The sequence below is a fragment of the Capra hircus genome, chromosome 23, assembly GCF_001704415.2.
Source record: "Capra hircus breed San Clemente chromosome 23, ASM170441v1, whole genome shotgun sequence".
Taxonomy (NCBI): Eukaryota; Metazoa; Chordata; class Mammalia; order Artiodactyla; family Bovidae; genus Capra; species Capra hircus.
Genome location: NC_030830.1, coordinates 37,541,593 through 37,685,771, shown reverse-complemented (window position 1 = coordinate 37,685,771; position 144,179 = coordinate 37,541,593). Strand labels below are relative to the sequence as shown.

The following is a 144,179-nucleotide window of genomic DNA, read 5'->3' as shown; positions in this document are numbered from 1 at the left end:
CGGAGTGGGTAGCCATTCCCTTCTCCGGGGGATCTTCCCGACCCAGGGATCAAACCTGGGTCTCCCGCATTGCAGGCAGATTCTTTACTGTTTGAGCCATCAGGGAAGCCCACTAAGAAGTACATGGTAATAAATTCCCAGTCGGGATGGTGGTTCTTTTCTCTGGGGTAGAGATAGGGTGATTGTAACTTGGGGAGGGGGTCTTCAACTGTTCGGGCAGTGCTTTATTTCATAAACCAGATGGTGAAGAAGTATTTGCATTCTTCAGGGCTCGCAGGCTCTTAGTTCCCTGACCAGGAATCTAATCTGTGCCCCCTGAAGGAGTCTTGGGGTCTTGACCACTGGGCAACCAGAGAAGTCCCAGCATTATGTTTAAAAATTTTTGGTTTGCCTTAAATATTTCATGAGAAAATTTTAAAAGTAATGAAATGTGTGATTATCACGAAGGTGGCAGCAGATGGAGTTATTACTGCCCTTGGCTGGACTTTGAAGAATGAGCCTCAGTTTGTTCACTTGTTAAGCGAGTCACAGAACATACAGGTAAAACAAAAAAAATCCAGAGGGGTTAATGTTTTTTCCCCATTAGACCAGGGACGGTGAACCGCAGTTTGCAAGTCTGCCACACTACCTGGTTTCATATGGCCTGTAAGCTAAGACTGGGTTTTACATTTCTAAAGCACTAAAAAAAAAAAAAAACTGAATGAGGAATAATATTTCATAACAGGTAAAGATTATGTGAAATTCAGTTGTCAGCATTAATGAATAAAGCTCATCCATTTACGAACTGTCTATGACTCCGTTCATGGCAAAGTTGAGTCGTTGTGACAAAGACCTTATGGCCTGCAAAGCCAAAAATAATTACTATCTGGCCCTTTACAGAAGAAAGTTTGCAAACTCCTGCCCTAGACAATGGTCTCATTGATTCATCTGCATCCTTCATAACACTTAGCGACAATAGCGGACACTCACTCAGTACTTACTAAGTGCCCAGCACTGTCTTGCGTGTTTTGTACGTCTTAGTCTTACAACAACTTTCCATGAGTGAGATGTTATTATTCATCCCCATTTTGCAGATAGGGAAAACTGAGGTGCAGGCTTCTAAGTATAGTATCAAAAGTCGCATACCTAAGAAGTGGTCACGTTAGAATTTGGACCCAGGTGGTTGATGTTCACTATCACTCTGCTGCTACTTAATAAGTGTTTGTGTGGATTAATCCTCTCGTTTCCTTCACGGCCCAGAATCTGAATGGAGGTCAGGGCAGTTCTTCCCCAGACTCCAGAAAGTTCTGGTTCTATGGAAATATTCGTTATTGGCTCTTGTGAGTTACCCTTCACTTTGGGCCTGAGTGGGGAGGAAGAGTTGGAGGCGGTAAAGGGAAGAGAGAGGGGATGGGGCGGGGTGGTGAGGGGGTGGGGCAGGGGAACATTTCTTGTAAATGTTACTCAGCTCCCTCAACTGCTCTGCTGGTTCTTGGAAACCCTTACCACAAAGGACCCATCGAGAACAGTGTTAAAGCAGATATGGCCTCATCCCCCAGTTCACTTCCTGCCCAGCCTTGCACTAGTAACCCCGATTGCCAAGAACAAGGTTGCAGTGACCCCTCAGCATTGCTGTGGGAGGAAGTACAAAAATAAGCAGAACTAGGGTCAAGCTGAGAGGACAGTCTTTATTTTTATTTACTGTAACAGGACATCCGATGTGCAGAATTAGATTAATCTTAATCCTTGGTTCATGATACATTCTCATCATTGGCCCAAGCATGACCTGTTATTAATATTATATTGGGTGCCGCAGTCCATGGGGTCGCAAAGAGTCGGACACGACTGAGCGACTGATCTGAACTGATATTGGGCGGCGAATCCAGCTTGCAGTTCAAGAAGCAGACATTCACAGTGACGCTCATCTATCAACACGATCCTTTTAGTCCCATCCTTTCTTCTGCCACATGTAACATGCTGTCCTGAATTTTGTTTACCATTCTTTTACATTTCTTAAATTTTTTTTTTTTAAAAGAACAGGCAGTTTATTTATCTGTTTTATTTTTGGCTCCGCTGGGTCTGCATTGCAGGGCGTGGGCTTTCTCCAGTTTCTGTGAGCGGGGGGCTACTCTCTAGCTGCTGTGTGTGTGGGCCTCGGTGGTGGCTTCTCTTGTTGCAAAGCACAGGTTCTAGAGCGCATGGGCTTAGTTTCCCCATGGAATGTGGAATGCTCCTGGACCAGGGAAATGACCTCATGTCCCCTGCATCTGTAGGCGGATTCTTAACCACTGAGCCACCAGGGAAGTCTTTAAAAAAAGGTTTTATTTTATAGGCATGTGCTCCTAAATTATGTAGTGTTTCATTTCTGTTGTTCTTGAATGTTGACTATCAGGCATGTATGTAGTGATCTGCCACTTCCTCTTTTTACTCAATATTGTGTTATAAAGATTCATGGATATTGTAGTGCGTGGTTCATTTTCACTCTGGAATATTCCATCGGATGGACAGGCATTTGGGTTGTGGTCATTGGAGGCCAGTCTTTAGGGCCTCCCTGGGTTAAATCATTTAGGAGCTCAGAACAGACAGCCAAGTGTAGCCTTTGCCCAGTTCTCCCACAAGGGAGAGCCAGGGACCATGGGGCCATTCCAGGTTTATCCACAGAGCACCTACTGTCCCCCAGGTACCATGCTGTAAACACTGAGAACTCCTCGTTTTTTATGCGTGGGTGGACCGAAGCAGGTTTTTCTCAGGGTATAATGTGAACGCCAGCTAATAGGCAAGTGTCGCAGCAAAGCAAAGACCTGATGTTGCGTGCGTGCCAGAGATCTATGGATCTGGCAGCTGCTGTTGTAGCTGTTGTGTTCATGGAGTGGTGTGGTGGGGGGATAATGAGGTGGTGAGGTGTGTGTGTGTGTGCTAGTGTGTGTGTCTTCGGTGCATGTGGTGAAGCATGGTGGTGTAGATATGTTCAAGTGTTGGTGTGAGTGTACAGTATAGTGTGTGCAGGTGTGGGCACTGGGTATTCGTAGGTGTGTGTTGTACCTCGGTACATACACACTCATTCTTGGAGTTATTACCTGCTTCCTCATCTGGACTAAAGAGTCAGATTTCCTCACCCCGTGGCCAGGCTGACTCCTCCTCCTCCTCCCTTTGCCCTGGTTCTCTCTCCTCTGCTCCCACTGCCTTCTCTCACCTCTCTTTATCTCTTATCTTCTGCTCCATCTCCAACTCAGATCCCTCCTCCCAGAACCACCCACCCAATTCTCTTCCCAGCTCCTCCTCCAGATGGCCAATCCCAATATACCTTTGAGATCTCATCCTTATTTAACCTCCTTGCAATCTTCATAAAACTGTTGGCCGCTCCCCTGATTTCATAACCCCTGGTTTGCCTTGAACTCCTCTGTCGATTAGGGTCCTGTGTCCTCTCCCTCTCCTTGCCCTTTAAACTTGGGTGTTCTTTCCTGTCCTCACCCTGGAGCCCTCTCTGTGTTGGCCAGGATCCTGGCAGGAAACAGATGGCACACTCAGATTGGGTAATGCAGGGCAAGTGTGAAAAAAGAGCTATTTACAAAGGTGTGGGGCAGGTCCTGGGAAACCACACGGGGCAGTCCTGTGCCCTGGGGCTGGCAGCAGTGGGCACACTTCCTCACTCGGGCCTGAGGGCTGGAGGAGACGCCAGCCTGATAAGAGCTGAACCTCCATTTGGGAGAAACAGTCAGCCTGTGTTAGCCCTGCATGGAGGGAGCCAGGGGAAGAAACACCCCTGCTTCTCTCTTCCCATCCTCTGATCTCCTACCAGGGCCTCCCCTGGACTGAACCCAGTTGAAAGCCAGAAGGCAGGGAGTCTGATGTGATACAGTTCAATAGGTCAAATTTCCAGGCAGGGAACAAACTTGAAAAGGGCAGGGAGTGGCTCTGGAGGCCAAGGGAAGACGCCCAGGGTGGTTTCTGCTCTATTGTACCTCCTTGCCCAGCTTTATACACCATCTTCTCCATGGTGATTCCCACCATTTCAGCATAGACCTTTTTCCTGAGTTTAGGCATTGGGATCAATAGCCGCCTGGACACCACTGTCCAGGAGCTCCCAGGAAACCAGCAATGGAATATCACTTGCGTGGAAAATGATGGAGAGCTTCCCCAGCCCTTAATCCCACCCTGCCACTGTTCACTTCTCATCTCCGCTCATGAAGCTCCCAAGAGACACAGATGCCCACGTATTTTCGAAGTGAAAAGATGTTTTTTTGCTTATAAAAATGATGCATTCTTTTTAGTCAAAGTAATGGTATAAAATGAATTAAAGTGTTATGATGTAATTCTACCACCCAGAGAAATATTTTTAGTGCATCCATATTTATATATATACACATGTGATCTATATATAATTTTATAGAACAGAGCTCATATTTTTGGTAACTTGTTTTTCCCCCACTTAACAATTACTACTGAAATGCTTCCATTTCAAGAACTGGGCAAACATACTCATTTTGATATGGCCATAGTATGGATGTGCTTCATTAATTTTGGTAATTTCTAATTTTCCACCATTATATGAAATATTCTGTTACTAGATATGGCTTTGGGCAGAGATGAATTGTTGCCTATGTCAACATCTACTTTTTTCTTCCTTAGTAATAGGACCTCTGATTTTTAGCTAGTCATTTGGCCTTCTTTTGGGGCTTCCCTTGTGACTCAGTAGTAAAGAACCCATCTGCCAATGCGGGAGGTGTGAGTTTGATCCCAGGGTCGGGAAGATCCCCTGGAGAAGGAAATGGCAACCCACTCTACTATCCTTGCCTGGGAAATCCGATGGACAGAGGAGCCTGGCGGGCTACAGTCCGTGGAATCACAAAAGAGTCAGACACCCCTTAACTGACTAAATAGCAATGACAACATGGCCTGCTTTAAGAATAAGGACTAAATCTCTCAGGCTCTCTTGCAGCTAGCTGTGGACACATGACAAAGTTATGCCCAGTGAAAAGGAAGTTTAAGTGTCTGGGAGCAGATTCCAAGGAAATTCCTTGAAAGGTATCTGGTATGCACCCTCTCCCTTTGGAAGGAAGGAGGTACCCTTATGAGAAGAGGTGGTAGTGGTGGGGTGGGGTCATGCTGAGTAAGTAAAAGTGAAAAGCTCCTCCAGGTCACTCCGTTCATCCAAGCTCTCTCATTGTCATTTATTTTATGGCAAGCGTATACTATTTCACCAGAAAAAATCTATTTTCCTTAAGATAGTGATTTTTAAAAAAGTGTTTATCTGTTCATTTTTGGCCACACTGGGTCTTCATTGCTGTGCACAGGCTTTCCCTAGTTGCGGTGAGCAGGGACCAGTCTCTAGCTGTGGTGTGTGGGTTTCTCACTGCGGTGGATTCTCTTGTTGTAGAGCACAGACTCAGTAGTTGTGGCACGCAGGCTTAGTCGCCTTGTGGCATCTCAAACCTTCCTGGACCAGGGATTGAGCAGATGTCTCCTGCATTGATAGGCAGGTTCTTAGCTGCTCAACCACAAGGCAAGTCAAAGGCAGTGATTTGTTTAAAAACTGTATGGTCTTTAAGTATACTTTCTTTTATTTGTTTAGTTTTGTTATTGTTTGTTTGTTTGTTTGTATTTTGGCCACACCATGCGGCGTGTGGAATCTTAGTTCCCCCACCTCGGCCCCCTGCATTGGAAGAGCAGAGTCTTAATCGCTGGACCACCGGGGAAGTTCTAAATGTACTTTCACGATGAGAGTCTGCCCTCTCACGCTCCTTATGACACATCTCTCCACTTTCATAAGTCAGTTGAAAAGCGAAATTTGATATCAAGCCAAGTCACATTTAGTCACATTTATTTACATGAATCCATGGGGGAAATTATGCGGTAATATGAATAATCTAAAATTTAAAATGAAGTGCGTATTTGGCTCTGAAATGTGTGTCTTAATCTAACACATTTTCATTGATGGAGAGAGGAAGGGAATGAATGTTATTTTTAAAACCAACTGTATCGAGGGATCATTTACATACACTAACTAGCACCTATTTTAAGTGCATGGTTTGATGTGTTTCAACAAATGTGCACGCCGTGTAACCACTACCACAATCAAGATAGAATATTTCCACCCCCCCAAAACTTTCCTCGGCCTTTTGCAGTTGATCACCCATCCCACCCTCATCGGCCCCAGGCAACCACGATCTAATTTCTGTCACTCTAGATTAGTTTTGCCTGTTCTAGAATGTCATTTCAGTGGTGTCATACAGATATCATTTGTGACAATGACCGTTTATTGGATGCCTAGCATGTGACAGACATTTTATTAGTATATAATCATTTCCCTTTCAGAGTTAAGAAAATCAAACCTTAGAAGTTAAATAATTTAACAAGGTCCCTCTCATGGCTAGTATAGTTAGCCCTTGGAATGGGGGCAGGGGGATTAGTTCCAGGACACCCCTCAGATACCAAAATTCACAGATGTTCAAGTCCCTTAGATAAAACAGCATAGTATTTGCACTTAACTTACTCACATTTTCCCATATACTTTTGATCATCTCTAGATTACTTATAATACTTCAGTCAGTTGGTTTAGTCAATCAGTCCTGTCCAACTCTTTGCAACCCCATGAACTGCAGCACGCTAGGCTTCCCTGTCCGTCACCAGCTCCCGGAGCTTGCTCAAACTCATGTCCATTGAGTCGGTGATGCCATCCAGCTATCTCATCCTCTGTTGTCCCCTTCTCCTCCTGCCTTCAATCTTTCCCAGCATCAGGGTCTCTTCCAAGGAGTCAGCTCCTCGCATCATGTGGCCAAAGTATTGGAGTTTCAGCTTCAGCATCAGTCCTTCCAAAGAATATTCAGGACTGATTTCTTTTAGGACGGACTGGTTTGATCTCCTTGCAGTCCAAGGGACTCTCAAGAGTCTTCTCCAACACCACAGTTCAAAAGCATCCATTCTTTGGCACTCAGCTTTACAGTCCAACTCTCACATCCATACATGACCACTGGAAAAACCATAGCTTTGACTCCACAGACCTTTGTCAGCAAAGTAATGTCTCTGCTTTTCAATATGCTGTCTAGGTTGGTCATAACTTTTCTTCCAAGGAGCAAGCGTCTTTTAATTTCACGGCTGCAGTCACCATCTGCAGTGATCCTGGAGCCCAAGGAAATAATGTCTGTCACTGTTCCATTGTTTTCCCATCTATTTGCCATGAGGTGACAGGACCGGATGCCATGATCTTTGTTTTTTGAATGTTGAGTTTTAGCCAGTTTTTTCATTCTCCTCTTTCACTTTCATCAAATGGCTCTTTAGTTCCTCTTCACTTTCTTCCATCTGTGGTGGTCATCTGTGTATCTGAGGTTATTGATATTTCTCCCGGCAATCTTGATTCCAGCTTGTCCTTCATCCAGCCTGGCATTTTGCATGATGTACTCTGCATATAAGTTAAATAAGCAGGGTGACAATATACAGGCCTGACATACTCCTTTCCCAATTTGGAACTAGTCTGTTGTACTTATAATATTTAATATGATGCAAATGCTGTGTAAATAGTTGTAAATACAGTGGGTGTGTGTGTTAGTCGCTCAGTTGTGTCCGACTCTTTGCAACCCCATGGATTGTAGCCCACCAGGCTTCTCTGTCCATGAAATTCTCCAGGCAAGAACGCTGGAATGGGTTGCCATTCCCTTCTCTAGGGAATCTTCCTGACCCTGCAGGGATTGAACTTGCATCTCATTATGTCTCCTGCATTGGCAGGCAGGTTTTTTTTTACCACTAATGGTACCTGGGAAGCCCAAATACAGTGTGAATGCTATATGAATAGTTGCCAGTGTGGAAATTCAAGATTTGCTTTTTGGAAATCTATGTAATTTCTTTTTTCTTCTTTTTTAAAAAAATTTTATTTATTTGGCTGTGCCAGGTTTTAGTTGTGGCATGTGGGATCTTAGTTCCCTGACCAGGGATCAAACCTGGGCCCCCCGCTTTGAAAGCATGGAATCTTAGCCACTGGACCACCAGGGAAGTCCCTTCTGACTATTTTCAATCTGCAGTTTGTTGGTTTCAATCTGCAGGTGTGGATTCGGAGGGTCAATTGTAAATGAGTAGAACCCTAAGTTTATCTGTCTCCAAGTTTATGGTCCTTCTTACACACCACACCGCCGCTGCCCTTGGCTTTACAGAGGCCCTAAATGATGAATATATTAGGGGCAGATGTAAGGTTGAGGTTTACAATCTTATGAAAAGGTGAGAGTCACATGGAACAGCTGGAGAACTGACAAGAAAATACATAATAAACTGTTAAAATATATCGTAACCAAGCACCAAAAATATGTTGTGTACTTGTTGTTGTTCAGTCGCTCAGTCATGTCCAACTCTTTGTGACCCTATGGAATACAGCATGCCAGGCCTCCCTGTCCCTCACCATCTCCCAGATATTACCCAAATTCGTGTTAATTCCATCGGTGATGCCATCCAGCCATCTCATCCTCTGACACCCTCTTCTCCTTCTGCCCTCAGTCTTTCCCAGCATCTGGCATTTTTCCAATGAGTCGTCTGTTCTCGTCAGATGACCAAAACACTGGAGCTTCAGCTTCAGCATCAGTTCCTCCAGTGAATATACAGCGTTGATCGCCCTTGAAACTGACTGTTTTGATCTCCTTGCTGTCCAAGGGACTTTCAGGAGTCTTCTTATGCAGATACAAATAGCCACTGGAGGCCTAAGAAGAGAATGTTGGCTGAAGACATCACTGGCAGGTTCCTAGTAGAGCAGAATTATCTGCCACCCTAGGCATTTACTTCAGACAAAATCATGGAACCGAGCTGGGAGAATATAACTCAGAGGGGCCAGATCTCAGGTCCTCTTTGTTCCTGTCTGGTTAAATCCCTGTTGGAATCTGAAGTTTAGAAAACCATCATAAGGCAAACACAGAGTCCCGCAATCCCAGAAGCGTAGCACCAGGAGGGCAGGTGGGATGCTTCAAAGAGTTCAAGGACAAGTCAGAAGAACAGACAGTTCTCCAGCTTCTCTATAGGGTCATGATTCAAAGGCTTGTTTGTGTATCACTTGTTTGAAATTCGACACACCTTTCCTGAGAAGCCGCATTACAAATGGAGGTAGGGCTCTCAGGTGTGCCCTCAAATGCTGAGTTAACACATGAAGTGGCTGAAACAATATACAACTGCTATGAAAACCATTCTGTGGCTGTTCTACAGCTCAGACAAAACAGTGGATTGTGGACTCGTGGACAACTTGACCTGTTGTCTAGACCGCCTTCCTACCCAGAGCAGGGATCAGCTCCCCCACATCCCTGTCTGTAGGCATTCTGCCTTAGCTGAGTCCATCCTCTCTCCAAGAAAAAAGATTCTTCCTTGTTTCAAGCTTTTAAGTTTGTCTTCTGCTACCCTTTCTTCCTTACTCCAAGCTCCACTCTAACTCAATAGGAAACTGATCACCCTCCCATGGGACAAGTCTTCAAAGGGTTTATGGATGCGCATTTTACTATGTTTTCCACTTCTGAAGTTTATTTCGATAAGAAGTCACAGGAAATTTTTGAGAAAAAGGCTCCTGTATCTCACCTCAGTAAATATTTTCTCTCTGAAATTGGTAAGAACTGAATATAGTAATCAAGAAAAATTATTGGGGGATTTCTCTGGTGGTCCAGTGGCTAAGATTCCGTGTTCCCAATGCAGGGCGCCTGGGTTTGATCCCTGGTCAGGGAACTAGATCCCGCATGCTACAGCTAAGACCTGGTACAGCCAAATTAATAAATAAATATTTAAAAAATAAATTTAAAAAGATATATTATTGATCTACTCAGGAAAAAAAAATGTGACTACAAAGTACTCAGTTAATCAGACATCTGTCAGGGGTTAGGAAATGATAGAGGGGCCAGCCAACTTCAGCATTTAGATGACTGATAGAAGCCTAAGACAAAAACTTTTTTCTAGATGTTGTCAGGAATATTTGAGATTATGTCAAAGAAAGTATAGGGTGGGCCAGGTACATAGAAGGTGCTACTGAATGCTGTCAGATGTCATTCACAATTGCTGTGTTCTGTTAAGTTGCTGCAAACATTGAATTAGTGAATAGTGAACAACTGCTTTGAGGGGAAATACAAGGTTAGGTTCCTATGAGCCTCTGGGCACAAACATTTCATGTGCGCTTCATCTTATTTAATATATATTATTGACTCATTCACATTAAACTCATGACCAACATTCCTATAACTCGTGCTTGGGAGAAGCTTATCTAACACACGGTGGGGGCAGTGTGCAGTTTTAGAAAGCAAAGTCACCAACAATAAGCACAAAAATGCAAAAAGCATGGCACTAAATTTACCACGGAAGGACACTTGTTTACAGTATGACTGCTGAAACAAGAAGGCAGTGTCACCTTGCCCCACCTCAGCTGGCAATGTCAGGCAAATCATGCAAGATGGGTGACACCTTCGTTTGGTTTTGCTTTAATGAGTTAGTTTTTGCTGTGCTGGGTCTCCATCGCTGCTCAAGGGCTTTCTCTAGTTGCGGTGGGTGGGGGCTACTCTCCAGTCGCGGCGCACGGCTTCTCATTTTGCGGACCACAGGCTCTCCGGCATGTGGGTGCAGTAGTTATGGCTCCAGGGCTTAACTGCCCCGTGGCATGTGGAAGCTTCCCGGACCAGGGATCAAACCCGTGTCCCCTGCACTGACAGGTGGATTCTCAACCGCTAGACCAAGAGGGACGCCCCTCCCATCCTTCTCTGAGCACTTCTTTACTTCCTGTCACTGCAGGATGCTGCAGGCTCATGTTGTATTTTGCCTCCCCCGCCTGGAATCAACCGCTTCTGTAAGGAACCCTAAGAATTATACTTAAAAACCAAATCTGGGTTCTAGATGTACACAATTGCTCCTCGGGTGTTACTGCTTCTCACCCTCTCTAAGGTCAGAGTATGTTTGTATAGATAGCCATCCATGCCTAAATACAGATCTATTTATGTATCTCTTTATGATACCAGTTAAGAAACTTAAATAAAAAGTTAATTAATTTTAAATTTTTATTTATTTTGGCTGCACTGGGCGTCTGTTGTGGCACCTGGGCTTCTCTTGTTGCAACACACACGCTCTAGAGCATGTGGGCTAAGGAATTTTTTTTTAATTTAAATTTTTAAAATTTATTTTTTAATTGGAGGACAATTGCTTTACAATATTGTGTTGGTTTCTGCCATACATCAACACGAATCAGCCTTCCTCTTGATCCTCTTTCCCAGAATTTTCTGTGAAGCTCTTTCCTGTGTCTTTACAACTTAGTGTGTGGTAGGTTTACTTACAATCGAGGTTTGCTGAATTGAATCGAATTAATTAGAAAATTAGGGGAACAATGTGATGCAGAAGAACACTGGAAGGTTAGAAGAGGAGAGCAACATAAACAAATCTTTGTCAACTGGTGACGTGGCAGAGGCCCAGTCTATATCAGAGGTCAAGGGTCAAGGACCAGCTCTTGCTACTTAGGACTTTGAATCAGTTACCTAACCTCTCTGGACCTCAGTTTCCCTTCTATAAGAAAGACTGAATGGTCTTAGTGACATAAGATTCCTTTCAGCTTGGGAACACAAATCTGACCACCTTGCTCACTTACTCACTTACTCAAAGCACACTTGAAGGGCAGGCAGTTTCTCTATGTTGTTTATTTACTGGCTTTCTCTAGTTGCAGTGAGGGGGAGCTACTGTCTGGTTGCTGTGCGCAGGCTCCTCGCCGAGGTGGCTTCTCTTGTTGCAGAGCACGGCTTCCAGGGCCTGTGGGCTTTGGCAGTTGCGGCACTTGGTTGGTGGGCTTAGTTGCTCAGTGGCGTGCGGTACCCTCTGTGGCATGTGGGATCAAACCCATGTCCCCTGCGCTGGCAGGTAGATTCTTAATCCCTGGACCATCAGGGAAGTCCCCAGTTTCTCTATTTATTTTATTTTATTTTTTAATATAAATTTATTTATTTTAATTGGAGGTTAATTACTTTACAATATTGTATTGGTTTTGCCATATATCAACATGAATCTGCCACAGGTATACACGTGTTCCCCACCCTGAACCCCCCTCCGTTCTCTATTTTTTTTAAAATCACAATCCTTAAATAATTTATATGTGGCCTGAGGGGTGTGTATGTGTAAACACATGTTTATATATGAGCACACACATATGTACATATTGATACATACATATACACATGCCTGTATATTAGGGATTGGTTTGAGATAATGTAACAGAAATGTGAGTATGCCTTAACTAAGAAATCAATCTTTTGCATAACGTGACTTCTCTTTTTATAGTCTGGGGGTATGCTTCTCAAGGCTTTAACGCTCGAACCACAGCTTCAAACTCTGGGCCCAAGGTGACTGTTGTAGTTCCTACCCTCAAGTCTGTATCCCAGCCGGTGGGAAAAGACACAAAAGAGTGTATACCATTTCTTCAGGAGCAGGACCCAGAAGTGGCACATCCCCACTGCTCACACTGAATTGGCCAGAACTTAGGCACATGGCCACGCCTGTCTGCAAAAGAGGCTGGAAAAAGGAGTGTTCTGCTGGTGGCCACATGCCAACACTTGGGGGTCTGAATATTTACATGAAAAAGAGGAGAATGGATTGATAGAAAATTTGTTGTATCTGCCACAACATACAAAACTCGAGCAACATTTTCACAAAGTGAAACGTTATTTCACTTATTACAAAAAGGATTATGTTTTATTCTAGTCTATTCCATTTTATTTCTTTTTTTATTTTTAAAAACACTGGTCTTGACCTACTAAATTGACTTCCATTGACACCATACTTAAATGAGTTATAACTCTCAGTTTGAAAAACATATCCCCAGGGGACTTCCCTGGTGGTCCAGGGGCTAAAACTCCTTGCTCCCAATGCAGGGGGCCCGGGTTCAATCCCTGGTCGGGGGACTAGATTTCACAAGCTGAAACTCGAGGTTCACGTGCCACAGCTAAGACCCAGTGCAGCCAAATAAAATAAAAATAAATTATTTCGAAAAACACATCCACAGATGTGCAAACTCCTTGCCACAGTGTGGTGGCCTCTTTAAGACATGGTGGCCGCTCACTCTGCAGCCTCCCTTCTGGCGGGTGCCCACCTGTGCCGTGACAACACAACTGAGTTCCCACCTTCTCAGACGCGCCACTGTGTGTGTCCCCCACCTCCTTGTCTTTGCACTTGCTGGTCCCTCTTTCTGGGATGCCTTCTGCCCTTCTTCCATCCTCACCTTCCACAATCCCCCAAACTATCGGCTCAGCAAACTATCTTCATTGTTCAAAGCCTAACTTATGAGTCCCTTCCCCTAGGGAGTCTTTTCTTTCTTTCTCTTTTTTTTGACTACACCACAAGGCGTGCAGGATCTTAATTCCCTGACCAGGGATTGAACCCCTGCTCCTTGCAGAGGAAGTGTGGAGCCTTAACCACTGGACCACTAGGGAACCCTGAAGAAGTGTTTTCTTATCCATGAGTTACCTGCAGAGCTGATCGCCACCTTGGTACTATCTCTGAATTCCTTATTATCCCGTATTGTAATTAATGGTTTTCGGGGGAGAGGGGAGGGAGGATTTTTATTATGATATTAGGTAAATTGCACTTTTAAAAGATATTCACTTCTAAGAATTTAATTGTGAGCTTTTAGTTTTCTCACCCTGCCCACGGAAAGTCCTGAGCATGGACTTCAGGTATGCTAATAGACAGCTGCACTGACCTCTTACTTAGCTGCACTGGGACTGGTAAGAGGGGGCAGGAGTAACTAGCTCTAATAGCTTTCTTTCTTTTTTTTTAAGTTGAAATAGAGTTGAGGTACAATATTATGATGGCTTCAGGTGTACTACCTGATTTGACAATAGCATACTTTGTGAAATGATCACCACAATTAGTCTATTTACCATCTGTCTCCATACAAAGTTATTGCAATATTATTGATCACATATCTTATGTGGTCTATTATACCTCTGTGACTTATTTATTATGCAATGGGAGATTTATTTATTTATTCATTTTTTCCACATGACTGCAGATTTTAGTTCCCTGACCAGGGATCAAAACTTACAGTGGAAGCAAGGAGTCTTAGCCACTGGAATACCAGGGAACTCCCCTGGCGATTTATACCTCTTAATCTCCTTCTCCTGTTTCACTCACACCCCTGCTCCCCTCCTTTCTGGCAGCCACCTCTTTGTTCCCTGTATCTATGAATTTGTTTTTCATTTATTTAAAACATTTGTTTGGCTGTGCTGGGTCTTAGTTGTGGCACATGGGATCTTCATTGTGACATGCGAACTCCTTTAGTTACGGCATGCAGGATCTATTTCGCTGACCAGGGATTGATCCTGGGCTCCCTGCATTGGGAGCATGGAGTCTTAGGCACTGGACGGCCAGGGTAGTCCCTGTTTTGTTTTTTAGATTTCACATATAAGCGAGATTAAGTAGTATTTGTTTTACTCTGATTTATGTAACTTAGCAGGGCTTCCAGGTGGCTCAAGTGGTAAAGAATCTACCTGCCGATGCAGGAGATACAGGCAGGAGAAGCAGGTTCGATCCCTAGGTCAGGATGATCCCCTGGAGAAAGTGAAAGTGAAAAGTGAAATCGCTCAGTCGTGTCCGACTCTTCGAGACCCCATGGACTGTAGCCTACCAGGCTCCTCTGTCCATGGGATTTTCCAGGCAAGAGTACTGGAGTGGATTGCCATTTCCTTCTCCAAGGGATCTTCCCAACCCAGGGATTGAACCCAGGTCCCCCGCATTTTAGACAGACGCTTTACCATCTGAGCCACCAAGGAAATGGCAACTCACTCCAGTATTCTTGGCTGGGAAATTCCATGGATAGAGGAGCCTGGTGGGCTACAGTCCATGGGGCTGCTAAGAGTCAGACCTGACTTAGCAACTGAGCGCGCGTGCGCACACACACACACACACACACACACACACACACACACACATTTCACTTAGTATAATACCCTATAGATCCATTTATGGTGTTGCAAATGATAATACTTCTTTATATGGCTAAATAATATTCCATTATATATATACTACACCCTACTCATATGACTGACCTTCCTACATACTTGCTCCTGCCCCAGCTAGTGGTAGTTCTGACCTTTAAATCAGAATATCTCCACCATGATAGCCTGTCAAAGGGGCAGCGAGGAACATACTCCTCTGTTAGTTTCCCTGGTAACTGATGAGCCAACCTGACATCAATTTCTCCTACACCCAGGAACCCCTCCCTCCCTATCCTGGGAGCAAAGACGGCCGCCCTGCCCTGGCTGCCTGCCATCTGCTGCACGTGGTGGGGAGTTGCTCCAGGACCTCGCTTTGGACGTATAAGCCCCTCTCATCCATTAAACCATTGATGGCTCTGTCGCTGACTCTAGGCTGTTTCTTTGGTCTTGAATCTGGGCAAGCATAGGCTTTGCAGGCCTGTGGGGTGCAGCCCAACAATTGCCCAAGTAGCCAAGAGACCAAGGAAACGCCTGTGAGCCCAAGACGTTAGGAAATAAAGACAGGGAATGGAAAGTTCTGGAGACCATCCAGTAGTGTGTGGAACCCCAAAGTTACAGGTGGAATCCCGGGGTGGCTGTGCACTAGTATGTGGGGCCCTGTGGTGTTGCCCTTGATGAATGAGGGCTGCCAAGAGAGTACAGAGAACTCGGACACCCCTAAGGCTGTTGCAGAGATACTGACCTCCATTTAAGTGGGAAAAAAGAAGTGAAACAATTAGCCAGTGGCCACAGCTGTGGGCTGGCTGTTGCTTTTTATGTTAAGAAAGGTGCAGGTGCTGAGCTAACAAGTGAGGTAAAGGCTGACTACAGTGTTGATTCTTGTTCCTCTGAAAATGAGGCTTGTGAAATGTCATCAAATGATAATATATATTATTGTCTATTACTGTCATTTGTTTAAACTGAATTGGCTATTTAGAAACTGAAAAAAAAAATCTCTGAAAATAGCCGAAATGAGAATCTTTTGCTGTTCTAAAACTAGTTTTTGAATATGCCATTAGAGAAAGTTAGTTTTCTAGAAGGAATTGGCATTTCTCTTTCTGTGCCTTTGAGATGTGAACTGTGCTCTCAGAAACTTTAATCATATTCACTCTCTAACAGTGAAGGGGGAAAAAAAAAAGGCTTTTTTACACTCTAGCAGGAAAACTGAGATGCCTGGGTCATTTCAGATAGGAAATGGAACATTTGATAATGGAACATTAATTGCTGGTTTGGTCTTTGCCTTTTTACAGGAGGAAAACAAAAGCATAACTTTTCCAATAAGGAAATGCTAGTATGACAGAGTTCACAAAAACGTGTTTGTTGGTTTTTGCGAGATTAAGGTTTTTAAGAGTTCAGATTATTATCAGCCATTATTCTAGTTACTATAACCAAGTTCTTCATTGATTACACTGTAAACAGGTGTTTGTGCCTTTTTAAGCCTTTTGTCATTTATAGACATTTACGGTACTCTGATGATGTTGCAAAGTGCTTAACCTTCTTTACAATTTAATTATTATTGAAGTATACTTGATTTACAACGTTATGTCAATTTCTGCTGTGCCGCAGTGATTCAGTTATACACACATATACACGCATTCTTTTCTAAATATTCTTTTCCATTATGGTTTATCATAGGATATTGAATATGGTTCTCTGTGCTATACAGTAGGATTTTGTTGTTTATCCACTCCATATATAATAGCTTACATCGGCTAACCCCAACTTTTCACTCCATCCCTCCCCCAACCCTTTCCTCCTTGGCCACCACAAGTCTGCTCCCTATGTCTGTGAGTCTGCTCCCTATGTCTGTGAGTCTGTGTCTGCTTTGTAGTTAGGGTCGTTTGTGTCATATTTTAGATTCTACATATAAGTGGTATCATATGGGATTTGTCTTTCTCTTTCTGACTTACTTTACTTAGTATGATCATCTCTAGCTGCGTTCCTGTCACTATATATTATTATTTCAATCTTTTTTTTATGGCTGAGTAGTATTCCATTGTGCCTGGAGAATCCCAGGGATGAGGGAGCCGGGTGGGCTGCCATCTATGGGGTCGCACAGAGTCAGATTCAGACACGACTAACATGACTTAGCAGCAGCAGTATTTCATTGTGTATATGTACCACAATCTGTGAATGGACATTTAGGTTTTTTTCCGAGTCTTGGCTATTGCTAATAGCACTGCTATAAACATAGGAATGTATGTATCTTTTCAAAGTATGATCTTCTCTGGATATATGCCCAGGAGTGGGACTGCTGGGTCATATGGTAATTTTGTTTTCAATTCTCTGAGGAACTTCTGCACTGTTTCCCACAGTGGCTGTATCAACTTACATTCCCACCAACAGTGTAGGAGGGTTCCCTTTCCTTCACATCCTCTCCAAGATTTGTTATTTGTAGAGTTTCTAATGTGCTTCCCTGATGGTTCAGATGGTAAAGAATCTGCCTGCCGTGCCAGAGACCAAGGTTCAGTCCCTAGGTCAGGAAGATCCCCTGGAGAAGGGGATGGAGAGTTTTTAATGATGGCCATTCTGACCAGTGTGAGTTGGTACCTCATTCTAGTTTTTGATTTGAAAAGTGCTTCACCTTTAAGAGGATTTATAGGAAAGACCTTTTTACAAGTACAGGTCTCAGATAAATTCCAGATCATTCTGCTAAACTGGGTAAGAAGTGAAAGAATCCTGATGGAAGAGCTGAATGCTTCATAAAAAATTACCAAAAAGATTGGTCAGTGAGTGAACTGGTGGATATGGTTATAATTTTTATGGGTTTTATCTGGAATGTTATTGGCTTTTGTTTTGGGGGTTTTATTTTTTGGCTGTGCCAGATCTTAGTTGTTGCATCTGGGATCTTATTTATTTATTTACTTTTCTTTTAAATTATTTTTCTTGGGTTTTTTTTTTTTTTAAGTTGTGGCATGTGGGATCTATTTCCCTGACTAGATATTGCATCTGTCATTGTTCAGTCGCTCAGTCATGTCCGACCCTTTGTGACCCCGGGGACTGCAGCACGCCAGGCTTCCCTGTCCTTCACCGTCTCCTGGAGCTTGCTCAAACTCATGTCCATTGAGTTGGTGATGCCATCCAATCATCTCATCCTCTGTCGTCCCCCTTCTCCTCCTGCCCTCAATCTTTCCCAGCATCAGGGTCTTTTCCAGTGAGTAGGCTCTTTGCATCAGGTGGGCCAAAGTATTGGAGCTTCAGCTTCAGCATCAGTCCTTTCAATGAGTATTTGGGGTTGATTTCCTTTAGGATGGACTGGTTGGATCTCCTTGATTGAACCTGGGCCCCCTGCATTGGGATCTCAGAGTCTTAGCCACTGGACCACCAGGGAAGTCTCATGGAATCTCACTGGTTTTGATCTATGTTTCCCAGATATAGGGAAGACCTTTCCCTCAAGTTAGTTATGACTTAACAGCAATTTTGTAAACTATACCGTTGGGTAAAATTGAAACATTTTTATCTTCTCTCTGCCTGGTCCCCCCAGAAGTTGGAGACTCTTGGATTCCGAGCAGCCTTGTCAAGTAACTGGAAAAGACTCTTCAGGCAGGTGCAGGAATCTTGATATTTCGAAGACCTCTAGAAGATAGAAATATACCCCAGCAGTGCCTTACGGCAGGTTTCTGGCCTGATGTGATCATTATTATTAATATTTCTTTTCTTTTACTAACTTCGCGTGTTATTTGCTCTTCTTTTTCTAGTTCCTTTAAGTGTGAGATTAGATTGTGTTTGGTTTTTTGTTTTGGGTGTGCTTTTTTTTTCTTGAGGTTTATCTTGTTTCCTGAGGTGGACTTGTATTACTATAAACTTCCTTCTTAGAACGGGTTTTGCTGCATCTCATAGGCTTTGGATCATTGTGATTCCATTTTCACTTATCTCTAGGTACTTTTATGATGTCCTTTGATTTCTTCAGTCACCCATTGGTTGTTTAGTAGCATACTGTTAGCCTCCACGTTTGTGTTTTTCAATTTTTTTCTTGTAGTTGATTTCTAGTCTCACATCATTGTGATGGGGAAAGATGCTTGATACGATTGAAATCTTTTTACATTTATTGTGACTTGTTTTGCGGCCCACTGTGTATTGATGTTAAGTGGGGTGCTAAAGTCCCCTACAATTACCGTACTGTCAAGTACTGTGTAACTGTCAACTTCTCCTTTCATTTATTAATATTTGCTTTACATATTTAGGTATTCCTATGTTTGGTTCATGTATATTTATAATTGTTGCATCTTTTTCTTGGATTGGTCTCTGTCATTATGTAATGTCTTTCTCTGTCTCTTGCTACCGTCTTTTTTTTTTAAGTCAACTTTTTCTGATATAAGTATTGCTACCCCAGCTTTCTCTTCATTTCCTTTTGAAAGAAATACCTTTTTCCATACTCTCACTTTTTTGTTTGCTTGTTTATAATTTATTTGTTTTGTTTTTGTTTGTGCTGGCTCTTCATGCAGCAGAAAGCTGCACGTGGGCTTTCTCTAGTCGCAGCGAGCAGGACCTGCTCTTCATCGCAGAGCGTGGGCTTCTGCACATTGTGGTGGCTTCTCATTTGTTGCAGGGCACAGACTCCAGGCACACAGGCTTCAGAGTTGCGGCACGTAAGCCCTAGAGCTTGGGCTCAACAGTTGTGGACCACGGGCTTAGTTGTTCCTCGACATGAGGAGTCCTCCCGGACCAAGGATCAAAACGTGTCCCCTGCCTTGGCAGGCAGGTTCTTATCCACTGTACCACCAGGGAGGGCCCATCCTCTCACTTTTAGCCGGTGTGTCATTAGATCTGGAGTGAGTCTCTTGTAGGCAGCACATGGATGGGTCTTTTTCTCTTAATCCGTTCAGCCACTCTGTGTCTTCTGATTGGCGCATTTAGTTGATTTATATTTAAAGTGATTGTTGGTATGGATGTGCTTACTGCCGTTTTGTGTTTTCTGGTTGTTTTTGTAACTCTTTTTGGTTCCTTTCTGCTTGTTTTGTTCTCTTCCCTTGTGATTTGATGACTATCTTTAGTGCTATGTTTGGTTCCCTTTCTCTTTTTCTATGTGTGTATCTGTTCTGGTTTGCGGTTACCATAAGGTTTGTATACAACAACATATATATATATATATATATATATACATATGATTATTTAAAGTTTTTGATCTCATAAGTTCAAATGCATTCTAACAATGCTGTATTTTTACCCCTCCTCACTCACTTGTAAATTTTTTGACCTCCTATTTCACATCATTTTGTTTCATGTGTTCCTTAACTGCTTATTGTGGATAAAGATAATTTTACTGCTTTTGTCGCTGAGCCTTTCTAGTGCCTTCCTAAGTGGTTGATCGACTGCCTTTACTGTATGTTTGCCTTTACCAATAAAACTTTTCCTGCTGTAATTTTCATATTTCTGGTTGTGGTCTTTTCTGCTTAGAGAAGTCCTTTTAACATTTTTTATAAAGTTGGTTTAGTGGTGCTGAACTCTTTTAGCTTTAGTTTTCTCTAAAACACTTTCTCTTTCAAATCCAAATGACAGCCTTGCTGGGTAGAGTATTCTTGGTGGGAGATTTTTTTTTCCTCTCATTACTCTGAATATATTGTGCCACTTCTTTCTGGCCTGCAAAGTTTCTGCTGAAAACTTAGCTGATAGTTTTATGAGAGTTCCATTGTATGTAGCTAATTGTTTTTTCCTTGCTGCTGTTAAGGTTCTCTCTTTAACTTTAATTTTTGCCATTTTATTTTATTTTGCCATTTTAATTACAGTGTGTCTTGGCACGCACGTCCTTGGGCTCATCTTGTTTAGGACTCTATTTGCCGGAATAGGATGCCTGTTTCCTTCCCCAGGTTAGGACCGTTTTAGCTATTATCTCTTCAGATTTCTCAGTCCCTCGAATTGAGAGAGCAGCATGGAAACATACACATGACCATATGTAAAATAGGTAGCCAGTGGGGATTTGCTGTGTGATACAGGGAGCTCAAACCCGCGCTCTGTGATAACCTAGAGGGGTGGGATGGAGTGGGAGGTGGGAGGGAGTTTCAAGAGGGAGGGGACATATGTGTACTTATGGCTGATTCATGTTGATATATGGCAGAAACCAACACAATATTGTAAAGCAATTATCCTCCAATCAAAAATAAGTAATTAAAAAAAAAAGTTCTCAGTCCCTTTCTCGCTCTCTTTTTCCTCCTGGGATCCCTGTAATTTGAATTTTAGTATGCTTGCTGTTGTCTCAGAAGTCTCTTAAGCAATCTTTGCTCTTTAATTTTTTTTTTTTTTTCAATTCAGTTTGGGTGATTTCTACTTTGCTGTCTCCCACTTTGCTGATCTATTTCTCTGTATCATCTATTGTTGATTCCTCCCTGTGTTTTTTTAATTTCAGTTACTGTATTCTTCAGCTCTCTTTGGTTCTTCTTTGTATTTCTAACTCTTTGTTAAAATCCTCACTGTGCTTACCCATTCTTCTCCTAAGTTCATTGTGCACCTTTATGGTCATTACTTTGAACTCTGGATCAGGTAGATTGCTTATCTCCACTTTTTTCAGTTCTTTTTTTTTCTGAGATTTTTGTCTTGTTTGAGACATATTTCCTCTGTCTCCTCATTTTGCCTGATTCTCTGTGCCTAGTTTCTGTGTGTTGAGGCTGTTAACATTTCCTGATCTTGGAGAAGTGGCCTTACGCAGGAGATGTCCTGTGGGTCCCAGCTGTACACTCCCCTCTGGTCATCAAGTCTATATGCTCTGGGGGTGCCACTTATGTGGGCGGCACGTGTCTCTCTGCTGTGGTGGGGCTGCGCATTGCTGGCGTGCTGGTTGTTGGGGCAGGCTTCTGGCCTGGTTGGCTGCCAAGCCCTGGCTCATGCAGTGGCTGCTGGGCTGCTGGTTGTGGGGGAGGGGGTTGGATCCCAGGGCAGCTGAGTGCATGGCTTGGAGGGTCTCAGAGCTGGTGCTGCCCACCCCCCACCCCACCCCCTGGGGCTAGTAGACCAGAGAGAGGGCAAGATGGTGTTTGCCAAGCACCAGCGTGCTTGTGGTAGAACAGTCTCCCCAGAATGACTTCCACCAGGGTCTGTATACCCAGGGGGAGTCCCAGTTGCCTCCCGCCTCTCTCGGGGTCTCTCAGGTCAGCAGGTGGGTCTGAGCCAGGCTCCTTTCATATTACTGCCTGTGCCCTGGAATGCACAGTGAGATGTCACACACGACCTGTAAGAGCAAGGGCTCTGCTTCCTACATCCCTCCGGCTCTCCCGAAAGTCAGCCTGGCTATCCTTTAAAGTCACATGTTCTGAAAACAAAAATAAATAGATAAAAAGTCAGACATTCTGGTGGCTCCTCTTCCCAGTGCAGGAACCCTGGAGTGGGCACCTCATATGAGGCTTGGGCCCTCATCTCCTGGGAAGAACTGCTGCTGTGGTGATTGTCCTCCTGTCTGGGGCTTGCCCACCCAGGGGTGCAGGTCCTAACCACGCAGCGTCTCTGCCTCTTCCACCCATCTCGCGGTGTTTACTACTCTATGTCTTTATTTGTGAACGATCTTTTCTGTTAGTCTTCAGGTTGTTCTCACACTCTACAGATAATTGCTCTGTAAATAGTTGTGATTTTGCTGTGTGTGTGGGAGGAGGTAAGCTCAGGGTCTTCCTACTCTGTCATCGTGGCCAGCTCTCTCACAATGAATGTTCTTAGCTGTTGGCTTCTCCTGCCTTGCGAGCGCTCAAGGGTAGGAAAGCAGGTCTCCTTCATCTTTATATCACCAGTACCTTTCTCAAGACCCAGCACAAAGTCTAGATCCAATGCATGTTTGCTGAACTTGACCATAAATGGGAGATTTCTTTCGGGGGGTGGTGAGACCTGCCTGGGTTCCCTTAGACTGAATTATTTCAAACTCTGCTTTCCTTCTCTCCCCTAATGCTTTCCCTGAGCTTCACACAGTAGTTGGAATTAACTGCGGATGTCTGGAGGCAGGTTAAACTCCCAGCAGTGCCACTTTGCGTGTGATTCTAGGAGAGCGACATAACCTTCCTGGGCTTCAGTTTCCTCATCTGTAAAATGGGGAAAACAGTACGCTTAGCCCACGGCATTGTTGTAAGAATTAAACCAGCATGAGCTGTTATGGTCTATCTATTTCTCTCTGCTAGACTGTCAGCACCTGAAGGGAAGCTCTTTTTCTAAATGTTTATGTCATTTATTTATTTTATTTTTTGGTTGTGTTGGGTCTTTGCTGCTACGCGTGGGCTTTCTCTACTTGCGGTGAGTGGGGGGTGCTCTGTGTCGAGGTGCCTGGGCTTCTCATTGCAGTGGCTTCGCTTGTTGTGGAGCACACACTCTAGGCTCAGGCTTCAGCAGCTGTGGCCTGCTGGGTTCAGTAGTTGCGGCTCAACGGCTCTAGAGCGCAGGGCTCAGTAGTTGGGGCACATGGGCTTAGCTGCTTTGTGGCATGTGGAAGCTTCCCAGATCAGGAATCGAACGCATATAGGCAGATGCATTGGCAGGTGAATTCTTAACCCCTGGTCCACCAGGGAAGTCCTAAAAGGGAAGCTTCACATTTCCCCCAGCGCTTTTTGTATAAAACTTGCTTAAAGTAGCGCTCCGTAAATGGTGGCTTGAATTGGCAAGTCACCTGGAAATCCATACCAGTGTCATTTCCATATCTGGCTAACCCATGGGAATTGTAATAAAGGGCAGGTCAGTGAACACCTAGTCAAGTGCAACCTATTCAGGGAGACAGAGCCAAAGGGAACCAACCCTGCCATGTGTGTTTAAATTCTCTGAGCAATTCATCAAGCACGGCAGACAAAGGGAAACTGGTGGAGTTGTTTATTAAGACTGCCAACAATTGTTGGACCAAGTTTAAACTACCCTGAGGTAGTGAGGAAAAATATTTTGTTATGAATATGAAGTTGAATCTGCCCTGGGAAACAGAAAGTAGAGTTCGGTGGGTACTTCTCTGTTTAAATGTGGGGTGAGACTTGCAAAGAGTCGGACACGACTGAGTGACTGGACTGAACTGAACTGATCCCAAAGTGGGCTTCCCTGGTGGCTCAGATGGTAAAGAATCTGCCTGCAATGTGAGAGAACTGGGTTTGCTCCCTGGGCGAGAAGATCCCGTGGAGAACCCCCTCCAGTATTCTTGCCTGGGGAATTCCATGGATAGAGGAGCCTGGAGGGCTACGGTACACGGGGTCACGAAGAGTTGGACAGGACCAGGTAACTAACATACACACACATCCCAAAGCAGAGAGCTGGTTCCCCAAACCTCCGTGTATCTCAGGACCCAAATGCAGGAAAGCAGATACCTTTCCAGGTATTTGAGGCAAAAGGGGATTGAATAAGGAACGGGTTTCTTCTAAATCTTTGGAAGAGAACAAGAGGCTCTGTGCTAGGTCTCTGGGATGACCTCTGGAATAGCATTGCTGAACCTGCCTGCCAGGAGAGCTGCTTCACCACCCTGCTCTGGAAGGCGGCAATCAGGAGGCCACTGTTGGAACTACTGATTTCCAAAAAACTCCACCACAATAGAAATCCAGGGATCTGGAGGTTACAGCTGCCCACAAGCTAGTGACAGATTACTGGAACGTGGCTGCAGAGAAACAGAGTGACTCACAATCTTGATTGTCAGATGCGGTCAAAGGTGGCAAGAAGATGGCCTCTACCTCACTTCTGCCTGCCCAAGTTCACGATCCACATCCAGCCTTCAGGACCACAGCCACAAGGGAGGCACTTGATTATGCCTTTCCCCTCTGATACTCAGGGAGGCACAATGGAGGGCTTGAGAGGGAAGCTGGGCCAGTTGATCCATACATCCCCATCCCCTCACTCACTGAGCTCCGTTTAACTGGCTTTCTGGCTGTTCCTAAAACATGCTAAGCAGCCATGAAATTGAAAGATGCTTGCTCCTTGGAAGAGAAGCTATGATGAACCTAGACAGCATATTCAAAAGCAAAGACATCACTTTGCCAACAAAGGTCTGTATAGTCAAAGCTATGGTTTTTCCGGTAGTCATGTACCCATGTGAGAGCTGGGCTGTAAAGAAGGTAGAAAGGGGAAGAATTGATGCTTTTGAACTGTGGTGTTGGAGAAGACTGAGAGTCCCTTGGACAGCAAGGAGGTCCAACCAGTCCATCCTAAAGGAGATCAGCCCTGACTATTCACTGAAAGGACTGACGCTGAAGCTGAAGCTCCAATACTTTGGCCACCTGATGCGAAGAGCCGACTCTTCATTGGAAAAGACCCTGATGCTGGGAAAGATTGAACGCAGGAGGAGAAGGGGGAGGCAGAGGATGAGACGGTTAGATGGCATCACCGACTCAGTGGACATGAGTTTGACAACAACTCTTGTTCCCTGTGCTTGGATCTTTGCATTCGCTGTTCTCTCTGCTTGGAAAGCCCTTCTCACAGATCTTCCCCGTCCTGTAAAGCACCACCTCCCTAGAGAGACATTCGTCATTCAAAGAACTCCTAGATGCCCCTCCCTACTGGGTCTTGGGCCTGTTTCTAAAACAGTCAATCCAAGAGGACAGAATTACTAAGAATGGCTGAATCTCACTATCTGGGATAAAACTCTATTATATCACCTTGCTTAGTTTTATTCCTAGTACCTATTACTAGCTGACATTATTATTTATATATATATTTTTGGCCAGGCCACATATAACGTGGGATCCTGGTTCCCCAACCAGGGGTCAAATATGTAGCCTCCACATTGGAAACTTGGAGTCTTAACCATTAGGCCACCAGGGAAGTCCCATGAATTTATTATATATGCACTTACCTGTTCACCAGCTTATCACTTGTCTTCCCTCCTCAGAATGCAAGTTTCATGAGAGTAGGAACTTCGTCTTCTTCATTCCTGTACCAACATCTAACATACCTGTGCTAATAAACATTTGTTGAACGAACCACTGAGGAATAGAGAGAACATAACACTTTGGACTTACCTCTGTTACCTGATTTATCATATAATATTGTAATTACTCCCTCATGGGCACCCTTCTTGGTTCAGAGCCAAGACTGTATCTTGTTTTTTATTTTTGTTTCACTTCTTAGCACAAAGCCCAGCACATAGTTGACAAGCCCTGCATTTTGATGAATGGATAAATGAGAAGGAAGGCGTGAATGCACATGTTTAGGAAGCAAAAGTATGTTCCAAGCTGTCAGAATGTGGAGAAGGAGGGTGGCTATTGCACAAAAGGGATCCAATGCTAAATAAAATCTTCTCAATCAGGCCAGAAAATGCAAGTGATTGTTGGATCCGAGTGAGGGGCAGGTGGGGTCAGGTTGAGTCAAGGTAGCCAGTAGGAGGCTCAGCCTGGGTAGAGGAAAATGCCAGAAGCTGGGAATCCTTGAAAAGAAGCTGCTGAGTGTCTACTAGTGGACTCCATAGGACCTCTAGTTGCTTGGACACTTTTTACAGCTGCTTTCTCCCGATTCTTTTGAATGGGATCCTTTTGTTCCCAATTGTTTGAGAAGCAAGACAGTTGGAAGTTCCATTCTCCAAATCATTCATAAAATACACGAGTGTCATGCTGTTGGGGTAAGAGGAAAAACAAACATCCCCTTTCATATATTTTATTTATTTTCATTTTTTAATTTTGGTTTTGCCACACAGCATGTCGGATCTTAGTTCCCCAACCAGGGATCAAACCCATGCCCTCCGCATTCAAAGCAGGAGTCTTAACCACTGAACCACCGGGGAAGTCCCCCTTTTACTTTTTATTTGGCCACACTGCACAACTTGTGGGATCTTAGTTCCCCAACTAGGGACGAAACCCAGGCCATGGCAGTGAAAGCTTGGAGTCTTAACCACTGGGCCTTCAGGGAAGTCCCCAAACGTCCCCTTTTAAATAAGATGCATCCAGTGTTTCCCCTTGGAGGATGTATTTCCGAAGGGAAAGGAAGCATTGGTAGGAGGCAGAAGATTTTAGAAAACTATAAAGCCTTAATGATTTTTAAAATCTTTTTGTATCTTGAATATGTAAGTTATTTCTGACAATCACCAAATAATTGTTTACCTCAGCCTTTTTGTTTAGTCTCTCGGCCGTGTTCGACTCTTTGCCACCCCATGGACTGTAGCCTGCCAGGCTCTTCTGTCCATGGGATTTCCCACGCAAGAATACTCGCCAGTCCAGGTTCAATGCAGGATACAGGATGCTTGGGGCTGGTGCACTGGGATGACCCAGAAGGATGATACGGGGAGGGAGGTGGGAGGGGGGGTTCAGGATGGGGAACACGTGTATACCTGTGACGGATTCATGTTGATGTATGGCAAAACCAATACAATATTGTAAAGTAATTAGCCTCCAATTAAATAAATTTAAATTAAAAAAAAAAGGAATACTGGAGTGGGTTGCCATTTCCTTCTCCATACATAATTAGGCAAACACACAACATACACAAACACTCTCACAAACACAGATACACAGACACAATCATATGCACAAAGAGGCACACCTAAAGCAAAGCCCTTGTTTATGAAACAAAATACAGTCAGCAGCTATTTGTAAAACCTGTTTGCCAGGGAAGAAAATCCTAATTTATTTATTTTTAATTTAAACACTTCAATGGTTAAAAAAAAAAAGCCTGTTTTACTAACAAGTGGTGAGGGGCAGAGAGAAGAGGAAGGAAGCTGAGGAGCGTTTCACGGGGCAGCTCGCTCAGTGAAAGGCTGTCCCAAGGGTCGGGGGCTCAGCCTTCGTCACCAGGGCAGGCTCACCTGGTGGCTGGCTCTTGGGGGCCCTCGTTAACCGCTTGCTGGGGGGCAGGGTAATTGGAACAAGGAAAGTATAGCATCAGCCTGTGCGTCAAGACCTGTGATAGCCAGGAGAGGCTGAAGAAAGGGAAAGACGAGGGCTTCAAAGGCCAAGAGCAGCAATGCTCAAGTGGGGGCTTCTGGGGTGAAAGAAAGCAGGGGAAATGGAGACCCAGGGCTGGGAGGAAAAAAGAAGTAAGACTATGGAAACATTTACACATCTTGAAACCGGCGGGGGAAAGTCAACACAGAATGAAGTCTGTCCTCCGTTGGACGTTGGACTTACAGGTGACAGCGGTGAGGTGGGAAAGATGCTCAGAAATATTCCGTGGTTGTTATGCTCAAGAGCAGGCGCCCCTGGGAGCGGCCAGCAGGGGCCGTGGGAAAAGGGGAGACCCTCTTTTCTCTGGGGAAGTTCCGACCTCTTGCTTCCTCTTGACACCATTGTTCCCCTGTGCAAAGCCTTCACCCTGATGTGGAAACCGCGTAAGAGAGCACAGCTCTACTGTCCCAGGGGGATTTGCACCTTCTCAGGCTCCCACCTTTCCATTTCCTCCCCTCCTTTCTCAGGGCTAAATCAGACTTCTCCCAGGACCCAGCTTAAATGTCTCCTCCTGCAGGAAGACTTCCCTGACTCTCCAACCTCTAAGAGTCTGGACTCCTCCTGCGGCCCCCAGTGCTCCCCCCTCAGTACCGATCATACTGGGGGTCCAAATGGCCCCTCAAGGACCCCCACCGCTCAGTGGGTTGGGAGTCCTTTGGAATGTGTCCACAGTCCTTTGGGCTGTGACTTACTTTTCAGGGCACCCCCTGTTCCTAGTTCAGGGCCTTCTATGCAGTAGATACTCAGCGAACGTGGTGAAGAAAGCAAAGATGGAAAGTCAGAGGTTGTCACTGGGGTGAGGGGCAGAGCTCAGGGCACCGCCCTTCCCAGGGCCTCCTGAGTTGTTCGAAAGGCTGGGAGATGAGGCGGTATTTCTCGTGTCAGCAGCTGGTAGAGGCAGAGGATTAGGGGAGGAAGAAAAGGACCAGGAAGCTGACCTTCTTATATCCTTTGTGGGTATTTCCCCACCTGTAACTCTGTGACTGTCCACAGTCTTCGCCACGGTCTCCAGATGTGAGTGAGAAGAGAGAAAAAGGAGTAGGAAGAGGTCAAGGGAGCGACCATGCCCTGTCCCTCACCAGCCCAGCTACCATAAGCATCATTTGACAATCAAGTAACACCCTCTTCTGCTGAGGGGGTGGGTCCATTGACCCCACAAATATTTACCAAGCACCTGCTGTGTGCTGGGCGTTGTTCTAGGTGCTGGGAAAATAGCAATGAAGAAAATATGGCACTTACATTTTGGGGGGAACATAACTATTGGCCTGGTCAAAAAGTTCATTTGGGTTTTTCTGTTACATCATATGGAAAAACCCGAAAGAACCTTTTGACCAAACCCAATATATATAGTAAGGCAGGTGATAGTCTGTGTTAGGAAAAAGTAAAGCAGGGTAGGGAACTCCCTGGTGGTCCAATGATTACAACTCTGCGCTTTCACTGCGGAGTGCGAGGGTTCAATCCCTGGTCGGGGAACGAAGATCCACAAGTCATGAGGCAAACAAACAAAAACAATAAAGCAATCTTTTTTTTTTTTTTTTTTTTAAAGTAAAGCAGGGTAAGTGGGTTGGAGGGGGTGGGGGAAGGGCCGCTTCACATGGGTTGGTAGGGAAGGCATTTGTGATGGCTTTTGAGCAGACTCCCGACAGAAACAAGAAAGCAAGCCAGTGGACACCTGGAGTAAGGAGGAGACAGGTGCAAAGGCCCTGGGGCTGGAATGTGCTGGGTGTGTAAGGGGGACTGCAAGGCAGCCAGGGCAGCTGGAGCAGAGGGAGGGAGAGAAAGGTGGTGAGGAAGGAGGTTGGACAGATGACAGGGAAATGGATCACTCAGCTCTCAACACTCTATGACGACGGCTTAGGAGTTTTCCTCGAGTGTGGCGGGGGCCCTGGTGGGATATGAATAGCAGAGTAGGGGAGGAACGTGATCTGCCTTGGGTTTCAACAGGATCCCTCTGCCTGCTGAGTGGACAGCTGACTGCAGAGGGAGCAAGAGCGGCGTCAGGGAGGCAGTTAGGATGCTGCTCCTGCAATAACCTGGGCAAAAGATGGTGCCAGCCTGGGCCGGACGGTGCCAGCGGAGGTAGGGAGCAGCGGTGGGATCTGAGTGCACACTGAAGGTGGGGCTGGGAGGGTTTGCTGAGGGGTTGGATAAAGGCTGAGAGAGAAAGAGAACCCAAGGATGATTCCTGGGTCCTTGACCTGAGCAACTAGAAGGGTGGAGGTGACAAAGACTGGGAGTTAAGGCAGCTTTGGGAGGGAAAACCACAGTCTGGATTGTGACTCCTCTTTATTTATTTTTGGTTATGCTGGGTCTTCATTGCGGCTGGGCTTTTCTCTAGTTGTGGTGAGTGGGGGCTACTCCCTCGGTGCAGTGTGTGGGTTTCTTGTTGAGTTCACTTCTCTTCTTGCAGAGCATGGACTCTAGGGTGTGAAGGCTTCATAGTTGCAGCCCATGGGCTCAGAGGTTGCAGCTCCCAGGCTCTAGACACAGGCTCGATGGTTAGCTGCTCTGAGGCATGTAGGATCTCCCCAGATCAGTGATGGAACCCATGTCTTCTGCGCTGGCAGGCAGATTCTTTGTCGCTGAGATACCAGGGAAGCCCCTCAGCACGTTTTGAGATATGTGTGCCTGTGTGCTAAGTCAGTCACTGCAGTCTTGTCCAACTCTGTGACCCTATGGACTGTAGCCCACCAGGCTCCTCTGTCTTTGGGATTCTCCAAGCAAGAATACTGGAGTGGGTCACCATGCCCTCCTCCAGGAAATCTTCCTGACCCAGAGATCGAACCCAAGTCTCTAACGTCCCCTGCATTTGCAGCAGGTTCTTTACCACTAGCGCCACCTGGGTGCATGTATTAGTAATCAATTGCTTGGTAACAAATTACCCCCAAATGTAGCAGCTTAAGAGAACACACATTTATGTTACAGTTTCTATGGATCAGAAACCCAGGGGCAGCTGGCACAGGTCTTCTGACTCCGGGGCTCTCACCTGCAGTGGAGGCGTCTGGCCAGGGCTATGGCCCCCTCAAGACTCAGCTAAGGGAGGGTCTGCTGCCAAGCTCACTTAGGAGGTTGTTGCTAGGATTCAGGTCCCTGGGGGCTGTTGGTTAGCGATGTCCTTCCTGACCATGCTGGCCTCTCCAGATGCTCCCAGTGCGGCAGCTGGCTTCCCTCGGAGAGAGTGAACAACCCTGAGGTCATCGCGGTTTTGTAACCGAATCTTAGAGATGACACCCTATCACTTCTGCTGTGTTTGATTGGTTAGAAGAGGGTTGCTAGTCTAGCTCGCACTCAAGGGGAGGTGATGGGTGTGAATATCAATTGGCAGGGATCTTTGGGAACCACGTAGAGGCACCTGCCCACAGCACAGAGGCAGCAGGACCGACGAGTACAAGTTTCAGGGACACGTCAGACCAGAGATGTCTGTATGGAGGCTACTTACGAGGGGCCTGGACAAGGAGAGCCGGGAATGACTGAGATGGGGGAGAGAAAGGGACAAAGGGCTGAGCCCAGGAGCTTGCCAATACTTGCAGGTCGGGGAGGTTCAGAGGAGCCAGCAAAGGAGACGGAGAAGAAGGGCCAGTGACGTGGGTGGTGAACAGAGAGGGGTGACCCTGGTGTCTCACAGGGCAAGAGAGGGACCTGTTTGCAGGTCAGAGAGGGATCAGCTGGTCAAAAGCCATGGAGAGGTCTGGCAAGAGAAGGCTAAGCTCAGGACTGGGTAATGTGGAGGTCACCTTCACAGGAGTGGTCTCGGGACTTCCCTGGCAATCCACTAGCTGCGAATCCCTGCAAGGGGCCTGGTCAGGGAACTAGACCCACACGCCTCAACTGAGATCTCGCTTGCCACGTTGAAGACTGAAGATCCACGTGCTGCAACTAAGACCCGGCTCGGCCAAATCAACAGATAAAGATTGAAAAACAAGAGCAAGAGTGGTTACGGTGGAGTGGAAGGGATTCCAGAGAGAACGGGAGGCTGGGAAGTGGAGGTGGACACACCACTTTCCAAGGACCCTTGGTGTCAAGCGGGAGCACAGCCTTGTAGCTGAGGCAGCAGGTGACTCTTAGTTGAGCTGATTCTGAGAACTCTGCTTCTTGCTCCACCACTTACACACACACACACACACACACACACACACACACACCCCTGTAGACTAGAGCGTAGACACACACTATGAATCCTCAGTCATCAGCTTGAGGTTCCCTAAGTCCCAGATCAGCCACCCCTAGAGGATCTGGTATAGAAGGCAAACAGCACTAAGCAAAAGCTTGTTGCTGACTGCCATCTGGTGGTCATTTTGGGACCTGCATGCTAAGTCCCTTCAGTTCAGTTCGGTCGCTCAGTCGTCTCCGACTCTTTGCGACCCCATGAATCGCAGCACGCCAGGCCTCCCTGTCCATCACCAACTCCTGGAGTTCACTCAGACTCATATCCATCGAGTCGGTGATGCCATCCAGCATCTCATCCTCTATCGTCCCCTTTTCCTCCTGCCCCCAATCCCTCCCAGATCAGAGTCTTTTCCAATGAGTCAACTCTTAGCAATGAGGTGGCCAAAGTACTAGAGTTTCAGCTTTAGCATCATTCCTTCCAAAGAAATCCCAGGGCTGATCTCCTTCAGAATGGACTGGTTGGATCTCCTTGCAGCCCAAGGGACTCTCAAGAGTCTTCTCCAACACCACAGTTCAAAAGCATCAATTCTTCAGCACTCAGCCTTCTTCACAGTCCAACTCTCACATCCATGCATGACCACTGGAAAAAGCATAGCCTTGACTAGACGGACGTTTGTTGGCAAAGTAATGTCTCTGCTTTTCAATATGCTATCTAGGTTGGTCATAACTTTCCCTCCAAGGAGGAAACATCGTTTAATTTTATGGCTGCAGTCACCATCTGCAGTGACTTTGGAGCCCAGAAAAATAAAGTCACTTCAGTCGTGTCCTATTTTTTGTGACCCCATGGGACTGTAGCCCGCCAAGCTTCTCTGTCCATGGGATTCTCCAGGCTAGAATACTAGAGTGGGCTGCTGTGCCCTCCTCCAGGGGATCTTCCCAACCCAGGAGTTGAACCCACATCTCTTGCATCTCCCACATTGGCAGGTGAGTTCTTTACCATTAGTGCCACCTGGGAAACCCTTCTGGGGCCTGGCCTGGATCTAAATCTGCGCACAGGGTGGTGAGAAGAGCTGAGCAAATTGTTCGAATACTACCAGGCACAAATTGTGTTCAGTAAAAGTAGGCTGCCGTCAGTTTGGAGGAGTGTGGTCAAAAGTGTCCTCAACTTCACTTCCACCATTTTTGGAAGGAAAGGAATTATTCTAAAAGGAGGGCCCCTTCTTAGCTTGGTAAGAAAGAAGAAACAGTTAGAACTGGACATGGAACAACAGACTGGTTCCAAACAGCGAAAGGAGTACGTCAAGGCTGTATATTGTCACCCTGCTTATTTAACTTATACTCAGAGTACATCATGAGAAACTCCAGGCTGGATGAAGCACAGGCTGGAATCAAGATTGCCGGGAGAAATATCAATAGCCTCAGATATGCAGATGACACCACCCTTATGGCAGAAAGTGAAGAGGAACTAAAAAGCCTCTTGATGAAAGCGAAAGAGGAGAGTGAAAAAGCTGGCTTAAAACTCAACATTCAGAAAACTAAGATCATGGCATCTGGTCCCATCACTTCATGGCAAATAGATGGGGAAACAGTGACAGACTTTATTTTTATGGGCTCCAAAATCACTGCAGATGGTGACTTCAGCCATGAAATTAAAAGACACTTGCTCCTTGGAAGAAAAGTTATCACCAACCTAGATAGCATATTCAAAAGCAGAGACATTACTTTGCCGACAAAGGTCCATCTAGTCAAAGCTATGGTTTTTCCAGTAGTCATGTATGGATGTGAGAATTGGACTATAAAGAAAGCCGAGTGCCGAAGAATCGATGTTTTTGAACTGTGGTGTTGGAGAAGACTCTTGAGAGTCCCTTGGACTGCAAGGAGATCCAACCAGTCCATCCTAAAGGAAATCAGTCCTGAATATTCATTGAAAGGACTGATGCTGAAGCTGAAACTCCAATACTTCAGCCACCTGATGTGAAGAACTGACTCATTTGAAAAGACCCTGATGCTGGGAAAGATTGAAGGCAGGAAGAGAAGGGGATGATAGAGAATGAGATGGTTGAATGGCATCACCAACTGAATGGACATGAGTTTGAGTAAACTCCAGGAGTTGGTGACGGACAGGGAGGCCTGGCGTGCTGCAGTCCATGGGGTCGCAGAGAGTCGGACACGACTGAGCGACTGAACTGAAACTGAAACTGAAGAGTACTTCAGGGAACCAAGTAGGACATTCACGAAAGAAGTTACAAGATCTAGATTTTCGTTGCCTGGAAAATCCCATGGATGGAGAAGCCTGGGGGGCTGCAGTCCTTGGGGTTGCGGAGAGTCAGACACGACTGAGCAACTTCCCTTTCACTTTTTACTTTCATGCATTGGAGAAGGCAATGGCACCCCACTCCAGTACTCTTGCCTGGAGAATCCCATGGACAGACGAGCCTGGGGGGCCGCAGTCCATGGGGTCGTGGAGAGTCGAACACGACTGATCGACTTCACTTTCACTTTTCACTTTCATGCATTGGAGAAGGAAATGGCAACCCACTCCAGTGTTCTTGCCTGGAGAATCCCAGGGATGGGGGAGCCTGGTGGGCTGCCGTCTATGGGGTTGCACAGAGTCGGAAACAACTGAAGCGACTTAGCAGCAGCAGCAGCATGATCTTGATCGTATCAGTTAAGTGCTGAGTCTCAAATCTCATCAAGTCATAAAATGGGAACATTAGGGTTAAAATTATACACGGTGGTGAACGTAAAGAGCTCTCAGTAAAAGATGCTCTCCATTAGGGTAGTGGCATAAGCTCTCAGGGGGCTTGGGGTACATTTCTTGAAAACAGTTGTTGTCAACTGGGGGCAGTTTTGCCCCCCACCAGAGAATGCTTGGGATTGCCTGGTGATATTTCTGTTTGTCGCAAGGCCGGGGGATGCTTCTGGCATCTAGTGGATGGAGGCTAGGGAGGCTGCTAGACATCCTACGGTGCACAGGACAGCCCTCTATGAGACAGGATTATCCAGTCCAAGATGTCAATAGTGCTTAAGTTGAGAAATCATGGAACTTTCTTAAATGGGGATTCTTCTTGCCATGTTATGAACCAACATGAGGAACTGCTTTTTGAACATCAGGAAGAAAGCAGAGTGATGCATGAAGCTGGAAAGGGGGTCTACAGTTATACTCAGGAGTAAAATAAGGTTGGAGATTACTGCAAATCTCTGATATGATGGCCACAAGCCAGACATGTATGGCTCTTGCAATGGAAACTAACTGAAGTGGAATAAAATTTTAAATTTGATTCCTGGATCTTAATAGCCACATCCCAAGTGCTCAATAGGCACACATGACCAGTGGACAGCACTGATATCCAACAGTCCCATCAGCACAGATTTTTCTATCGAGCACCACTGCTCATAAAGGACTCAGCAGAACTGGGCATCGGTGGGGCAATCCATAAGAGAAAAGTTAGAAACTAAGGATATGCAGAGAGCAGGGTACCAAGAGAGACCACAGCATACACCAAAGAGACGATCAAACAAGCACAAAGGTGGTCTTTAGTTAAAGGATAAAACAAGTCACAAACACACACATGTACGGTCATTGATCCACACAATCCTCCCTCCCCCTACCCCCACCCCCAAGAGCCATTCTTAAGCACTTAAAACTCAAGAACCCTGAAAAGGCAAGCAGAATCAACCCCAGGCAAGCAGGGAAGTGGGGGCCATCGCTAGGGAGTGCTCTTGCCCTCGCTTCCTTCTTCCTGGCACGGTTCAGTTCAGCTTGTAGTACAAGCTTCCCATCCCGACGGGTGGCCACGACTCGACTGTACTGATGCTAGAGCGTCTGCGTTGGCCAGTCTTGCTTACAGCCCTGGGGTCCCTGAAGATGGAGTATCCGTACTTGGTGACGAAGGGCAGGCAGAACAAGTGCAGGAGCATCCGGGAGATCTGGAAGATCAAGTGCAGGTACCCCAGCTCCTTGAACTGCTCTTTGATGGCCGTGTTGGTGAGCAGGATGACGGAGAGGCTGAGCAGCTCATAGAGGATAATCCACACGCCGTAGCAGAGCACGCCCACGCAGTTGCTGGTGTGGATACAATAGAGGAGCAGCGAGCAGACCAGAAGGGTGGCGGTGGACAGGCTGATGCTGATGTTCTTCTTGTAGGTCACGACCCAAGAGACCAGCTCGGACCTGGTGTTCTGGTAGACACTGAACCTCTCTTCATAGCCAAAGAAGGCAAACTCATTCACATCAAAGATGAGGAACTGGACAGTGTTGAGGAAACAGAAGGTGCCTATCACAATGGAGTACTTCCTGTCATTCATTTTATACTTGTTTTACCAGAGACATTGGCTGCAGGGGAAAACAAAATGTGGAGATACCCGATGAGATGGCAGAGCTGGCCTGGGGCAAATCCTCAAGCCACTGGATGTAAATGGAAGAGCTAACAGTAATAGCGATGGAGGATCAAGCAACAGGCTGGAAGTCGAGGCACGTGGGCTCTGGCCTCATTAGCTAAAAGGGAGCACATCCTTGGGAAATGGGGGCGTCATTGACCTGGGATACTTCTCAGGTAGCTCTGCTGTTCCAGCGGCAGCTGTGCTTTAAGGTGGCACAAAGGGTACTCTTTTCGGTGTCAGGCTTGTGGGAATTAGGAAGCTCCTCTGTAGCTCAGATCATGAACTCCTTATGGCCAAATCCAGACTTAAATTGAAGGAAGTAGGGAAAACCACTAGACCATTCAGGTATGACCTAAATCAAATCCCTTCTGATTATACAGTGGAGGTGAGAAATAGATTCAAGGGATTAGATCTGATAGAGTGCCTGAAGAACAATGGATGGAGGTTCATGACATTATACAGGAGGCAATAATCAAGACCATCCCCAAGAAAAAGAAATGTAAAGAGGCAAAATGGTTATCGGTGGAGGCCTTACAAATAGCTATGAAAAGAAGAGAAGCGAAAGCCAAAGGAGAAAAAGAAAGATATACCCATTTGAATCCAGAGTTCCAAAGAATAGCAAGGAGAGATAAGAAAGACTTCCTCAGTGATTAATGCAAAGAAATAGAGGAAAACAACAGAATGGGATGGACTAGAGATCTCATCAAGATAATTAGAGATACCAAGGAAACTTTTCATTCAAAAATGGGCACAATAAAGGACAGAAATGGTATGGACCTAATGAAGCAGAAGACATTAAGAAGAGGTGGCAAGAATACACAGAACTATACAAAAAAGATCTTCATGACCCAGATTATCATGATGGTGTGATCACTCACCTAGAGCCAGACATCCTGGAATGCGAAGTTAAGTGGGCCTTAGGAAGCATCACTATGAACAAAGCTAGTGGAGGTGATGGAATTCCAGTTGAGCTATTTCACATCCTGAAAGATAATACTGTGAAAGTACTGCACTCAATATGCCAGCAAATTTGGAAAACTCAGTAGTGGCCACAGGACAGGAAAAGGTCAGCTTTCATTCCAATCCCAAAGAAAGGCAATGCCAAAGGATGCTCAAACTACCGCACAATTGCAGTCATCTCACACGCTAGCAAAGTAATGCTCAAAATTCTCCAAGCCAGCCTTCAACAGGATGTGAACCATGAACTTCCAGATGTTCAAGCTGGACTTAGAAAAGGCAGAGGAACCAGAGATCATATTACCAACATCCGCTGGATCATCAAAAAAGCAAGCAAGTTCCAGAAAAACATCGACTCTGCTTTATTGACTATGCCAAAGCCTTTGACTATGTGGATCACAACTTTGACTGTGGAAAATTCTGAAAAAGATGGGACTATCAGACCACCTGACCTGCCTCCTGAGAAATCTGTATGCAGGTCAAGAACCAACAGTTAGAACTGGACATGGAATAACAGACTGGTTCCAAACAGCAAAATGAGTACATCAAGGCTGCATATTGTCACCCTGCTTATTTAACTTCTATGCAGAGTACATCAGGAGAAATGCTGGACTGGATGAAGCACAGCTGGAATCAAGATTGCCGGGAGAAATATCAATAACCTCAGATACGCAGATGACACCACCCTTATGGCAGAAAGTGAAGAAAAACTAAAGAGCCTCTTGATGAAAGTGAAAGAGGAGAGTGAAAAAGTTGGTTTAAAGCTCAACATTCAGAAAACTAAGATCATAGCAGCTGGTCCGATCACTTCATGACAAATAAATGGGGAAACAGTGGAAACAGTGACAGACTTTATTTTTTATGAGCTCCAAAATCACTGCAGATGGTGACTGCAGTCATGAAATTAAAAGACACTTGCTCCTTGGAAGAAAAGTTATGACCAACCTAGACAGCATATTAAAAAGCAGAGACATTACTTTGCCAACAAAGATCTGTCTAGTCAAGGCTATGGTTTTTCCAGTGGTCATGTATGGATGTGAAAGTTGGCCTGTAAAGAAAGCTGAGCACCGAAGAATTGATGCTTTTGAACTGTGGTGTTGGAGAAGACTCTTGAGAGTCCCTTGGACTGCAAGAAGATCCAACCAGTCCATCCTAAAGAAGATCAGTCATGAGTGTTCATTGGAAGGACTGATGTTGAAGCTGAAACTCTAATACTTTGGCCACCTGATGCAAAGAACTGACTCATTTGAAAAGACCCAGATGCTGGGAAAGAGTGGAGGCGGGAGAAGGGGACGACAGAGGATGAGATGGTTGGATGGCATCAGCAACTCAATGGACATGAGTCTGAGTATGATCCAGGAGTTGGTGATGGACAGGGAGGCCTGGCATGCTGCAGTCCATGGAGTCACAAAGAGTCGGACTCGACTGAGCGACTGAACTGAAGTTGCTTCAGTCATATCTGACTCTTTGCTACCCTATGGACTGTAACCTGCCAGGCTCCTCTGTCCATGGGATTCTGCAGGCAAGAATACTGGAGTGGGTTGCCATGCCCTCCTCCAGGGGATCTTTTGGACCCAGGGATTGAACCCTTGTCTCTAATACCTCCTGCACTGCCAGAGGGTTCTTTACCACTAGCACCACCTTTACTCAAGAAGAATGAAATTTTTAAGTCCACACAACGTTTTATACACAAGTGTTTATACTGTTCTTATTCTTCATTGCCCCAAACTACAAACCATTCTATGTCCTCCAGTGAGCAAATGGATTAACTGTGGTACATTCTTGCCATGGCATACTACTCAGCAATAAAGAAAGAGCTATAGGGATTTCTCCAGTGGTTCAGGGGCTAAGACTCCAAGCTCCCAACGCAGGGGGCCTGGGTTCCATCCCTGGTCAGGGAATTAGATCCCATATGCAGCATCTAAGACTTCACACGTCATTAAAGACTCCATATGCCACAACCAAGACTCAGGGCAGCCAAATAAATAAGTATTAAAAAAAATAACGAACTAGCAATACACATAATGACATGAACGAATCTTAGCCTGAGTAAAAGAAGTCAGGCAAAAAAGATTATATACTCTATGATTCCACTTATGCAAAGTTCTAGAAAATACAAACTAACATATAGAGAAAATCAGCAAATCAGTGCTTTGTGGTGGCAGGGCCGGGGGCGGTAGTGCAGGAAGGGGCAGGAGACAGGGATAAAGAGGAAACTCTCGGGGGTGACACACGTGTTCATGTATTCAATTATGGTGATGGCTTCACTGGAATATACTCATGCCAAAACTTACTAAATTGTATTATTTAAACATGTATTTGTTGTGATTGTGGTTTAGTCGCTCAGTCGCGTCCGACTCTTTGTGACCCCATGGATTGCAGCCCTCCAGGCTCCTCTGTCCATGGGGATTCTCCAGGCAAGAATACTGGAGTGGGTTGCTACTTCCTTCCCCAGGGGGTCTTCCCAAAACAGGGATTGAACCCAGGTCTCCTGCCCTGCAGGCAGATTCTTTACCATCTAAGCCACCAGGGAAGCCTGTGCTATATATTGTATATCAATTATACCTCAAGAAAGCTATTCAGTTCAGTTCAGTCGCTCAGTCATGTCCAACTCTTTGGGACTCCATCAACTGCAGCTTGCCAGGCCTCCCTGTCCATCACCAACTCTTGGAATCCACCCAAACCCATGTCTATTGAGTTGGTGATGCCATCCAACCATCTCATCCTCTGTTGTCCCCTTCTCCTCTTGCTCTCAATCTTTCCCAGCGTCAGGGTCTTTTCCAATGAGTCAGATCTTCGCATCAGGTGGCCAAAGTGTTGGAGTTTCAGCTTCAACATCAGTCCTTCCAAGAAAGCTATTAGTAAACCTCTAACATAATGTCTACGCTGTCTGAAGTAGAGGTTTCCTCAGTGTGTCTTCCATTCTGGCTTAAACTGCTTCTGACATTTCCTGACCCCTGAACTCAAAGTGAAGTTTGTTGATATGTGATAATGTATAATCTTGTACCATCTTATGTGGTTGGCTAATCAATTCATAAACATAAACATGATTTAATCTCTCCCACGAAACTGCAAAATCCTCAAGGTCAGGAATTACATCTTATACTTTTTTGTATCCTCCTGCAGTGGAGATATACACAGTGTGTCCTGCACAGTGACCGACAGAAGAGTTTAACAAATAGCTTTTGATTAATCACAAGTGCATTTGTGCTCCTGGACAGTGTTTGTTGGGGGAGAGGATGGAAGGGTCAAGACAGAAAATGAAGTATGATTTGTCTCTGTTTTTATTCTTTTACTTATCTGGAATACAGTATAGACGACACAGGGAGAAAAAGCAGCAGAAAACCACCTCAAGACCCCAGTGATATATTTTTTGCTACAACAATCTGGGATATAAATACAGGTTTACCTATTCTAGGGTTACATCAGAGACCTGTGAGTTGAAGGCTGATGAAGACACACTAAGATGAAACGATTGCCAGACTGCAATTCAGCTTCATTTCATCCCTGCTTCTCTTCATTTTGACCAATAAGGCGGTACTGACAAGAAAAGGAAAGAGGAAGTCAAGGAGAGCTTGATAAATAACAACGTCCTCTAATTAAACATCCTCTACAAGCAAGGCGTTCCAGTTGTGATGGTAATCCCTTTTCTCACTGTATCTCCCCGAAAAGGGTGGCAGTAGAGTCTCTGCTTGCTGAAAAGTGAATGAGACGGAAAATGAACTACCATGAGAACCTATTGTGGAACAGGGCCATGTTACTCACTGTAGCGGCGGGAAAAGTTGATTATCTTGGATTTCCGCGGCAGGAAGTCTCCACTGCTGGTAGAAACACGTCTGTTGTAGGAGATGATATTGCCCTGGCTTTTATTTTTGTAGATCATGTAGGCGTAAGTGATGACAAAGAACATCCAGAAACAGTGCATGCATATACGGGACACCAGACCAAACCAGCGCATGATTCTGACCTCCGCCATGGAAGAACCGTCATTGGTAAGGCATTGTACCACAATGTTTACAGTTTCGTAGAAAAGGATCCAAACGACGTAGATTACCAGGCCCCTGTGCATGTGGGTGTACACTGAGTATAGCAGCAAGCAGCTGATGAGGATGGTGATGAAAGATAGGAAGACAACGATAGTCAGGCTCCAGCAGATGATGAACAGTTTTATCAGGATACTTGTGCTCTTGATCTGTGACATCTGCTCAGTGCAATTGTTTCTCCTTAGGTACTTCTGTTCAAAGATGAGGTACAAGTCCACGGAGGTGATGGTAAAGACCCCTGACAACAGGGAGCCCATTTTGGCGGTCATGCCACACCAGTGCTGCTGTTTCATGCTGAGACTTCCTGTGAAGACAAACAAGAGCGGGGCCGGGGATAATTCTCATTCCTGCCAATGTGGTAAATTACCCAGGGCTTCTGCCTCCTTCCCCCAATTCACCTGGAGAAACAATGGAGAGAAATGTGGGCACCAGGCAGTAACAGCTTGGAGAAGACAGAAGGCTGTTTAAAATTGTTTGGGAGTTTGAGTGGGGAGGAAGGAAGAGGCAGTCCCAGGCTGGTGGCAGTGAGCAGATAAATTGGAGGAGTGGTCCTCAACTCCAGCTTCAGCTTCCCATTATAATCACTGACAGTCCCTACTCCACACCAGCTAGAACATTCTCTGGATATGACCCAGATATCAGTATTTTTAAAAACTTCCTAGTGATTTTCATCTGTAGCCAGAATTGGAAAATACTGAATAAGAAAGAAAGAAAGAGTCAGTCATGTCCAACTCTTTCCAACCCCATGGACTGTAGCTGACCAGGCTTCCCCATCCATGGGATTTTCCAGGCAAGAATACTGGAGTGGGTTGCCGTTTCCTTCTCCGGGGGATCTTCCTGATCCCGGGATCAAACCCGGGTCTCCCGCATTGCAGGCAGACTCTTTACCATCTGAGCCGCCAGGGAAGCCTAAAATACTGAATAAAGCAAGTTAAGTTGTGCTCTTTATCTCTTCCAGTCTTGCCCTGGGTTGTCATTGCTGCCTCCTGAAGGGGAAAATTGGCCGCATTATCCAGACCTTCAGTGCAGGTGTCTCAGGAGAAGAGGCACGGTAGCGGCACAATAGCCTTGCTGGGTGAGTGGATGAAAACATTAGGTTCTGAGGAATCACTCCTCCACTATGTATCAAAACTTGAGGAATATGATGAAAGGTGTACTTTAAGGGAAATTTAAAACCTTAAAATAGAATAGCCTTATCATGGAAAAAGAAAAGACAATAATGAGCTAGGCATTCAACTCAGGGAGTTAGGGGGGGAAAAAATCCAACCAATGATAAGAATAAAAAAAGACAGGAGGAAGGAAAGAAATAAAAGAACAGAAATCAATAAAAAGAAAGAGAAGATTAAGCAGAAGGACTTCGATTGCTAATTAGTGGAGCCAACTTGCTGATTAAAAAAAAAAAACCTAAAAATTGCTGGATAAAATAGTTTTTAAATAGTCTTGAAAGTACAGAAGTACTGACAAGATAGGAAGGAGGAGAAAAAAAGACTATAGGACTTCAGGAGCTGGGACAGGTAAGCAAGCATGCAAGTCAGATCTGCTCTGAGGGTATTTGCCAATCTGTGTGTGCGTCCTTAGTCGCTTCAGTCCTGTCCGACTCTTTGTGATCCCAGGCTTCTCTGTCCATGGAATTCTCCAGACAAGAACCCTGGAGTGGGTTGTCATGCCCTCCTCCAGGGATCTTCCCTACCCAGGCATCAAACCCACATCTCTTAAGTCTCATGCATTGGCAGGCAGGTTCTTTACCGCCAGCGCCACTTGGGAAGCCCCTTTGCCAATCTGGGCAAACTTGAATTTCATTATGAGAACTCTGCAACGTAACGTGGGATGAGATTAAAGCTCAGGGTCCACCAAGGTGGGGAGTCTATTAGAAGGCCTTCCCTATATTAGTCATGACCCCAAAGGGTTATGATCACAGTAAAGGGGAATCAGAAGTAAACTTGCCCCCATCCTCTCCCAGGAGACTCCAAGGAAACTTAACTGAACATTTCAGGAGAAAATGCTCCTTGAGACATTGTCACTGTAACTAGCTTTTTACAGATTTGTAGCCCAAATTACGTGAAGTATTTAAAAAAACTTCTAAGTAATAAATCTAGTTTAAAGTAGTCCTAGGACTTCACTGGTGGTCCAGTGGTTAAGGATTTGCCTGCCAATGCAGGGCATACAGTTTCAATCCCTGGTCTGGGAAGATTCCACGTGCAGCAGGGCAACTAAGCCCTGCACCACAACCGCAGAGCCAGGGCTCTATGAGCAAGTACTGAAGCCTGTGTGTCCCAGAGACCGTGCTGTGCGACAAGAGAAGCCACCGCAATGAGAAGGCCCCTCTCGCCACAACTGGAGAAAGCCTCTTCACAGCAACGAAGACCCAGCGTGGCCAAAAATAAAACAAAAAAAAAAGCAGTCCTAAACTGGAAGTGTCTCCAAATGCCTGGGAGAAACGAGCTCACATCCTCTCTGGAGGGATACATCTTTGTGCGGGTCCTTAAAGAATTACCTTAGAAATTCTCCAGGGACAATGACTAGTACACAGTGAAAAATACCTGAGCATATAGGGAACGAGGCACTGGGAGAACCAGCAGGAGCAACAGAACGACAAAAATACCACATTATGAAGCAAGCATGGTTATGACAGTTTCTGCAATTATTTAATTATTCAAATGTTTGAATTTTATTTTTATCTGCAGTAAAATACACATAACTTAAAACTCACCACCTTAACCATTTTAAAGTATAAACTGTTGTTTAGTCGCCAAGTCCTGTTTGACTCTTTTGACTCCATGGACTGTAGCCTTGCCAGGCTTCTCTGTCTATGGGATTTCCCAGGCAAGAATATTGTTATTTCTGCTTAGCTTCTCCATTTACCCTGTATTTATCCTTCCCAGGCCTTGGCTTCCACATCTTTTTTTTTCCTTTTGGACTTGCTGCGCAACTTGTGGGATCTTAGTTCCCCAACTACAGGGATGGAACCTGTACCCCCTGCAATAGAAGCATGGAGGCCTAACCACTGGATCACCAGGGAACTCCCTCCACACTTTGTTTTCCTTCGGCTGTGGCACACAGCCTGTAGGATCCTAGTTCCCTAACCAGGGATTGACCCCATGCCCCCTGCAGTGGGGGCTCAGAGTCTCACCTACTGGATCACCAAGGGAAGTCCCCACATCTTTAAAATTGGGTGTACTGGTTACTTTTTTCTCTTTCTGTAATTTTACTAGTTATTATAATAAAGTATGGGCTGCCCTGGTGGCCCAGCAGTAGAGAACCTGCCTGCCAATGCAGGAGACGAGGGTTGGACCCCTAGATTGGAAAGGTCCCCTGGAGAAGGAAATGGCAACCCACTCTAGTATCACTGCCTGGGAAATACCATGGACAGAGGAGCCTGGTGGGCTACAGTCCATGGGGTCGTCAAAGTGTCAGACACGACTCAGCAACCAAACAACAACAACATAACAAATGACTCCAACACTCAGTAGCATAAGACAAATAAGTCACCTATTTATTATGCATGTGGATTCTGTGAGTGGAGGACTCTGGAGGTTAGCTTAACACTGTACATGATGAGGAATTTGGACGGGACACATCCAGGAGATCGTCACCACTCATGAATTTGGGGGACCTCTCTTTGAAGACTCATTCACGTACATGTCTGGCGATTGCTGCCAGCTGTCTGTTGGGGGTCTCGGTCCCTCTCCATATAGGACTTTTCATGCGGTCTCTCTGTGTGGACTCATCTGGGTTTCTCCACCTCTTGCTGACTGGCTTCTCCAGAGCGCATGTCCCCAGAAGAGTGAACTAGGGGAAACTGTATCACCTTGTTTCAACTTGGCCTTGGAAGTTGCACAGGCTTGCTTCTACTGTACTCTGTTCTTTTCTCTTTTTTTGAAGTATAGTTAATTTACAATGTTAGTTCCTGGTGTACAGCAAAGTGATTCAGTTATGTGTGTATGTGTGTGTGTGTGTGTGTGTGTATTTTCTTTCATATTCTTTTCCATTGTGGTTTATTACAGGATATTGAATAGAGTTCCCCGCGCTATACAGTAGGACCTTGTTTGTCCATCCTATATAGAATAGTTTATATCTGCTCATCCCAGACTCTCAATCCAGCTCTCCTCCTTGGCAACCACAGTCTGTTCTCTGTGTTCGTGAGTCTGTTTCTGTTTTGCAGCTGGGGTCATTTGTGTCATATTTTAGATTCCACACGTAAGTGATATCATATGGTATTGTCTTTCTCTGTCTGACTTACTTTGCTTAGTATGATAATCTCTAGGTCTATTCATGTAGCTGCAGATGGCATCATTTCATTCTTTTTTATGGCTGAATACCATTCCATTATATATATGATATACGTGCATATATCATATATATATATATATATATATATCACATTTTCCTTAGTTAGTCAACTGTTGATGGGCATTTAGGTTGTTTCCAGGTCTTGGCTATAGTAAATAATGCTGCACTTTATTCTTGTGAGTCACCAAGGCTGGGCCATTTTCAGAGGGAGGAGAAATGGATTCTACCTTTTGCGTCAGGAGTTTTAGGGAATTTTCTGAGGTGCAGGGGATTCTTGTTATCTCAGTGGTCAAAATCCAAACTTCCACATTTGCCAGGCTGACCAGGGAAGGAAAAGTGACCATAACAAGGAAATATTCACCAATGAACTGATGTTCCCCATTTTCCCCTATCACCACAACATTCCTCTAGGCTGAAACTAAGGGTTCTATGTGTGCACCAAGCCCATCAAATCAAGTCTTTATTGTTCAGCCTCTCTCTGAGAGCCCAATGTAAATAACTGATGACCCAAAGCAAATAATTTGCAAAGCATCACTGCGAGTCTTGCAAGATCTCATGTAGCGATTAAAAATGATGAAGAAAACTGCTCAAATTACATGAAGCCTTTAGCAATCCTGGATATGATAGAGTTAGTCCAGTGGATAACTAGAAAAGGAAAAAGTCACTAAGAACATAATAGGTACTTCAGTAAAGAATTGTTTGAAGATGAATAAACTGCTACATATTCACACAATGGGAGGTTAAGCAGTCATCAAAATGAATTACTGTAGCAACACAGAACAGTTGGAATGAATCTTAGTAATGTAATAGCAAATGAAAAAGTACCAAAAGAAGATATACAGTTAAAAGCAACTATAGGTATGTTATACACACGCATACACAATTTTTGGACTCTATATCTAGATGTGATAAAACTACAAAACTATATAAGGAAAATACAGGAATAATGAACTTAGGATTCTAAATGACCATCACCTCGGGCCAGGGGAGGAAGTGAAATGGGTTGGGGAGATCATATAGTCATATCTGATTTAATGACAAGATCCTAATTTTACTTTGGGTAGAGGATTTGAGGGTAAATGTTACTTTATTAAAAATAACTAATAATTTTAAAGTAAATAAAGGAGTTATGCATGGATCAGTTAGGGCTATGTCATGCACCAAAGATTATGATAAGTCTAACCATGAGCATAAGAAGTATGATAAAAAAAAAACACTAAAACAGAACAAGGATAATAACAGTATTTACCTCATAAGGTTGCTGCGAGGCTTAAACAAGTTAATATATTTAAAACATTCAGAACAGTGCTTGGAACATGGTAAGCACTGTACTATATGAGTTTTTGCTATTGTCATTTTTGCTTTATGCCAAGGGGTAACTACTATTTATTATGTATGTAAAACTACTATTTATTAAGTTGTGTTGCAGAAGATATCAGCTTCCCTCCCAATATCCATTTCCTCTTCTTTGCTAACAGAAGTCTACTTTAGGTCAACTAAAGCTTGGGCTCGGTCAACCTTGGCCCCAGTTCTATGCTGAATTCTCCTCTGCTCAAGCCCTCTCATAAATATGCATGTACCCCAAGCTTGAGACTTGCCCAATTCGCTGTTCAGGGAGACATTGCTTTGGAAAAGATCCCCAGTGTTCTTATTTGCTGCCAGTAATAATAAATCCTTCCTTCTCCCTATCTTTGGCTTGGTTGTGTCTATTGGCACCTACCAAGAAGCAAACTCAGTTTTTAGGCAACACTATCTCCATTTTCTTTCTTCTTAGCTTGAATGTGGTATGATGCCTAGAACCTCAGCAGCTATTTTGTTACCATGAGGCAACAGGCATAGGGACAAAAGCAAATATGCTACGGATGTCAACACTGAGAGAGCATCTTTTTGTATTTTATTGATTACTTCTAAAGTTGAATATTTTTATAAATATCAATATGCGATTTTAAAATCTCTGTCTAGGGACTTCCCTGGTGGCTCAGTGGATGAGAATCTACCTGCCAACCTAGGGGACATGGGTTCAATCCCTGGCCCAGGAAGATTCCATATGCCACGGAGCAATTAAGGCTGTGCTTCACAATTACTGAGCCCAAATTCTAGAGCCTGTGAGCCACAGATACTGAAGCCCACGCACCTGGAGCCTGGGCTCTGCATCAGGAGAAACGTTTGCATTGAGAAGCCTGTGCACGACAATGAAGAGTAGCCCCCACTCGCCAAAACTGGAGAAAGCCCTTGCAAAGCAACAAAACCCCAGTGCAGCCAAAAATGAATAAATAAACAAAAAATACAAAAAACCTACATCTAAATAAGTCTGAAACTATCTTCCCTGGCAGTCCATTAGTTAAGACTCTGTGTTCCCCATATAGGGCGCATGGGTTTGATCCCTGGTCAGGGAACTAAGACCTTTCATGCAGGTTTTTGGCGCAGCCAAAATAAATAAAAGATAAATAAGTCTAGAATCATTTTGATAAGTAGAAAATAAAAAAATACAAAGTGGCAAGAAAGCATGAAGGCATAATTTATTAATAGTATTTTTCTCTCAGTGATATCTGAAATATTAATGCATCTTGCATTTGATAATATCTTAGACTTACACAATTATGGTAAGAACTTTAGTTCTTAGTTGGGGAATCTTAGTTCTTAGTTCCCCAGTTAGGGATTGAATGTTTACCCTTAGCAGTGAAAGCGCAGAGCTCTAACCACTGGGAAGCCAAGGAATGCCCTCAATATTTTTAGTTCTTTTCACAATCCAACTTGTGGTTCCAACAGAGGATGTTGCTCCCAGCTCCCTTCAGCTGGATCTCTGGCATTATTGGGTTGAGGCAGGGAAATAACTAATGGCAATGAACACATTATAAAGTGGACTTCTCTGGCAGTCCAGTGGCTAAGACTCCGTGCTCCCAACGCAGGGGGCCCAGATTTCATCCCTGGTCGGGGAACTAGATCCCACATGCTGCAACTAAGACCCAGTGCAGCCAAATAAATAAAAAAGAAAAAGAAGAGCCTAAGTCACCTACGTCAGTTAAAAGGTTTTGTTTTTTGATGTGAACCATTAAAAATATATTTGTTTATTTATTTAGCTGCATCAGATCTTAGCTGTGGCATCTGGAATCTTTGTTGCATCTTTCAGGGTCCTTCATTGAGACACACGGGCCCAGGAGTTGTGGGGTTCAGGCTCAGCTGCTCCAAAGCATGTGGGATCCTAGCTCCCTGACCAGGGACTGAACCTGAGTCCCCAGCACTGCAAGGATCACCAGGAAGTCCCTGTGGACCATTTTTTTAAAAGTCTTTATTGAACTTGTTACAATAATGCTTCTGTTATAGGTTTTGGTTTTTTGGCATGAGTCATTGGGATCTTAGCTCTCTGATCAGGGCCCAAACCTGCACATTCTGTATAGGAAGGGAAGTCCCAGAGGTGTACATATATATATAATTGTAAAAATACTAGATGTAAGCAAAACACCGAATGCTCGCTACAAATTCACTCTCCCACCAAAAGTAAATGTACATCCCTGGTTTAGAACATATTTGTCATAATTTTTTTTTTTTTTTTTGGCCGTGCCATGCGGCTTGTGGGATCATAGTTCCCCAATTGGGGAACCTTTACCCTTAGCAGTGAAAGTGCAGAGTCCTAACCACTGAGAAGCCAAGGAATTCCCTCAAGAATTTTTTTTTTTAACACCTCAGTAAAAATGCCTACACCTTATGTGGAGTTTAAAACAGGGGCTGGTGGGCTTCAAGTCTCTGTTCTGTGGGTTGCACAAGGCAGCTGCCCACAGCCCCATGATGGCCGTGGGTAAGAGCTTGGCCCCTGTTTCTGGCACCAGGTTCTGCCTCTGGATTCCAAGGCATCCCTGAGGGCCAGAGGAGCTCTGGTCATAATGGAGGTTGGATTTCCTCCTAGCCTGGCAGTATCAGGCCAATTTAATTGGATTTTTTTAAATGAAAATGGATAATTCACATATATAGGAGCTTGAGTTCTTTGAGATATATCTTCTACACTTTCTTTAAAATAAATCTATCAACTTAAAAAAAAAACTACTGAGATAATTTATGAACCCTTCTCATTCCCTCTCCTTTGGCTTTGTATATACCACAGAAGGAATTTGTACCATAATCGGACACTCTAGTGCAAGAAAGCAGTTTTATTACTATTATTTTTAAATTATTTACTAGTTTACTTTTGGCTATGCTGCATCTTCATTGCTGTGTGGGTTCTTCTCTAGTTGCACCAAGCAGGGGCTACTCTCCAGTTGCAGAGCACAGACTTCTCATCGTGGTGGCTTCTTTGGCTGTGGACGGGTTCCCAGGCCCTACAGCACAGGCTCGATATTTGCTGCACGCAGGCTTAGCTGCTCTGCAGCACGTGGGATCCTCCTGGACCAGGGATTGAACTCGTGTCTCTTGCATTGGCAGGCAGATTCTTTACCACTGAACTACCAGGGAAGCCCCCTCTTCTAGCTCTTATTTTTAAAAAAGTAATATAAAATTGGACTCAGTCGTCTTCCTCAAGGAGTTAGGGGAAAATTCTATCTCAAAGTGTTTTTCTCTCTCCCCTTGATGGAGTCACATTGAATTCCCAGGTTCACCCAATTCTAGAATCTCATGGAAGGGCTCTGGACTTTAGGCTGTGTGGTCAGTCATGTGAGAGTGTGAGAGGCTTGATGTCCTAGCCTCAGTGGTCCCACTGCTCATAGCCCCAAAGGCTGTGGCTCACAGCTCAGTTCCCAGCCTGGGGTCCACGCAGCCAACCCATCAATCATCCTGTCGCTCCGGGGTCAAACATGGGTCCCAAGGTGGGCAGAACTAGGCACTTCTCCATTCCCCGAGGATAGGGAAACCCCATTCACTGTAGGAGTCGGAAGTGATTCCCTGCTCGCTCATCTTTTCAGATCTATACCCCGACCCACCCACATAATCAAGATCTCTGCCTTTGAGAGCCTAGATTTTCCAAAACAAAAGTAATTTAACTCTCTAATAGGGGAAGAGATAGGCAGTCCTCTTAAACCTACAAAAGGAAGATGCCCGTCATGCTTTGTGGTAAATCAGTCAACAAACAGGAAACCAGTCCCAGCTATGAATGAGGTAATTTGGACAATAAATCACACTGCTGCTTACAAAGTCCTCACCATCTGACTCCGATCCAACTTTCCAGGAACATCTCTGTGCATTCCTCCTTGTGTATATAATACTCTCATTTCCTCCAATGTCTTTCCTCCCCTTCTCCACCTGGCTCGCTCATACTCATCCCTCAAGGTCATGTGAATCCTCAAGAAGGTGCCAGGGCTCTAGTTTGGTATTTGTGATTCTCTTGACCTTTCTTTTGTGGTCAGAAGTCTCACATCAGTACCACAAGCAGGAGAGCGCCAAACTCTCCTCTGCATTTGTCTCTTTCATAGGAAGGAAACCACTTCCCACAAGCCCCAGCAGCCTTCTTTCCCTGGCTCACTGGCCAGAGCTGGGTCACATGGTCACCCAACACTGCAGGGGAGGCTGTGGAAGTCAGTTTCTGGTAAGCTCAGTAGGATTGCCATAACTGGTTAAGACATATTGTGATTCATGCCAACTGGGAACACAGTTGTCCCCTCTCTCCAAAAACAATGAATCCCCTTCCCAAGGAAGGAGGAAGGAAATGGCTAATAAAGTCAATCACAGAGATCCTGTTCCATTAATTATCCCCTTTTCCTCACTGACACGGGAAGAACTATTATTATTTGTTTTCCCCTTCTTCCACAGAAGCAGGGATATACACACAGTTGGCCAGAATAAGGTTTGCCTTTCCTGGCCTCCCTGCCAGCTGAGTGTGGCCATATGACCAGTTCCTGAGAATAGGTTGAAAGGGGGAGAAATAAATGGGACCAGCTTCCCTGATGGCTCAGGGGTAAAGAATCCGCCTGCAATGCAGAAGACACGGGTTTGATCCCTGGGTCGGCAAGATCCCCTGGAGGAGGGCATGGCAACCCAGTATTCTTGCCTGGAGAATCCCACAGACAGAGGAACCTGGAGGGCTACGGTCCATCGAGTGGCAAAGAGTCAAACATAACTAAGCATGCACACACCACGTATTAAGGAGAAAGTCATCTTTCGTTTCCCTCTTCCCAACAGCTGAACTGTGGATGGAGTAGGGGGAGTAGAGGGTGCCCTCGGGCCAACTGGACAAGGACATGATAAACACAGAGGATCTAGGCCTCTGAAGATTCACAGGGCAGGGCTGCCACTCTTACCCAGGCTCTTAGGTGACCGAGGGAAACTAAACTTCTATCACGGTGATGTGTGCGTGTGCACATGTGCACGCTCAGTTGTGTCCAACTCTTTGCAACCCCACAGACTGTAGCCTGTCAGGCTCCTCTATCCATGGAATTCTGCAGGCAAGAACATTGGAGTGGGTAACCACGCCCTCCTCCAGGGGATCTTCCCAATAAAGGGGACAAACCCTTGTCTCTTGCGTCTCCTTCATTGGCAGGTGGGTTCTTTACCAGCTGAGCCACCTGGGAAGCCCTCTGTCATGGTTAAAGCACTGTTATTTTGCACCCAAACTCATGTCCTAACAAACACTACTGCCTCCAATCCTTTGCCTGTAAGCATGCCAAAGTCTCTTCCAGCTCAAACAATCTCTCCTTTGACCCTGTGTTTCTCTCTTATTTATATTCAGTCTTGGTGTCAGAGCAAGCAACAGATACTTGCTCTTGGCTGATTTAAGCAGAAAAGTCATAGCTCATAGATGTGTGCAAAGGGTCAGTTATTTATTGCCACAACAATGCTACATAAATAACCACAAAACCACAGCAGCATGTAACAATGAACAGTACTTAGTTCACCAGTCTGCGGGGTTCAGCTTCTCTGGGGCTGGGCTGAGCTGGGCTGATTTCAGCTGGACTTACTTAATGTCTGGGGTCAACTGTTGGTTGACTAAACAGTTTTGTTGATTTTGGCTGAGTTCATTCATATGCCTGAGGGTCAACTGGCTGTTGGCTGACTTAGGATGGCCTCAGCTGGGATAACTCAGAGAGACTTGGCCTAGGTCCAAGTGATTCTCATCATCCAACAGGCTAGCCTAGACATGTTGCAATGGCAGAGGCCCACAGTGAGGGTGCTATAGACTGAATGCTTTTGTCCTCCCCAAATTCATATGTTGAAAACCTAATGCCCAGTGAGATGGTATTAGACGGTAGGGCCTTTGGGAATTGATTAGGTCAGGAGGGTGGAGCCTTTCTGAATGAACAAGCACCAGAGAGATCCCTTGCTCCTTCCTCTGTGTGAGGACATGGCAAGAAGTTGGCAGTTTGCAACCCAGAAGACAGCCTTTGCCAAAACCAGGCCATGCTGGCACTCTGATCTTAGACTTCCAGCCTCCAGAAATGTGAGAAATAAATATCTCTTGTTTACAAGCCACTCAGTCTGGAGAATTTTGTTATATAATCGCACACAAACTAAGCCAGAGAGCAAGTGCAGCCACGTGAATGGTTTCCAAGCTTCTGCTTGTATGCCTGCCTGCATGCTAAGTCACTTCAGTCGAGTTCAACTCTTTGCAACCCTATGGACTGTAGCCCGCCAGGCTCCACTGTCCATGGGAATCTCCAAGCAACAACACTGGAGTGGATTGCCATTTCCTCCTGCAGGGGATCTTACCGATCCCGGAACTGAACCCAAGTCTCTTATGTCTCCTGCACTGGCCTGCAGGTTCGTTACCACTAGCGCCACATGGGAAGCCCTCTGCTTGTATAATGCTTGCTAAAATCCCTTGATCACAGCAAGTCACAAGACTGAGTCAAGAGTTAGAATGAGAAGGTCCCACAAGATAACACAGATGCAGGGAAAGGTGAAGAACTGGGGCATTGATACCATCATCTATCACACCACATTCGGAGGTTTTGCTTACAGGATGGCAGCCAATATCATGCCACAGAGCTGGGCCGCTGAAGACTCTGCTGCTGCCAGTGATGAGCGTCTGATGCCAAAGTTACACTGAGAGGCCTTCTGGCAAAAGACTCTAGGTATTGCTGCTGCCAGAGCTTTTCCCTTAAGTTGGGTGTTGCTGTCACAACTGGTACTGCTCACCAGGAATGAGTTCTCTTGTTCTCTTTTTTCTTTGCATCATAAGCTCCTCCTGATTCAAAGTATACTTTGGGAAAGTTTCATCCGCAGAGCCTATGACATGTGCACTTGCTTTGTTCACAAGAAAGGATGGGAAAGTAAGTAGCTGCCATTTTTAGCTGCAATACTGGTAGGTGGGCTCTGCTTCCCACAAGGTTTCATAGAGTGAAAAATTCTCCATACATGGGAAAGGCGTTTATATTATAGGCATCTAAAGAACTACAATAGAACAGCAATGATGGCAGGGAGGAAGAGGAGGAAACTAGCTTCTCAATCTCCTCACAGCTATGCTGTTTTTCATTTGTTTGTTTGTTTTTGCCATATTGCTTATGGGATCTTAGTTTCTCAACTAGGGATTGAACAAAGTCCCTAGCACTGATAATGCTGAGCCCTAACCATGGGACTGCCAGGGAATTCCCCACAGCTAAGCTTCTTGAAAGGGTACTCCTAGCTGTCTTTCCCCTCCTACTTTTTTCCCATTTCACTCTGTACTAATCAGTTATGGCCACCTTAACGAAGCAAAATCCAGTGGTTTACAACCACAAGCATCTATTTTTCTCACTATGCTTCAGGCTGCAGGTCGACCTGGAACAGTTAAATACTCATTGGTAGTAACATAGGTAAGTGGTGCTATTTATAAAATGGAATATTATACAGCAGTGAAAATGAGTGAATTACAGCTATAATCTATCAACATGGATAAATCTCAAAACCATCCTGTTGCCTAAAAGAAGCAAGCAACAGGAGAATGAATACCATACACTGTCATTAAATCATTAATATAAACAATACATTATTTAAGGTTACAAAAACAGGTCAAAAATATACATACACAGAGGATGTTTAATACAAAACTCTGCACAGTGGTTACACTTGAAGGCAGGGGAATGCCCAGAGGGGAAGCGACTCCCAGGAGGCACCTAAGGTACTGGTGATGTCCTGCTGCATAGCGTGGGGAGTGGGGGACGTTCAGGGAAATGTTACTGTTATTCATCAAACTATACATATTAGTGTTATACAATCTTTTGTGTATGTGGTGTATTTAATATCTCATGAGAAAAACCTACTACTTGTGAGGCTGTGAAGCAATGGTAACTCTTACCCATTGCAGTGAGGACCAGTGTAAATTGGAAAAACCATTTTGGAGAGCATTTTTCAGTACCTAGTTAAGTAGAAATTGTGCACATTCTATGATCCAGCATGTTTTTCCTGGGTATCTCTCAGCACCTTAAAGCAGTGGTTTTTTGAACTTTGTGACAACAATCTCTTACTGAGATATATGTTTTACGTTACAACCAAGTACACACATACACACATATGTATGTGTGTAAAAAGTGGAAATAAAATTTTTGCACAATAATGCCTTTTCCTATTACACGCAACACTCTGATCTTTTCTAATCCTGTCTCTTCTTTTTCTTTTTTCATTGAGATATAATTGACACAACATTGTCAATTTTGTGTATCAGGTATAAATGTCCCCATTTATTCTATTTCATGAAAAGTTCCAACTTTTAAATGTATTTCAACTCACTATAACAGTTGACAAGCTGTCCTTTGAAAAACACCACACGAGAGAAAATTGTGCACATGGTAATGTGTAGAAGAATGTTGACTGAGCACAGCTCAAAATAGAAATAACTGGCGATGGCAATTGAGGAATATTTACATTATGGAACACAATAGGGCAGTTAAGATGAGCAAACTAGAGCTCTTTGTATCAACAGAATGCAGAGTGAAAAAAGCCAGTTGCTGAAGCATATGTACAGTGTGTTGCTATTTATAAAGTTTCAAAACATGAAAAGCATGTTGTTTATAGAGAGGCGCATATATAGTAAGGAGAAGGCGATGGCACCTGACTCCAGTACTCTTGCCTGGAAAATCCCATGGGTGGAGGAGCCTGGTAGGCTGCAGTCCATGGGGTCGCAAAGAGTCGGACACAGCTGAGTGTATATAGTAAAAGTGTATAACATGGAAGAGAGCGAATTGTGGTTTCCACTGGAGAGAGGGAGGGGGGTGGGACCAAGGAGGGGCAAAATGGGGATTTGGAAGGTTTTTTTGTTTCTTAATCTTATTCTCAAATGCTATTTATTCTTTATTCTTTACTGAAGGGCTGGCAAACTGCATCCATAGCCAAATCTGGTACAGTATTTTTGCATGGTCTGTGAACTAAGAATGGTTTTTACATATTTTAATATTTGGAAAAAATTGAAAGAAGAATATTTTTTAACTTGGGAAAATCACATAGAATTCCAATTTTTGTAGTTACAAATGAAGTTTTATTGGAACACAGCCTTGATAATTTTGCAAAGCTGAAAACTGTTTACAGCCTGGCCCTTTATAGAAAAAGTCTGCCACCCTCTAACTTATTTATTTACTTGCTTACTTATATTTTTTGGCCCACTATGGGGGATGTGGGATCTTAGTTCCTTAACCAGGGATCAAACCCGTACCCACAGCAGTGGAAGCACAGAGCCTTAACCACTGGACTTAACCACTGCCAAGGAAGTCTCGACACCCCCTAATTTATTCTATGACATATATTTCATAAGGATAAAAATATGGTAGCATTAGAGAAGAATTCTAGAAAGAAAAAGATGTATAATTATACTAACAAAAGTTGCTAAAATTTTCCATGTTTTCTTCTACTCTTTGATAAGAGTCAAGTGTATTTTTATTGAAATCAGGCAAAGATTTTTTGCATTCTGCCTTTTCCCTGCTGGACATCACTTCATAAACCTTTTTGACGTGCTATGTAGCATGCAAATTTGCACGATTTAATGACATAGCCTGGTTCAAGTTTACAAACCACATGCCATAATTTGTATAACCATCTTCTCATGTTTAAACCTTTGTAATCTTTTGATTTACCCCGTTTGTTATTGGTTACAAGGCAAGTAATACCTTTGTATACAGAGCTTTTCCCCTCCCTCTTTTTAACTGACTTTCTTAGAATAAATTCCTAGGAAAGAAATGCTTTATCTTCCTTCCACCCCTTCAGACTCTACTCTCTCTTTCTTTATTCCTATAACCTCTTGCTTCTTCAGTCTTTTTGCTTAGCCTTTTGCCGTCCCTGACATAACTGATCTCTCTCAGTTGACTCTCTCAGTGGTTGTTTAGGTGCTGAAAAAGCCCTTTTGCTGTTGGATCCCAGTTTGACCTCACCATTCCTTTGGTGGTCCAACTTTCTGCGGTGCCTTGTGAAGTCTGCTTCTTGCTCTCATTTCTTAATTCTTTTCTTAGCACAGAGTCCACTCCACTCTTACGCTGAGATTAAAGTCTGCTAGTGATCTCTGGGATTCCCTGGTGGCTCAGATGGTAAAGAGTCTGTCTGCAATGTGTGAGACCTGAGTTCGATCCCTGGGTTGGGAAGATCCCCTGGAGAAGGAAATGGCAACCCACTCCAGCATTCTTGCCTGGAAAATCCCATGGACGGAGGAGCCTGGCGGGCTGTTTCATGGGGGGCACAAGAGTCAGACCCTTCCCTTTCACTTTTAGTGATCTCTTTGGAACTTAGTCCAAAGGCTTTTTTTTTTTCTTGATTTTTATCTCCCTCTGTAGCTGTTACTCTGAAAGGTCCTTCAGGTTTTTTTCTTTCCCTGTATGTCTCCATTCTTGGTTTAACTCTTCCATGGAACTTTCTCTAAGGATTGAGATAGAATCACCTCTTTTGAGTCCACACGCAACCCAGACATAGCTCATTCCCTTTGCTCCAAACTCTTCTTTGCTCTAATCTGTTTTTTTACTCTCTTCTGAATGAAGATGAAGTTAAAGAGGGAACAGTTAAAAACTTGCAGCCAAACAACATTGAAATTTTCTACTTACAGTTTCAAAATAATAAATAAATTTTGAAATAAATTTAAGGATCATAGGTCACTCTGTTCCACGAGCAAAAGGTCTCCAAAGTGCAGTCTACAAGCATCAGGGTCACCTGGGAGGCAGCTGTTGCTGTTGTTCAGCCGCTCAGTCATATTTGACTCTTTGCAACCCCATGTACTGCAGCACGCCAGCCTTCCCTGTCCGTCACCATTTCCCAGAGTTTGCTCAAACTCATGTCCATTGAGTCAATGATGCCATTCAACCATCTCATCCTCTATCACGTAAGTTCTACCTGAGACCTACTAAATCAGAATCTAGACTTATAACATGATCTCCAGGTGACTCACATGTACATTAAGTATGAGAGAGACTTCCCTGGTGGCCCAGTGGTTAAGAACCCACCCGCTCATGCAGGGGACACAGGTCTGGGAGGATCTTACATGCCATGGGACAGCTAAGCCCTTGGGCCACATCTACTGAGACCGGGCACTCCGGAGCCTGTGCTCCGTAGCAAGAGAAACTCTACTGCAATGAGAAGCATGCACACCGCAACAAAGAGTAGCCCCTGCTGGGCAGTAACAAAGACTCAGCACCACCAAAAATGAATAAATTTTTAAAAAGTATAAGAAGCACCAGTATAATGGACCAGTCAGTACCTATCACTAAGGGTCTCTACCAAAAGTGTTCCATGCACCCCTTAGAACCAAGGATTTTCACCTTAAGTTTGGTGTGAGGGTGGTCCTGCTGCCACAGCTATCACCTTTTGATGGACAGGTGGCTAGGTGGATGACCTCCGTCCCTCATCATTTTAAGTACAAGTTAATCTTTCTGAAACTGCAAAAGGGTTTGAAGAGGACATTCTTTCCCAGGAAAGGGAGGCTATTTTTCAACAAAGAGCATAAATAAGCTTATAGACTCTTTGGTAAGGTGGACACACCCGCCAGGGATTGGAAAAATGGTTTCTATCATCTTTTCCAACAAAAAACACACGTGAACAACATAGAACCAAAAGACAAGAATAGTTTATACTCTTCATTCTCTCATTCAGCAAATATTAAGCACCTACTGTGTGCCAAGCCCTATTCTAGGTGAGAAGAGCAGAGACAGAACTGACAAAATCCTTGCCTTACATTTACATTCTGGAAATGTGGAATTTACATTCTAGGGGATGGAGATGGACAAGAAACAGGCATAAAATATGGCAGGTAAGGGTAACACTTTAAAGAAAAATAGATATTTGAGGGGAAAGAATCCCAAGCAGAGGCAGTGGCTAATGCGAAAGCCTTGAGGTAGGAACATGAGTGGAGTGTTCAAGGAACAGCAAAAAGCCAGTAAGTGTGGTTGGAGCAGATTAAGCAAGGAAGAGAGTGGAACCAAACCACAGAGAGTCGTTAAGAAGCTGGAATGTTGTGCCAAGTGAGACAGAGCCATTGCAGGGTACTGAGCAGAGGAGTGACATAACCTGACTGACCTTCTAACAGGCTCTCTCTCTCCCCCTCTGTGGGGGAGAATAGACTCTAATGGGACAAGAGTGGAAGAGGCCTACTAGCAGGCTGCTGTAAGGATGTGGTTGGTCACAGTGGTGGTGGTGGTGAAAAAAGGCTCAAGGATTTCAACTTCTCTAACAAAGACAATTTTAAAAGTTATCACTAGACAATTTTTTTTTTTTAATTGTGGATGGGAAACTGACTTAGAAAACAAAAAGTAGGAATATTAATGGCTTCTCAGGGTTGAGCAATGTTAGCAGCATCCTCTGGGAATCAGTGTTATTTAACATTTCATAAATGATTAAGAAAAAGGAATATTTTGAGACTTTTCTAGGTACACAAATTATTCTCTGCTTTCCACATAGTGAAATGTCAAGTCAATTGGGAGTGCCTCTTGGAACATTTCTAAAACTATATGAGTAGGCTGGAAAGTGGTAGATGACTTGCCATGTGGACAAGTCTAAGGCAGTTCACACAGGAGGAGACAATTCAGGTGACATCTTTAACACAATGAACTCTGAACTGTCAGCTGCCCCCAAGGAAAGGGATCAGAAGCTGCTGTAGGTTATTCCTTCAAGACATCAGTTCTTGTAAAATCCAAAATGCCAGTAAAAGTTCTGGTGGTTTCAGAATAATGACAAAAACATCAGCTTCAACAAAGACCTCAGGAACTCCCTTATGGATCTCAGTATGCAGTGTTAGTCACTGCATCCTGTGAAAAATAACAGCCAAGGAAAAGCCACTAAAATGATTAAAAGGGTAGAGGGACTTTTGTTTGATGGCGGATACATCTATAAATATGAATATCTGAGACAAAATAAGACGAACGTCTACAAAAACATGAGACATTCAGAGAAAATTAAAATAGTCCTTTTCATGCAATCTCATGATTGTGAAATTAGGGGACAAAAACAACTTAAAAATGGGGGTAATGTCTATGTAGGAAGAAGCCATTAGTGGGCCTATTTAAAAAGGTCCTTTAGAGGGAGGTGGGAGAGGGGTTCAGGATGGGGAACGCACGTACAACCATTGCGGATCCATGTCAATGTATGGCAAAACCACTACAATATTGTAATTAGCCTCCAATTAAAATACATAAATTTATATTAAAAAAAAAGATCCTTTAGACCTTCCAATATGTGGAAGGACTGTGATAGCAATAACCAGGAGTGACAGGTGAGGAACAATCAGCCCACTTCAAGAGTCCTTTGATGGGATAGAAATTATGTGGACTAGGGTCTGCTTCCTGCCCTCTCCTGGCCCCATCACTGTGGTACAGAAGCACAGAAACTCAAAAAGGGCAAAAAACACTGACAAGACTTTCAAAGGATTCAAAATGCTAATATTAAATCTCATTCTGAGTCAAAACTAGATCGAAAATAAAATCAAGGGTGAAGATTTATAGTAGATTAATAAGGCATTAAAGATGTCCATTGGCGGTCTGAATTGGACAGATAAAAGAAGATTATTTCCTGAATAGTTTGTCCACATCTAGGTTCTCTTGGTCAGAAAGTGACGGTTATTGGTTGAAACAGAGATTTGATCATCTGAATTTCAAGCATGGCACAAGTCCTTTCACGGGGATCAATTATCTGAGGAGAGAGAGGCTCTTATGAACCAACCGTTAGTCACGTGTTGTGTTGAACAGTTAGCAACTCTGGACCGTCCGGTCAGTTATTGATTTTCCTCCACCGATTGAAAAAATCAGATTCCGAACGGAAAGAGGGGAGTGGGAAGGATAATAACCAGAGTGTCATTGAATTGGGAGATGTTAAAAATGGGCAGCAACCAATACAAGGGCCCTTATATTTAGGTCAAAGATTTATATACATAAGTATATATGCTGTTTTCAAAAATATTTGACTCAATAACCTCATTACCTCCAAAGAAAACAGCACCTTCTCCTTCTTCCCAGAGGTCCCTTTCTTTACCTGCTTCTTCCCCGGCCAGAAGGATAGGCTACCCACTCCAGTATTCTTGGGCTTCCCTGGTGCTCAGCTGGTAAAGAATCTGCCTGCGATGCGGTTCAACCTCTGGGTTGGGAAGATCCCTGAGAAGGGAAAATTTACTATTAATAACTGTATAATAGTAGGTAACATGGTGATTATTGCATGTCTGACCTGTTTAAATATTCACATTTATCATCTCAATTTAATCTTCACAATAACCCAATGAGTTAGGTATTAATTGTTCATTTGTCCAATAAATATCTTTTCAGCCCCTGTTATGTGGTCTCTGCTCCTACTCTAGGTGCTTGGGATGCAGGCACAGCCTATGGAGAAGTGGCATGGGTTGCTCACTGAGTATGTAAATAGGATAATCAGGTCTGTTTATCTATTTGTTGTGATTATAGCTGATGTTCTGATGCTGTCCAGATATCCCTTCAGGACTGAAGATTTTCCCCCAGCTGCTCAGAGTGTTGACAGCCTTCAGCTGTCAATCTTTTGTAGAAATTGCCTTGGGTGAAGAAAATCATCTCACCCAAGTCTTCTGGGGCAGCCCATATCCAATGGCTGGTTAATACGGTGTTCAAAGACCTGCCTCCTTGCCCCTACTTGACACTACTGTGAAGGGTCACCCTGCTTTAACTCTTCTCATGGGCCTGGCTGAGGCCTCATTCAGGCTGCACTGTGCTCCAAACAACTTCTCCCTGTACACAACCTGCCTCTTCACTTCCCATCCACAGGTGTTGATATCAAGAGCACTTCTTTTCTTCTCTGCGGATGTTTGCCTCAGAATCTTCTTCCTGGGACTATTGGTACCAGCAGTGGTTAAAGAAAGAAGGTGCTAAGATGGGATTTTGGAATTTGATCACCCATCATCCAGTTTGACAGAAAGAACCCTATTGATATCAGTGGTAGAATACAGGTAGGCCCTGGTAGGAGGTAACAGTGACCTTTTTAACATTTTTCACTGTTGTAAAACTGGGATAGTGTTCTGGTGGAGGGGAATGCACTAGTGGTGTGATAAATCAGGCATTTGAGAAATATGGGAGACATAATAATCGCAAGGACAGTGGAATTAGAATAATTAACACTTCACAGTTTTGAGAAGGAGTAATCAGTAATTTCTTTGGTGATACTTTTGAGTTATGTATGCTTACAAAGACTCTTGAGAGTCCCTTGGACAGCAAGGAGATCAAACCAGTCAATCCTAAAGGAAATCAACTCCGAATATTCATTGGAAAGACTGATGCTGAAGCTGAAGCTCCAGCACTTTGATGACCTGATGCAAAGAGCCTACTCGTTTGAAAAGACCCTGATGATGGGAAAGACTGAGGGCAGGAGAAGAAGGGGACTACAGAGGATAAGATGGCTGGATGGCATCACTAACTCAATGAACATGCGTTTGAGCAAACTCGGAATCAATGAAGAACAGGGAAGCCTGGTGTGCTGCAGTCCATGGGATCACAAGAAGTCGGACACAACTTAGCAACTGAACAGCAATAATCAGCAATTTAAAGCCTAGCGCAAAGGCCAGAGGACCTCCTTGGGAGCGTATGAGGAGACACTCCCTTATGCTTGGAGGACGGGGAAAGCAGAGGATCTTAATCACAAGAGTAGCAGAGCACTAAAGATGATCAGGCTCCCAGCCTGGGTAGGACAGAGCCCCGACTGGGGAAGAATGGAAATTCCATAGATGTAATGTGAATATCTGAGTTGATATATCCCCATAAATTTAAATTTTCAGGTTACCTGAACCCTCTGAGCTTGCAGAAATGGCCCGCCTTTCCCAAGGAAGGGCTGGTCCTGCCCCCATGCTTACAGAAGATGCAGGGGACTCTCTCCAGCAGGACACAAACCTGCTCTAGAATCTGCCACTACCTGCCTCCTGATCACTAAGCCAATACCCAAGGTACGGTCACAGCGTAACATGGACAGAGACAAGCTGGGCCTGATGAGGAAGGAAAGGGCTCCTACTCCCAGAGAAGCAGCCAAAGCTCCCAACACATGGCAGGAGCTGCTGTGAGAGGACACAGGAGACTAACTGCATCCTGAAGCCGTGGGATCAACAGGGGCAGCACAGGAAGTTGCAAACGAGACTGATTTTTAATTTGGGAGCAGACTTTCAGGACGTAAGATTTAATACCCGGCAAGATTCCAGAGTGACAGTGTGAACACACTGCTAAAAACAAAAAGAACATTTTTTTCTTTCAACTTTTATTTTATATTTATATCTAGCGTAGCTGATTAACAACGTTGTGATAGTTTCACCATTCTCCCCTAAACTCTCCTCCCATCCCGGCTGTCACATACTATTGTGCTGAGTTCCCTGTGCTATACTGTAGGTCCTTGTTGATTAGCTGGGATGGTTCTTCCTTTTTTTTTTTTTCTTTTTGGCCACATGGTATGGGGGAATCTTAGTTCCCCAGCTGGGGATCAAATCTGTGCCCCTTGCAGTGGAAGCACAGAGTCTTAACCGCTCGACCACCAGGGACATCCCTAGGACAGTTCTTAGAAGCATGGGAAAAATGATGGCCCTCACTAAGTGAGGTAGAAATGCCAGGATGGTCCTGGCAGATGATGGAAGAAGAAATAAAAAGGCTCGGAGAAGGTGGCACGCTAGAGTTGCTATGCTATGTGCAACAGAAAAGCCTACCAGGTGGCTATGTCCCACCGGAGGCCTGGGGCACACCTCAAAGTGTAAGAAGTGTATGGCGAGTGAAAGGAGGGTACCAGCGTCACTAAGAGTCTACAGGCCGGGGCTAACGGTAGGAGATGCTGTTACAGAACCAGGCTTACTCATGATAACGGGGATGAGAGCCCTGAAACAGCAGGGGCCAGGGGTGGTATGTCACCCTCAGTGACCAGGTGGATGCGATTATTGTGATGAGCAGCAAGGCTGGAGCTGCAGCCAGGGACCCTGGCCCTCAGAGAGTTGTGGAGCTGGTTTGGCACAAGCGTTCCACTTGTTCTGATGATCAGTAATCCAAGGACAGGGTCCCAATAAAAGGCACGATCCTTTGCTCAGTTTCCAGGAAGGAACTAGTTTTTAGATCTAGAACTCAGAGGTTGAAAGAGAGGTCAGGTCCCCAGTAGGAAGTACCCTGTAACGCCATGATGATGTACATGGTAGGCGTTTCCCAAGTCTTTCCCTAATAGGAACTGTGGCTGCTTATTTGGGTCATCAGATACTGAGTAAAGTGAATACTCTTTCAAGGACAGTTGAGTATGGGGGCCGAGTTGAGATGCTGAAGTATCATCATGAGACCCTCTTACAGTGGGTACATATAGGCGCCAGTTAGTAAGTGGAGACTGGGTCAGGTCTGGCACTCGGTGTGTCCACTGGGCTTGTGGGCCCACCAAGTGTTCGTTTCCCTAGAATGCTCATATCTTGGTTTCTTGGCCTGTGGAATAAAAGTTATTTAGTGAAAAAGTCTTTGAAACTCCCTTTCTTGTACCACTCCTGCCCCCAGGAGCCAAGATAGTAAATCAAAAGCAACGGCACATCCCAGGGAGGATGAGAGCAATTCATACAAAGTAATTATGAAAGTACAATAATTCAGAATCTTAAGGGCTATATGGCTGGCAGTCCCCATCACGTCTCCATTTGTTCATTAGTCTACACCTGCAAAAAGTCAGACAGATCCTGGAGGATCACAAGAGATTACTGTAGTAGAGTAGATCTGTCTGCAGCTGCCGGCCAGGTGTGCTATCTTCGCTGGAGCAGACTGTCTTGTCCTCGGGTCCGTAATCTGTGTCCAGTGAACCAATGAGCACACGTGTTTCTACCCCTACCGGAAGGAGAATCAGAGCAGTTGGTTCACTTGGAACAGATAACATATACATTTACAATCTTGCTTCAGGGCTATGTTAATGCTCCCACTCTTGGTATAATGTCTTCCCAAAAGACCTGGACTGGTTGGATATTGATGACATCATGCTAATTGGAGCCGCTGAGCCAGAAGTGACTAGCATTTTAGAGACCTCTGTAACACATGTATTCCAGAGAGTGGGAGAAAAACCTTGTAAGATTCAGAGGTGTGAATCTTTTTTGGGGTCCAGTGGCCTGGGGCATGCTGAGACATTCCGTCTCCCCCACAGTAAAAGATGTAATTTTGGCTCTTACATTTCCCACCACAAAGAAGGAAATCCAATACTTGGTAGCCCTCTTTGAGTTTTACAGGCAGCATGTTCCAAACCTGGAAATGTCACTTCAACCCATATACTGGGTGACACAAAAGCCTGTCAACTTTAAGTGCAGCTAAGGGCAGGAAAGGGCTCTGCAGAGAGTGTCAAGGCTGCCATGCAGGCAGTCCTGCTGCTTGGGCCATATGATTTGGTAGACCCTGGGTTCCTAGCAGCATCAGTGCTAGAAAAAGATGTCATGTGGAATTTATGACAAGTCCCGATGGGAGAATCACAATGCCAGTCCACAAGGTTCTGGAGCAAGGCCATGCCATCTGCAGTAGAGAATTAAATACCTTCTAGAAAGCTTCTGGCAGGCTACTAGGCCCTAATAGAGACAGAGCACCTGACCATGGGACAACGAGTGTCCAGGAGCCAGAACTGCTCAGAATGAGCTGGGTTCTGCCAGAGCCATTGGATCATAAGGTCAGCAGTCCCAGAAGTAGTTCATCATAAGACAGAAATGCTCCATGCAGAATCAGCCATGGGAAGGATTGATGGGTATCAGTGATCTACTCAAGTTAGTGACACACACACACAGGTGCCCATCCCTGCTGCATCAGCCCCTCTCTCTCAGCTCATTCCATGGCTCATGCAGATCTCTGGAGAGCTACGATGACTGGCTAACGGAAGAGGGACAATCCCTAGTGAGGTTCGTGATACGTGGGTGCAAGCTGAGAATGGATGCTAGCTGTACTACAGGCATCATTCAGGGTGATCTCCAGAGACAACGGAGGCAAAAGTCTCTCGTGGCCAGACCTGCAGGCACTGAATCTGTCATCCAACTTGTGTGGAAAAAACGTGGCTTTGGGTTTTGGAATAATAAAAACTCGTGGGCTGTGGTGAATGGCTTGGTCACTGGCCTTGAAAGAGAAAGAGCTGAAGATTAGGACAAGGAAGCCTGTGGCGGAGAACCTTGATGGACATTTGGGAGCTGGCAGGCAGTGTAAAGGTGGTGGTGCGTGCTTAGTCGCTCAGTCATGTCCAACTCTCTGCAGCCCATGGACTGTAGCCGCCAGGCTCCTTTGTCACGGAATTTTCCAGGCAAGAATACTGGAGCGGGTTGCCGTTTCTACTCAAGGACTGGCTAGCAAATAATACTTCTTCTACAAAGAAGTACTAAACAACCAGGTAAGTGAATGACTCAGCCAGCTGAGTCAACCCACGTCTGTCATATGTACTGGGACGCTGGCTGCATGAGTAGAGGAAACATACGGGGGGAGAGAGGCTGTTACTGAGTCCAGAAGCTTGGCTCCCCTCACCAAGCTGATCTAGCTACTGAGCTGCATGTCCAACATCAGAGCCAGCCACAGAGACCACTCTGAGTCTTATTTTTGCTCTCATCCTTGAGGAAACCAACTAGCTACTTTGCGAGAAGTAGAATTAAATTTTTTAAGTAGAAAACTAGCAGAAATATGATATTTATGAAGTCTGAGCAGGATTGACAATTCTCATGGCTTTAAAGCAAGAGACGTTATCAGTGAAGAAAAGATGAACAGATTTGAATTTTTAAAATTTAAAACTTTTATGCAAATGAGGGACAACAGACTGGGGAAATTTGCATAAATTAGACACAAAATGATTAATATGTTATGACTTTAATATATAACTTACTCATTATATAAGAAAAGTGCTGGGACTCTAATAGATAAATGTAGAATATGACAACTACATTTATTGAATTTTTTCTATGCTAACATAGATTTATAAATAGATGGTATGGGTTGTTTTGTGCATAAATGTTTTATAAACAGCTTTTTTTCACAGGACAGCACAGACTGTGTTACTAACCAGTCTCTAGAACATAGTTTTTAGTAGTTGCAAAGTATTTTATTGGTGAGGAAATACACTCTATTTTACTGAAAGTTTTCTTTCTTTCTTCTTCTTTATTTTCAATTAATGTTGCAAGAACTAGATAGTCCAGTGATGGAATATCTTTACCTTTTCTCCATGCAGAGCAGTACTGCTAGCCAAGTCTTCTAGAGTATTCCAACCATCAGCATCAGATCCACATAACATTGTATTAGACCAAGGGGCTCACTTTATAGCAAAAGAGATACTGAAGACCATGACCGTATACATACATCATACTATCTAATCAGAGAGAGTGAAGAAATAGGCTGTTGGGCATCAACTTGGAGCATGGTGAGGATGGCAACAAACTTTCTTGGTCTAAGAACCAAAAAGTAGAAGCAAGAATGACTCCCTTTACCATCAGCCTCAATGATCGCACAAAGCACAAAGAATTTGAAGCAGAAAGAGAATATATGCTTCCTGTCTCTGCAATGCTGGACTCTGCAGGGTTAGAGATCTTGAATATAAAAGAAGAAATACTTCTACTAGGGGCATAAACAATTCTCCCTGAACTATAAGCTATGGCTGCCACTCAGGGAGTTTGGTTTTTTGGTGCCGAATGACAAGCATGCGAGAAGAGGAGTCACTGTCTCGGCAGGGGTGACAGACACTGATCAGCGGAAAAGGCTGGATGGCTGTTACACATTTGGGGCAAGAAAGAAAGAACATGTGTGGCATGCAGGAGATCCATTTGGGTGACCCTTGGTACTCCCCAGCCAATTTTGATAGGGACAAATCCAGAAGTTCTGCATGAGAAGGACATGGTTACAGGGAACATATCCCTCGGAAACGAGGGTCTGGGTCACCCACCGGGTCAACCACCTAGACCAGCAGAAGTGCTATTTGTGCATGACTGGGGTCTAGAATGGATAACAGGGGGAAGGAGAGAAAATACATTTCAACTGTTGCCCCCAGGCGGTCTGCCATGTCAAGGGCTATAGTTTATCCCCTTAACCTTCCTATTGTAAGTTTCCTCTTGGAAAGAAGGCCCCTGGAATTCTGGAAGAGCTGCCCCAAAATTCTACAAAGCAGTAGATCTAGCACAGAAGGGTTGGATTATAATGGATGTTATAATGCACTGCCCATGATCCCCATCAGAGCTGATGACCTTATTCACCCTATTGGGAGTGCGGCCAGCAGACAGGCCTCAGCTGTCAGCTATGCCCTGGAAGTGCCTCTGCTGAGGAGAGTCACATGGTCCCTTCCCTACAGCTGCCCACCAAAGGGCAGTTCAATCCAACAACTAGGTGAATCAGGGAAAGACTATCCTAGCCCTTATCCTAACCCAACCAGCTCCAAAAGGCCTGCAGGCTTCAGAACTCCACATGGGGTTGGCTGACAGCATTGTTGAAACACATAAACCCTGCTTCTTCCTCTCCCTGATGTGGGAGTTGACCCAAAGGACACTCCTTAATAAACTTGCTGCAGACCAGTTTGTCAAGAAGCGACAGTTAGAACCACACGTAGAACAGCAGACTGGTTCAAAATTGGGAAAGGAGTGCATGAAGGCTGTATATTGTCACCCTGTTTACTTAACTTGTGTGCAGAGCACATTTTGCGAAATGCTGAGCTGGATGAATCACAAGCTGGAATCAAGATTGCTGGGAGAAATATCAGATATGCAGATGACACCACCCTTATGGCAGAAAGTAAAGAGGAACTAATGAACCTCTTGATGAAAGTGAAAGAGGAGAGTGAAAAAGCTGGCTTAAAACTCTACATTCAATAAAGGAAGATCATGGCATCCAGTCCCATCGTTTCATGGCAAATAGATGGGGAAACGAGGGAAACAGTGACAGATTTTATTTTCTTGGGCTCCAAAATCACTGCAGATGGTGATTGCAGTCGTGCAATTAAAAGACGTTTGCTCCTTGGAAGAAAAGCTATGACAAACTTTGACAGCGTATTCCAAAAGCAGAGACATTACTTTGCCAACAAAGGTCTGTCTAGTCAAAGCTATGATTTTTCCAGCAGTCATGTATGGATGTGAGAATTGAACCATAAAGAAGGCTGAGCACTGAAGAACTGATGCTTTTGAACTGTGGTGTTGGAAAAGACTCTTGAGAGTCCCTTGGACTGCAAGGAGATCAAATTAGTCAGTCCTAAAGGAAGTCCATCCTGAATATTCATTGGAAGGACTGATGCTGAAGCTGAAGCTCCAATACTTTGGCCACCTGATGCAAAGAGTCGATTCATTGGCTAAGACCCTGATGTTGGGAAAGATTGAAGGCAGGAGGAGAAGGAAATGACAGAGAATGAGATGGTTTGATGATCACCGACTCAACAGATGTGAATTTGAACAAGCTCCGGGAGACAGTGAAGGACAGGGAAGCCTGGAGTGCTGCAGTCCATAGAGGCACAAAGAGTCGGACAGGACCTAGCAATTGAACAACAACAAAAAGACCAATTTCCATTTCCAAGGCTGCCTCCAGGGAACCCAACCTGTGACACTGATATCTGAGCAGACTTGAAAAGAAGAAAAATGAAGATCATTCCAGGCAAAAGTGTGACTAATTCAAAAGCCCTGAAGACAGGACTATCTGTGGTAATGAAACAGCAAAAAGACCAAAGTGGCTGTGACGGAGGGCATGAATGGGAGGGTCGTGAAAGATGAGATGAGAGTGATCGTAAGAAACCAGATCATGGAGGACCGTGAGAACCTTCATTGGGATTTGACTTTTTACTCCAAGAGGGCACCACTTCAAGGACTTGATATGAAAAGTGCCATACTCTAACTTAAAACATGAAAGAATCATTCAAGCTGCTGTCTTGAGAAAAGAGTGGTGAGGGGACTTCACTGGTGGTCCAGTGGCTGGGACTCCGTGCTCCCAATGCAGGAGTGCCAGTTCGATCCTTGGTCAAGGAACCAGATCCGCATGCCAACTAAAGATCCCACATGCCACATGAAGATGAAAGATCCTGCAAGCAGCAATGAAGATCCGGCGCAGCCATATAAATAAATCAATAAATAACAAATTTTTTTAAAAAAGTGGTGGAGAGTAAGGATGGTTACAGGGCAGCTAGTTAGGAGTCTATTTCAGTAACTCAGACCAGGCTAGTAGCAGAGACAGTGGTAAAAACTGATCTGATTTCAGGTATGTTCTGTAGGTAGAGTCAACAGATTTTCTAAGATAGGATGTAGGAGGGTACAAGGAAAGAAAAATGAAGTTAAGGATGACTCTAAAGTTTTTGTTCTGAACAACCTGAAGAGCGGAATCGAGGTAGGAATACCAGGGAGAGGAACAAACTGGGAGTGAAAATAAAGATGTCAATTTTATTTTGTATATTCATTTTGAGATGACTATTAGACACCCTAAGATGTTGTGTCATCAGTTGGAAAAATCAGGGGAGAGATCAGGAGGGAGAAATACTTTAGAATCATCAGCATACAGATATTACTGAAATTGGATGAGACCATCAGGCGAGGTGAAGGGTGTAGGCGGAGAAGACCAAGGACTGAGTTGCAGGTGCTCCATCCTTAACAGGGCAGGGAAAAGGGAAGATCCAGCCAAGGAAACGGAGGAGTGAGCAATGTGAAGCAGTAGGAAAATCAAGAGTGTACAGGGTCCTGGAAGCTAAGAGAAAAATGTATGTCCAAGAAGGAGGGGCCGACTGTGTCAAATTATGCCCAAAGGGTAAATATACTGACAGCTATGAATTATTCTTTGAATTTAGTCAGTGTTGGTAACTTTGACAATATCAGTTTCACTGAAGTGGCAGGGGCAAGAAATGGGTGGGAGTGAATTTCAAAGAGAGTGCAGATAGACTACTCCTTTAAGGAGTTTTTGTTAACAAGAAAGTTAAAAAATGGTGAGGAGTGTGCCATTGCCTTCTCCTCCCAGTGCTCTTAAGATTGCTTAATTTATTTCTTAGACAGGTGATCATGTATACAATACTAACGAAAGGTATAAAGAGGTTTGCACTGAAAACTTAGTCTCTGCCCCAGGGCCCTCCAATCATCGGTTCCACTTCCATACCACTGCTTCTGAGTCTTATGTGTTCTTTCAGAAACGCACTGTAAATACATAAACATAATCATATGTAAGTATGTGGATATATTTTATTTTAAAGATTTTTACACAAAATGGAGTTATTACTTTGCATATAATTCTGCATCTTTTTTTCGATGAGTGTTTCATGTCAGTGGATATAGAATTACCGCATTCTTTTTAACAGATGTGCTGTAGTTGATTTTACCAGTCCCATTGATAATAATCCCTTTTCTTTTAATAGATAAGTTCGACCCATATATATTTATTGGAGTGACAGATATATTTGGTTTTAGTTCTATTTTTAATATTTTCTTTTAAAAAACTTTCACTATCAGGACTGTACTTGCTTTGGGAGGTGGGTATATTCTGGTGTAGGTTCTGATGATTTGAAAGAGTTATCTTTTTATTCTAGTGATTGTGTGTAATTTTATACCATGTGTCCTCAGACAGTGTCTGTTGACACCCTACCATGAGTAATGATGAAATTAGTATTATTTCCTGCCTCCTTCCCACCTGCTTTTAGTTGATTATAGTTGTTTTTCTTAGTTTCATTTTAAAATAAATATCTTTAAATATTTATTTAAATATATTTTATATTTATCTTTAAATGTTTATAAATATCTTTAAACATACCTGTATATTAGGGCATCAAAGAACAAGATGGCTGAATGGCATCACCAGTGCAAGTGGACATGAACTTGGGCAAACTTCAGGAGCTGATGAGGGACAGGGAGGCCTGGTATGCTCCAGTCCATGGGGTCACAAAGAGTCAAACATGACTGGGAGACTCAACAACAACAACGACATACCTATATGTTACTTGAACTGCCAGTTATAAGTGTCTTTTGAGCCTTGTCAGTAAAAGATGAGGAAATCAGTCTACTTATTTCAGTCCACTTCTCTTCCATCCGACTTTAACATTTGCCAGTTACGTTATTTTTGCATTCTCTTCTGCAACCAGAAAGCCTCAAATTTAAGGCTCAGTCTTTACAAAGTTTTGAAAATTTACGTACTTATTTACTTTTGTCTGCACCGGGTCTTGGTTCTATGTGGGGGACTGCTCTTTAGCTGTGGTGCAGGGGCTTTTGTTGCAGAGTCCAGGTTCTAGGTGGGCGGGCGGGCTCCAGTAGTTGCAGTGTGTGTGCTCAGTAGTTGGGATTCGCCGGCTCTAGAGCTTGGGCTCAGTGGTTGTGGCGCACTGGCTTCGTTGCGCCAGGGCATGGGGAAGCAGGTGGAGTCTTTGCAGAACAGGGATCGAACCCGTGTTGCCTACATTGGCAGGTGGGTTCTTGTCCACCACTAGCCTTTTGCCATAGTGTCTCCAATTATCATATTATCAACTGAAGTTTTGCCTCTAGAAGTTCCTTCAGGAAGGAGTCAAGGAAACCCGATTCCCTGAGTTCTTACATGCTGAAGCATGCTTTCTTGTTGCCTTTGTACTTAAGCCACAGTTTGGCTTAGTATGCAATTATTTCAGGTCACTCTTTTTTTCATTTTTTTAAAACTGTGGACTACTGTAGAAAAGTACATAAGACAATTGTGAGGTATGGTAACTTGATAAACTTGATAAATAATCAGAAAGTGAACGCCCCGGAAGCCCCCGTGTCTGTTCTAAATCACACCTCCTTCCTTCTCCCCCAGGAGATAACCACATCCTTTTATGTTAATCACTCTGTGCTGCCTTTATTGTGTTACTAGTATGGACGAGCCCTAAGCGATAGAAATCATTTTTGCCAGTGTGTGAAGTATGTATAAATAGAATCATACAGTATTTACTCTTTTATTCTTTGCTTGTTTTTTTTTGTTCAACGTGACATTTGTAAGATCCATTCACATTACTTGCAACCTTACTCCATTTATTTACATTGCTGTAAAGTGTTTTATTATATGGACACATGAAAGTTTTATTTCTCTGTTGATAGACAGTTGGGTTATTTCTAATTTGGAGCTAAAAGGATCGATAATGCTATCAGTTCAGTTCAGTCACTCAGTTGTGTCCATCTCTGCGACCCCATGAACTGCAGCACATCAGGACTGTCCATCACCAGCGCTCGGAGTTTACTCAAACTCATGCTCATTGAGTCCGTAATGCCATCCAACCATCTCATCCTCTGTCGTCCCCTTCTCTTTCCACCTTCAATCTTTCCCAGCATCAGGGTCTTTTCAAATGAGTGAGCTCTTCACATCAGGTGGCCAAAGTCTTGAATTCAGCTTCAACATCAAAGTCTCAGCTTCAACATCAGTCCTTCCAATGAATATTCAGGACTGATTTCCTTTAGTATGGACTGGTTGGATCTCCTTGTAGTCCAAGGGACTCTCAAGAGTCTTCTCCCTCACCACAGTTCAAAAGGATCAATTCTTTTGGCGCTCAGCTTTCTTTATAGTCCAACTCTCACATACATGCATGACTACTAGAAAAATCATAGCCTTGACTAGACTGACCTTTGTTGGCGAAGTATGTCTCTGCTTTTTAATATGCTCTCTAGATGGGTCATAGCTTTTCTTCCAAGGAGCAAACATCTTTTAATTTCATGGCTGCAGCCACCATCTGCAGTGATTTTGGAGCCTCAAAAAATAAAGTCTCTCACTATTTCCATGGTTTCCCCATCTATTTGCCATGAAGTGATGGAATTGGATGCCATGATCTTACTTTTCTGAATGTTGGGGTTTAAGCCAGTTTTTTTGCTCTCCTCTTTCACTTTCATCAAGAGGCTCTTTAGTTCTTCGTTTTCTGCCATAGGGTGGTGTCATTTGCAGATCTGAGATTATGAACACTTTTATATATGTTTCCTGATACACATATCTTTGTTTTTCTGAAGACATATATATATATGTATCTTTAATCTTAGGGTATGCATATTTTGTTCTTCCTCAATATAGCCAGACTTTTTCATAGTGGTTATATCAGTTTATACCCCTGCCAACAGTTGTGAGAACCCCTTGGGTCACTCCTCTCTTGATCTGTGGTGCTGCTCCCCTGTCGTGTAGTCCAAGTGGTCCTTTGGGGTAGGCGATATTCCAGTTTTGCAGATAAGAAAGCATGTTCAAAGTGGTCAGGTAATCTAGTGAAAGTTTATAGTGGATGCCACAACCTGCATTTGAACTGTATTCTGTCCAACCGTAAGCCTTCCCATGCTGCCTTTATGGATAGAACTTGCTGATAATTGCATAGGGTGCTGAAACCTCACCGGGGAAGAAGATGAATTTTTTTTTTTAAAGAGTATGTTGCTGTCTTTTGGCTTGGGCATAGTTGTTCTTGGAGATCACCTGTTTCGTAGAGTCCCTTCCAACATTGTGATGCAGGCGGTACTCACCCAACAGATCTACCTTCCTGACAACTTGTGTCTTCCTTTTTTTTCTTGCTTTTAGCATCCAGCCCGTGTATGGAGCACAGCACCCTCCTCTGGACCCTCGGCTCACCAAAAAGTAAGTCAAGATATTTTTCCTCTCATGCATGTACTTCTAAAACTGTGGAACCCTTCCCTACTTTGTAGAAGTGACAGTTTCTGCTTTGACCTTTTCTAGCTTCTCCTCTGTTCTGTTTTGGATCAGAAGATGAACAGTCTTCTTACTTCTAAGCAGTCTGTTACTAAGGGTAAAATTAAGTTACATCAGAGATCTTTTTCTTACGTTGGAAGGTGGTTTATATAGTGTTTCTCTCTGTTCTGTGAGAAGGTCTTTATTTGGTAAATATTGTCCTAAAATTGGCTGATTGATGGCTTCTGAAGACCATGCTTCTGAAGATCTGTAGATAGATAGATGGATAGGTACACCTCCCCTCTTCCTTACTTCCTCTCTGAGAACCGGGGCAAATAGAACTTAACTATGAAGCTGTCATTCTTCAGGTCCTTTTTCTCTTTGACACACTCAAGGAAACCCAGCCAGATGGTGGAGTTAAAAGATCCCTGGAGGCTATTTCTTCCAGTAAAATTCCAATAAATTATTTTCAAACACAGAAGAGCCCTAGTTAAATCCCAGATGTGTGGGTGTGTTATCACTTTATCACACCTTTCTCTCATAGGCCATCGTTCAGTCACAGTAAGTTTAAATGATGGGTCATCTTCTCACATGTTTTAAGAACTTTGGCTTCTCTCTTTTTGCAGGTTTAATCTTAGAGTCTTACCTCTAGGAAAGCTGTCGTTTGTAGTGAAAGCTGAATGATTTAAGAGGTACAGAGACCTAGATTTCATCCTTCTGGGGCCCATGTCATAGTAGCCACCCTTTCTTCCTTCATAGTCAGTGGGGAAGTAAAGAGAATATACATTAAAGTATTTTGAATACCTGGAAAAATACCTTACAAATATGCATTATCAATATTTTAATATTCTTTTAATAACTTAACTGAATGTGTGGTGAACTCTTCTCTAATTCCACCAACCCATTCTTTTTTCAATTTGGCCAATATGTAGAAGGTACAGTCTTCTGAAATACTGTGAAGCAGGACTGCTGTCGATTTCTGTAAAATGCAGTTTTGTTTTTATCTTTTGAATCAGAAATTGCCAGCGAAGCTCTCTGAGGGCTGGGACTTTGTTTTGTTCACCAGCGTGCCTTAACACCCAGACAAGCAGAAAAGAAAATTCAGTCAATGTTACTATGAAACGTTTATTGCCCTTGTTTTAGGTTCTAAGGTACTATTACGTATTTATGGAAAGAAGGAATGAAATCCCTCCATTTACTTAGACAGTAGATTTTTCTGCAACGTTTCTTAGTAGGTATCTTGTATTAGATCTTCTCAAGCGGACACATGTTTTCTGTGCTGTTTGCGTAATATTCCCATTAAGTATGGTGGGCTCTGTGTCCCAGGTTCACTCGCAGGGACTGTCTGGTTTGTTGGCCAGTGGGGCAGGCACTGTTAATTACCTACCCAGCCGCCTTCCTGACCCCTGCTTCGTCCCTGCTCAAGACCATAGATGCATTCAGCTCTTGAACAGGCAACAGTGTCCTTAGAGTAGGCATCTGGGTTAGTTTAAGCCTTTTGTAATAATTCCTTGGTAATACCAGTGACTAATCTGTGATGGGCTCATCTCATTGGTTCTGGCCAGTGAGCTGTAAAAGGAAAGTCTGAAGGAGGGTTTTTGGCAGGATTTTCTTTTCCAATCAGTAAGAGATGATTTTGTGAAGAAAGCCACTCTCTGCCTGCACTCACATTTCCTGCTTTTGCATGTGTTAATGTGAAAATAAGGTGCCAAAAACTCTTAACAGTTAACTTATAACCTGAGGGAAAGACAAGAGAATTGCACACCAGCTCAGTACCCTGACATCACGGTCTTTACGATTTAAGTGTCAGAGTTGAGTATTCTGTTCTTTTAGCCAGTTCTGTTCACAGCCAGGATTTGTCCATGTTTGTAAGGCAGTGGGGTTCACTGTCCTGTTTTATGTTTGGTTCAGAGTCACCATACCTTGCCTGCACCTGTCAACAGCTGAGTTTTCCTTGAATCTGTATTTAGAATGGGTCTTAAAATATCACCATTTCCCAAACTGCAAAGGCAAACTTTATATACTCTTGTTTTACACCTGTTAACAATATAAAACCATGAATGTTTCCACTGGTCATTCAACAGAATTGCATTCATGTGACCAGTAGAAGTAGTTATTTAGCTCTGTGATTTGGGAGGAATATAATTGTCACCGAATAAATTGCGTCCCCTTTTTTGTGTGTGCGCATACGGTGGTTTGGTATTAGCACTCGACAGTAAGGGACAACATGTAGGTCTGCACTGGACCATTTTACAATTCCAGATTGTTACTATAAAACATTTATTGCCCTGATTTTAGTACCTTTGTTGGGACATTTTTATTACTTTCTATGATACATGATTATTGTTCCACTTTAGGCCATTAATTACTGAGTGGTTAATCCTCATCACGGCAGAAGCCTTAACGTTGGATCTTCAATCATCTAAACTGCACAAGCACAACCAGTTATTCCCTGTCTGTGTATATTGACTTCCATTTGCCAAATTATTGCCATTAGTGATAATACTGCCTGCAATAATTTTTATTGCTCAGATAAAACTAGTCTTACCGCAGAGTGGCCCCATTGGCCACCTGGTGGTATGACAGGCTTCTAAATTTATTGTTTTCTGAATTGATATCCTAGTTCTAATTCTAGTTTACACAAAGCCCCTCTAGTTATTGACATGACTGGGTTTACCAAATTCCCCACTTGCTTACATCCCTTACCAGTGTCAAATAAATTTTTGTCATATTTCTACTAAGTGAACAGCCATATCAGTAAAAAAAAAATCAGTATAGTGTTAATGCAATCACAGAGTGAGTGATCTTTTATTTCTTAACCCCTATAACCTGTAGCCACTCTTCTCCAAAATATCCTGTGGTTTGTGTTACCATTTAACAAGCTATCAATCATCAAACAACTGAGTTTCTCTTAGTGGGTCAGTCATTATGTATTTGTGAGTTTTGAGTGTCACCTGGACTTCTTAAATGTCTTTTTATGCATCACTTACTAACGCCATGATCTTGGGCAAATTACTCAACCTTTCTGACCCTTAGATTCATCATCGATGAAGTAGAAATAATAAGGCTCACCTCACAAAGTCGTTGTGAGGATGGTATCTGTGAAAGTGCTTTTTAAACTATAATGTGGCATACAGCTGTAAGGAGGTGTTTGTATGAGGCCAGTTTGGTTGTAACTTTGGTGTAGTTCTGTTTAAATAATTTTGGTTAAACTTGAAGCCACACTGTGGCATTATTGTGCCTTGGGTTAGTTATAGGTTAAGTTGGGACCATGTTAAAATGAGGCAGCCTGTATGCCAGAGGCATCCCCAGCTAGAATCACCTGGATTCACTTTTTACTGTGACTGCTGGGGTCAAAGGGGAAGAGAGACATTTCTCCTCCAAGAGCCACATCCCGAGATGTGGCCTCTTCCCATTCTGGCTACCAACACACACAGCCTGTTTGATGCAGAGAGGAGAGTCTCCCTGCAGAGTTAGGGCTGCCGGCCGTGGGCACGTGGAGATTATAGCTGTGGTGCAACGTGCTCAGTTTGCTTCGTAACTCCTCTTCCCAGGCTGCAGATCCTAGTCGTCCTCATCTCAATTTATCTTTTTAACCAGTTCTTCCAGGCATGGTGGTTAGAGAGTACAGGTAGACCTGGATTTGGGCCCAGACTTCGCTGCCTGCTCGTGACTGCAGGAAGCCTCAGTTTCCTCATCTGTCTGTAGGGATAATAATAATAGTACCTCCATAGGCTTAGGAATGAGCATTAGTAAGAAAAGTGGGTATATGTGAACAGTGGTGCAGAGCCTGGCACCTGGTGAGCAGCCAAAAAATGTTACCTACCATGTACATAAGGGCTTCCCTGCTGGCTCAGTGGTAAAGAATCTGCCTGCCACTTGGGTTTGATCCCTGGGTCAGGAAGATCCCCTGGAGAAGGAAATGGCAGCCCACTCCAGTATGCTCGCCTGGGAAATCCCACAGACAGAGGAGCCTGGCGGGCTACAGTCCATGGTGTCGCAAAAGGAGTTGGATACAACTTAGAGACTAAACAGCAACAGCGGAACCATGTGTGTGTGAATTCACCTTATTCCCTGTGGAGAACAGTATTAATAAACATAGGAAAGCGTCAAAGCTTTTAAACCTTCCCATCATTGCTGCAGGCCTGTAGCTCTTTCTGCTTCCTCTGAGAGGTATCTCTTCACTGTCACGCTCCTCTTTTTCTGTTTGTTTTTGGCTGTGCTGCGTGACTGGCAGGATCTTACTTCCCCAACTGGGAGTGAACCTGAGCCCCTGTAGTGGAAAGCACAGTGTCCTAACCCCTGGCCCACCAAGGAATTCCCTCCTCTTTCATTCTTGAGAGCGGTTCTTACAACCTTATTCTGTCCTCAGACTCCTTCCCCTATAGGTGATGCCAACCCCTTCCTCCATGAAGGTCTCTTTCCTAAGGACAGAGCTGACTTCTTTAACTGGCTGATGACTGAGTTTGGGCTTTTGTGAGGTAGGTATCTCTAATTTCTAGCAGACTGTAAATGGGCAGCTTGGACTCTTTCGTGTCTTCTCACCACAGGGAAAGGCAACCTTTCCTCCCTTCTCTCCTCTCCATTGTGTTGGAATAGTTCCTTCCAATGTCTATTTGCAAAGTGTTCATCTGAGTAATTCCAATTCTTATTTTAGTTTACTTATTTTGAACCTTCATCTGCTTCAAAAATATAGTGAAATACTTTAAATGCATAGAAGGGTTAAAGGAAAAAGATAACAAACACTCATGTACCCACCACTCAGCTAATTTACCTTCTTCACGTGTATAGAAAGCTCAGCATCTGTCAGAACCCAATGCTCAGCATGACCCATCTCTTGGTGCCATGTTTTAATCCGTTCCAGGGTGTCCCTATTGCTTCACTCAGTGTTAGGCTAACCGTATCCAGTCAGTTCTTTGACTTGAATCAAAATTTAGCTTGATTTTGAGCCTCTTGATTCATGGTTTATTTAAAGGATTCTTTTTGGCCCATGCAGAGCCGCTTTTAGGATCTTAGTTCCCTAACAGAGATTAGACCTGGGCCCATAGCGGTGAACAGGCCAAGTCCTAACCACTGGACTGCCAGGGAATTCCCTAAACAATTCTTTTTTTTTTTTTTTTAAAGATTTTATTCATTTATTTATTTTTTAAATAACACCAAAAGCATTCTATATTGGGATATAGCCAGTTAACAATGTTGTGATAGTTTCAGGTGAACAATGAAAGGACTCAGCCATACATCCCTAAAGAATCCTTAAGACTTCAAGAGGGTATTTAGGAAACATCAACCAGGAGAAAAACAAATAATAACCTTGCCCTCCCAAGCACCTCATATCACTGTTGAATTTGTCATGCGTAGTCTTGAGGTTCACGTGGTCTCCAAGGAGGAAAGCCACAGCCTGCTGTGTTTTTGTCCATTCCTTTTTGATGCCAGCTCTTTCTGACACATCTGCCTGTTTGTTCTTGACAGCGGACCCTCTGAGTTGAGTACTGCAGGCTGTGGAACTGGGTTCCCTTTCACAGAGGAGAAACCATCATAGTGACCAGAATGTACAGCCTCAGCGGGTCTCCAGAGGAGTAATTTGCCTCTGGGTGGATTTCCGACGAGCAGGTTTTTGTGCTGCGTTGCCTCAGTTTTATTTTATTTTTTCCAGTAGGTTTAGAAGTACTCTTTCTTTGGGGATTGACGAGAGCCAACAAAACAACCGTTTCCAGTGATTAATAAAAATAATATGCTCATTGTAGAAAACATGAATAATTCAGAGAAGTATAAAAATTAAGTGTCAACTATCATTCCAGAGCCCAGAGATAAGCAGTGTTAACATTTTTGATGCGTTTTCTTCCTGGTCTTTTCTGTGCACATACTTTTTAAGAAATATAGAGATCATAAAAAATACATAATTTTGGTTCAATTTTCACTTTATTGAGATCACTTTCTAGTGTTATTAAATAGCCTTCACGATGTGATTTTCAGTGGCATCTGGTGGCTGAACCGTAGTATATTTCATCATTTGTAATTTCTAGATGTTTATGTTTGCAGTTTTTAACCAAAATGTATAATACCATTATAAACTGTTTCAGATCACCTTTGTTTGACCCTCTGATTCTCTTTTTTTTTTTTTTCAAACTTTAAACTTTTTATTTTGTATTGGAGTATAGCCGATTAACAATGTTGCGATAGTTTCAAGTGAACAGCAGAGTGACTCAGCCATACTTATACACCTATCCCTTCTCCTGCAAACCCCCCCCCCATCCAGGCTGACACATAACACTGAGCAGAGTTCCATGTGTTACACAATAGGTCCTTGTCTGATTATTTTCTTATGGTCAGAGATTATGAGTCATTTTAAGGCTCATGGTATGTGTTTTGCTAGATTTGTTTTCCAAAAGGTGGTACGACATACACCCAACCTGTGCTATTAGAGAGCTGGTCTCACTACATCTGGGTCAGCACCGAGAGGATACGTCTTTGAATCTTTGCTAATTTAGTGGGTGGAAAATGGTTTCTCGTTTCCGACACGTTTGAACTGTTACATCGTGTAATCTCATGTTATCTCTTGCATCTCGTGTGATACGTTTTCCTTTACTCTGTGTGAGGCCAGTGTTTGAAAATATGCCTGTCATATCTTACTCCTTTTTTGGTGTTAGAAATAGGGTCATTCCGATGAGCTGGGTGAGTTAGCAGTCTGTCTTTATCAACGCTAACAACAGTTATCTTTCAGAATGACTGTTGGACATATCTTGGGAGGTGTCATAGGTATTAGACCAGACTCCTCTACCTAAAGGGAAGAATATCTCTTGGAAATGGGGGACTTCAGCTCTCCTGGCAGAGCCTGGTTTTTAAACTAGAGTTTCCCTGCCTTGCCGGAGGGAAATGGTGAGGCATTTTAATGATGTTGCACTCCAGTCCTCAGGTGTAAATTTACAGGAGGCTGTATTCTTTGATTCCCTACTTGGCGTAGGAAGGATGTTAGATAAGACTCAGTTATAGAAGCATCCCAACCACATAGTCCCCTGGAACCAGATAAGGGCCACCAGACCTTAAGGGATTCACAGAAAGAGGAAAACTTCAGGGGGACTTCCCTGGCAGTTCAGTGGTTAAGACTCCATGCTTCCACTGCAGGGGGCGTGGGTTCAGTCCCTGGTTGCGAAACTAAGATCCTGCATGCCGCATGGCACAGCCAAAAAAAAAAAAAAGAGGAAATGTTCAGGAAAATTGGACTCGGCTACCTGACTCTTGGGACTAGGCTCTCTTTCCTCAACAAGTTAATTGAGTATTTCTCAAACTTAAGTCATGTACCGTCTTCATGACTTTTTTGCAATACTTTATACTATTATTTATTAAATGCACTTAAAAAAATAAGCTTATGTACTCAATTAGATTTACTTTTAAAATAAATCTTACTAGTTCTGTAAGTGGAAAACCAGTATCATTTGCCCCAAATAGAAAATAACCCTAGAAATACCGTGAAACATAAACAGTCTTATTAATTAAATTCTAAGCCAGATTGTGTTGCTTACAAAATGTTGAACCTGAGGCTGCCCTCACTTTGTTAAAAAATAATCCTAAAGATAGAGTGGGGTCAAACTCAGATCCCTTCTCAAGGGCCGCAGGACTTCAACAAAACAAAAAGAGAACAACTTCTGCATTTTGAAACTCAGTGTTTAATAATAATACATGTGGGCTACCTAAAATCATCTCCTGTTCTACCAGTAGTCGATGTCCTGCTCTAGAAAATATTTTAGGGTATGTTGCCGTAACAGACTAACTCTGAAATCTCAGTGGATTGACACAACAGATGCTTATTTCTCACTCATGCTTCCAGACCAAGGGAGGGTAAAGTGGGTGTGGAAGGCGGGCTCTGCTCCACATAGTCACCCTGTCATCCAGGCTGAAGGAGGTGCCACCAGCTGGAGCCTTGCCAGTTATCACGAAAGAACAAGGCTTGCGGAGAACTCACCCATAGGACTTCCCTGATGGCCCACTGCACTTCCATTGCAGGAGGCTCAGGTTCGATCCTTGGCGGGGGAGTTCTGCATGCCACATCGTTTGGCAAAAAAAAAAAAAAAAAAAAAAAAAAGGGAGAACGAACCCCTGTTCTTTACACTTTGGCTCAGAAGGGACGGCCTCACTTCTCTCCTCAGCAGCCTCACCTAAGTGCAGGGGCTGGGACGTACAGAGGAGCACGTGGAATGTTTGGAGAGCGATGCTGTCTTTGTTTCATCTGGTTCTGCAGCATAGTGCTGCTCTAGACGCTTCTAGATAAGGAGTGGATGTGGATATTTTCTATTTGAAGAGGGTAATGATTGTGTATGAGATAATTTGTAATACTATTGATAATCTGTTAAGAGAAAGTGGCCGGATATGTCAGACTGTTCCTTGGTAACAGCGTCTCCTTTCTTAAAGCTTCATTAAAGAACGGTCAAAAGTCAGCACAGTTCCTCTGAAAAATAAGAAGGCCTCCAGTTTTCACGAGTTTGCCCGGAACACCAGTGATGCTTGGGACATTGGTGATGATGAGGAAGAGGACTTTTCGTCCCCTGCTTTCCAAACTCTGAACTCAAAAGTTGCCTTGGCGACTGCTGCCCAAGTGCTGGAAAACCACAGCAAGCTGAGGGTGAAACCAGAACGGTCCCAGTCAACAACATCCGATGTACCTGCCAGCTACAAGGTCATAAAGTCCAGCAGTGACGCCCAGCTGTCCAGAAATTCCAGTAAGTCCATCCAGCTCCCCGCCATAGGCTCAGCCTTTTCAGCAGAGCGCACTTTAAATAAAAACCGGTTCTGGTGGGGGCATCCCTTAGATTGTCCACTGCATAATAAATAAGTGAGCTGGAGCCTGAGGGCCCTCAGGGGGCCTCACTGGTCAGGAGCTGTGCTTGCTCCTCCTGCCTGGATGGCTGCCTGGCCCTGGGATCCTGGGCTTCACCTCGGACACCCCTGTGTTGCCTGCCCTTCTCTCCTTCCTTTCCCTGTGCTGGGGTCCAGAATGCTTATGGTGTGGCTGCTTCACATTTCTTTGGGCCTGGTCAGGTTGAAATGTGTTGACAAAATGTAGTTGAAGTCGTTAGTGGCTGAATTTCAAACATGTCTGGTACCGTTCCTCTGTTCTGGGGAAGAGCCCCTAGCAGCAAGTTGTTTCTCTGCTGTTCCTCAGGAGCGGAGTCCCTGTCACAGCTCCCTGCCTGCCAGGTCTGGGTGGGGCGGGAGGAGAGCCCACCTTCTCTTCAGGAAACTGGCAGCACTAACCGGTTGAGATGATGGTGGTTTTATGAGATGCTTGGAGACACCTCAGTTCCATTGCTATGTCTGCTGCTGCTGCTAAGTCACTTCAGTCGTGTCCGACTCTGTGCCACCCCATAGACGGCAGCCCACCAGGCTCCCCTGTCCCTGGGATTTCTCCAGGCAAGAACACTGGAGTGGGTTGCCATGTCCTTCTCCAATGCATGAAAGTGAAAAGTGAAAGTGAAGTCGCTCAGTTGTGTCTGACTCTTAGCGACCCCATGGACTGCAGCCTACCAGGCTCCTCCGTCCATGGGATTTTCCAGGCAAGAGTACTGGAATGGGCTGCCACTGCCTTCTCACTGCTATGTCGAATGTTGCCCTACGCGTTTTATGGGAGTCAGTCGTTCTGAGCTGGAGGGGGAAGTGCCCTCATGCTAGTGAGAGTTAAAACAGCTGACTGTGGTAAAGGGTGAAAAGGAAGTGGGATGTCAGGCCGTGGCGCGTGTCCTGGCTCCTGTTCTCGGAGAACTTCTTTCACAGTTTCAGACAAGGATGTGCTCCGGAAATGAGGCTGTAAAGCCTGGAAAATCATTCCACAGTCACTTCACATCTCTGATTTGGGCCCCAGTGACGTGCCCAGACAGGCATTCAGTGCCCACTGGCCAGGTGACCACAGCTCCTGGCTGTGGAAAGTATCTTCACATGAGACCGAGGGTCTTCAGAGGGTCCCGCTGTGAGGGAAGGCCCCACCATGGTCCCTGACGAGCTGCCCTTGTGCAGCCAGGACCACCCAGAGCACTCCCGTTACAGGGTTCCCTCCTGTGAGCGTCGGTCAGCCAGTCACCGATAACCGGAAGAGGCCTTCAGTCTCAGCTCTGTAGTGTGAGGTCTGCATTTTCTCAGCCCCATGTCGCACTAGGCATCCAGACCAAGTACCCTGTGGCCGTTGAGTCTGTAAACCTCCTAGTGCTGGTTGATAAGGATTCCCTGTTTAGTTCTTGTGCTGACTACTTGTTAAGGCCCAAATATGTAAAGAATGTGAAACAGTCATGAAAGGATGGTCAGAATTTAAAACTGAATTTTGTTTGGGGGAGTGAAATAAATAAGGGTTTTGGCGTCAGACAGACCCAAGATAACTCAGCTCTCCCTTGCAAATTTCTTAACCTCTCTGAGCTATAGTTCCCTCAAAATCGTGATAAACTCCTGCTGTAGTATGTTGTAAGGGCCACGTGAGAGGACATAGGTAACTGTGACCAGCTCAGTGCCTTAGTAAGCAGTCAGTAAATGTTAGCGCTCTCCTCGTTTCTGCTAGCTATCATCTTGTTCAGAAGTGTCTAGAACCAGATGTAGAGTTCAGCTTGAGTCCGTATGCCTGTTATTTCAGTCATATCCCAGCAGAACTAAAAGCCGGTTCATTTTGGTGAGAAATGTCAAAGCACAGAGGACCCACCTTAGGTCAGAGCCTCTCACGTGTGAGCCGAAAACAGGTGAGAGTTGTGCGAGGAATACTGACCCTCTTAGCCCTCAGGGCAGCCAGCTGGGGCCTTGGTCTTCGGGAAAGCAGCCATCACCTTTCTTTTCGCGATGTGCTTTTGCAGTGATTTTCTATATGCTCTGAGACGAGGAAAGGAAAGGCAAATACTGCCTTTGACTACATTACCCCCACCCCCAAACTCACTATTAGACACCCAAGAAAAGTTCCAGGTTGGGATAAAAAGAAAGCAATAGATTTTCCCTCTGAAGTCACAAAAAATTTGTCAGATTTGCTGCAGTAGCTGGAGTCTCTGCGCAGAAGGTGCCTTGGTATGTATGATAAACACGCAGCCCTTCCCCTGAGCGAACAGAGGGCGGCTGGGTTTCCACCCACTGGCTGGCGGCCTCGCCCTGGGCAACCTGGCAGCCGCGGCTGTGGAGGAGCCCCATGCCCAGCAGTCAGGTCTAAGGTGTCTCTGGATCTGTGCTCGTCACACAGCCTGTCCTCTTTCTCTTTCAAACGACCCCTCAGGTGACTCATGCCTGAGGAACCCGCTCCACAAACAGCAGTCACTCCCTCTCCGACCCGTCATCCCGCTCGTTGCCCGCATCTCAGACCAGAACGCTTCTGGGGCGCCCCCGATGACCGTCCGGGAGAAAACCCGCCTGGAAAAGTTCCGTCAGCTTCTCTCCAGCCACAACACTGACCTGGGTGAGTACCGCAACCGCCCCTCGCCCCGCCCCGTGAGCCCTGGGCAAGCGGACCTCTCGGTGACTGGAATTCTCAGAGACCCGGAAGCTACTGCTCTTTATTCTTCCTTCTTTTACTTTTCCAGCATCTCCTGATCTGGTGCCCACTGAAGTGACACGCAGGTATCACAGTCAAACATACGTTAACTAGAAATCAGGGGCCGACTTAGGCGGGACTGGACTCCGTGGCCTGTAGAGCCTAGTGCACCAGTGGCTTCGGTCTCCTCTACCTCCATGCGATTCCTCCTGAAATCCACACCTCCTGGTCTTCCTCCTCCCTCTAACTCTAACCTCTGAGCTGACTGGATCACTGCTGCAGAGCTATGACCTTGGCTGCTCAGGGCTGTTGTTTTGGGCTTTTCACCCACGCTTGTCGGTAGCTGGCGGTGGTGGTGGCAGTGGCGATGGCGGTCATCCTCCTGAAACGCTGGGGGGCACCAGGCAGCACTGGCTGAGGCTCGTTTCAGGGCACCCGCGGGAAGGACTAAGTCCAACCACACCTTCATCTTTTTGCAGATGAACTGAGGAAGTGTAGCTGGCCGGGGGTTCCCAGGGAGGTTCGGCCTGTAACCTGGAGACTCCTGTCGGTGAGTTCTGCCCCCTGGGTAGAGAAGTGCAAGCCTCACACGGCCCCGCCTGCCTGCGGTGGCTGGTCTGGGGACATCAGTCTTGCCCTGTAGACTTCTCTGGTCGGACCCGATATGGGACTGAAGTCCTGTCTCTGCATAAAGAATCACATCCTCGAGAGTTTGTTCCCACTCTTGTAGAAGAGCGTAGGTTTGTGTGGATGGTCCTGATCTTGCCTTCTCAGCACCAAGGAGGAGTACAGTGAGGCTGGGTGAGCCAGCTCTCCTGTGGGCAGGTCCCACTTTCCCTGTGCTTCCCTCCTTTCTCAGTAGGACTGACTAAGGGGGTTGAAACCCACTTCCCAACTGTGAAGGGTTGATAAACGGGCCTCCCTGAGAAGCCTGCTCTCGTCCCACGCTCACTAAGTCACAGAGCCCTGTGCCAGCCGCTGTGGTAGGCACACTTTGATCTCCTGAGCCCGTAAAATCCATTCATTCATAAGGATTTATTGAGGGCAAGCTGTTTACCGGGCACGATGCCAGGTGCTGTAAGGATGCATAGAGGTGGGCCCAGCACAACTTCGGCTCGCCAGGCGCTTGCTTGCTCTGTGGACGTGTCCCTTCCCTTCCTGCGAGAGGATGACAATTGCTCCTAATCGGCCCCCACCCCTGACTCTCATAGCCGTGGAGTCACTGCCCCTGCTCCTTCTAAGAAGTCCAGATGCTATTAGAAGTAGCTGCATTGAGGATGGAAGGGGAACAAGAGATGTCAGAATTGAGAGTGGGATCTAGACCAGGGGTGGCCCGGAGCTGGGGCCAGGAGCGAGGGGCTGCTGCCAGAAGTTCTGTGTCTGGACGTTGCAGCTGCTGGGTCACAGATTCCATTCAGCCTCCTAAGCTGGTAATTCTCAACATTACTGCGGGAAAGAATTATGTAACTAGCGCAGGCTCACACGGCATGCCACTAAGATGCGCCGTGGAGGCGGCCACCTCTCCGTGACCCTGGGAAGGATTGCCTTGCACACACGCAGCCCCAGGAGTCCTGACTTGGGTCCAGTTCCCTCCCACTGACCTACATTCGCTGCTCTACTGTGCCAAGCCTGGAGCTCTGCAGTGCTCCCCAGCAGGATCCGCGCCCAGGGCTGCAGGAGTACATAACCCCGAGAAACCCGGCTGGGCTTCATCTGCCCACACGTGCGTCTCATTGAATGAGGACAGAGCAAACCCTGGGTGGCCAAAACCAAAAAGGGATTTACCCTTGTCCTCTTGGCAGCTTTCTTTCCCTTCCTTTGAAAGTTTCAAAGCCACTGTTGAGGCTAAAATAAAGTTAAGGATTCATCCAACCAGTGCCTGTCCCCATCTGACAAGCGGTCCTGTCTACAGGGTTATCTCCCGGCAAACACGGAGAGGAGGAAGCTGACCTTGCAGCGGAAGCGGGAGGAGTACTTTGGCTTCATTGAACAGTATTACGACTCTCGAAATGAGGAACATCACCAGGATACCTACAGGCAGGTACGTCATCACCTGCTGCCCTTTTGCCCACTAGTCATAATCTTCAGCTGTGGCTCCTGGAAGTGCTCTCAGGGTACAGGTTTGCCAAGTCTTCAGGCTGTTGTGGTTAGGAATTAAATTTATTCCCAGAACTACATCCTTTCTTTCTAATTCAGTAGCTCATTTTAGCCTTCTTTTCTTTTTGACTGCTACACGGCGTGTGAGATCTTAGTCCCCCAACCAGGGATCAAACCCTCGTAGCGGAAGCATGGAGTCTTAACCGTTGGATCGCCACGGAAGTCCCTAGACATTTTCAATAGATAGATTTTGGGGGGCCCTGGTCAGGAGCAGTGCTTCTTGGACTTTAATATGCATAGAAATCACCCAGGATTTTGATAAAATTCCAACTCGGGATTATGGTAAAATGCAGATTCTTATTCAGGAGATCTGGGGTGAGCCCTTGGCTTCCAGCGAGCTCCCAGGCGATGCCAGCGCTGCTGGTCCACCGACGACCCTTGTGAATAGGGTGGTAGGACACAAGATGAAGAGTGGGTCCGCTCAGTGAGCCCACCCCTCTGGCCTGTGACAGCAGTGTGTCCTTCTGACAGCTGCAGTGCCTCTTTGGCTTGTGTGTCTGTCTGTTGGAGCGATAGCCATCAGCAGCCTTAGCCGGGAGAGCCCTGCCATCGCCCACAGTGGTCCACACCGCGGTGGAAAGGTGGAGGGTGTGAAAAGGAGCCTGATGGTTGCAGAGGGGAAGATACTGGGAGCGCGCAGCTGTCTGCAACAGGCCCCAAGAGCAGAAGTAGCTTCAGGTGCTGCTGAGACAGTCCTTAGGGTTGTTGCTGTCGTTTAGTCCCTCAGTCGTGTCCCCGACTCTTTGCGACCCCATGGACTGTAGCCCAACAGGCTCCTCTGTCCATGGGATTTTCCAGGCGAAGATACTGGAGTGAGTTGCCATCTCCTTCTCCAGGAGATCTTCCCAACCCAGGAATTGAACTTGTGTCTCCTGCATTGGCAGGCAAGTTCTTTACCCGCTGAGTCACCAGGGAAGCCTGGTGGGTTATTAGACATTGGTAAATCCCAAGGCCAAAACCAGTCATTGTGACATCTTTGGTAACAGAAACCAGAACTCTCAGTGCCAGGCATTCAACGCCAGCTCCTTCTGGTTCCCTCTCCTGGTACAGTTTTGGAGCTTTCCGAGCTCTTTTAGTTCTTACAGACCGTTGAGGATTAAGAATCTGAAAGAGGCGTACACATTTTGATCCTACCTGTTAAATTTAAGTACAGGCCCAGAGTAAAACAGATGGTAGACAATAGGGAAAAGCAGCTGGTTCTCCTAAGTTGTGAAGCCTGTTGCTGTTTGGTGTTAAGTGGTTTGTTTGGGGAGGTTTCATTACTGTTCAGTTAGCTGTTGCTGTCACGGGAATGTATTCCACATGGACAGGTAGGTTTCTAAAGCCTTCTAAAGTTCTTTCCAAAGATAAAATTTGACTCTCATTCTTACTCCCTTTGATTCCCAGATCCTAAGAAAATGACTTCTCAAAAGAACAAACTGGCATTTGTGTTTTTGGATAATGGCTTCTCTTTTTCAGATTCACATTGACATTCCAAGGACGAATCCTCTCATTCCATTGTTCCAGCAGCCACTTGTACAGGAGGTGAGAGAAGTGCTTAACGCTGTCGGCCCTCCCCCTCACCCCCACACACCTCTGCAGCACTGTCCTTGTGGGTGAGCGCTTGGCCCCGCCTCCAACCTCGGGCAGGTTTATGGCTAATCATGATGGTACCTTGCGTTCGCAGATGGAGCTTTGGTTTTTCAGAGCACTTACTTGTGGGTTCTCATTCTATCCTCATAACAAACCTGTGGGCTGAGAAGCGCTTTGAGGGGTTAAGGGACTTGCCCAGAGTCAGAGTCCACCTGGAGACCGAATGAAGACTGGAAGCTGCTAGAATTCCTAGTCCTGTGTTTGCTGTACTTGATAAAGCTGGGGGTAGTGATTTGTGTGTGTGTGTGTGGGGGGGGGTGGTGGTGGTAATGATACATAACATAAAATTTACTGTTGTAACCATTTTTAAGCGTATAGTTCGGTGGCATTAAGTACATTCATATTGTTCAGTCATCACTATCATTCATCTCTACAACACTTTTTCGTCTTCCTAAACTGAAGCTATGCACCCATGATGCAATAATTTTCCACTCCCCAGCAGCTGCCATTCTACTTCCTGCGTCTATGAGTTTGACTGTTCTAGGTACCTCAAATAAATGGGATCATGCAGTAATTGTCCCTTTGTGACTGGCTTATTTCACTTAGCGTAATACCTTCGGGGTTCGTTCATGTTGTCAGAATTTCCTTCCTTTTGAAAACGAACTTGTATTCCGTTCTGTGTATGTAAGACACTGTTGATCTGCTGTTTGTCAGCGGAAACTTGGGTTGCTTCCACCTTTTGGGTATTGTGAGTGGTGCTGCTGTGAATGTGGGTGTGCAAGTATCCGAGTCCTTATTTTAAGTTCTTTTCAGACACATATCCAGAAGTCAAATTAGTAGTGATACGTTGAGACCTAACAGTTTAGTAGTTAGCAAAGCACATAAAAGGTTTCAGTGGGACTGTTATCTTTTGACCGAGCAAGAAGTATAAACTCCTCCAGATTAGGGATTTCCTTTACAACTTAATAGTAGCTAGGACTCTGGGTGGAAGTGCTCCTTGAATTATGTTTTCACTCATCCTCATAGTAAAGAATGTGATTTAAAATGCTCAAAATAATTTTCTTTTTGACTTTAGATTATATTCACAATTCTGTTTAAATATAGATGTGTCTAATGACGGGATCCCTTGTAACTTACCAGTAGCGTAAAGAAGGTTTTGAGGGTCATGCCGTTGTTTTGCCTGTAATAATCAGCTCAAAGGAAGGTAAAAACCCACTCAGGATATCTTTGTGTCTCCCTTTCAGTTTCCCTTGGCTCAGCCCTACTTATTCCTTATTTTAACTTGAAGATGTTCAGATCTTTCACCTGTGCATGCTTCCTTTAAATTTGGAGATAGGACAAAGTACTTCGTTTAAAAGGATTCTCCAGGCAGTGGAACCAGTAGACAGAGAAAGAAACTCAAACTGCGATCTTTCCAGTTTTCCTTGAATCACCTTTCCACCTAGCAGAGTCATCATAAACAGAATAAATTGCCAACCAGGGAACAGAAAATTAAGTAACACTGAATATTGAGAGACTTGGTTTACAAACCTGAAAGATACTTGAGAATTGAGAAGAGAGACAGTTACCCACACTAGTAGCAGAGGTGTCTTGGAGGTAGAGAGCCCTGTCCCAGCCTTTCTCTGTAGTGAAGATTCCGTGGTCGCCCCAGGTCACCGGGCGTGTCCATCTCTGGCATTTCCACTTGCATGGCGTGAGTATGTCTGCTTGTCCCATCCTTACTAGAGAGGGATTACTGCAGGTCTCCTGCTTCTGAATGGCTAGCTTCCCTGCCCTTACTCACCAGGGATGTGTGTATTTACGAGGAACTGATAGTTTGAAATAGAAGTGCTGATAAGTCCTTCAGAAGGGCTGACCTGGAGGAGGCGTCCAGTCAGACACAGGCCACTGGAGGTGTGAGGAGACAGAGTGGGCAGGGAACTCCTGAGAGCTTCCTGAACATGGTGGGTCTAGCTTGAGCCGTAGTTTCAAGGGAGGGAGGAGGGCGTTTAGCAGCAGGGGAAAGAATGTCAGAGGGCCCCCATGGAATGCAGGGCCTGACTCAAAGGAGGATGCCACGCCCTTCCCCTCAGCCCCAGGGAGCAGGCAGGCCCTCTAGGGGAGGCAGAGGGGCCAGCTCCTCCCAGACAGGGCGCTGCTCACACTGCCTGCTAGGACAGGGGTGTTGATGATGAGAGTGATTGTTGGCTGGCTCGGCCAGCTAGAAGGCAGACCCAGCACGGGATTTGGGCTGGGAAACATCCTTTGCTGTGTCTCTAGATTCTCCACGTTTCTCCTACACTAGCTAACCAACTCCAAAACCATACAACCATCTCTTTTTCACTTTTCTCCGTGGGAAGTTTCTGCTCCCTCACGCCTGATCTCCGGAGGCCTCTTCAGTCTGCCCGTAGAGCTGACTGATGGGGCTCCGCAGAGTACAGGTGCGGTGGAGGCCCCCGCATCTCCTGTCCCCCTGCACCTGGTCATTGTCACCTATCATCCCTCTGGTGTGGTCCAGAGACAGGAAACAGTCCAGTCAGAGCCAGTCTGAGGGATATGTTGGGCCCAGGAGCTGTGGTCAGCAGGCTGAAGCCAGGACGAGTACCGGCAGGCAGAGAGGAGACAGGAAGCCCTGAGGGTCTAGTGCAAGCGGAGAGGAGAGTCAGAGAAAGGAACTGTCGGTGGGGACTCTGTAAAGGGACCCTAAGGGTCTTTTCCTTCTCTCCAGACTAAGCCTCTGGCCTCTTGTGGCTAATATACTTAACCCCAGAGGCTTTCCCAGCTGTAGGATTTGGTTCATTTGACTTCCTATCCCCAGCAAACGTCCGAGTTGCATCCTGATGTGTGAAACGACTTCCTGAATGTATTGTCTGTCACTGGTTCCTCATCAGGCTGAGTAAATCCAGATCTAGATCTCGATCCATCTCAGCAGGGAGACAGGAGAGGGTGGTAGAGAAGAGATTTCCTCTCTATGTACTGTAATGAGCAAAAGAGATTTGGAAAATGTTTCAGAACTTAGATATTCCAGTATCTTGCTCCTGGAAATAGAGAAATAGCATTTATAAATGAGCAGAGTGGCCTGAATTAATGACATCCATAGCAAGCCTTTCCCTAAGCCACCCATGTCACTCTCCTTTCTGTTTCCCAGATTTATATCACTAGATACTAGAAAGAGAAGTAAAGGGCAAGAAGTACCTGTTGTTGTTGTGTCGTTGTTTTTCAGTTGCTAAGTCATGTCCGACTCTTTAGCACCCCCATGGACTATAGCCTCGCAGGCTCCTCTGTCAATGGGATTTCCCAGGCAAGAATACTGCAGTGGGTTGCCATTCCCTTCTCCAGGGATCGAACCTGCATCTCCTGCATTGGCGTTTGGATTCTTTACCAATCCTTGTTTAAAAGCAATTTGTATCTTAGAAACTTTCTGGATTTACAGACTTCCTTTGTCCCACAGTAATTTTTAAATTTTTCCTACAAATTCTGCGGCAGTGCTGAGTTAAACTGTGAGGGAGGTAAATGGAGGGAGGGAGAGTATCCCCATGAATTAACGTCATGACATCTTTCTTTCTCATTTTCCTAGATCTTCGAAAGAATTCTATTTATTTGGGCCATCCGACACCCTGCCAGTGGGTATGTCCAGGGAATTAATGACCTGGTCACTCCGTTCTTTGTCGTCTTCCTCTCAGAATATGTGGGTAAGAAGCATGAGTACCAAGTTGAACAAGCTATTGCTCTTTTTTTTAATCTGTGGTCTATTTGTTTTTCCCAAGAGTGCAGCCAGTGGGCACATCTTGCCAAAAAAAGAGGTAGTGGCTTTAGAATACACAGTTGAACCTGTTTTAACAGCAACAGCAGCCTGGAATTTATCTCCCGAGATGGTCACAGATCTCATCTAAAAGACCTGCTTTGCCACAAGAATGGCCAAGTTGACATATTTCTGTTCCACCATGAACAGATGGTTTGATGCTTTATCTGAGGTTCTTTTAGGATTATTTTGAACTTGGCTGTAACACAGGCCTTCATCTGTGAATGCTGGAATTTCAGATTATACATCAGGCCTCCATGCTTTCGTTCTCATGCCGTATGTTAGAGCAGAGTATGGGCCTGCAGAGGAGGCAGGGTGGTGCCAGGTTCCAGCTCATGTGGGCGGTGATGAAATGGGCCAAGGAGAGCTCCAGGACCTCGGTTTCTCCCACTTCGTTCTTCGCCCCTTACCTCACTGTGTTCTTGTCATTTTTTTTTTTTTTTAAGGAAGATAGTTCTTTTTAAAAGTTCATTCATTTATGGCTGCACTGGGTCTGCATTGCTGCTTGTGAGCTTTCTCTAGTTGCAGCAAGTGGGGGCTATTGTCCAGTTGCACTGCATAGGCTTCTCATTTCAGAAGCTTGTATTGTTGCAGAGCACGGGCTCTCGAGCACGAGGGGCTTCGGTAGTTGTGGCGTCAGCATGCAGCTCATGGGCTCTAGAGCGCAGGCTCAGTAGTTGTGGTACATGGGCTGAGTTGCCCCATGGCACGTGGAATCTTCCTGGACCGGGAATCAAATGTATGTCCCCTGCAGTGGCAGGTAGATTCTTAACTGCTGGACCGTCAAGGAAGTCCCCAGCAGTTAGGTTTTCTTACAGTGCCAGCCACACTACTCCAGCCAGGCCTGAATCAGGCACTCTCAAAAGGCATTGAAGATTCTCCACTTCTCCTATCGGTTCCCTTAATCTCTTGTTGTTTTGCAGAGAGTTTTCACTTTTGTCTCAGGTTTAAAGGATTTGTTAACAAAAGAAGCCACGCATTATATTCAAATAAACAATATCAGTATTTATTAGGTTTCCTTGGTAGCTCAGCTGGTAAAGCATCCCCCTGCAATGCAGGAGACCCCAGTTTGATTCCTGGGTCGGGAAGATCCCCTGGAGAAGGGTTAGGCTACCTACGCCAGTATTCTTGGACTTCCCTGGTGGTTCAGCTGGTAAAGAATCCACCTGCAATGAGGGAGGCCTGGGTTCAATCCCTGGGTTGGGAAGATACCCTGGAGAAGGGAACGGTTACCCACTCCAGTATTCTGGCCTGGAGAATTCCATGAACTGTATAGTCCATGGCGTCGCAAAGAGTCAGACACGACTGAGTGCTTTTCACTTTCAATATTTACTAGAGAATTATGTCACTTACTTTCAATATTCTAACATTAAAAGAGAAATAGAAACAGCAGAGGATACATCATCAAATTGGGTTTTGACCAACATCCATAAACTCAAACAGCCCTGGAAGTCCTGTGTCACAGCACATCTGGAGTCCCAGTTGGGCAAAGGTCCAGGCAGCGTATCCCCTCCATGGTGAGACTTCAAGAATTGCAATTCGGGGTTCCGCTTATAATCCCAGGATGGAAACTGATGTCATCATCTATCTGTGAGCAAATTGCAGCTCTTATTTTATTTTAATGCTGTTTGTTTTGTCATGTAAAACTTGGAATGTCATTAAGTCTGGGGCTTGGTTGAGGAGGGCGGCGGGCCACCCTGCTCTCTCCCTCCTCCACCCCGCCTGGCCCGGGCCACACCGGGGACGGCCGACGCGCGCCCTCGGCGTCCGTCCGTCTGTCCGTCCCCTTCCAGGGGCTCAACAGTCTCAAAATTCAGCCCCTATCTTATCTGTGGTGCTGCCAGGCTTGCACTCACAGCAAGCAGTCAGGGCAGTGTCCAGGCAGGATAGACGCAAGGTCAGAGGCCTGCTCTGCTTTGTCTCTGAAACCAAACAAGACCGTTTAATTTCCCTAACACTTGTGCTTTGAGATTCACAGGAAAACCCATCTGTCATATGGCCTGGTGTTTCTGTTCTCTTAGTCGGTCAAAGAGAAGTTCATGTGGGAATCAGAACGTGGGAAAGGATTTTAGGAAACTATCCGTCTCCTCTGCCCCTTTTCTTGCCTCATTAGTGGCAGGGCTGGGACTAGAACCCTTCTCTTCAGGCCCTGGGGGTGGTAGGTAATAAGATGATGCCATCGCAGGGGGTAGGTCAGTCATGAGAAGGGGGCTGGCGTGGAGCCCCTTGGAGTGGGGGGCACGAGAGATGTCTCTCTTGATCCTTCCCTTGCAGGTTTTCCGGTGGGACCAAAGGGATGGTGTTTTGGTCTTTCATGAGGCAGCTTTTTTTTTTTTTTTTAAATGACTCGAAAAGGAAGGCAACCAAATAATGTCATTCCTCACCCCTTAAGTGACAGCAACCAGGGCAGAACTGGGAGTAAGGGTGGAAAGTCACACTCATGTCCACGCTGTCAAGTGACCCTAAGCAAAAGCATATAAATAAAGCTTTCGCTGGAGAACGTTTATTTTCCCCTCTTATCAATTGACCAGTTTTTGCAAGTGCCTTCATTCTGTGTGTTTAACTTAATGATAAAGAGCAGTGCAGCTGATGCTTTGGGATTCGATTCTTGCAGGAGTTCTTTTCTGAAATGGTATTAAAGGATGCGCCTTGTTGTTGTTTAGTTGCTAAGTCGTGTCCGGACTCCTTTGTGACCCCATGGATTGTAGCTCACCAGGCTCTTCTGTCCATGGGATTTTCTACTGGAGTGGGTTGCCATTTCCTTCTCCAGGGGATCTCCCCAACCCAGGGATTGAACCCAGGTCTCCTGCATTGGCAGATGGAGTCTTCACCACTGAACCACCAGGGGAGCCCAAGATATTGTTAATCCATTCATTAATCTACATTTGAGGTCTAGATGCTGGCGTGCAGCACTGCCAGTTGTTGTGCCAGGTTAGGAAATCCTCAGCAGCTGCGGTTCTAGTTGGCTGTTAATGATCTTGTGAGCTGTCATTTGCCTTTTGTCCCCGATTTTCCTCCACCTTCTATAGGCACCCATCCCATTACTACCCTAACATCGTCAGCCCCACCGTGCGCTGTGCCTTTCTCTGATCGATAGGACTGCATTCTGATCTGGGTGTTTGGTTTGTCAGCCCCACCTGCTGACCGTTGCTCGCCCGCAGCATTTACACAGCAAAGTGTGGGCTTCTCCGCCTCTCCTCAGCAAGGAGGCCTTTCTGAGTAAGGCTGCAGTCAGCCTCACCTCTGCAGCAGCCTTCAGATGGGTCTTTGGTACCTCCTCCCAGAGCTAGGAAAGCATTTCCTAGCTAGGCCCATTCATGTTTTACGAAAGTTTTAATTATGTTACATTTCTAAACATATGTAAAAGTAGAAAAAAATAATACCATAAATCCTCATACACTTGCCATCCAACTTCACACCTCTGTCAATTCTTCACTTGCTCATCTTTGTGAGTAAGCAGATCTCAGTGTCTAGCAATGTATAATTTCATCCATAAATATTTCCATGTGTCACTTGAAGATCATGATTAAAGAAACTCACAGCCATAATGTAATTATTATATCTAAGAAGTTATAATAGTTCCTTAATATAGTCTGATATACAGCAGTATTCAAATTTTCTTGATTCCCATAAATATATTTAACATTTTGTTTGAATCAAGCTTCAGATCAGGTCCATACACTCTATTGGTTTGTTGATATGTCTCTTAAGTCTCAATCTGTCAATTCCCATCCATCTTTCTTATTTTGCCAGTTTTCAAACTGGGACTTTGCCATGCCAACCGGTAATATTACCATAATTTTTAAAACACTTGACCATTTGCCAAGTACTTTGGCCTGATTTCCTTTAGTAGCCCCCAGGATCTCTTTAAAGTAGATATATGAACCCATTTTACAAGTGAGAAATTGAAGACTCAGAGATTTAATGAGCTTCCTGAGCTCAAACCTCCATCTTTTGACCTGAATGCTTGTGCTCTTTGGGCTTCCCTTGAGGCTCAGTGGTAAAGAATCTGCCTGCAATGCTGGAGACGTGGGTTCCCTCCCTGGGTTGGGAAGATCCCCTGGAGAAGGGAAAGGCTAGCCACTCTAGTATTCTGGCCTGGAGAATTCCGTGGACTCTATAGTCCGTGGGGTTGCAGAGTCAGACACGACTGAGCGACTTTCACTTTCGCTTGGGTTCTTTATATGACTTGGCGGTATCGCAGTTTAGATGCATCTTCTCCATTCTCTGCTGCACAGCATGTGGCACATTTCTTGTTACTCCTTGCCTCAAACAAAAAAACAAAATAAGCAAAAAATTACAGTAGAAGTACTTGCTTGTTTAAAAAACAAGATCAAAACAATAAAGAAGTGTTATTACCTCACCCCTACCCTCCACCACAAGAGATAACACCCTTTGATGTGTATTTTTCCAACCCTTTTCCTGTGTGAGAACAGACCTGCGTATGTTATTTTTCTTTGTTTTGCCCAGAAAAATAGAATCAGACTATCCATACTTTTCTCAATCTTTCTTGCTTTCCCTCACAAGTATCTGGCCAGCTTTCCAGGTTCAGACATACAGGTCTGCGTCATCATTTTCAGCAATTCCATCTGTTTTCATTTAGCTTTACTATAATGTAGTGAACAGTTCTTTTATAGTAGGGCATTTAAATGGTCTATAATTTTTAGCCATTATAGATAACATTTTAATGACTATCCTTATGCATATTTTCTTATACCTTTGTCTTGAAATACATGATTTTCTGAAAGAGCATCCATAGAAGTGAAACTGCTAGTCCTAAAAGCATGCCAAATAGACACCACTAACTTACACTGCAGAGAGCTTAATGGCAGTTTATGCTCCAGCCACTAATGCTTAGGTGCACTTTTCTTCACATCCTTGTTAGCAAGTCTAATTGTGTTTCACTAGTCTGGCCGACAAACTGCGGTTTGTTTTCAGTTTTATTGCCACTTACTCGTCAGCGAGGTGGTTTATCTTTTCTTTTGTATATTAGCATTTGTTTCTTTTGTCATCTGCTTGTTCAGATATTTACACTTTTTTTTCCTTCTGTTGTACTGTTGGTCTTGTTTTTTAAGAGCTTTATGTGGATTTGATATACTCATTTTTCATCTGTTATGTGTTGCTAGCATTCAACCTTTTTTGACACACCCACTCCGTGGAAATTCTTTATGGTTCAACCTAGTATTTTTTCTCTCCCAGATCATCATTTATCTTTTCAACTTTTATTATGTCTCCTTATATAGCTCTTCCTAATTTTTATGTAGTCAAATCTGTCCATTCAGCAGGTGTTTACTGAGCTCCTACTCTATGCCAGAGGATAGAGTGAATAAGGTAACAGGTGTGGGCCCTGCCCCCTTGTGGAGCATCCCGTCTAGTGGGGAGTTGAGGGGTTCACAAAGGAGTAAGTCATTGCCAAGCATGACAGAAAGGAAATACCTCCTCCTCTGTGGTTTCTAGATTTGGTATGTTGCTTAGGAAGTTTTACCTTCCCCGCCTCAATGTTATAAAGATACTCTTTCATGTTTTCTTTCAGTACTCTTGTGGCTCTGATTTTACATTTAGATTTTTAAATTCTATTCGTAAAATTTATTTTCTTTTACAGTGGGGTTGATATTTAAAGTTAGTATTCCCACTGGATACTTCGTTATTTATCACTGTTTATATATAGTACATACTTTCTTCACTGGTGTGAAATCTCTCTTCATAATATAGTATCAGTTCAGTTCAGTTCAGTCGCTCAGTCGTGTCCGACTCTTTGCGATCCCATGAATCGCAGCACGCCAGGCCTCCCTGTCCATCACCAACTCCAGGAGTTCACTCAGACTCACGTCCATCCAGTCTGTGATGCCATCCAGACATCTCATCCTCTGTCATCCCCTTCTCCTCCTGCCCCCAATCCCTCCCAGCATGAGTCTTTTCCAATGAGTCAACTCTTTGCATGAGGTGGCCAAAGTACTGGAGCTTCAGCTTTAGCATCATTCCTTCCAAAGAAATCCCAGGGTTGATCTCCTTCAGAACGGACTGGTTGGATCTCCTTGCGGCCCAAGGGACTCTCAAGAGTCTTCTCCAACACCACAGTTCAAAAGCATCAATTCTTCGGCGCTCTCCGGAGATTCAGGTTCAATCCCTGAGTCAGGAAGATCCCCTGGAGTAGGAAATTGCAACCCACTCCGATATTCTTGCCTGAAAAATTCCATGGACAGCTGACGCGCTGCAGTCTATGGGGTCACAAAGAGAGACACGACTGAGCATGTGTGCGCGTGTGCGTACACACACACACACACACACTATGCATGTACCACACAACTTGGATCTTTGAGCTTTAGAGGGTGTTTTAGTATTATTTCAGGGCTGGTCTCTTTCATCATTGTTTTTAAAAAATTGTCTTGACTCTTCTTCCTGATGAACTTGCCAAGTTCAGGAAATAGGGAACCTGCCTACTTCAGGAAGTAAGAATTTTTATTGGAGGTGCAGTAATTTTACAAATTAGTTTTGTGGGTTTTTTTTTTTTTGATAGCAGCTTACTGAGATGTCATTCATATATCATATAATTCACCCATTTAACATGTACAATTTAATAATTTTTAGCATATTTATAGAGTTGTATAACCATCACCACAGTCAATTTTAGAATATTTTCATCAACCCCCAAAGAAACTCTGTACCCTATATCCATCAGTACCAAGCCCCCCGACCCCTTCTTCTCCTGCTGCTGCTGCTGTTAAGTCACTTCAGTCGTGTCCGACTCTGTGTGACCCCATAGACGGCAGCCCACCAGGCTCCCCCGTCCCTGGGATTCTCCAGGCAAGAACACAGGAGTGGGTTGCCATTTCCTTCTCCAATGGATGAAAGTGAAAAGTGAAAGTGAAGTCGCTCGGTCGTGTCTGCCTCCTAGCAACCCCATGGACTGCAGCCCACCAGGCTCCTCCATCCATGGGATTTTCCAGGCAAGAGTACTGGAGTGGGGTGCCACTGCCTTCTCCGCCCTCTTCTCCTACCTGCTCTTAACTTCCTGTCTCTATGGATTTGCCTTTTCTGGACATTTCATGCAAACGGAATCCTATGATATGTGACCTTTTCTGTCTAGTTTCGCTCATTTAGCTTGCTCTTGAGATTCATCCAGGTTGTAGCCATGTCAGTGCTTCACTCCTTTTTTATGGTCAAATAAGTATCCCACTGTATGAACATACCACATTTTATTTATCGGTTCATCAGTTGCTGGATATAAATTAAGCTTCAAAGAAACAAGGCATACAGACTTCTCTCCAGCCTCAAGGCCTTTCCTGAACACAGACTCAACATTGTTTGTGGACTCCAAGAACAGTTCTCTTGTCTGAGTAATAATGCTGCTTTTCTCCCTTTCTCTAATAGTGCCGTATCCTAGGAAGGCAGCTGCTGTGAGAGGAGTTTTGTTAGGACTGTCCCTACTACGGGAGGCCTCCGGGATCCTTCACCCAGGGAACAGGCCAGGCAGGTGTCCCCAGGCAGCCTCGCCCACCCCCTCATCTCCCTGAGCCATAGCGCAGAGGATGCGCCCTAGTAGAGCCGTGGGACCCACAGGGCCTTGTTTGGCCTCTCTCCCATCTCCTCCACTATCTGTTCTCTATTACTTAAAAAAAAACATTTTTAAAAAATATGTATTTATTTATTTTTTGCTGCATCGGGCTCTAGAGCGCACAGGCTCCATAATTGAGGCGCACAGGCTTAGTTGCCCATGACACGTGGAATCTTAGTTCCCTGACCAGGGATCACCCTCATGCCCTGCGCTGAAAGGCAGATTTTTAACCACTGGACCACAGGGGAAGGTCCTATTCTCCATCACTTTTATAAAATAGCACCTGAGCTTGCTTCATGCCTCGTGTCCTGTTTGTTGTAAAATCGCGGAAAATGGGGAGATCCGGTGACTCCCCACTGTTGAGAGAATTTTTCTGTATCTAGCTTGGTAGTCTGTACCTAACTCAGTTCCTGCCTTTTTTTCTTTTTTTTTTTTTTTTTTGCTGAAACCCGCAGCTCACGTTGAGTGGGTCCTCTGTGGATAAGCCAGCTGTGTCTGGGTCCAGCAGTGACAGTGCTGGAGGGTCACCCTTGGGGAAATACAGTCTCCTGACTGTGACCCCTGAGACAGTGAAATACCTCCAGACTCTCCAAAACCCTTTCAGACTTAGATGGCACTATTGATCTAATTCAGAACATAATGTAATTGATAATATAGTCATCACCAAAATAAGCTGCATAACGGCAACTGTGTAAGTGATGTGAATGAGGAGTTGTCTGGAAGAGAGGGACCCATGACATGTCCTGTTTTCAAAAGAAGAGCGATGCCTGGTGATTTCTTTCATTGCAAAATGGAACACTAACAAATAACTCTCCCCCTTCTCCTCTGCATGTAGTACAGCAGGATTTTCATTTCAGGTTTTACTAAGAAGCGCAGTAGCAATTGAAGTCCCAGAAGGGAAGTCTTTAAAATCTCTGACTCATGTTCCCTGCATGACATTTATGCTCAGATATGTCACAGGTAACGCTCGAAACCCTTCAAGCCAGTCTTCAACAGTACGTGAACTGAGGACTTCCAGATGTACAAGCTAGATTTAGAAAACGCAGAGGAACCAGAGATCACATTGCCAGCATCTATTGGAACATAGAAAAAGCAAGGGGGTTCCAAATAAACATCTGCTTCATTGCCTATACTAAACCCTTTGACTATGTGGATCACAACAAACTGTGGAAATCTTAAAGAGATGGAAATACCAGACCACCTTACCTGTCTCCTGAGAAACTTGTATTCAGGTCAAGAAGCAGCAGTTAGAACCAGACATGGATCGGCAGACTGGTTCAAAATTGGGAAAGGAGTACAACTAGGCTACATATTATCACCCTGCTTATTTAACTTCTATGCAGAATATATCATGCAAAATGCTGGGCTGGAAGACTCACAACCTAGAATCAAGATTACTGGGAGAGATATCAGTAACCTCAGATGTGCAGATGATACCACCCTAATGGCAGAAAGCAAAGAGGAACTAAAGAGCCTCTTGATGAGGGCGGAATAGGAGAGTGAAAATAACTGGCTTGAAATTCAACATTAAAAAACTAAGATCATGGCATCCAGTCCCATCACTTCATGAGAAATAGATGGAGATAAAGTGGAAAAAGTAACAGATTTTATTTTCTTGGGCTCCAAAATCACTGTGGATGGTGACTGCAGCCACAAAATTGAAAGATCCTTGCTCCTTGGAAGAAAAGCTATGACAAACCTGAACAGCATATTAAAAAGTAGAGACATCGCTTTGCCCACAGAGCTCAAAGCTATGGTTAATCAAAGCTATGTTTTTCTAGGAGTTATGTCCAGATGTTAAGTATTGGACCATAAAGAAGGCTGAACTGTGGTGTTGGAGGAGACTCTTGAGAGTCCCTTGGACTGCAAGGAGATCAAACTAGTCCATCCTAAAGGAAATCAGTCCTGAATATTTATTGGAAGGACTGATGCTGAAGCTAAAACTCCAGTACTTTGGCCACCTGATGCGAAGAACCATCTCATTGGAAAAGACCCTGATGCTGGGAAAGGTTGAGGGCCAGAGAAAGGGGACGACAGAAGATGAGAAAGTTGGATGGCATCACTCACTCAGTGGACATGAGTTTGAGCAAACTCTGGGAAATACGGAAGCCTGGTGTGCCATATAGTTCATGGGATCACAAAGAGTCAGACACGACTTAGTGACTGAACAACAATGACATGTCATAAATGACGGATTAGGATTAGCTTGGCTACTTTGACAGGGAGCCCCAAGTACCAGTACTGTAAGCAAGAGAGAAAAGTTTATGTCTCGCACATTACAAGTCAGGAGGTGAGCAGTCCAAGGCTCCATGATGTCAGGGATTCAGCCTCTCTCTGTTGTCCTGCCATTCTCAATGTTTGTTTTCCCACTCACAATCCAAGATAGCTGCTTGTTCTCTAGCCATCACATCTATATCCCAGCCAGTATGGAGGGGGAAAGGAAGAAAGACATACTCTTTCCATCGAAAGACACTTCCCAAGTACGTAACACTTAGTTTTGAATCTCTCATCTGAATTTGGACTTACGCCGATTCCCATCTGCAAGTGAGCCTGCAAAACACGGTCTGTGTCCCAGGTGACCAGTACCCTTAAGGGTCCTTTCATCAAGGAGGAAGTGGTAGTAGCTATTTATGGACAACAACGGTCTTTGCTCTCCTTTGGCTCCTCAAACTCAGCGTTTGACTAATACCTCTTCTCCCTATGTCCAGCCACTCTTTTCTCTCAGTCACCAACATTTCCTGTCTCTTAAGTCAGAAATGCTAAGTGTGTGCGTGCAAAGTCAGTCGTGTCCAACCCTTTGCAACCCCATGGACTGTAGCCTGCCAGACTCAGTCCTTGGAATTTTCCAGGCAAGAATACTGGAGTGGGTTGCCATTTCCCACTCCAGGGGATCTTCCCCACCCAGGGACCAAGCACACATTTCTCGTGTCTCCTGCATTGGCAGGCAGGTTCTTCACCACTAGCGCTGCCTGGGAAGCCCAGAAATCCTAAGACTTGTTTGTATTAGTCATTCTTTTTTCTCATTCTTTCATATCCGATCAGTTACAAAGCTCTGATGGTTTCATGTTCCATTTCTTGAATCGCTTTCTCTCTCCATTCCTCCTATGACTCCTCTAGCTCAGGCCTGGATTGCTGAAATGGCCAAGTATGTTTTCCCATCTCTGGTTTTTATCCCCTTCAAAACCATCTTTCAGACCATTTAAACACAGACCTGCCTGTTCAGCCCCTCTGCTTCAATCCCTTTACTAGCATCTCATCACCTTCAGTTTAAAATGTCCAGATTCTCGGGAGTTCCCTGGTGGCCTAGTGGTTAGGATTCTAGGCTTTCACCGCCATGGCCTGGGTTCAGTCCCTGGTCAGGGAACCAAGATCCCCACAAGCCACTCAGCACAGACGAAAAAAGCCCACATTCTGTAGCTTGTTGTGCAAGACCCTGTGTTCTCTTACTTCTTCCTCACCTCTTAAAGGCGGAAATCCAAAATTGACGTCTTTAACCTAAAGCCTTGTCCTGTACCACTTCTTTATCCCTGGGCTAATCCATGTGCATTCCTTAAGGCTCCCCTTCCTCCTGGAAGCCTGCCCTGAGGCCTCCCCCCTCCCTCCTCCCACCACCACCCACTGGCACTCTCTCCATAACTCTCTGCGTTTCCCCTTTGAAGGGCTCGACGACACCAACTACTGTATGTTTCCGTCCTACCATCTGCCACTGGTCTTTATGATCCTTTGAGGCCAGAGACTATTTGAAACACCTTAACATTCCCTGTGCTTTCATTTTGGTGCCCATAAATTCCATATGTGTATAGATGAAGAGTGAGTGCTGACTGACTGCAGCCCCAGGGACTATAGCCCACCAGGCTTCCATGTCCATGGAATTTCCAGGAAGGAACACTGGAGCGAGTTGCCATTCCCTACTCCAGGGGATCTTCCCGACCCAGGGATCAAACCCGCGTCTCTAGTGTCTCCTGCATTGGCAGGCAGATTCTTTAGCACTGAATGAATGAGAGAATGAAAATTTCATAGTGGTTTACGATAGTCAGGAAATAGTACAGCTTTGCTGGCCTTGGCCACTGGAGGGCAGTGAATCACAGCATTTTGATACTGTGCTGATTTAGCCAAAAGCTCTTTCTTGTCTCTTTTTCGTAAGGGATAGAGATGGAGCACCATCACTTATGCAGCAGTTGCTTATTGATTCTTACACCGTACCAGTCACACACTCTAGTCACAAGGGATACGACCATAAACAACGTGGACAGAAATCCCTGCCCATCACTTCTAGATGTTTATTCACAGAAAATAAAAGCATATAGTCCATCTCACCCACACAAGGGTGACTATGGATGTTTTACTGACTTCTGACACCTCAGTTAGTTTTGCCTGTCTCTAAACTTTATATAAATTGAGTCATTAGAATAAGAAGATTCCACCTTTCATTCTCCTGCTCTGGGTTTGGAGGGAATTGGGGAGTGGGGCTGATGCTGAATTTTTAGCCCTCACCCTGTCTGGCACTCTACCCCTTACCTCAAGGTGCCTCCTGGCCCCATCTTCATAGACGAAGCAGCCTCGTACATGCTAAGAAATTTGAGGAATATTTGAGGCTCTTTCCAGGAACAGACATATGTGGAAACGCCCAGTCAGAGTGCTGAGCAGGGTTACTTTCAGCGGGCAGTTGAGAGCAGTGTGTGCATTTGGTGGGATGTCCAGGGCTGGATTTCCTCCCCTATAGAGGTAAGCTCTCCAAGGGCAAGCTGTGGCTTGCCATCTCCCTGGCAGTGAGCCAAGTGACGTGTGCATGCTCACTTGCTGTCTCTTTTTTCTCACCGAAGCATAAGTGAGACACTGTGACAGAGGAGAAATTGAGGTGGCCAACATAGTCAAGATGTTTGAGCCTAGATGAGGAACCTGTGGGCACCTGACCTCCAGCTCCGGGGACCCTGGACTTCCCAGGGCCTGTTGGGGGACGCACTGCCTGGCTCTGTGGGTGGTCTTTGGGTGGGTCCTAGAAGGTGAAGGCAGAGTGTGTGCTGGACCTGCCCCTTCGCTTGCCCCTCTAACACGAATACTCATACAGTTTGGGTTCCTGTAATCCGGGCACCAAGAGGCTGATTTAACCAGCACCCATTAGTGTTCATTAAATAAAAGTAGAAGTAATACAGGAACCTCAGGAAAGTAGAGTCGGTTTGGTGGTGTGTTGGTTTTTAAAATTCGTTTTAGCCAGGTGCCCCATGCTGAGCAGTGGATGGCCAGAGATGGTTCTGCGTTCGTGTTTACCTTTTAGCCGCTGCCCTGGTTGACCGACACTGTTTCAGGGAGGGCTCTGTGGTCAGCTGCTGCTCTCTGTCTTGGAAACAGCGTGTCTCCTCACAGTCTGGAACAGGGTTCTCATGAAACAGACCCCCCCACTCCTGTGGGTTTCTACTCTGTAGAAACCTCTTGCCTCTCCTCACTGTCCTTTGTCAAGTGGTTTGACTTTGCTGGGTTAACCAAGGGGTCCCTCCACCTTGTCCATCCTCGGCTCTGGTGGCCTTGTCACAGATACTTGCCTGAAAAATGCCAAATGAGTAATACCCAACAAGTTTCTATAGCACTTGAACCCCTTTAAAATTATTGCATTCAGGTGATCGGATGAATTCCTTGGAACTCTTCTTAAAACTGTGTTTTTCTGGATGAAAGATTTAATTCTTATTTTATGAGGTTCTTTAGATGTATGGCTGAAAAGATTTATTTTTTTCCTTTTCTCAAGCAGCTTACTTTTGTGGTCAGAAAATATTATGTAAGCTCTTCTCATGAGTCCAGTTAAACAGACAGGAATCAGGTAAGCCAGAGGCTTTGGAAAATAGAAGGGCTGTCTGTAGTCTGGTGACTTGAATCTTCTTGTGTCTGCGGGTCAGGCTGGTTGATTCTGACCCAACAGATCACAAAATCTAGCAATTGCCCTGCGATCACAGATGCTTTCTGGGAAATGCCTCGAGCACTGAGTGGACAAGTTACTCTTTCCAGTTTTAGTAAAACCAGTTTCTTCCCAAAGCTGTTGGGGAGTGTTTGAGGCACAGGTGAGGCTAGTTTTAGGCCCAAGATCTGGAGTTCTAAGAAAAATGAACACTTGACTGGGGCCACCACTCAGGTACGTTTATCATGTAATAATGCTGGGCTTGACAGCATGTTCTTGTCGAGCCTAGAGTGGGCAATTCGATTTTTATAAAGAGCTGTTGGGTTTCCTCTTTTTGGATGCTTTGCCTCTTAAAACAGCCATAAAATATCCCTTAAAAATCTCATTCCCTCCAGTCCAAGTCCTGGCTGCTGAATGCTCCATAATGACAACCAGAGACGCTGCCCTCATCTGAGACGGCATTGCTGGCATGGCTTCCCATTCCAGCTTCAATTATATGTTGAATTTTCTCAAGTGGGATGTTTAATGATCGTTCTGAACAGACTGTTGATGCTGAATGAAGCCCTTCCCAAGAGCATGTGGGCCTCCCTTTCTCTGCTGCTTTTTGCTGGTGCACTTAGCTCACAGTTTTTGACTGAATGTGTGAATTTTATCGTCCCAGCAGGCAGAACACTAGAACTAAACCCTCCTCCCACTCTCTGAAGTGCTGGTGAGCTCCCCTACTGTGTGAAAGCCAAGAGCTAGCAGGCAGGCGGGGCGTGAGGGCAGAACATGGGGAAAGGACAGCTCCCAATTCGAGAGGCCCCAAGAGAGGGTTCAGCGTCCTCTGCTGACCCCCTTCTCCCCAGGACAGCTAAGGTTGGGAACTGGCACAGTTACTGAGAGCAGATTCTTATCCACTTGAACCTCATGTTGTTCGATTTTCTTCCTTGAGAGTCAAAGGTGGAAATGGAAAGCTTTGAAATTTGTCTTTTATTTTTAAGGTACGTTTGGAATTAGGTTAGGTTTGGCTGCAAATAGCAGAGATCTAAAAGACAGAGGCTTTAATAACAGTAATACTTAACATTTGCGTAATGCTTATTTTATCCCAGGCACTGTTCGTACTTTTCACGTATTGACTTGTTTAATCCTTACAGTGTGCCCCACTGGTGGTAGGATGTTACCACCTTCAGAGAGGAAGCACTGAGGCTCAGGAAGCAAAGATTTGCCCAGAGTCACAGAGCTTGTGAGTGACAGGGCCAGGATTTTAGCTGCACAATCTGGCTTCAGAGTCTATGCTCCTGACCGCTGACTGTTCTGTCTGACAAAAAAGCCACCGGTCACCAGGGCTCACGTGGCAGCCTGCTCCCCATCGTACTCAGGGAGCCTGGCTCTCTCTCCCAGTTACTCTGCTGTGTGTGGTTTCCGTTCCCAGTGTGACATTTCTGCTGCAGTGTTCTGGAATGCCCAGGTAGGACAAGACCCTTCAGATTATTGTGGAGCTTGGGATCTTCATTTGTGAAACACGTACAAATAGTGGGAGAGCTTTTATCTTGAGCCTTTGTTATGGGCTTCATTTTTTTTTTCTTACAGAGGAAGGGAAGGTACTGCCCAGGCTGGTTAGTGTGATCCGCCACACTCACTAAAGGGGAGAGCCCACGTGGTTCCCTAGCGCGCTGCTGGGAGTCTGCTCCTGGAGAGTGGTCTGCTGGTACCCGTGGTTAGGTCCTTTGGCCCATAGCAGTTCCCGTATGGTTCCTCCAGCCATTATTTGTGCTAGTGGGTATTGGAGGCCCCTGGGTATCCATCCTTGGCAGGGAACAGATAGGTAAAGAGGTGGTGGCCTGTGTGGGGCAGTGAACTAGAGGTCTAAACAGCAACACAGAGGGATCTTAGAAACGTAAGCTGAAGCAGCAAGAAAAAGGCAGATTCTGAGCTGGGTCTTGGAGCCCAGTATCACTTGATTAAATTAATAGTATACATATGGCAACCCCCCACTCTGGCAAAACACCCACTACACATAAATGGTTAAGTTAGAAAACAAAGAAAGATGGTATTCCATGGAAGGATTTTTTGGTGTGGTTTCTCAAATAGACCTTTATATATTATTTGAAGTCTTCATTTCTGCGGGCTTAGTGTTGTTTTAAAAAATCTTGCTCCCTTTTTGGTAGTAAAAGGCAGGTGCAGTCCATGGTAGCTCCTTTTTGCTAGAATCGTGCATTTTTACTTGACTAAAAGTTATACTTACTGTAGAAATTTTGAATAGTTAGGCTTAAGGAAAATAAAAATTCTTTATCACTACTCCCTTGGGAATAAGCACTGTAAACCCTTGTGATATATTTTGTTTTTCCTCTGTGCTTATACAAACACATAAATATTGTATGTACAGTAGTTGAGAGTAGACCATAAATAACTTTGTACTTTACTCCTTTCCCTCAATGCTGTGACATGCTTCCCCACGTCATTACAAATTCCTAATAAACCTCACCTAAAATTAACTATGTCGTGCCTACCGTGTGCCAGGGTCTGTTGTCGACGCTTTGCTTGTATTAACCGTGGACTTTTTACACTGTTGCCAGGCTCATAGTTTTTCTGACAAAGCACCCCGCCCTCCCCAAAAGGGTTTTTACTGCCCTTGAGGTCCATTAGGAAAACACTGTTACATAGGGTGAGAATCGGAGAGTTGTTCCACAGCATCCTGAGAAGGTCCAGTTGTAAGTCTTGATAGAGTGATGATTCTCGTAAAGGAAAGGTCTGGATTCTGAATACATTCTGTCATATACCTGTGTCTCTGCGGCACCAGGGACTGCAGTGAACATGCCGTTTTCAAACAGGGCTCCAAGGAGAGAAGCTGCCTTTGACACTGAGCACAAGGGCCCAAACGTCTCCATGTGTGGCCTCTGACGGGCACGCAGGGGCCTGTGGGTTGACGTGGCCTGTCTTGTCCACCTTGTCTCCCGCAGGAAGGAAACATCACACCTTCCTTCTTTTAGAAGACTCCTGTGTCCTCTCTTCTTGCGTCTCAGACCAGTTGGACAGCCTCTCATTCTTGTCACTTAGTATGGGGTTTCCAAGACACGCTCACAGGCAGGACTCTTTAAAAGAGGTACCAAGGCTACAGAAACTGGGGAAATGCTGAGTAAGCCAGATGAAGGAGATTTTCTTAATGCAGAATTCCTAATAACTTCTCGAATCCTTTTATGAATCTCCAAGATGAGGATATATAATGCAGCGTTTCTCTGCTGTGTTTGTCCAAGGAACCTTTTTTACTTGAGTATCCTATAGGATGGAGGTTTTTGCAGAACCCAGCTTGATAACTGCCAGCTTGGTTGACATGAAATCCTGGAAGCTTTCATGGGTTTGGGCCATCTTCCATCACACAACTCATCCTGACTTCTGAGGCATGAGGCTCTGGGTCTGCCTGGTCAGAACAGGGGGATTCTGTCTTTAAAAGGACCTGTAGGGGCTCCCTGATCCCAGCTGTTCTCACTGCCCGTAAGAATGAGTGTGTTAGTTTACTGAATTTCTGAAATCAAAGAATTTTTCCAGACTGTCTCCATGGGACTGGATATAGCTCATTGAACATGAAGCCTGAAGTTTTTTTTTTTTTTCCCCTCAAACTAAATGAAAAATGCAGTGGAAGAGAAAGATGTGTTGGACCCAGCCAACCCAGTGTGAGAAATGGCCTGTGCAGTGTTGTCACGAGATTCTCGAGCACCTTCCTGGGACATGCATGCCCACCTGGCAAGGGGACGGGGGTGGGCAGGCCCCTATTCCTTGGCCTCACATGAGCTTGGCTCCCTCTGGGCCTTAAGGACCCCATTGAAGATACTAGACTCTGTCTTCCTCTGTCCATTTTTTTAGAGAAAACCTCTGGACTTTCTTTACCTTTTGTTTTGCAGAAGAGGACGTGGAGAACTTTGACGTGACCAATTTGTCTCAGGACATGCTGCGAAGCATAGAAGCCGATAGCTTTTGGTGCATGAGCAAACTGCTGGACGGGATCCAGGTGAGCGACTCTCCCCTTTCAGGATGCCCTGCTTGGGGCTCCCTTTGGGTTCCTTGTTGCTCTTCCGCATCAGACAGCCCCCTGAGTCCGGCCTCAGCATTGCTCCTCCCCTTTTGGTCCATCCATCTTTACTTCGTTCATTAGCTTTACAGCTTTCAAAAGGCAGTGATCCTAGAGGACTTCCCTGGCAGCCCAGTGGTTAGGACTCTGTGTTTTCACTCCTGAGGACATGGGTTTGATCCCTAGTTGGGGAACTAAATCCCGGAAGTTGTGCTGTGCAGCAAAAAAAAAAAAAAGGCAATGGTCTAATGTTCCCTGGGGTCTAGGGGAGTCCCCAGGTTGCTCTGCCTTTCTCATGAGGCCCTGTCCCCCCATTCTGCTGTGCTCCAAGCCACGCAGTTTGCCTCCAAAGCACATGCCTTTCCCCCACTCTGCTGTTCTGTGAGACTCCTTTGTTCCCCACAACACTGGCAGCAGCTTTGGAGAAACAGCTTGCGCTTTGAAACATGTTTCACTGACCGTGGGGTAGGGGTGGCCCGATGGTGTGGTATTCGCTGCTCGGCCTGAGTTCTGTGTCGTTTGCAGGATAATTACACCTTTGCACAACCAGGGATCCAGAAGAAGGTCAAGGCGCTGGAAGAGCTTGTCAGTCGGATCGATGGTAGGTTCAGAGGAAGAGCTCTCTAGCAGTGTGATTCTGACACATGTGTGAATCACACACAGTGTGATTATGCTGGTGCGGGGCGGATGGGGGGTGTCTCCTTGGCCCCTGTCCTGGCCGTGACCCCTTCCAGTTCACTCAGTGCTGCTGGCAATGCTGACATCCGTCCGCATCTCACCGGGAAGGTGAGGCCAGAACTCTGCTGTTAGGTCACGTTCTCTTCTCGCCTTCATTTCCGGCCAGGTTCTGCCAGTCCTCTGTCAGCATCTCTCCTCAAATTCACCCTTTTGTTCTTCATGGCCCTAGCCACAGCTCTGGTCCAGCCATGCTTGAGTTTCTGCAGCTTCCTCCTAGAAGCACTCTCCTCCTCAGTCCTCATCCCTCTTGCACACGTCTTTCACACACCTCCATCTTTTCAGAGCTCTGTTCCGGTCACATCCCGCTTCTGCCCCAAACCCGCCCGTGTTCTCTGTTGCTTTTAGCATCAAGGCTGTAGTCTGACCTCGTCCTTCCCGCTGTGATGTGACTCAGGATTTCTGGGCTCAATGCAGGGTTCTCAGGTGTGCCCGATACCCCAGCAGGACATCCCATAGCTCCCTGGGACCCGTCTGGGTGGGGGATAGGAGTCGTGGCCTCCCAAAGCAGAATGTCTTTGAGGAACAGGAGCTCTGCAGTAAGTCTTTGGCCCCACCGTGGGGTCCTGGAGTGTTAGAACAGGAGGCAAGTCAGGAAGCCCTGCTGTTGACTAGTGAGGAAACTGAGGCCCATGGAGAGAAGTTGAAATTAAGTTTCATGAAGATCGTGTACAAGTCTAACAGCAAGGTCTTCTGTTCAGTGGAATGTCCAGCATCTGTTAATTCTGTCAGTTGCTACACAACTAATAAGTCCCATTAACTGGTTTTCCATCATGGATTTTTCTGCTTCACCAGCGCATTCTTCATCCCTCCCTCCCCCTGCCCCCCATATGGAGATTGCATATCTTTCTCCTTTCCCAGACTTTCTTCCCTTGAAAACCTTCCCTGATTTGTTCCACTCACTCCAGCTCCCTTTTACAACTTAGGGTTTCAGTCCCTAGAGTTTATTTGATTATGCTTTTGGCTCTCTGCCTCATTGCCTGGCCCAGCGGTCAGCGCCATGCCGAGCCCACACCCAGCGCGCCTGCCTCCCTCGCTTGGCTCCTGGGACGGGGCGAGTGCTGAGCTGTCTGACAGGGGCTGGCTTCCAGACGGCCTGTGCTGTAGTTGTTTCCACTGTCTGGTCTGGCCTTTTTTTTTCCTCTTCTAACATCAAAAATATCTGATAAAAAAGGCATAGCATGTTAGAATATAGTGTGTTTTTAAATGTATATGTGTTAGTGTTTGAATTATAGAAGTAATACTCACTACAAAAATTTAGACAATTCCAAAAAACTCCAAAAGTAAAAATCCTCCCCCTTCTTTAAATTCTGCTCCCTAGATATAACCATTATTGATAGTTACTCTTTCAAAAGCTGTAGTATTTTCCACATGAGAGTGCTGTTGTAGACACTTTTATTTTCTCATTTTATTCACCCCCAGACTAACTGAGGTTTGAATAAGTATCCCCATTTATAGATTAGGAAACTGAGGAGGATAGTGATTAAAAAAAAATAAAATCCTATCAAGCAGTATCTGAGGGGCTATCATATAGAACGGGGGTCAGGTGTGTTTGGGTTGCTCCAGAACACCACATCCACACCACGGGGTGGGAGTTGGCGGGGGAGCTGGTGTCTGTTGAATGTGGTGAAGCACTTTCCGGCGAATCACTTAATCAGTGGGAGAGGCTGCCCTTGAGTGGAGTCGGTGAGCCTCTTTCCCCGGCTGTTTAAGTCCCTGCTGGCTGCCATCTGTCAGAGAGGCTGAAGAGGAATCCTCACCGGTGGGAGGATGGCCAAGGTGACCCGCACAGTTGTTTTCCATCGTGTCTCCTTCTGTGACGCGTAACAAGGTCAAGCAGCCAAGTGAGCCTTATGTCTCCCCCGCTTGATGGCTCTAGCAGCCCTGCAAAGGAAGAAAGGCCCCCAGAATGTCACTGTGGGATGTTCAAATAGTTCTCCTACGTGCAGGGCTGAGCTAACCAAGCAGCGCTGCTGTGAGGTGGTGGGATCCAGCCCCGGACGGTCAGGTGCAGGTTTGGCCCCTCTATGCTGGGCTTCCCCAGGGGGAGGAGCTGAAAAGAAATGGAAACTGGGACTTCCCTGGTGGTCCGGCGGTTAAGAATCCGCCTTGGAATGCAAGGGACATGGGTTCAGTCCCTGGTCGGGGAAGTAAGATCCCTCATGCTACAGAGCAACCAAGCCTAAGCGCCACGACGAAAGATCCCACGTGACGCAGTGAAAATCCAACACAGCTTTATAAACAAATTTAAAAAAAGAGGGAAACAGGAACTACCTTTTTGGTTTATGTGAGTCAGGGTCCGATCCCCTAGGTGGCACTCAGGGGGCCAATGACCCTTTCTGTTTTAGAGCAGGTACATAATCACTTCAGGAGGTACGAGGTGGAATACCTACAGTTTGCCTTCCGTTGGATGAACAACCTGCTGATGCGGGAGCTTCCCCTTCGCTGCACCATCCGCCTGTGGGACACGTACCAGGTATGGGGAGACCTCCCCCGCAACAAACACACACGTCAGGCTGTCCCTGAGGCACCCGGCTCCCTGCCTCATGCAGCCGCTCGGAAGTCCTCCCCACCTCCTTTCTGCCTCTTTGTCTGCCTTGTCCTCGAGGGCAGGGCCTCTGTGCACCCAGCCACGGAGGGGGTGCTGCTCTGCTTGCCTCCCCCACAGAAGGGTGGGTCTGAGAGGGCTGGAGCCAGCTTCTCATCAGGGCTTGGAAACCTAACTCTTTCTGTTTTTTTTCCCCCTTCCCAGTCTGAACCAGAAGGGTTCTCCCACTTTCATCTCTACGTGTGTGCAGCTTTCTTGATCAAGTGGAGGAAAGAGATCCTGGATGAGGAGGACTTTCAGGTGAGGGGCCTGAGCTCAGCCTACACTGGGGATGAGCATCAGAGTGGGCGTTATCCCGCTCGTGGGACTGTGCAGGGAGAAGGTGCCCCAGCAGGTACCTGGCTGGGAAGAGGAAAGGTGAGGGGATATTCAGAAGAGGGTGCCCCTCCCAGGTAGCAGGAAGCTCTGGGGGCTCAGAGTTCTTCAGTGTGAAAGGGTCTTAGCACTGGAAAGGCTGCAGAGCACCTGGGCAGGTCTAAGAGGCCTTCCTGTCATTGGCTGACGGGCGTTTATTGAATGCCTGCAGTGTGCTCAGCGCCACTGAGGGAGTAAGACTATAGAATATAGAACAGAGAGCTCTATTCTTGTAGAGCTTACGTTCTAGCTGGGGAGAGACATAGTAAACAAAAGCAGTGTAAATTAAAAATAATATTAGAGCGTGATAAATTTTTTTTTAAGTAGATAAGTTTTTTTTTTTTTTTTTTAAGGATAAAGGGATTATTAGGTGGTATGGAAGGAACAGGTTGCAGTTTCAAATAAAGTAGTCAGGGATAGGCTCACTGAGAAGGCGATATGAGCAAAGGCTGGGAGAAGGTGAGGGAGCCACGTGGACATCTGGGGATCCGTGGGGAGAGCGTCCAGGCAGCAGGAGCAGCCATGCAGAGGCAGTTAGGTTGCAGTGTGCCTGAGCTGTCTGTGGAACCGTGATGGTGGTCAGCGTGGCCTGGAGCAGAGTGGCCCATGGAAAGAGTTAGAAAGAGGCCCGAGAAGTCACAGGGGACTCAGATCACAGGGGACTCAGATCACAGCGGCTTGTGGCCAGAGTCAGGACTTTGGCGTTTACTCCGAGTGGAAGAGGATCCAGGAGAGGGTCTTGTGCAGAAGAGGGGCATCACCTGACTTGCAGTTTCAGGGGACCCTGCTAGTGTGGACTTGAGGTGGGGCCAGCGGACGCTGAGGCCCACCCCGGAGGCTACCCGAGGGTGGCCTGGCCCTGGATGGGGGAGTGGAGATGCGACAAGTGGCCAGGTCTTGGATGCACTTTGTAAGCAGAGCCAACAGGAATTCCTGAGAAATCAGGTCTAGAGTATACCGAAGGGATGAGTCAGGGTGACTCCACAGTTTGCGAGAAGGCCATAGGAGGAGCGGGTTTGTGGAGGAAGATCAGGAGCTCATTTGGGGGCCATGATGAATTTTCAACACCATTACACATCCAACTGGAGAGGTGGAGTAGGGAGATAAGCCCTGTGAGTCTGGGCTTGAAGAGAGGAGTCCGGACTGGACCTGTGTGTTCAGGAGCCTCTGGCTAGATGATCCTTGAAGCCAGGCTCCTGGATGAAATCCAGAGGAGGTGGGAGTGAACAGAGGAGACACGAGAGCCAGGCCTGAGCCCGGCGCCCCCCTCACGGGAGGTCAAGGAGGAGAGGTGGTCGGGCAAGGAGAGAGAGTGGGTGGCCAGTGGGAGTCCAGTGTCCTGGAACCCAGGGTGGGGATGCGAGGAAGACCAAAGAGGCGGTGGAAGCCCGCCAGCTGCTGCAGGGGCCCAGGAGCGGGGGACGGGGCATGGGGACTGAGGGGAGAGGCTGCCAGGCTCTGCTCTCTGCAGAGAGGAGGGCCGGGGGGCACTTGACGGTCATAATCTCTCAGGGCAGCGGCAGTGGGCTTTTGTTTTTCTGCTTTGTACGTTGCTGAACTGAGAGGTTTGGGTGTGTTTTTGTTTTAATGAGCATATATTCCTTTTAAAAACGTGAGGAGGGGGAAAGCCAGAGAAGGCTGGGTTTTTTTTCTAAGTTCTAACTAATACCACGGGCGTTCTCAGGAACAGCAGCCTCCCCATGTGACCCCCAGGCAGGCCTACTCTGTAACTGGTGTTAGGTGGTTAAAGCACAAGAAACCTGCCCCGCAAATAGGTGGGAAGACAGGACCCAACTTGCCCAAGGAAGGGCTTTGGGAGAGAAAGGGAGGAGTGGGCCTCTGCAGGTAGGTGCCAAAGCACTGAGGCTTCTGCCAGCCAGAAGCGTGTGCGGTGCCCGGGATGAACAGGGGCTGGGCTGGGCACGCGCTGGGTGAGCTGTCAGTTTCGATACTGTGGTTGAGGTGGCGCAGCTATCGGGAGCCCGCAGTCTAATTTGGTTTATCATGAGCCAGGCTCGGAGAGCCTTGTCACACGCAATAGAAGCGCTTCCCAGATTAGCTCAGGGGGAGTGGAGATGACTCCTGGAATGGTGCGTAGCAATTCACAACATCGACAGTACAGGGCCATAGTCTGCGACTTTAGAACTATGTTAGACATGGAGATGTTCTGTGCTGGGCGGCACATGCGATTATCTGATGGATCTGAGGCCTTTCTGCAGTAACCCACAGAATGACAATGGGCTTTTTGTTGACTCATTAACACGTCAGCTGGTCCTCCTCAATAGAGGAATCTCCCCTCTTTCCTTGAGACAAAACGGAATGGGTGATTAAACAATAATCTGCAGAGCTCCCCGCAACTCCACAGATCTATAATTCTATGAATAATGAAAGGGCGCCTGGCTGTGCTTGGGTAGGCCAGCGGTGTCCCTTAGGAGATTCAGCAAGGGCAGGAGAACATCGTGTGGTCTTGGGAGACACGGGCCCGTGACCTCTGCAGAGAAAGACAGCGCACCCTGCCCAACTACTAACAGACCACCTGCAGCTAAAACGCTGCAGAAGAGGCTCTGTCCATGAACACAGGTGTCCCAGAGAGCCTCACATGCCCAGCCCATGGGAGAGAAGGTTTTAGGGCTAAAAGCTGAGTGACTCAAAGAAGAACCAGGTGAAGTAGCTGCAGAAATAAATGAGTTTGTGGCATTTTCAGCAGACCAGGCATTTATCACCCTTAAAGAGCAGGGAAGGGGAGCCAGCTGTAAAGGGAGCCAGTGGAGCATGTATCAGGGGAACCAGCGAGCCCTGCCCCCTTCTAAAGTTGGAGAGCACGCAGAATAGTCCAGGGGTTAAGCCGTGGTCTCTGGAACCTGTCTGCCCGCGGTCAAATCCTAGCTGCCATTTCTCTAGGTCTGCAACCTTCATCTGACTAACTTGGCCCTGTAAGCTTTCTTACCTGTGAAATGGGATGAGAGTACTTAGCTTCTAGAGCTGTTATTGAGGATTATACAAATTGCTGCCCTTGAAGCTGTCAGAATGCTGTACTTAGCCTGTGGCCTTCAAAGCAGTGAGCTTATTAACCCTAATGTTACTAGTTCCTGTAGTGAACTCTGAGTCTGGGAAGCAGTGAAATGAAGATAGCTTCAGGAACCCAAGTCTTTCAGTGACTTTTAACTTACCTGAGTAACCCCTGATAAGCTAATCCTAGGTAAAACCAAGCTGGATGACCAAATGGGGCTGGAGAGGAGGTGTTCAGAGGGTGCAGGGGCAAAGCGCCTGGCCATGGTGAGCCCCCAGAGGGAAGGACACCCGCTTCTCCCTGGCCGAGCAGTTGTCTGGGGTCACGCTGCCTGGGGTGGAGGGCTGAAAGCGGACACAGGAGGATCACTCCAAGAGGTTTCCTTGCTGAGACCTCTGAGCAAGGGGACCTCAGGCGTGTCCCTGCACAGGGGCTGTAGGGGCAGAATGGCCCGGTCCTCTGGGCTGCTTGAAACTGGGCCTTCCGGCAGAGCTGGGCCAAGGCCCTTTCCTGGTAGAAGGGGCCTCAGCGATTCTGGCCCTCAGCCTGGGCTGGCTGAATAGAATAATGATGATAATGTCCAGTTGCATTTTATGAAATTGTCTATAGGTCACACAGTCAAGTATTGGCGGTTTAATAAGGTTCAGTGTAATAATAGCGACTTCCCAGCACTTCTCATGTAGCAGGCACTATCCTGAGTGCTTCTCTGTGCTAGCTCATTGCAACCATCCCACAAGAAAAGTTGTAATAACCACCCCTATTTCACAAATGGGGAAACTGAGTCATGGTGAGTATGACTTCGGTGTGTGCCTAGTCACACCTGAGATGAAGTGACTAAGCCAGGGTCACCCGGGGGAGTCAAGTACTGGCTTGACTCAAATGGTGGAGACCCGGAGGCTGGGCTTTGGGTGTGGACTGTGCGTCCTGCTGCTCCCTGGGGCCTGGCCGGGGACCTCCTGGGCCACTGGAGCTGTTTACCTCCTCCTCCCCCTCCTCCGTTATTATGGAGGTAATGATTTCCTAGATACATTATTTAATGTAAGAGAGTACAGGCATTTGAGCAAATGCCTGGTCACACGTAACCTAAAAATTCCCCTCGGGGAAAAGCAGCATCTCTGGGAGTCAAGGAGAGCACGGGACCCCACAGAGATGTCAGGGCAGGTGCCGACAAGCCCTCAGATGGCTCAGAAGTGATCTTCAGAAGCCCCGTGCAGGGAGCTCCAAGACTAATAACCAGAGTTCCTTTAAATACATAAAAAGGGAATTGGCAGAGGAATTGGTGGGACCTGCTGATGATTCTCAAACCAGAGAACAGCTGGTCTCAATCCTTCGCTTTCATAGAAGAAAACCTTGGAGATTCCCACCCTGAAAGTGACTTTTGCAGGAGACAGGTCGGAGTTATTAAATGAAATAGTGCTAAGCCCGTGGGCTGTTTCAGGCCTGGATACCCAACTAAAAGTAAATAAAGCCCTTGAACCAGATGGCATCCACCCACCACTTCTGTGGGAACTCAAGGGTGGGATTGTGGAACATTGCCCAAACACAGGCCCCACTTTCAGAGACATCCAGTAAACTGCCAGTTCGAATCATCCCCAGAAAGTGCCCAGATTTTAGTACCCTGGGAACTAAAGATCTTCCACCCAGAGCAGGCCGGTATGAGAAAGGACACGATCCCTCGACATAGAAACAAAACAAACATCGGAGGGGGACTCAGCTTTCTCTGGGGGGAGTCTTGTACTAAATGTCCTAGGTACTTTTGACGCCGGGAAACCTATGAATGAGTGTGATGCTGAAAAAGTTCACATAGCAAGGACATGTCTTTGGAAGTTTTTATTGAGACCAAGGGAATTGTTGGTCTGATTCTCAAAACAAGAGGGATTCGTTTCAGAACACTTACTTAGGGAGCTGGATGAGTGTGGGTGGCTCCTAGGGACCTCGATACAGCAGTGTGGCCCCTGCAGAACCACAGCCGGCACCCGGCGGCCTCACCGACAAGGCCACCCTCAGGTGCTGCTGTGACCTGGATCCCCGCAGGGAAGATTTCCTGCAAATTGGGGATCCTAAGAAGTCATTGGATTTTTGTGCTAGAATTCTTGGAATGAGACTACCCCCAGAATTAGGTTTTCCCACTAGGAAATTTTCACTGTTCCTTGGCTTAGGAAGGTAAAAACGACACCCAGAAGATGAGATGAAAGGGCTTCCCTGGTGGCCCAGTGGGTGGCAAAGGTTTCACGCTTCCACTGCTGGAGGCATGGGCTTGATCCCTGGTCGGGGAAGTTCCACATGCTACGTGGTGTGGCCAAAAATTAAAGCTGCGTCATGGGCCATCTCCAGAAAAGCTGCCCTTGAACTGACACGCAGTTGGAGCACTGAAGACACTGGGACCAGTTACCACAGTGGTGATTCAGGCCCTCGGGGATTCGGTCACGTTGAAATTGCTGTTCCTGACGTTCACGGGGCTTGTAAAAGGTTTGAAAAGCTGGGAGTCCAGTGTGTAAAGAAACCTGATGGTAAAATGTAAGGCCTGGCATTTATTCACAGTCCTGATGGCTTCTGGAATGAAAGTTTGCATCCTAACAAAATTTACTTCTGTAAGAATGCTGATTTGAGATTTCAGCAAAGGCATTGTGGAAGGTAAAACAGGAAACCCTGTGATTCAAGATATTCAGGTAACAGACGCATCCAGGACTGATGGATCGTCATCCCAACTCAGGTTATTCTTAAGTCCGTTTCCCTTTCCTATTTCAGCTGTTTTTTCACCTAACTGTTCAGTCATCCTGGTTTTAAAGTAGTGCTTTGTCTTATGTCCTTGAATGTAGTTGTATAACTTTACTTTTTAAGGCAGTAATTATAACAGTTCCCTTCAGAGGCTGCATGTTCCTTCTGTCTCCTTATGAGCTACAGGTCTACAAGTCTGCCTTTGAGTCACCATTTTCAGAAAAAGGAAAAAAAGCACGGAGCGCGTTTATGTCATGGTTACCTTCTGGGGTTTCAGTTCCTCAGATGTCATTTTTCACAGTGAGAAGTAAAGAACCCTGAGTGCGCGTGTGCACACACACACAGAAAACTTATGTGACTAGGAAAGTATTTGTACATGCGTGAATACACTTAACGTTGCAAGGAATGTTCCAGTGTTCCTGGGAGATTCTGCCCAGTGTCATATTTAATAGTGTATATTTTCTGTGACCTTTAAGTTCTATTATTATTTCACATCTTACTTGGTTGTCCTTGGTCCTTATTACCAAGAAAAATTAACCCGCTCTTGCAGATTTCCTTCAAACAGCTGCTTCTGCGGCTTCTTTTCTTTTCATTCCTTCTGCATCGTGCCGCACTTCTCTTCTTGTTTCAGGCACGCAGTATTTGGCATAGTGGTTATAAGCGCAAACTCTAGAACCAGAGGAGTCTAGTGTTGGTCACTCAGCCGTGTCGACTCTGCGACCCCGTGGACTGTAGCCCACCAGGCTCCTCTGTCCATGGGATTCTCCAGGCAAGAATACTGGGGTGGGTTGCTATTCCCTTCTCCAGGGGATCTTCCCGACACAGGGATCGAAGCCCGGCCTTCCACATCGCAGGCAGATTCTTTACTGTCTGAGCCACCAGGGAGGCCCAGAACCAGATTACCCAGGTTCGAATCCTAGCCCAGCACTGCTCTGTGATCCTATGCAAGTTCCTTAACTCCTCACCCTCGCTTTTTTCATGTGAAGTGGGCATAATAAGATGGGCCTCATAGAGTTGATACGGGGCTTAAATGTGCTGGAGTACATGTGAAGACCCCCATCTGGTGAGTAGCAAGGGCTCAATACGCAGTAATTACCACTTGGATGGTGATTATCCTTGATGGTCCCCCTCTCGTTCTTTTAATTCTTCCATCTGTTGAACGTTCTCTAATGAGTTTCCCCTGCACGTTTTCTTACCAAGGACTCTGCTTATTACCCGATACCCCTTCTCCTTCGACCCCCCCTTGTTGTCTTCCCTTGACCCCCTCACACATGACTCATTCTTCCTCTGGAATCTGGATTTTCAGCAGGTACATTTCCCAGCCATTTCAAACTTTTCTTCTCTGAGAGCCATTGCCTCTTCTTGTTCGCTTGGAATCACTCTCAGCTGCTTGCCCCATAAGCTGTCTTCTCACACCTGTAGTGTTTCACCTGACTGTGTATTAATGCTTGGTACTCCCATGAGCTGGCTTTGTAACACATATTCAGTTGTTCCCCACTCCACCAATGTATCTTCTCTACCCCCTTGATTAACGTACCTGATTTGTAATTGACAGCGTCTTTTCCCACCCGTGATAATTGTTTCTCCTATGCATGGACAGGGTTCCCATTTTTACGGCGCTGTGTGTGGGAGGTGCAGTTCCTGGCTACGGCCACCAGGTGGCAGAATGGTTCCTCCCACCTAAGCCTCAACTGTTGGTGGGAGAGGTAGTAGGAAGCTGACATGTTCAAGGGTAGAATTATTTCAGGGCTTCTGGGAGGTTTCTAGCAAGACTAGAAAAACTGGAAATTACAGGTAGATTCCCGCCTAGAAAAAAATATTCTCTGCTAGGCACATCAACTGTTGGTTGTTTTTGCTTATGAGTTGTTCAAGTATATGAAACCATTATAGAATCTGCCTGCAGTGCGGGAGACCCAGGTTTAATTCCTGGGTCAGGAAGATCCCCTGGAGAAGGGCATGGATACCCACTCCAGTATTCTCGCTTGGAGAATTCCACGGACTAAGGAGCCTGGTGGGGTCCTTCTGGTGGGGTCCACGGGATCGCAGAGTCAGACACACTGAGCAACTAACAGAAACCATTATAGAAAAATTAGAAAATACCAATAAGGAAAAAGAAGGTACTTGAAATCTTACCATGCAAAGGTGATATATCTCCTTCCAGACATTTTGCCATGCAGATCTATGTGAATAAATACACACTGTCTGTACATAACCCTTAATGGAAATATTCTGTATATTGGGTTGGCCAGAAAGTTTGTTTGGATTTTCCTTTTTTTTTTTTTTTTTTAAGGTTTTTGTTTATTTACTTATTTGACCCGTACCCACCGCTGTATTTCATTGATTTATTTTTGGCTGTGCGGGGTCTTGCCGCACTCGCGGCTCTAGCTCTAGAGGGCGGGGGCAGCTCTGGTCGCTATGCACAGGCTTCTGACTGTGGTGCCTTCTCTTGCTGCGGAGCACAGGCCCTAGGCGCAGGGCTTCAGCAGGTGCAGCTCAGGGCCCATCACTGGTGGCTCTCGGGTCCTGGAGCACAGGCTTCAGCAGTTGTGGCGTGCAGGTTTAGCTGGCTCCGCAGCATGTGGACTCTCTTTCTGGAGCAGGGATCAAACCCATGTCCGCTGCACTGGCAGGCGGATTCTCATCACCCACTGCACCACCAGGGAAGTCCTGTTCAGGTTTTTCTATATGATGTTGCGAAATATGTTATTTTTTGTAACCTCTTTTTATCATTGGTACAAAATATAGTAGATGTTCCATAATGTCAGAATGCATAAATGTGTATCTTTTTTCCCGTTTTTCTATTTTTCACACATTACATGAGTACATGCTCATACAAAAACTGTGAAAGCATTAGTAACTTGAGTGCAGGGTATTCCATTTTACAGATTTATCTTTGTTGTTTCCTTTTTTTTTTTTTTTGGTCACACTGTGCAGCTTGCTCTGTCTGATCAGTTCTCTGATCAGGGATCAAACCTGTGCACTCAACAGCTGAAGCATAAAGTCCTCACCGCTGGATCGCCATGGAATTCCCTTGACTTGTGGGTTTCAGTTCGATTCTCAGGCTTGGAAATCCAGGGACAGCGTTTACAATTAGCCAAGTTTGTTGAATGAGAGTCTTAAGCCCTGGTAGAGATCCAGGGACATGAGCATTTTTTTCTGGATGAGTCTTCAGTTCAGTTCATTCGCTCAGTCGTGTCCGACTCTTTGCGACCCCATGAATCGCAGCACGCCAGGCCTCCCTGTCCATCGCCAACTCCCGGAGTTCCCGCAAACTCACGTCCATCAAATCAGTGATGCCATCCAGCCATCTCATCCTCTGTCGTCCCCTTCTCCTCCTGCCCCCAATCCCTCCCAGCATCAAAGTCTTTTCCAATGAGTCAACTCTTTGCATGAGGTGGCCAAAGTACTGGAGCTTCAGCTTTAGCATCATTCTTTCCAAAGAAATCCCAGGGCTGATCTCCTTTAGGATGGACTGGTTGGATCTCCTTGCAGTCCAAGGGACTCTCAGGAGTCTTCCCCAACACCACAGTTCAAAAGCATCAATTCTTCGCCACTCAGCTTTCTTCACAGTTCAACTCTCGCATCCATACATGACCACTGGAAAAACCAGAGCCTTGACTAGACGGACCTTAGTCTGCAAAGTAATGTCTCTACTTTTGAATATGCTATCTAGGTTGGTCATAACTTTCCTTCCAAGGAGTAAGCGTCTTTTAATTTCATGGCTGCAATCACCATCTGCAGTGATTTTGGAGCCCCCAAAAGTAAAGTCTGACACTGTTACTGCTGTTTCCGCATCTATTTCCCATGAAGTGATGGGACCAGATGCCATGATCTTCGTTTTCTGAATGTTGAGCTTTAAGCCAACTTTTTCACTCCCCTCTTTCACTTTCATCAAGAGATTTTTTAGTTCCTCTTCACTTTCTGCCATAACTGCATATCTGAGGTTATTGATATTTCTCCCAGCAATTTTGATTCCAGCTTGTGCTTCTTCCAGCCCAGCGTTTCTCATGATGTACTCTGCATAGAAGTTAAATAAGCAGGGTGACAATATACAGCCTTGATGTACTCCTTTTCCTATTTGGAACCAGTCTGTTGTTCCATGTCCAGTCCTAACTGTTGCTTCCTGACCTTAGGTACCTTTAAAGTGTTCATGCCCTTTGACACAATAATTTTCATTCCTAGAAATTTAGCCCAAGGAAATAATCTAAAATATGGCTTTATGCACAAGCCTGTTCGTTATAATTTCATTATAGTGAAAAACCAGAAATTATTAAAAGCTCAAAACAGGAAGATACCGAGTAAATTAGGGTACTTCTGCATCATGGAAAATTCTTTGACCATTGAAAATGTCTAAAAGGAGTTTTTAATATTAGAGGAAATGCTTATGTTAAGTGCTAAACAGATTCAAAAGTATTTAGAGAAAATGTTTCATCTGTGTAAAAATGTGCAGAAAAAGGACTGAAAGGAAATATGCCAAAATGTTTAAAAGTAGCTTCCTCTTGATTATGAAGTTACGGGTGGTTTATTTTGTGCTCTATTACTTTCAACAAAGTAAACAAACTTCCAGGAAAATGTGTATTACTAGGGGGAAAATGTTCTGTAACATAAGTAATATACAAAGACTTGATTGTAATAATTGAAAATGAGGAGAAATAGAATGAGAGAAAGCAAAGGTTCTCGCATCCCCAAAGGTAACTAGTGTTAACAGTTTCACCACCTAGCCTTTTAAAAATTTTACATACATACATGCACATACAAACTTATAGTTGTATTTTCTCTTTTACCTAAGTGGGATCGTAACTGTTTTTCTGTAACTTGCTTGTTTTCGCCCCTAAAAATGTCTTTGATATCTTTTTACCTTGACACATGTAGTCCTGCTTCTTTTTATAGGTGCTGCTTGTATTTCATAATTTGGACAGTTGTCTCTAAGTTCCCGGTACTGACAGGCACCTCCTTCATGTCCTTTGCCCCATTATTTGAAGCAGTGGTGCGGTGCTGCCCCTTGTACAGGAGTGCAGATGTTTTCCAAGAAGTACTAAGAAGTTAAGTTGCTGGATCAGTGACCGTGTGTATTTCTGGGCTCATTTTTTTCCCCTTTGGTTTTTTGTTCTGTTTTGTGGTAGAGGTGTATTGTTTGGTTGGTTGTGTGTGTTTTTTGGCCACACTGTGCTTTTTCAGGATCTTAGTTCCCCAACCAGGGCTGGAACCCAGGCCCTGGCGGTGTAAGCACTGAGTCTAACCACTGGGCTGCCAGGGAAGTCCCTGCATCTCTAGTTTTGACAGATGTGGCCCGAGTTTGTTAAGATGATATAAACTTGTCTCCTGAAACCAAGACCAGAGAATAACAGTGGCTTAAGACGGAGTAGTTGTTTGCTTCTCTCCCGTTGAGAGGCTGAGTGTAAGAGTCCAGGGCTCACGTGGCTCCAGGGTGGCAAGGACTCGGATTTCTTCTCTCCTGTTGCTCTGCCATCTTCAACACATAGCTTTATTCTTAGGGTCTAAGATGACTGCTTCAGACTCCTCCGTTCATCACCGTTTTCTAGGAAGGGGTGGAGTAGTTTAGGGCAGAACCAAGGAGTTACACTGCCCCCCCCCCCAGATTGGCCAGAACTTATCATACTGGCCATACACAGCAGTGATGTTCCCATGTATCTCTGTGCCCAGCTAAACTTCTGTTACTAAAGGAAGAAATGGTGTAAAAGATACGTAAGACCTCTTCACTAAGAACTATGAAACATTGTTAGAGGGCACACATCGGCCGATGGCAGGGTTACAGCATGTTGATGGGCCATTGGCATTTTGCATCCGTTTTTCTTCCGTTTAGTGGTTTTCCTTTTCATCTTACTGATTTGTAGGTACTTCCTTTTTATTGCAGATATTAACCTTTTGTCTTTTATAAGTGTTATCAATATTTTCCTGTAGTCAATTTTCTTGTATTTCAACCTTGTCTTTGTGCCTTGACATAATGAGGTTTCAAAACTGTATCAAATCTGTCAGTCTCTTTCTGGGTTTTGTCTTGCTACTGTTTCTCTTATAATCAGAAAAATAAGATCCAGTTCAGAAAGAGAGGCGGAGAAAGAACGCAAAGTGGCAGCAAAGGCAAAGGTAACTAAATTATAGAGATAACCTAAAATTTCACATTCATTCTTTATTCTACTGTCCTCTTTAATAGGCCACCTCCGGGGAGCTGACTGAGGGACCTGGGCTTTGAAAACTGAATAGGATTTAGATAGGTAGAGGAGAAAGAGAGGAGGTGTTCCAAGCAAGAGGAACAACCTCAATTAAACCCTGGAGGCGCAGGTAAATGTGGCCGACGTGGACCTGGCCGGATGAGGCTCATACCTTGGGAACAGTGGGAAGTAAGCTGACAGGTAGGTTGAGGACAGTCTTTGGGGACAGAGCAGAGGATAAATACAGTGATTAACGAGCAAACATTAGGATCAGGAGAAAGATTGTCCAATGCAGAAAGGTTCCTAGCAGTCTTCCCCATGAAGGTGTTTTGTTTTTTTTTCCTTAAAGGAAATAAATGAAGTATCTAATAAAAGGGAAATGTTTTAGTAAATTAGAGTATAGCCACATGATGGAGTACTAACATTGAGAATAATCATTTTTTGAAGGCTGTGCGGAAAAACACAAGAATTACAGTAAAAAAGGATGATTAAAAAGCATGTAAAATCATAATTATGATTACAGCTATTTCAGAAATGTGCATGTGAAAAAAAGACAGGAATACTTTGAAATTAAGAGAGGTATATTTGGATGAGTGATTATTTTTCTCCTTTAAAGATGCTTATTTATTGTTGTCATCCTCTATTTATAATCTTTCTACAGAGGCAGGTGTTAGTGGATCAGAGACTCAACAGAGGCTTTTCAAGGCCTCCTGAAGGAGAACTAGGGCCAACGGCTGTGTGCCGCATGGGAGGAGGGAGGCCAGGGCCTGGGATGGATGACCCGGGAGGAAGGGGCTCCATGCCACGGCCTGCAGGTCCCTTGGTCAGTAGCCCCGCAGTGATCAGACGATAAAAGTTCCTTCCTGCATTCCAGGGTCTCCTCATGCTGCTGCAGAACCTGCCTACGATCCACTGGGGCAACGAAGAGATCGGGCTGCTCCTCGCCGAGGCCTATAGACTCAAGTACATGTTCGCCGACGCCCCCAATCACTACCGCCGATAGGTGCTGTCTCCCCAGGGGGACCCAGACTGCCCCCCATCTCTGATGGCAATCTGATCACTGTGGCCACTGTGCGAGCCGTGGACTCCGGCCAGGAACCACTCTTGCTGTAAAAAGCTCACATCCGCCGCCCAGGTCTTAACTTTTCTGGCGTGCCTGTCCACCACTCCATGTCTCTGGACGCCTCCTGGACCACTATCAGTATTCCATGACACGTGGATGGGCTCAGCTCTGGGAGAGGACAGAAAGGGAGGTACAGGGTTGTCTGCCCCTTTAAGAGAAACCGGAGGGAAGAAGGGGAAGGCTCAGGGTCTGAACTCACGTTGCCCTACGTGGACTGGCTGTCTCTTGCCTCCCAGCCCCAACTGACACCGTTGCTTTTTTGTGACATAGTTTGATTTGATCATAGGTCAAAAATGCCTTATGTTTTCAAAAGACTCCTGTCCCCTCCCCTCTACCCCCAACTCCTAGCCCTTCCCCTTCTACCCAAGTCTGAGCCAGTGAGGGGCAGCTTCCTAGGAGCTTTGTTCTCAGTCAGAGGAGGCACTGACGCTTATAACTCTGGGGAGAGACCTACACCCAAGGGCTAGGAATTTTATTTTTCCTTTTCTCACACAGATGTCTGTATGTGTGCCTGCGTCTGTGTGTGTATGTGGGTGTACACACCCATCAGCATTTAGTTACATGTCCGAATGTCCAAATGTGTCCGGACCAGCCCCGTCAAACAGCCAGCTGGGAAGGGCCCCAGTGACCAAGTATACGCGCATCCCTTGAGAAGGATCAGGTCAGGGGAGGGAGAAGGGGCTTATTACCTCTCCAAACCCCCCGCTTTTTCCGTGATGACCCACTCCAAGATATTATTATGTGTAAATTGTGTTATTATGTATATGGGTAAAGATGTATAAATATGTCTTCTTTGTAGCAGATATGATTTTTATATTTATAACGTGCATCAACACGTGAAAGCAATCTAGGTCACTAGCACAGATGAAGTTGCCAGGCAGGTGGCTTCAGCGCCTCCAGGTGGATTCCTAGGCGCCCCTCCTGTGAGGGAAGTGAACGGGCGTCGGCCAGAGTGAGCACAGCCGACAGATGGAGCTGCTCTGATGAGCATCAGTGTCTCTGAGTTTTTCCTCTCCCCCTCTCGCCCCCCAGGCCCAGGCCTCGTGGTGCATTTGCCCTGTTCCTTCCCCGTCTTCAGCAGTCAGAGCTCCCCTCCCTTCACCGCAGCTGCTCCCCCCGCCCCCAGGGACAGGGCTGCAGAGGCAGAAGCCCCTCTGCAGGTTTCTGGCCCCCTGCCTTTCCCCTGGAACAGGGGGAGGGCTTTGGTTTTCCCGTTTTTTACAAGGCAGCATGGTATTCAAGATAAGCTGTGACTGACTGTCAGTGCCAAGGGAGAGGGGTTTCCCGTGTGTTGCTGGGGCCTGGGGCTCTTCCCAGAGAGAGGCATTTGGCGTCCCCCCAACTGTCACCATCACACCCCACGCAGCTCACCAGACGGCTGGCCTGTGTTGGATGCCGGGTGCTCAGCAGCAAAGAGGTGGAGGGGGAGGCGGCAGGCAGCTGGCACCCTCTGGGGAAGCCAGTCGCTGTCCCCTCTGGGGGAGGCCCTGAGTCTCCCAGTGGCGCCCACGGTGCCGGCATCTTACATTTCTCACCGGGAGCCGTTTCTCAGGCATTCTTTCCGGCCCTCTCCTGCTCCCCGTCCGTGTGCCTCAATAGCCTCCTTCACAGAGTGAGGGCTGTGGTCCTCCCTCGACCGGACTAATTAAAGAAAGACACTTGTGTTCCCAAGTGGTGGTTTTATTTTTTTAGTTTTTATGTTTGTATGGGAAATTGTGGATAAAGTGAAAGAACTGTAAATAAATAGTGTATTTCCTCCTCCACTGCTGATTTTTCTGCCATGGATTTGCGTAACCCCGAACCTAAAGTCTCCTTTTCTCAGGCTCTTCATGCTGATGCCTGTAAGCATGGGGGACGAGCTTTCTGTAGGGCAGGCACGGGATCGACAGGAGGGCAGGAGGCAACCTCAGAGGATATCGATAAACACGAGCACCTCCTCTGTGCGGATACTGTGGACACAAGTAACGTGATTTATGAGTCTTCATCGCTCGTGTGTATAGGGCACCTTGTCATGTGCAAAGCACTGTGAAAAGTACTTGAGGTTTATTTCATTTATGCAAAAGGAGTATATAATCTAATGGAGGTTAGAAAATGGACTGGAAGTTCAGCACTAGATGAAAGCCTGGAGACATCTAGCTCACCCTCATTGTTCACAGAGGAAAACCCAACCCAGGCCAAGGAGGGGTCATCAAGAGCAAGAACTAGAGGACAGGCCTTCCACAGACTGGCCCTTCACTTAGGTTTTGGTTTGGGGTTATTTTGTTTGGGTTTGGGTTTTTTTGAGGTTTCGGTGGTGGTAGTTAGTTTTTCTCTTGGTAACCTTACTGTGAAATGTCTTAAGAAAGGCAGTTGACTGCATTTTTCTTCTACAAAGAATGGACTGGAATGATAGTTTCTCCACCGAGAACATCTCCCTAGGATCTGTTGGAGAGTGTTTCTTGGTTTCAGGCATTAGGAGCTATATTAGGATCAAATTCAGCTACATATAACAGAAACCAAAAATAACAGCTAGGTTCACACAGCATGGGGATTTCCTTCTCACTACCATGAGTGTCCAAAAGTAGGCAACTCAGGGCTGGTATGATGAGTCTGTTTCACAAAGTCTTTAGGAACCTGGACTCCTCCAGGTCTTCTTGGCCAAGGTGGTAGCTGGCACTCCAGCTACTACATCCATTTTCCAAGCAACAAGATGGATTAAAGAAAGGAGACAAGAAAAAGTGCAAGGAATGTGTGAGCAGCATTTTATATAAGGTTCCTGAAGGCCGCTCCATAATATCTCCTCTTACAGCTCACAGGCTAGGACCTAGTCCTGAGGCTGGGGGATTAGTCTATTCCAGGACACCATATGCCTGGCTCAGAATCAGGATTTGAAACCATGGAGGAAGGGAAGAACAGATAATAGGATTTGAGTGGCATGATTTACAATACGAACTTTTGAAAATGGAGACCAGACTTTGTGATAAGCATATGGGAGTAGGGGATGGATCTGATGAAATTCAAGTGATTGTTCATGCTCAGACTTAGAATTTAACTTTTTTTTCATAAAACATGGACAGTATTTCTATATGATATTATTTGGACTGAGGTCATTCATTGTTCCTGAGGCTGGTAGAGAGGAGAACCCAGACCTTCTCTTCAAGCCACTGGTCTCCATCCTTCTCCATCCCTTTAAACCTGTACTTAATGTGGGATTCTTAGAGGCAGGATATAGTTGGGCCTTGATCTGCAGTGCACTCTGACAGTTTTAATTTGATGCATTTGGACCGTTTACAAACCATACTGATGTGCTTGGCTTTGGGTCTACCATTGTATTGTTTTCTGTTTATTCTCTCTGTTTTTTGTTTCTCTCCTCTTTCCTGCCACTTTTGGGTTATTTGAATATTTTTTAGTATTTCACTGTAATATGTCTATTCACTTTTGGTTATATCTCTGTATTTTAAGCCATTGCTCTTAGGATTATAATACACAAATCTAACTTCCTACAGTTAATATTATCACTTCGAGTAAAATGTAGCTGCCTCTCAACCATATATTCTCCCCCTTTTATGTTAGAGTTGTTATGTAAATTATGTCAGGATACATTGAAGACCTTACCAGACACTATTACAATTTTTGCTTTTAATAGTCACACATATTTTAAAGAACTTAAGAGGAGACATATACCATTTCTATTCCTCCTTGATTCCTTCTGTTCCAAGTTTCCCTCTGCTATAATTTCCCTTCAGCCTGAAAAACTCCCTTGAGCACTTCTCTTAGAAGAAGTATGTAGTCCTCTTAGTTTTCCTTCATCTGAAAATTGACTTTATTTTGCTTTCATTCCTGAATTTGTTCTCTCTAGATACAGTTATTTTCTTTCAGCACTATAGCGATGTCCCACTGTCTTCTCACTTGCACAGTTTCTGATGAGAAATCCATAGCAATTGAAATCACTGTTCTATATCTAAATAACCGTTTTTATCAGACTTTTTTTTTTAAATTATAGCAAAAGGTACATACACATATTATAAAATTTGCCATCTTAATCATTTCTGGGGAATGAGCTGGCAGTCTAGCAGTTAAAACTGCCAGGACCCGGGTTCAATCCCTGGCCAGGGAACTAAGATCCTACAAACCACACAGCATGGCTATATATATATATAAGTTTGTTGTTTAGTCACTAAGTCTTGTCTAAGTCTTTGCAACCCCATGGACTGTAACCCACCAGGCTCCTCTGTCCTGGGACTTCCCAGGCAAGAGTACTGGAGTGGGTTGCCATGTCCTTCTCCAGGGGTGTGTGTGTATATGTATGTGTGTGTATTGTAGTGTTAAACACATTCACACTGTTGAACGATCATCACCACCATCCGCCTCCAGAACTCTCTTCATCTTGCAGAACTGAGACTGACTAATAGCTCCATATTTCCCTCTCCACCCAGCCCCTAGCAACCACCATTCTACTTTCTGTCTCTGAATCTGACCACTTTAGGTGCATCATGTAAGTGGAATCATACGGCACTTGTCTCTTTGTGACTGGCTTATTTCCCTTAACATAAGGTCCTCAAGGTTCATTCATGTTGTAGCATATGTTGCTGCTGCTGCTGCTGCTAAGTCGCTTCAGTCGTGTCTGACTCTGTGCGACCCCATAGACGGCAGCCCACCAGGCTCCCCCGTCCCTGGGATTCTCCAGGCAAGAACACTGGAGTGGATTGCCATTTCCTTCTCCAATGCGTGAAAGTGAAAACTGAAAGGGAAGTCGCTCAGTCGTGTCTGACTCTTAGCGACCCCATGGACTGCAGCCCACCAGGCTCCTCCGTCCATGGGATTTTCCAGGCAAGAGTACTGGAGTGGGGTGCCATCGCCTTCTCCAACCACATGTTAGGCTTCCGTTTTTAAGGCTGAGTAGTCCATTGTATGCATATATTTTGTTTTTCCACTCATCACCAGTTGGCTTGCTCCCTTTTTTGTGTGTGGCTATTGTGAATATTCTGCTATGAATATGAGTATATAAATATCTCTTTGAGACCCTGCTTTCAATTATTTGGGGTATATACCCAGAAATAGAATTGACAGATCATATGGTAATTCCATTTTTAATTATCTGAGGAACCAGCATATTGTTTTGTTTCTGAGAGTGCTTTTAAGATATTTTTTCTTTTCTTTGGGTTTAAGTATGTGTCTGACTGGGTCATTTTGTTTCTTTGGTTTTTGGAGGGTTGGTTGGTTTGGTTGGCATTTGTCCTGTTTGGGATTCCCTGAATTTCTTGAATCTGTACTTTTTTTTTTTTTCCCTAATTTTTGCCACACCATGTTGCATGCAAGATCTTCGTTCCCTGACCAGGGATTGAACCTGTGCCCCTTGTAGTGGAAGCGCAGAGTCTTAACCACTGGACCTCCAAGGAAGTCCCAAGAATCTGTAATCTTGTCTTTCACCAAAATTGAGAATCTTTCAGCTACATCTTCAATTTTTTTTTTTTCCTGCACCAGTCTCTTACCCATCCCCTGGGATTCTAAAGAATGTTGGACCCAGTCCCTAACACTCTTATTCATTAGGTTCTTTTAATCTTTTTTTCCTCCTTTCTGTTCTTTAGACTGGATAGTTTCTCTTCATCTCTCTTCAAGTTCATGACTCTTCTTCTCTCACCTCCATTCTGCTATTAAACCCATACAGTGACTATTAATTTCAGATATTGTGGTTTTGGGTTCTAACACTTTTTTTTTTTAATGTTGAGCAATTTTGGATTGTATCCTGGACGTTTTGAGTACCGTGTATGAGACTCTGTTATTGTCATTAGTCACTAAGTCGTGTCCAATTCCTTGCCCGCCAGACTCTTTGTCCATGGGATTTCCCAGGCAAGAATACTGGAGTGGTTGCCATTTCCTTCTCCAGGGGATCTTCCCAACCCAAGGACTGAACCCACGTCTCCTGCATTGCAGGCAGATTCTTTACTGCTGAGCTACTGAATGAGACTCTGGGTCTTATTAAAAACCCAGCTCTCCTCCTGTTTTGTTCTTTATTGTTTTTGGCTGCACTGAGAGGCTTTTGAAATCTTAGTTCCCAGACCAGGGATTAAACCTGGTGAAAAATGCAGAGTCCTAATGACTGGACCACAGGGGAGTTCCCTCCTCCTGTTTTTATAAGTAAAGTTTTGTTGGAACACAACCCTGCCTGTTTATTTACATATTACCTATGGCTGCTTTGGCATAGCAACAGCAGAGTTGAGTAGTGGTGATAGACTGTGCGATTCACAAAGCCTAAACTATGTAATATCTGTCCCTTTATGGAAAAAGCGTGCTGACCCCTGCTCTAGAAAACGTTGATTTTGTTCTGTTTTAGCAGGCACTCAATCCAGGTAGGTTCACACTGCAAGTTCTGTCTCTTTTTCTGTGGGCTGTCGTTCCAGTGTCATTTCAGTTTTTCAGAAGCTTTGCTCGGCTGTTTGCAAAAGTTGTGCCGGGTCACACACAGAATTAGGGGAGCCCCCTTCTCTAGCTGGCCCCTCTCTGGGACTCTCCCTATCCTCTTCGGTTCACCAAGGCTTCGTTTCCCAGTAAGTTAACCAGAAGGACAGTGTTGCTCTTGAAATTTCAGCTGCCTATACTGCTGCCACCACTGCTCTAGAATCGAGGGCTACCCTTGGAGCCGGTCCAGGAAAGAAAGAGAAAAGTTTTAATGAGAACTCTGACTTGGAACGACCCTTTTCCCAAGTCTGGTCAGCGAGATGGGGTTTGTGAAAGAAATACGTATTTAGTCTCTGCCTCCGGTTCCTGCCACAGAGCTCCTAAAGTCATTTAATTTTTTGAGAGAGAGGGGTGCTTATAGTCAGGGCTATGGTTTTTCTACTAGTCGTTTATGGATGTGAGAGTTGGACCATAAAGAAGACTGAACCCAAAGAATTGATACTTTCAAACTATGTTGCTGGAGAAGACTCTTGAGAGTCCCTTAGACAGCAAGAAGATCAAACCAGTCAATCCTAAAGGAAATCAACCCTGAATATTCATTGGAAGGACTGATGCTGAAGCTGAAGCTCCAATACTTTGGCCACCTGATGAGCTGATTCATTGGAAAATACCGTAATGGTGGGAAAGATTGAAGACAAAAGGAGAAGGGGATGACAGAGGATGAGATGTTTATTGGATAGCGTCACTGACTCAATGGACATGAATTTGAGCAAACTCTGTGAGATAGAGGACTGAGGAGTCTGTAAGGCTATAGTCCATTGGGTCTCAATGAATCAGACATGACTTAGCAACCCCAAAACAGGGGGTGCTAGGATTATCTTTTTTCCTGACATTTGATCTTGACCTCCTAGTTTCTGATACAGATCTCCTAAAAATCCCTTGGGATTTCCTGAGTGGTAAGAGCATCTTTTGTTCTAATGAGGTGACTCTTGGTGGGCTTCTGAATAGATTCAGGATTGGGGGCCTGGTCATAAGAAAGGTTATATCATGATTAGAAGCCTGGAAACTTTCAGCCTCACCATCCATCCTCTGGGGAAGAGAGGAAGATTGGGGATTTAATTAATGATCAATTATGATGGCTCATGAAATTAAAAGGCGTTTACTGCTTGGAAGAAAAGTTATGACCAACCTAGATAGCATATTCAAAAGCAAAGACATTACTTTGCAGACTAAGGTCCATCTAATCAAGGCTATGGTTTTTCCAGTAGTCATGTATAGATGTGCGAGTTGGACTGTGAAGAAGGCTGAGCGCCGAAGAATTGATGCTTTTGAACTGTGGTGTTGGAGAAGACTCTTGAGAGTCCCTTGGACTGCAAGGAGGTCAACCCTGGGATTTCTTTGGAAGGAATGATGCTAAAGCTGAAACTCCAGTACTTTGGCCACCTCATGAGAAGAGTTGACTCATTGGAGAACACTTTGATGCTGGGAGGGATTGGGGGCAGGAGGAGAAAGGGACGACCGAGGATGAGCTGGCTGGATGGCATCACTGACTCGATGGACGCGACTGAGTGAACTCCAGGAGTTGGTGATGGACAGGGAGGCCTGGCATGCTGCGATTCATGGGGTCGCAAAGAGTCGGACACAACTGAGCGACTGAACTGAACTGAACTGATGATGGCTCAGAGGTTAAAGCATCTGCCTGCAATGTGGGAGACCTGGGTTCGATACCTGGGTTGGGAAGATCCCCTGGAGAAGGAAATGGCGACCCACTCCAGTATTCTTGCCGGGACAATCCCATGGACAGAGGAGCCTGGTAGGCTGCAGTCCATGGGGTCGCAAAAAGTGGGACACGACTGAGTGACTTCACTTTAACTTTCACTATGCCTATGTGATAAAGCCTTCATAAAAAATCCTTACCAAATTCTAGAGAAATTCTAGTTGAACACATCCATGTGCTGGTACAGTGGTGCTCCCCAACTTCGCAGGAACAGAAATTACTCCATTCAGCTCCCTTCCTTTCAGGAACAGAAATTATTCCATTCAGCTCCCTTCCTTCCATTTATCTACCTCTTCATCTGGCTGTTACTTTATAATAAACCAGTAAAGGTAAGTAAGTATTTCCTTGAGTTCTGTTTTCTTGAGTTTCTGATATAGCAAATTATCAAACCTGAGGAAGAGGTGGGTTATGGGAACCCCCGATTGGTAGCTAGTTATTCAGAAGTAAAGATGGTATCCTGAGATGTGTGACTGGCATCTGAAATGGACATGTGGAAATGAGCCCTGAATCCTTGAGGTCTGCACTAATTCCAGGTAGTTAGTGTCAGAACTGAACTGCAGGACACCCAGTTGGTGTTTGGAGAGTTAAGAGAAATGGTTGGTGTGGGAAAAAACCCACACACGTCTGGTGTCAGAAGTAAAGCTGTGAGAAGAGCAGAAGAAACAAGAGTTGTTTTCTGGTAGGTTTCTCTTGAAGTTTTTGCTGACATCTGCTACTGTGAACTCCCCTACAGGGGGCCTACTCTCTGGTCAAAGCTGTGAAAGAAAAAAGGAAAAAAATCTTGAGACATCCAATACAGATAGCTTCTCCAAGCTCCCGAATTTGCCTGCTTGTTTACTTTGCAGAGTTCTCAGGTAGTTGTATTTTGTCCAGAATATTTAGTTGTAACTGTTGGCAGAGAGACTACAGTGGGCTTATTCCATCTTGTCCAGAACCAAAAAACCTTCCAACCTTTAGTGGAAAAAAAAAAAACAAAAAACGACGACACATTTTACGTTAAGACCCATATAGATAATACACAAATATGAGCAACATTTCACAGACAGCACCTGCCCTCACTGTTTGTGACAGCCTCTGACCTGTTCTATTGTATTACATTTTTCCAAAATAGTGGTCAAGAGTCTTTGTTGTTCCGTCACCTAGTCCGGTCCAACTCTTTGAAACCCCATGGACTGCAGCACACCAGGCCTCCCTGTCTCTCACCATCTCCCGAAGTTTACCCAAGTTCATGTCCGTTCATGTGATGCCATCCAGCCATCTCATCCTCTGATGCCCTTTTCTCCTTCTGCCCTCAATCCTTCCCAGCCTCAGGGACTTTTCCAGTGAGTCAGCTGTTCGCATCAGATGACCAAAATACTGGAGCTTCAGCATCAGTCCTTCCAATGAGTATCCAGGGTTGATTTCCCTCAAGATTGACTGGTTTGATCTTGCTGTCCAAGGGACAGGAGTCTTCTCCAGCACCACAGTTCAAAGGCATGAATTCTTTGGCGCTCTGCCTTCTTTGAGGTCCAGCTCTCACAACCACACATGACCACTGGGAAGACCATAGCCTTGGCTGTGTGGATCTTTGTCGGCAGAGTAATGTCTTTACTTTTCAACACTCTGTCTAGGTTTGTCATAGCTTTCCTGCCAAGAAGCAATCGTCTTCTGATTTCATGGCTGCAGTCACCATCCACAGTGATTTTAGAACCCAACAAGAGGAAATCTGTCACTACGTCCATCTTTTCCCCCTCTACTTGCCATGAAGTAATGGGGCTGGATGCCATGATCTTTAGTTAATACTTAGTTTTAAAAGATTCATTACTGAGTGTTAACCTGTTTGAAAAACACAACTCCAAATATTATGGAAATAGAGAAGTCTGCTACTAGCTGTAATAAATGTAACCACATTTCAATAAGTCCTGAATAATAAATACTAGAGCTGATGGTGCAATAAATTTATGAGTCCAAAAACATGTGATGAAAATTGCATTATTACCTTGGTTTGTAGAACTCAAGCTTCTGCAAATGATGAATAGCCCCACTCTTGCCCGTTTTCCCCAACCCTGGACAAAGGTGCACTAAGTTACGAGTCTTTGTGATTTTTGTAGTCCCAGCGTAGCCAACTTACAGTGATCTGATTCAACTGTAAGTCACCCCAGGCCTGATTTTATATTAGATGCTTGATACCATGTATTACTTCCAAAAATAAACAGTCTGAAGCCAACTCTGCAATGAGAGGAAAACAAGGCAGTAATTATTGATACCTGATTCTCACTGCCTTCTTTCCTTCTTTCTTGCCTACCTCCTCACTCCCCTTTAATAGAATCAGATGGGTAATAAATATTTGAACCAGGTTGTAGATGCTTAAAGAAATGGCCAGGGCCCCAGCAAAAAAGGAAGAAGTTCATTTCCTACAGTACTAATTTCAAGTACCTCCAAATCATCCACCCTAATTACTGATTACAGATAACTGCAGAATATAATAAATTCAATGACTCCTGAGTACTTCCAAAATATAATAAACTTGATTAAAGTTTTCAGAAATATAACTCTATACTTGAAACCCCGTGTTTACATAAAATAGCACTTAATAAACAAGCCATCCAAAGCAGATGGTCTCTTCCCCCTCGCCTACTTCAGGTTTTCTAAAAAGTTTCCTTTCAAAAATAAAAGACATCTTTCCTTGATTCTTTCAGCACTTGAGTCTTCCATTTTGGAAATGGGCAGAGAAGAGATGATGGGAGGATAAATGAATAAGAAAAAAGTAGAATGAAAGAGAATGTAGAGCTGTCAGCCCCACCTCTCCACCCCTGCCCTCCTACCCCCAGAGACAAAGGCTGGATCACCCCATCTGGGGCCTTATCTCTCCAACAGTCACTCACCCTGAATTCCTCCAAGTCTAGGAGACCCAGCTGTGCATTCACTGTTCACCCCATCCCCAAGGTGACTAAATGTAGCAGTCTATTGAAAAACTGACCTGTGATCTCAAGGTTCCGTTCAGTTCAGTCACTCAGTCATGTCCAGCTCTTTGTGACCCCATGAATCACAGCACGCCAGGCCTCCCTGTCCATCACCAACTCCTGGAGTTCACTCAGATTCACGTACATCGAGTCCGTGATGCCATCCAGACATCTCATCCTCTGTTGTCCCCTTCTCCTGCCTCCAATCCCTCCAAGCATCAGAGTCTTTTCCAATGAGTCAACTCTTCACATGAGGTGGCCAAAGTACTGGAGTTTCAGCTTTAGCATCATTCCTTCCAAAGAAATCCCAGGGTTGATCTCCTTCAGAATGGACTGGTTGGATCTCCTTGCAGTCCAAGGGACTCTCAAGAGTCTTCTCCAACACCACAGTTCAAAAGCATCAATTCTTCAGCGCTCAGCCTTCTTCACAGTCCAACTCTCACATCCATACATGACCACAGGAAAAACCATAGCCTTGACTAGAGGAGAGAGAATCCTTAAAGAGAAACACAGGACCTCACTTCAGATGCTACATCAAGACACCTTTCTTCTCCACTCTATCTTTTGAAAACGCAATGAAAAAGTCCCACCTCACCCTTACTAAACCTCTCAAGGGAGAAGCATGCTTCAAATCAGTTGGCAGAGCTATGCCCCCAAAATGGATCAACCCCTGCTCACAGAGGGAACTCTGGTTTAGACATTTAAAAAACCCCTCATGCTGGAGATGGGTAATAAAAGAGCCTAAAATTGATTGGATTTCTACGTTATAACTTGCCAATTAGAAGAAAACATCTTGTTTTCATGTCTGGACAAGGGAGCATAGAAAAGGTGTAGGGAGATGAAGCTTTTACCTGCAGAGGGTGGGTTCTGCAGAAACTGACCATTCTTCTGTGGCTCAATCATGTCCAACTCTTTGCTACCCCAAAGACGGCAGCCCACCAGGCTCCTCTGTCCATGGGATTTCCCAGGCAACAATACCGGAGGGGTCTGCCATTTCCTTCTCCAGAGGAACTTCCCAACCCAGGGATCAAACCGGAGTCTCTTGCATCTCCAGCATTGGCAGGCAGATTCTTTGCCTGGGAAAGAATCACCTGGGAAGCCCGTCTTCTACAGCAACAGCTAACAATTATTGGTACTTACTCTGTACCAAGCGTAATTATCTTACGGGTATTAACCAAATCAAATCTGGGACTTCCCTGGTGGTCCAGGGGTTAAGACTCTACACTTCCACTGCAAGAGGCACAGCCAAAAACAATTCAATTCTCACAACAACCCTGTAAGTTTAATGCTATCGTTTTCATAACCCTCATCTTATAAATGGGGAAAGTGAGGCTTGGAGAGGTCAGGTGACTTTACTCATGATCTCACATCTACTAAGTAGCAGAACTGGGATTTGAACCCAGGCAACTTGGCTCGAGACTCCACACACCTCACTACCATGCTGTAGTAGCCTTTGGTTTACCAAGGAGTTGGAGAAGGAAATGGCAATCCACTCCACTATTCTTGCCTGGAGAATCCCATGGATGGAGGAGCTTGGTGGGCTACAGGCCACAGGGTGGCAGAGTCTGACACAACTGAGCAACTTCACTTCCACTTTCACTTTCACTTTGGCCTCACAAAAAAGACACAGAACAAAAGGCAATCACTTACACTCCATTCTTTTCAGCTCAGTTCAGTTCAGTCACTCAGTCGTGTCCGACTCTTTGTGACCAATGAATCGCAGCACGCCAGGCCTCCCTGTCCATCACCAACTCCTGGAGTTCATCAGACTCACATCCATCAAGTTGGTGATGCCATCCAGCCATCTCATCCTCTGTCATCCCCTTCTCCTCCTGCTCCCAATCCCTCCCAGCATCAGAGTCTTTTCCAATGAGTCAACTCTTCGCATGAGGTGGCCAAAGTACTGGAGTTTCAGCTTTAGCATCATTCCTTCCAAAGAAATCCCAGGGCTGATCTCCTTCAGAATGGACTGGTTGGATCTCCTTGCAGTCCAAGGGACTCTCAAGAGTCTTCTCCTACACCACAGTTCAAAAGCATCAATTCTTCGGTGCTCAGCCTTCTTCACAGTCCAACTCTCACATCCATACATGACCACTGGAAAAACCATAGCCTTGACTAGACGGACCTTAGTCTGCAAAGTAATGTCTCTGCTTTTGAATATGCTATCAAGGTTGGTCATAACTTTTCTTCCAAGGAGTAAGCGTCTTTTTATTTCATGGCTGCAGTCACCATCTGCAGTGATTTTGGAGCCCAGAAAAATAAAATCTGACACTGTTTCCACTGTTTCTCCATTTCCCATGGAGTGATGGGACCGGATGCCATGATTTTCATTTTCTGAATGTTGAGCTTTAAGCCAACTTTCTCACTCTCCTCTTTTACTTTCATCAAGAGGCTTAATACTTCTTCTTCACTTTCTGCCATAAGGGTGGTGTCATCTGCATATCTGAGGTTATTGATAGTTCTCCCAGCAATCTTGATTCCAGCTTGTGCTTCTTCCAGTCCAGCGTTTCTCATGATGTACTCTGCATAGAAGTTAAATAAGCAGGGTGACAATATACAGCCTTGATGTACTCCTTTTCCTATTGGGAACCAGTCTGTTGTTCCATGTCCAGTTCTAACTGTTGCTTCCTGACCTGCATACATTTTTCTTAAGAGGCAGGTTAGGTGGTCTGGTATTCCCATCTCTTTCAGAATTTTCCACAGTTTATTGTGATCCACACAGTCAAAGGCTTTGGCATAGTCAATAAAGCAGAAATAGATGTTTTTCTGGAACTCTCTTGCTTTTTCCATGATCCAGAGGATGTTGGCAATTTGATTTCTGGTTCCTCTGCCTTTTCTAAAACCAGCTTGAACATCAGGAAGTTCACAGTTCATGTATTGCTGAAGCCTGGCTTGGAGAATTTTGAGCATTACTTTACTAGCATGTGAGATGAGTGCAGTTGTGCGGTAGTTTGAGCATTCTTTGGCATTGCCTTTCTTTGGGATTGGAATGAAAACACCTTTTCCAGTCCTGTGGCCATTGCTGAGTTTTCCAAATTTGCTGGCATATTGAGTGCAGCACTTTCACAGCATTATCTTTCAGGATTTGAAACAGCTCAATGGAATTCCATCACCTCCACTAGCTTTGTTCATAGTGATGCTTTCTAAGGCCCACTTGACTTCACATTCCAGGATGTCTGGCTCTAGATGAGTGATCACATCATCGTGATTATCCGGGTCATGAAGATCCTTTTTGTACAGTTCTTCTGTGTATTCTTGCTATCTCTTCTTAATATCTTCTGCTTCTGTTAGGTCCACACCATTTCTGTCCTTTATCGAGCCCATCTTTGCATGAAACGTTCCCTTGGTATCTCTAATTTTCTTGAGGAGATCTCTAGTCTTTCCCATTCTGTTGTTTTCCTCTATTTCTTTGCATTGATTGCTGAAGAAGGCTTTCTTATCTCTTCTTGCTATTCTTTGGAACTCTGCATTCAGATGCTTATATCTCTCCTTTTCTCCTTTGCTTTTCGCCTCTCTCCTTTTCACAGCTATTTGTAAGGCCTCCCCAGACAGCCATTTTGCTTTTTTGCATTTCTTTTCCATGGGGATCGTCTTGATCCCTGTCTCCTGTACAATGTCACGAACCTCATTCCATAGTTCATCAGGCACTCTATCTATCAGATCTAGGCCCTTAAATCTATTTCTCACTTCTATTGTATAATCTTAAGGGATTTGATTTAGGTCATACCTGAATGGTCTAGCGGTTTTCCCTGTTTTCTTCAATTTGAGTCTGAATTTGGTAATCAGGAGTTCATGATCTGAGCCACAGTCAGCTCCCGGTCTTGTTTTTGCTGACTGTATAGAGCTTCTCCAACTTTTGCTGCAGAGAATATAATCAATCTGATTTCGGTGTTGACCATCTGGTGATGTCCATGTGTAGAGTCTTCTCTTGTGTTGTTGCAAGAGGTTGTTTGCTATGACCAGTGCATTTTCTTGGCAAAACTCTATTAGTCTTTGTCCTGCCTCATTCTGCATTCCAAGGCCAAATTTGCCTGTTACTCCAGGTGTTTCTTGACTTCCTACTTTTGCATCCCAGTCCCCAATAATGAAAAGGACATCTTTTTTGGGTGTTAGTTATAAAAGGTCTTGTAGGTCTTCATAGAACTGTTCAACTTCAGCTTCTTCAGCGTTACTGGTTGGGGCATAGACTTGATTTCCGTGATATTGAATGGTTTGCCTTGGAGATGAACAGAGATCATTCTGTCATTTTTGAGATTGCATCCAAGTACTGCATTTTGGACTCTTCTGTTGACCATGATGGCTACTCCATTTCTTCTGAGGGATTCCTGCCCGCAGTAGTAGATATAATGGTCATCTGAGTTAAATTCACCCATTCCAGTCCATTTTAGTTCATTGATTCCTAGAATGTCGACGTTTACTCTTGCCATCTCCTGTTTGACCACTTCCAATTTGCCTTGATTCATGGACCTGACATTCCAGGTTCTTATGCAATGTTGCTCTTTACAGCATCGGACCTTGCTTCTATTACCAGTCACACCCACAGTTGTGTATTATTTTTGCTTTGCCTCCATCCCTTCATTCTTTCTGGAGTTATTTCTCCACTGACCTCCAGTAGTATACTGGGCACCTACTGACCTGGGGAGTTCCTCTTTCAGTATCTTATCATTTTGCCTTTTCATTCTGTCCATTCTTTTATACCACCTCTATTCCAGGGAGGTGTCTGGACTCTTTGCGACCCCATGGACTGTATTCTTGTCCATGGGATTTTCCAGGCAAGAGTACTGGAGTGTTCATTGGAAGGACTGATGTTGAAGCTGAAACTCCAATACTTTGGCCAGATACCTTGATGCTGGACAAGATTGAAGGCAGGAGAAGAAGGGGTTGACAGAGGATGAGATGGTTGGATGGCATCACTGACTCAATGAAAATGAGTTTGAGCAAGCTCCGGGGGTTGGTGAGGGACAGGGAAGCCTGTTGTGCTGCAGTCCAGTGAACTGATTGACTGACCATGACGTCTGGGGCCTCAGCAGAACGACTCAAAGACTGGTATCCTCTAGGCGGTACCTTCAATCCTGTGGCTGGCATATTAGTTGGGACCTCAGCCTACTGGCCAGAACATGTACATGTGGCCTTATCAGGTGACCTCTCCACTTCCTCACGGTTGACTGGATTCTAAGAGCATCCCAAAAAGCCAGGTGGAAGCTGTATCACCTTTGATGGTGTAGCATTGTTTCTGCTTGAGTCACATACCAACCAGATTCAAGGGAAGGAAATAGAGATGCCATCTTGCAATGTGAGGAATGTCAGGGTCACATTGTTAAAGTGCAGGGCATGGGTGAGCTTGTCCCAATCATCTTGGAAAACAATCTGCTGCATTTTTCTCCATATTTCTCCCCTCCTTTTCCTGTTCTTCTTCTTGCTCTGTGCTTCCTCTTGTCATTTTCCTTTCCCACTCCCCAAACCTCTCCTTTGCCGACTCTAACATTCAATTAGCATTAACTGGGTGTATG

The 144,179-nt window shown here is 45.3% G+C and overlaps 2 protein-coding genes across 2 annotated transcripts; one reads left to right on the top strand and one right to left on the bottom strand.

The window, feature by feature from the left end:
* Window positions 40,458–41,624, bottom strand: TMEM217 (transmembrane protein 217). Its single transcript, XM_018038666.1, has one exon. It carries the CDS (start codon window positions 41,520–41,522, stop codon window positions 40,944–40,946), a length of 579 nt encoding a protein of 192 aa, XP_017894155.1. The 5' UTR covers window positions 41,523–41,624; the 3' UTR covers window positions 40,458–40,943.
* Window positions 74,203–129,336, top strand: TBC1D22B (TBC1 domain family member 22B). Its single transcript, XM_018039170.1, has 12 exons — window positions 74,203–74,318; window positions 82,776–83,083; window positions 85,600–85,779; window positions 86,334–86,404; window positions 87,767–87,895; window positions 89,470–89,535; window positions 93,140–93,254; window positions 110,688–110,794; window positions 111,380–111,455; window positions 113,938–114,065; window positions 114,342–114,437; window positions 127,324–129,336. Exons 3-12 carry the CDS (start codon window positions 85,710–85,712, stop codon window positions 127,450–127,452), a joined length of 987 nt encoding a protein of 328 aa, XP_017894659.1. The 5' UTR covers window positions 74,203–74,318; window positions 82,776–83,083; window positions 85,600–85,709; the 3' UTR covers window positions 127,453–129,336.

Excerpts from the sequence above, each read along its gene's own strand:
- TMEM217 (XM_018038666.1), bottom strand. The coding sequence starts at position 41,522 with ATGAAACAGCAGCACTGGTGTGGCATGACCGCCAAAATGGGCTCCCTG.
- TBC1D22B (XM_018039170.1), top strand. The coding sequence starts at position 85,710 with ATGACCGTCCGGGAGAAAACCCGCCTGGAAAAGTTCCGTCAGCTTCTC. Across the intron at positions 86,405-87,766 it reads TAACCTGGAGACTCCTGTCG|GGTTATCTCCCGGCAAACAC; the intron begins GTGAGTTCTGCC and ends TCCTGTCTACAG. Across the intron at positions 114,066-114,341 it reads GCCTGTGGGACACGTACCAG|TCTGAACCAGAAGGGTTCTC; the intron begins GTATGGGGAGAC and ends CCCCCTTCCCAG.